Source organism: Phycodurus eques, chromosome 16 (genome assembly GCF_024500275.1).
Source record: "Phycodurus eques isolate BA_2022a chromosome 16, UOR_Pequ_1.1, whole genome shotgun sequence".
Classification (NCBI taxonomy): Eukaryota; Metazoa; Chordata; class Actinopteri; order Syngnathiformes; family Syngnathidae; genus Phycodurus; species Phycodurus eques.
In genome coordinates this window covers 8724892-8868382 of record NC_084540.1, presented here as the reverse complement: position 1 = coordinate 8868382, position 143491 = coordinate 8724892, and the positions used below count along the sequence as shown (strand labels likewise).

The 143491-nt window shown below is 41.0% G+C and overlaps 9 protein-coding genes and 1 long non-coding RNA gene across 14 annotated transcripts in view; 3 read left to right on the top strand and 7 right to left on the bottom strand.

Moving 5' to 3' along the window:
• The first annotated feature begins 34038 nt into the window (after positions 1–34038).
• foxd7 (forkhead box D7) lies at positions 34039–35342 on the top strand. Its single transcript, XM_061700796.1, has one exon. The coding sequence runs from the start codon at positions 34267–34269 to the stop codon at positions 35206–35208; it is 942 nt and encodes a 313-aa protein (XP_061556780.1). The 5' UTR covers positions 34039–34266; the 3' UTR covers positions 35209–35342.
• Positions 35343–63116: 27774 nt separating this feature from the next.
• On the bottom strand, positions 63117–65439 carry si:dkeyp-69e1.8 (uncharacterized protein LOC100001340 homolog). Its single transcript, XM_061700915.1, has 3 exons — positions 65222–65439; positions 64784–64923; positions 63117–64198 (listed from the first exon to the last, which is right to left on the bottom strand). The coding sequence occupies exons 1-3, from the start codon at positions 65271–65273 to the stop codon at positions 63344–63346; spliced, it is 1047 nt and encodes a 348-aa protein (XP_061556899.1). The 5' UTR covers positions 65274–65439; the 3' UTR covers positions 63117–63343.
• Positions 65440–66287: 848 nt separating this feature from the next.
• Positions 66288–80643, bottom strand: hmgxb4a (HMG box domain containing 4a). Of its 2 annotated transcripts, XM_061701192.1 has the most exons (14): positions 80582–80643; positions 80201–80241; positions 79873–79969; positions 79139–79275; positions 78951–79026; positions 78245–78835; positions 76578–76781; positions 76299–76477; positions 74574–74655; positions 74423–74487; positions 71221–71317; positions 70978–71132; positions 67147–67269; positions 66288–66972 (listed from the first exon to the last, which is right to left on the bottom strand). In XM_061701192.1, exons 3-14 carry the CDS (start codon positions 79907–79909, stop codon positions 66928–66930), a joined length of 1791 nt encoding a protein of 596 aa, XP_061557176.1. In that variant the 5' UTR covers positions 79910–79969; positions 80201–80241; positions 80582–80643; the 3' UTR covers positions 66288–66927. The 2 variants fall into 2 exon arrangements, with proteins under 2 accessions (XP_061557176.1, XP_061557177.1); XM_061701193.1 differs by lacking the exons at positions 74423–74487; positions 74574–74655.
• Positions 80644–80823: 180 nt separating this feature from the next.
• On the bottom strand, positions 80824–87496 carry ankrd54 (ankyrin repeat domain 54). The gene is made up of 8 exons (XM_061700288.1): positions 86796–87496; positions 86385–86432; positions 86194–86292; positions 84152–84223; positions 83559–83606; positions 83182–83306; positions 82810–82917; positions 80824–82696 (listed from the first exon to the last, which is right to left on the bottom strand). Exons 1-8 carry the CDS (start codon positions 87181–87183, stop codon positions 82622–82624), a joined length of 963 nt encoding a protein of 320 aa, XP_061556272.1. The 5' UTR covers positions 87184–87496; the 3' UTR covers positions 80824–82621.
• Positions 87497–88541: 1045 nt separating this feature from the next.
• foxred2 (FAD-dependent oxidoreductase domain containing 2) lies at positions 88542–95205 on the bottom strand. 2 transcript variants are annotated; one of them, XM_061701194.1, is made up of 10 exons: positions 94925–95205; positions 93461–93678; positions 93080–93385; positions 92744–92995; positions 92223–92531; positions 91366–91532; positions 91073–91238; positions 90095–90321; positions 89809–89979; positions 88542–89410 (listed from the first exon to the last, which is right to left on the bottom strand). In XM_061701194.1, the coding sequence occupies exons 1-10, from the start codon at positions 94934–94936 to the stop codon at positions 89181–89183; spliced, it is 2058 nt and encodes a 685-aa protein (XP_061557178.1). In that variant the 5' UTR covers positions 94937–95205; the 3' UTR covers positions 88542–89180. The 2 variants fall into 2 exon arrangements, with proteins under 2 accessions (XP_061557178.1, XP_061557180.1); XM_061701196.1 differs by having other exon boundaries at positions 95080–95205.
• Positions 95206–96311: 1106 nt separating this feature from the next.
• On the top strand, positions 96312–98801 carry hmox1a (heme oxygenase 1a). Its single transcript, XM_061701197.1, has 6 exons — positions 96312–96412; positions 96495–96544; positions 96640–96751; positions 97157–97372; positions 97456–97728; positions 97829–98801. Exons 2-6 carry the CDS (start codon positions 96495–96497, stop codon positions 97976–97978), a joined length of 801 nt encoding a protein of 266 aa, XP_061557181.1. The 5' UTR covers positions 96312–96412; the 3' UTR covers positions 97979–98801.
• A 489-nt stretch (positions 98802–99290) lies between these two features.
• Positions 99291–109171, bottom strand: mcm5 (minichromosome maintenance complex component 5). Its single transcript, XM_061700318.1, has 16 exons — positions 108885–109171; positions 107985–108111; positions 107401–107529; positions 107160–107332; positions 106923–107078; positions 104667–104836; positions 104356–104527; positions 104172–104283; positions 103717–103860; positions 103127–103192; positions 102761–102937; positions 102526–102638; positions 102312–102440; positions 101516–101658; positions 99737–99864; positions 99291–99560 (listed from the first exon to the last, which is right to left on the bottom strand). The coding sequence occupies exons 1-16, from the start codon at positions 109055–109057 to the stop codon at positions 99459–99461; spliced, it is 2214 nt and encodes a 737-aa protein (XP_061556302.1). The 5' UTR covers positions 109058–109171; the 3' UTR covers positions 99291–99458.
• LOC133414732 (uncharacterized) lies at positions 104514–106574 on the top strand. Its single transcript, XR_009770070.1, has 2 exons — positions 104514–104853; positions 105913–106574. It is a non-coding gene; the product is annotated as an uncharacterized LOC133414732 (long non-coding RNA).
• Positions 109172–124170: 14999 nt separating the features above from the next.
• Positions 124171–136829, bottom strand: engl (endoglin, like). The gene is made up of 16 exons (XM_061701189.1): positions 136799–136829; positions 135618–135727; positions 135359–135528; positions 134152–134289; positions 132726–132900; positions 131409–131580; positions 131162–131306; positions 130830–131022; positions 129456–129613; positions 129109–129264; positions 127323–127406; positions 126596–126757; positions 125892–126392; positions 125365–125512; positions 125193–125294; positions 124171–124283 (listed from the first exon to the last, which is right to left on the bottom strand). The coding sequence occupies exons 2-16, from the start codon at positions 135685–135687 to the stop codon at positions 124171–124173; spliced, it is 2487 nt and encodes an 828-aa protein (XP_061557173.1). The 5' UTR covers positions 135688–135727; positions 136799–136829.
• Positions 136830–139415: 2586 nt separating this feature from the next.
• LOC133415095 (serine/threonine-protein kinase N1-like) overlaps positions 139416–143491 on the bottom strand; it is a 46174-nt gene continuing 42098 nt past the window's right edge. For all 3 annotated transcript variants that reach the window (XM_061700922.1, XM_061700920.1, XM_061700921.1), the window contains exons 17-22: positions 143247–143309; positions 143097–143173; positions 142870–143012; positions 142662–142769; positions 141694–141774; positions 139416–141562 (exon numbers count right to left, since the gene is read on the bottom strand). In XM_061700922.1, the coding sequence (XP_061556906.1) occupies positions 141359–141562; positions 141694–141774; positions 142662–142769; positions 142870–143012; positions 143097–143173; positions 143247–143309 (676 nt within the window). In that variant the 3' untranslated portion in view covers positions 139416–141358. The remainder of the gene's footprint in view (positions 141563–141693; positions 141775–142661; positions 142770–142869; positions 143013–143096; positions 143174–143246; positions 143310–143491) is intronic.

The window sequence follows — 143491 nt, the reverse complement described above, 5'->3', positions numbered from 1 at the left end:
CTGTAAACGGTAAGCAGGATTTCGCCTCTTCAGCCTAAGCCTTGGCGCTGCAAAGTTGCATGGTTGATTTTCTTGTTCAGTTTGCTTGTTGCCAGGGAGCCAAAACCTACCTCATCTGTACACTTTGGAGCTCCAAGTAATCATACTCTATTACATATTTGTTGATATTCCTTGATAACCGGCGTCTGCCCTGGTGTTTATTTTGATGAGCTGTCAAAACGGAATGGAAAGATGTGTCACAGTCGGTGAAGGTAATTTGTTTGAACATATGGTTGCTGTTCGATCATAATTAGCTTGTGAAATTCTTTTTTTTGTTGTTTTTTTTTGCCTGATTCTCATTGGAAACGGCACCAGTGTCCTCGTCTTGCATCAATTCAATTTAATTATCCCCTAATTCCTTCCCCTCTGTCCTTCCTTCCTCTCCGTTGAGTCACATGTTTATGCATGAATTTCTTTCCCCACTGGTTTTAGGCAAATGCCTCCCCTGATAACCGAACAGATGATTACAGGTTTCAAACTGAATGAGGTTTCAACATTAGACGTGATGGGTTTTGTTTAAAAGGAAGGGTTTTTTTTGGAAAACCTACGAAGCAGATGCTTGAACCGAGCCAGAACGACAAGGAGCTGAGGTTGTTTTCCCCTCCCTTTGAATTCCAGCAGCTGTAAAGATGTTGCTGCTTCCAACCAGTTGAGTCCAAGCCCTCGTTGGCATGTGTGTGTTGTTAGGACTAAAGTATTCTGCTTGACTAGAGAATGCAGCAAAGAGCAACGTCTGGAAGACATATGGAGGGAGTAAACTAGCCAGCTCCATTGAGGCAGTGAATACTGAGAAGTAATAGGAATGAAGCGTCAAGGTCATCGGTCGTGATTCTCCCAAGACCTTGTCTCACGGACGGGTTTTGTTCCCCTGTGAACTCTTATTTTTGTCCTGCTCCATAAATATTTCACCCACTCGGTTTGCTTTTCAGACCATATATGAGGTGTGTCACTAATCTTCCAGGACCGCTGTCAACAAAACACGCATTTCAAACCCAAACTACAAGTTTTACCCTCCAATGTAATCACTCTGGAGTTTATAACTGTGACTTCAACTCTCTGCATCCACTAAATCGCCCCTCTCCCACATTTTATATGCAGTACATATCCTCTGTCAGCTCATCAAGCGATGAGCAGAGTGAGTGATGATGAAGCCAATCAATTTTTTGTTCATATATACATATATATTGTCTGCGATTGGCTGGCAACCAGTTCTTGGTGTACCCCGCCTCCTGCCCGATGACAGCTGGGATAGGCTCCAGCACGCCCGCGACCCTCGTGAGGAGAAGCGGCTCCGAAAATGGATGGATGGATATATATTGTTAAGATTATGTTTTTACTATTGTACTAGTGTTAAGTGTCTCACTTTACTGTGTTAAAATGAAAAAAAGATCACAAAGTAATTGAGGGCGGAGAGGCAATGCAATGCCACGGATGTATAAAGTGAGGTGGACCACCTCCTCACGTCAGGATTTTCTCAATTGTGTCTTTCTTTGAAAAGAAAAGAAAAAAACTCCAGATAATAGATCATTGAAGCTGATTTAAACTCGCTTACTGAGTGCCTATTCTCACTCGCTCGCGCAATTCTCCAAATAAGAAGTAAATGTGCTTGCTTCAACCCGTTGACGTTTACTGTAAAACTGACATATCAAACATATATGCATTATACATGACATCAAAATGGAATGTCATCCATATCAGTTCTGAGTTCAAAACTGCTGCTCTGGCAAACCTCTATGCAAATCTACTATCTTCTATGCTAGGGAGCACCAGTTACAGTATCTACTGGCTAAAACTACTGTAGCTCCTTCCACTGCATCCAAACTGAAACTAATTGCTCCAAAGGATGCAGATTATTTCTTAGATTGGCCACAATTGCATCACCTTCTAACTGAGCCTGACGTTTTTTTGTGATTACTTGTAGTCTTGCCAAGCCAACTAACTCATAGACTTTGCTTGTTTGCATCTTACAGAACCTTCCAGGGAAGTGGAGGCCTAAAACGAGTTTCGTTCTTACATAACCTCATATTTTTAGGGACATAGATTAAGAAGTATAGTGTTGCTGCATATTGTGGCAACTGGCTACATTTAAATGTTTCTAGTTGGGAGAAAATTCGACCTTTGCAATAGAATCCTGTAAATTACTGCCCTGGTTTGAAACATTTTTGGAGCTATGCAAGACTCCTGAGCAACCAACGGAGAGAGAGAGTGAGTGAGAACCCAAACTAGATCTGTTGCTTGTTGCTTTTCACAACTCTTCTGTGACTCAAACATAACTTTATACCCACACTCACGTCATTTATGAAGCTATACTGTAACAGTGCAGACATAATATTCATTGCTTTGTAAACAATGCATAATTAAAAATACTGTGTGATATCCATCCATTCATTTTCAATACCACTTATCCTCATTCAGCTCACAGGTGAGCTGGAGCTGGAGAGTTAACTTTGGGCGACAGTTATTCAGAGGGCACATATACAGTAGACACTCACATGCACACCTAGGGATAATTTAGTTGTCAGTAACTCTAACATGCATGTTTTTTTAATGTGGGAGGAAGCTGGAGTACCTGCTGAAAACTGACCACTACTCCTTGGTGCAGCCAAAAGTATACAGTAAAATATGACATGAAAGCCAAGGTTGTTTGTCTATATTTGTCTATATGTGCCCTGTGATTGAGATTAGCTCCGGCATACATGTGACCCAAATGAGGATAAGCGGTATAGAAAATGGATGGATGGATGATACCAATAATAGTGAGAGTGAGACAACAATAATAATATAAATTTAATTAAAACAAAATCACTGATAGTGTAGTGGTTTGCTGGCCTGACTACCGTGCAGGCAGTGTGAGTTCAGTTCCAAATCACTGATGGCATCAATGGTTGTATGTTTTCAAAACGTCAATGTTTTTGTGAGTCTCCTCCTGGGGTAGATCTCATTGTTAAGGGAGAAAATCAAAAGAACTGATTCACTCCTGAGGGCCCCAACAGCACACTGAAGAATGGCGACACACACATAGACTTAAGCACACACTTAGACACTTGCACGCAAACACGTCGTTTTCATCTACAGACAAACAATCGTTGCCACTGAGTCACTAAGTGGTTGCGCCGATGGAGCATTGAGCACAGACAATGACACAGACACTAATGTGAGCATGAATGCCTAATGACAGGAAAACCAGCGAGATGAGAAATGGCTGATGAGAGCAGTGTGAACCAGGCCAATGACAAAAAACAAAGAGCAACTTGTACTGTTGTTTGTTTTTTTCCGTGTGCAATTAAAACTGAAATATTTGATTTCTTTTATTTTAAATTTGTTTAGGCTACAGTAGGCAGGACAGCAGCCCATCAATGGAAGTAACGGTTTGATTTTATAGTTTAGTTATATTGTGTGGCTTAGTTACTTAATGATTAAAATCTAAATTTGTTTACTAGGACTGCTTTTGGGTGGAGTAGGTGTTTCACTTTGCACACCACAAAACATCACACTTCAGCATGTACTTCTCAATTGTTTTGCTGTTCACTTGCAACCTTCTTAAAACATGTCACATAATGCATTTTGAGGTTTTGCTTAACAGTTTTTTTTTTTGTAAAAATGAAACTATTATTCTTTATTATAATAAATTATTATTATGATTCTATTATTCTTGTAATTAAATGTTTTGAATGGCATAAAGCAATAATAACAATGATGAGAATGATAAAATTGCATTACGGTGCTCAATCCTCAAATGTGCGAGTGAGGTCAACGTTAGTTCGAGAGCCTGCTCGTCAACTTCGACATCGTCATGATTGCAACAGTCGTACACAGTAGCTGTAACAACGAGATCATTCTTATACAGACTGGTTGGTCCAAAAAAGTAACCAGAATTACAGCCCAGACACGTTGATCGATTGGCACGAAAACTAATCTGTAGTGGATTCAGATGTGCGGAACAGCGTAGGCTATGTGATTGTTCACTGGTTTGTGTAATGATTGGTCTGATCATGATAAATAGCTTTCTAACTGGGTGGCGAAAAACATGACATTCTAAATATCACACACAAACACACACACACACACATATATATATATATATATATATATATATATAGCAAAACAAGACTATTGTGGAAATTCAAAACTTAATGTGGAAAATAAAAAAAAATACATGAATGAATAGCAGCGGAATGGTAGAGCGTCTGCCTCACAGTTCTGAGGAGCGGGGTTCAACCCCCGGCCCCGCCTGTGTGGAGTTTGCATTTTCTCCCCGTGCCTGCGTGGGTTTTATCCGGACACTCCGGTTGCCTCCCACATCCCAAAAACATGCATGGTAGGTTGATTGACAACTCTAAATTGCCCGTAGGTGTGAATGTGAGTTCCGAATGGTTGTTTGTTTGTATGTGCCCTGCGATTGGCTGGCAACCAGTTCAAGGTGTACCCCGCCTCCTGCCTGATGATAGCTGGGATAGGCGAGCGGCTCAGAAAATGGATGGATGAATGAGGAGCACGCTGTTTCTGTGCTATTTTATAAAACTACATGAGAGACCAAATAGTTTTTATACCCTCATTCATTACTATCCTCCAGTTGCTCACATTGTTTAAATTTCCTGATGAAGCCGAAATATGAACATGAAAATGTCTTAACCACAGTTCCTGTTGTTGGAATGCCTTTCAGTTTCACCGCTGGGGCCATCATGTCTGCCTTTATTGTATTACAGAATTCCACTGTTGAGGCTGTTAAAAATACATGCTTTTCCTGCAACTGGGAAAAGCATGACACTAAATCACTTTGACACTCAGATTGGTATTAATGTAACAATATGTTTATTATTGCGGTTGCAGTTTCCTTGTAGTCCGTATACACGATTGTCAAAACATAAGAAACAGTTCTACACCACTTCAAGCTACACCCACAATGTCAAATCTGAACCTTATTACCTTTGTACAGCCAGTTTTAATACTGGCTCTCATTTTACTTAGCGTTAAGGGAGTGGCCGGGAAGTGAATGCATGCATGATCTCTAAATCCACCGCCTTTTCGACTCCCCCCCCCCCCACACACACACACTTTTTAAATTCTCTGCCACTCTTGAGGGGCCAGAAAAGCTCCACCAATTACGACCAGTGGAATTTTGCACAATGCCCACTGGAATTCTTCTGAGCCAAGATGAAAGATGAAAAGAGGAAAAAAAAGGAAGTTGTAACACTTCTTGCAAAGCATTTGCACAGGAAGTTATAATTTGCAAGTTTCGCGCTGTCTGTGAAGGGTAGCAACAGAGTGAGCTGTTTCTTGACCTGGCAAATTTGCTGCTGATCCCCAAAATAACCCTTTATAGTATCATTTAAATCGTACAAGACCTCTCTTTTTTGCACTTTTAAGGTTTTTTTCAGATTTGTTTTTCTTACTATATTATTATACTGTACACTGCATAACATGAAACATTAAGGATACGGAAACATTCTTGGTCAAATGGTTTATTTAGTCTCACACATTGTACATTTCTAAATTATGTGTAATACTGCCCTTCCCATGGGGAGTTTGCATGTTCTTTCCGTATTTGCGTTGGGTTTCCTCCAACATGCTCCAAAACACTGCATGTTAGGGTGATTCAAAACTCTTGTTCTTCCAAAATTACCCATTAGTATAAGGCCCTGTGATTGGTTGGCAACCAGTCCAGCGTGTACCGCGCCTCTGGCCCAAAGTCAGCAAGGATGGACCACAGCTCAGCAGGGAAGAAAATGGATGGATGGATTATTAGACTGTTATGAAATATTTTCAAAGTGATGTGTACAGGGTACAAAGAAGAATAAGGGCCAAACTTAAAGGGGGAAAAAAATACCACAGGAATCAAGTATGAACAAGGTGTGATTTTGAAAGGACAAAATGTCCATCCATCCATCCATTTTTTGAGCCGCATCTCCTCACTAGGGTTGCGGGCGTGCTGGAGCCTATCCCAGCTATCATCAGGCAGGAGGCGGGGAACACCCTGAACTGGTTGCCAGCCAATCACAGGGCACATACAAACAAACAACCATTCGCACTCGCATTCACGCCTACGGACAATTTAGAGTCGTCAATGAACCTACCATGCATGTTTTTGGGATGTGGGAGGAAACCCGAATGCCCAGAGAAGTTCCACAATAGTCTTGTTAGTTTTGCTATATATATATATATATATATATATATATATATATATATATGCCGCTAGGAAAAAAATATAACAAGAATAAAGTAATAGTGTGGCGAAGATCTTGTATTTCAATTTCAATATTATATTATATATTATATATATATATTTCAATATTTCAGAATGAAGTCAAAATGTTAGGAGATGGAGTTGTAATATTACAAGAAAATGCAAATGTTATGACCAACAAAAGTTTAATATTGTGAGATTAAACAGATAGTGTACCTGTGTTAAGACAAAGAAGGTTGAGTATATTTTGAATTTATACAACTCGTTTAATGGGATTGTACAAACTTGTGTCTCTTCCTCAGAAAGAATTACACGCACTGAAAACACAGTTTTTGTTGGGTGTATTCAATCATCAACCAGAGGTGTTTTTAATAAATATCTAACAATATTAACAATGAAGTGTTTCGAAAGAAACAGCAGCGGATGCTCTCAGATTGTTTCCTTTCCATTTTGTCTTGTCTTTTCGCAGAAAGGTTTAACCCCTAAATCCCTTTAAACAATGTTCACGGTCCCTATCTTTGCACAGTGTTTGTTGTTGAGCTTAGAGTCACTTGAATCACAATTGCCACTGCATTGTTTCAACAAGTGACACCAGTGACATGCCCTGTATTCTGTCTAGACAGAGAGATAGAGCTATCTAAATGACGACCTGATTTTTTTCTTTTTTTTTAACTTGAGCAGAGAGTGAGATTCCTGAGCCCATTGTTTGGAAGACAGTCCCTGTCCTTGATGTCGACTCCGGGAGCAGATAAAATTCCCCAGAAGGATGTGTGTTTTCGCATTACTGAAAGCACTCCAGGAAACACATGGACTTACTGACCACCGATGAGCCGATTTCCATTTATTAGGCAGGAAATAGGGCAGGTACATACTGTAAAGTGCTGGTCAGCCCTGCATATTTGTGATGAATTATTGTCAGAATGTATCATACCAAAACAGGACCTGCAATCATGTCTAACAATATGATGGTTTCACCCATGTAATTTGGTGTAAATGTTAATTCTGTTTTGTATTATTATTATTATTATCATCCATCCATTTTCTTTGCCGCTTCTCCTCACTAGGGTCGCGGGCGTGCTGGAGCCTATCCCAGCTGTCATCGGGCAGGAGGCGGGGTACACCCTGAACTGGTTGCCAGCCAATCACAGGGCACACACAAACAGACAACCATTCGCACTCACATTCACACCTACGGGCAATTTAGAGTCTCCAATTCATGCATGTTTTTGGGATGTGGGAGGAAACCGGAGTGCCCGGAGAAAACCCACACAGGCACGGGGAGAACATGCAAACTCCACACAGGCGGGGCCGGGGATTGAACCCGGGTCCTCAGAACTGTGAGGCTGACGCTCTAACCAGTCGGCCACCGTGGCGCCATATTATTATTATTATTATTATTATTATTATTATTATTATTATTATTATTATTATTATTATTATTATTATTATTATTATTATTATTATTATTATTATTATTATTATTATTATTATTATTATTATGGGCCTCCAATTAATGACTAGTCAAGATAGTGAAGTCAGACCTTGCAGGTTTATTTGGATACTTCTTAATAATATGAATTATTGATAATAAATTCAGTGACCTGACTTTATATATTTTCTCCCAGATTAAATGGATAAAAATTCCCATACACACACACACACACACGCGCACACACCGTATTCTCTTCCCAGAAGTGTTGAAGTAGTGAGAGCTGTAAAAGTGGGACCAATGCCATGTTGCTTTCCTGTTTTAGTTTCTGCAGTAATCGACATAGCTCCCAATACATTGGTCCATATAGTGTGTATAGTGTATGTCACTCTATAGTGGAGCAAGTCCAATTTTGAAGTTCTACCACTAGCCAGAATTGCAATCATGATGACGTCAACTCCCCCATGTGCACACAGTGTGGCCACATTGATCGTCAAATCAAGTAGCTAGCTGCTGTTTTTTTTTTTTTTTAATGATCTCCACACTTTGAAAAATTAAAAGGATTTAAAACAAGTGTGGCAACATTCTTCAGTAAAGGGGAGCGCTCGTGCACCCACTCCCCTCAGCCTCCCACACACATTCACACACAAGGAGCGTTATCACAACTTATTATCGAAAACTCATATCCTCACATTGTCCCCAAGGAAAGCCGACCTCCCAGCTGTAGCTATAAATGTGTTCAAGTTCCCCAACCCCTTCGCACAAGACACGGCGCACAGGGCAGAACTGCACTTAAATTTAGGCCATAGCATTTAGACCTGCACTTCTTCCCAAGTATCAAAAATTGGACACTGTGCCCTCCTCAGCACTTATCCCATTCCCAACCTGTTTCTTTACTTTGTTTCAACTTTTTGGGATGCAGCTGTGGCCTTCTGAGGGAGGATGGTTGTGTAGGGGTAAGGCACAGACTGCTGTGGTGTGGGTGGGGGTGTTTGGATAGGCATAAGGCCAGATTTAGGTAAAATTTTCCTCATCACCATGGGGGCAGGATCCATTTCCCTTTACGAACTGAGTGTGTGTTGTCATGATTTGTGTTTTTGTTGTTGTTGTTGTTTTGTTTTTTGCACCTTCTACATTACCTCTGCTGCCAGACAACATCCACTGCAGATTGTATCGTCACAGTAATAATGAAGATGGACATGGAGTGACATCATAAATACTCAATGTTGCTGCATAGAATGACTGACATGTAGTCTGCCCAACGACTGCATGAACAGTGACGGAAAAGCCAGCCAATGACAGTACTATAGTCCGATCATGCAAGAAATTTCACTTGAACAGAAACCCAAGCCTCAGTGCAGTAGAGGAATACAATAAGATGAGGTGCTTTTTTTAAAGTAATAACAAAACAAACAAAGAAAGTAGAAGAAAGAGAACGTCTGGCCATCCAATCTATTGGTATTTTAGTCATTTTATTTTTAGGACACAAAACAGAGCAGTGTGATTCCTGATAAGATAAGTGAAGTAAAGTGAAAGGCTATCACTTCTTCTGCGTTATGTCATAACATGGCAGGTTTAACTATATCCTCACTCTCACAGTGAAAGTGCTGATTACATTAAAAGACAAATGATCTCTGATTGAGTATTCAAAATGTCTGAGCCTGCTGGGTTTTGTTTGTATGCATAGACCATGAAACATTCTGCATTCTTTTTAACTTTATGCAGTTATACAGTATGTTTCTTTATGCAGTTATACAGCTTGTTTCTTTTTCTTTTTATTTGACTCCATTTGGTCTAATTCAGGGGTTCCTAACTGGTCTCCACCTGGATCCCACATTTTTTCATGGTCATTAAGAGTTGCAACCAACTTCCATAGAAGTCAAAGCAAGCAACTATGTTTTTTTTCCATGAAAATATACTGACTGCTATGTATAAAATGTTTGACATAACATAGACATAAAAGCTAGCCTGCTAGCAGCTGTGGCTATGTGGTTAAGATTGTCACCTACCACTGAGGGGACCCTGGCTCAAGACACTGACTGGCAGAAAGAATGTGGGCAGACAAAACAAAAAAAACAAGTGTGTTTACTCTGTCCACTTCTTTGATCGGTCAAATCCAGAGGAAAAACTTTGTGTGCATATGTTCACTACAATAAAGTTGATCCTATTCTAGTAGATGACCTCGTGTTATCCAGTTCATAGTCAAAAGAGAATGTCTGTGCCATTAATTCAAGCAACAGAAAAGTCAATTACTTTGTTAGTCCCTCAATGATCATCTTAATTATGCCTGATTTTCCACGTGTCTATTTTATTTTTATTTTTTTTAATCAACTTAAGCTGAAATGTGAATTACAGCCACCATTCCATCGCGCTTCAAAGCAATTTGCCTTACTTATCTTCTTTTCAACTGACACGTCACACATTCAAACTAGGCGGTAGAGAAGACTAAAATCATCATTCAAGCCATTTCGCCTGTTTTCGCAATCCTTTTACCTTTGTCAGATGACATAGAAGTGTTTGTATACTCGTGGCGCTCCATCTCTTGATGCCCTGGGTCATATACGTCATCATTTTGACTACAAACATCAGCGCAAACTAGTAACGTCGATCAAAAAATGATCACGATATATGATTACTACGTGTGGGATGAAATCACCAGCCATTCCAGGAACACTACCAATTAGCAAAGCTGAAATGACAGCATGCTGCCCTAGCACTATTTATTTAAAGCGAACTGGTGTTTGCAGAATGGATGTGAGCACACCAATATTACTGTTGCTGTTGTTTCCATGTTCACCCACCATTCTCATAGTCTTAATACAGACAGTGTGCCACCTGGCTCTGTGGTTTCCTTCGAGGGTGGCACATCTGATGCATTAACATTTTTCTTCTGAAAAATATGTCACACTAATCTGTTTGAGTGTCATTTTTTCAGAAACCTATGGTCTGGGCACTTCATTAAGAAAGACATATAACCCAATATGCCATGTTGATATACTGCAGTTCCTTTTTTGTTTTATGTTGTCTCTATCTGACTGCCAATCTGTTTGTCAGTCTGTCCGTCCATCCATCCATCCATCTTATTGTAGTGTCACCTATAAGTGCATCACAGACAAGTGTGTGAGTAAAAAAAAAAATCCGAAATTGAATTTCTCCTGGTATTATGGCTTCCTCGCACATTCCAAAACCGAGCATGTTGGATTAATTGAAGATTCTAAATTGTTGAAACTGTAGTTGCTGTCACGTACGTGGTTAGGGCGAGGGCGAGTAACGCAAGGCAAGAACATGGTGGACCCAATTGCAGGGAAGCAGGGAGGCAAGGCAGGAGTGCGGGAGTCTCCAAATAATAATATTTAATCTTCAAAAAGGGAAAACTGAACAAAGTCCCACAACAGATACCAAACCAAAGTAACAAAGAAACACTTGAATATCTAAAACTGAAAACAAACTATGACCTGTGAGTAAGACGAGGAATAGATAAGGAAAATGACACCTGACAATGACATACCGCAATGATAACGACAACTCACGACTATGACACGGCAAAGACATGTGACAACGACAATGAACCGACAAGAACTGAAAGAAACCAGGGAACTAAATACAAACAGATAGACGAGACAACGAGGAACACCTGGACAAGACACGAGTGGCTGGAGAGAGCTGATTGGTCGACGCAAAGTAGACGAGAACAGGTGGACACGACAACCTAATGAGCACACGACAAACATGGGACACAGGAAAACATGGAACAAAACTAAACACAACCCAAACCAAAACACAGACCGTGACAGTTGCGAAAGTGAAGGTGAAGGGTTGTTTGTCTACATGTGCCCAGTGATGACTGGGGACCAGTCCAGAGTGTACTATGCCTCTCGCCTGAAGTCAGCTGGGATAAACTCCAGCTCACAAGCCGCATAGAAAATGGATTGATTTCCTATTGGTCACCAACAGCTGTTATCAGACTTTTTGTGTGGTTCTGGTTCTCGCATACTGCAATATCACTCCTAAGTTCATTTGTTTTGAAACATAACCTTTGTGTTAGACATCTGCCTCCAGAGTTGCTTACTTTCCTCATTCAACTGAAAGTTAATTGTGCGGCTATTTGTCACAGTCTCTTATTTGTTATATTTTGTTTAATTCTTTATTTTAAAGCTCAATGATCGTCAGCATGTACTACTATTTTGTGTTAACCGAGCCAAGTGTGTGCTTGTGTTGCTGTGTTTTCAGTTTTTGGGACTACTGCGGGAGGTCAATAGAGTTCAAGACACAGAGGGAAATAGAGAGTAAAATGGTGGGAAGATGATGTCCCATGTTTTCCAGACATCACCAGCTTTTGCAGCTTGTTCCGATGTACGAGGGATGTGAGCATGTGATGTTTGTCATACTGCGGAGAAATGATCCCGCATAGAGGCCTGGGAGATTTGTCAAGTTCGGCATTATGAGAAGTTGGGCTTGGTGGTTGAGGGGGCCCGTGAATCCAGCGTCTTTTTTGTAGACACTCATGGGGTTGTTCAAAAGGGGCGCCTCCCTCTCCCGTGGTTGCGCGTAGGAGGGAGGTCACAGACCCACCCTCCCCATTGAGAGCACGAGCTGGCGGGGAAAATAACAGGGTGTGCTGGCCTGAGGGGAACACTGCGGTACCACCCTCTAATCACGCCTCACTTGCCAACAGACCAAAAAATGGATGTACTGTACTGTGCATACAATAAAACACACATACAGTACAGTTAACACATATTGTACACACTACTCCGGGGAAATATGTTTCTAATTATACATGATTGACAGAATCTTTGCACATTCTCATTCATTTTCTTTCTTTATTTTTTTTTTTCCAGGTCTGGATTCATTTCAGTCCAATCATTTTCACATCCTGCCTGTTTAATAACACCGCTGTCACATTGAGTCATCTGTGTGCGCTCAAATCGACTCCCTGGTAGACCTTCTGGTGCTGCAACCTGTTTATTTTTCTGTTTGATTAAGTTTTGTTACTTTTACAACCTCCACCAAGCACAAAGGTAGCTGATGCTTTCAACTGATTTCCACAGGGATAGGTGCATTGTCAAAAGAAAGGAACCAGCATGTAGTGCTCCACATAGATTACTTTCAGGCACAGGGTTCACTTCCTTGTCATTTGCGGTTTAATAATTGCCCTGATTGGTGCAGGATTTACTCAGCATACTGCACCCAGAGATGCTATCAGGTTACACATATGCCAGTCTCAAATCTTAACATTGAAGTCTCTAGCAAGTTCCAAGTCATTTTGTCTTACATGGGCCAGTGAAATCAAGTCAAATGTTATCTCGAATGTAGTCAAGTCTTGTGATAAATCAAGTCAAGTCACCTTATTAATGCAATCTTCCTGAAGTGTATAATCTTCATAAAGAGAGATGTCCGATGGGTTCAAATAATGATACAGTATCATTGGCCAATGTATCAAACCTCAACACTATGTATGCATAACACTTCTCAAGATAATGCTCTCCGATTCAACACCACTTCATCCTACAACTTCAAGGATTATTATGTCGTTGAATATATGAGTGCCAAGCCAAACTTGTTTTAGAGAGACTCCAACATCTGTCTGGTTGCAGAATATCACAATTCTTTCCTTTTTACAGGTTGCTGTTTATGCAAAATATGATATTTAAAGGTTTCTTGTCTGTGAGTCGAGCACAATGTGGCCGCAATGACTTCGCCAGGGCAGAAGACCTTCTCAACTGCGGCACTTAATGCTCAGTGCACCACATATTCTATTATAGTCCATTAAGTTTGAGACTTCACTGCTCTAGACTCCAGTGGCAGCATGCTTTACACCACTGCATCCAACGCTTTGTATTGCACTTGGTGATGTACGGCTTGGATGCAGTTGATTGACCATGGAAACCCATTCCACGAAGCGCTCTGCACAATCTTCTTGAGCTAATCTGAAGGCCACATGAAGTTTGGAGGTCTGTAGCTAATGACTCGGCAGAAAGTTGGCGACCTTCGCACTATGCGCCTCAGCATCAGCTGACCCCGCTCCGTCAGTTTACGTGGCCTACCACTTTTAGGCTGAGTTGCTGTCGTTCTTGAATGTTTCCACGTTCTTATAATACAGCTGACAGTCAACTGTGGAATATTTAGGAGCGAGGAAATTTCACGACTGGACTTGCTGCACAGGCGTAACACACTGGAATTCACTGAGCTCCTGAAAGCGACTCATTCTTTCACAAATGTTTATAAAAGAACAGTCTGCATGCCTAGGTGCTTGATTTTATACACCTGTGGCCATGGAAGTGATCGGAACAACTGATTATGATTATTTGGATGGGTGAGCGAATACTTTGGTAATAATGTGTATAAGCAACAATCAAGTCTGACAAGTTATCATGTCACAAGTCAAGTCCCAAGACTTTAACTTCCAAGTCGAGCTTTGTGTCTGTTAGTCAAGTTAATCAGTGACTCGAGTCAGTAAGAGTCCAAGTTGCAATGACTCAAGTCCCCATCTCCGGCTGCACCTCCTGTGGTGTATGTCATTGGATCTACGAAAGGCAGCGGACATTACTGCCACCGACAGGACTACACTGATTGACTATCATGTCAAAACCGAAAGGTAAGCAGAGCTACAGTGTTAGCAAAGATTGACATCAGCTAACCGTATTACAGGTATTAGCTGCTGATCACCAGCGCACACTCGAATGTTCGGCTAAGATGACGTGGGCGCAGTGTTGTATTTGTGTTTGGCCATATGTCCTCTGCATACACCACATTCACAGATCCACTACAATAACGAAGAAGAAAAAAGTATGCAATTACCAGGCAAGATAATCTGCTTTTTCATTTTATCGCATCCCTCCACTTTCACAAATTCTACTTATATCTTCAAAAGATAGTATAACGGGAGCATCGCAAGATTAATCTTGCTGTGTTTCTTGCTTACTTTGGCTTCTTGCACCCTTATTCCAAATGAGCACTAACCTTAACAAGGGCTGTTAAGAGTAGAATAACGTGAATATAGCATATATGGAAAGTATACCCTGGATTTTATGCAAAAAAAAAAGTTAGTTATCAAAGTAAGACTTTTTTTTAGTTTTAAAGGGGTGATCTACTTTTTACATCTTTGTCATTGGACAATGAAGACAGAATTTGTTCACACTTATCAATATTAACAGTGGTTATCCTATTTTTACATGTGTATAACATTTAAGAATGCTACAAATCATGCATTAATTTTTTTTGTACAGTCAATCAACATTAACGGCGGTAGTTTGATCTTGGAAGAGATTGGAGCCTATCCCAGCTATCATCAGGCAGGAGGCGGGGTACACCCTGAACTGGTTGCCACATACAAACAAACAACCATTCGCACTCACATGCACACCTACAGGCAATTTAGAGTTGTCAATTAACCTACCATGCATGTTTTTGGGATGTGGGAGGAAACCGGAGTGCCCGGAGAAAACCCACTCAGGCACGGGGGAACATGCAAACTCCACACAGGTAGGGCCAGGGATTGAACCCGGGTCCTCAGAAGTGTGAGGCGGACACTCTAACCAGTCGACTACCGTGCCCGGTTGCTTTTGTCGTATTATTAATCATTATTTCATCACAAACATGCACACGCACGCCTACACAAACAAAAAAACACGCAAACTTGACTGGTAGAATTTGAGCCACTTGAATGACAGACTGAGGGTGGACAGAGCAATGGACTTTTTATAGACCAGTGAGATTGAAACATCACGTACATGCCGCCGAAGTGTGGTCTGAGGAAATGGAATGGCTTGACATAGGTGATTTATAGCCGCACACACTTCAAATACATTTGGTTTTTTTGAGCTTGTAGTTTGACTTTCCTCTCACATGACTCCTCTCATTACATTCCAAGCTCAAAAGGAGGAAAAAAAGAACTTTCTAGCTTTTTTTTTTATTTATTTATTTTTTTTTTTTTTTTTTTAAAAACACTTGGTTTCCACAAAAGAAAGAATTTAGTTGAAAAGCAGTCGATCCCATGTAGCCGGTGCAGTGTGTGAGGGATTTCGGTATCCTGTGATTGTTATTTCTGCCAAGCACTAAAAGGGGCAAGAGGCTAAAACTTGAAAATGTTCATTCGGGTATTTGTGTATCTTTCCCTTAGGTCAATGAACACAGAGACAGGTGCTCAACTTTATTTGCAGCTTGGTACCATAAGACAACATCTGCAGTCATCAAACTATGTGAATACTCAGTATAAATGAATGCAATATCAGTTCAGAGGTCACGCTAAATTACAGTGAAACATAATACTGTCTTTCTATAAGCACAAAGAAAACTTACCTTGTTTCATTTGCCAAAGGTGCTAATCTAAGTTTCAAGGCTCGAACTCTGTTTCGTTCTGTGGCTAACATTTGAAGATTGACCACTAATAAAATAAAATAGATGAAAGCAAAGAACATTTACTTTTGGTGCGTCGTGAACATTATCTCATTTTCTAAATTGTTTAAAAATGACACATTTAAAAAAAAAAAAAAGACCTCAAATTTTAATAATAATTGGAGACTCTAAATTGCCCGTAGGTGTGAATGTGAGTGCGGATGGTTGTTTGTTTGTATGTGCCCTGCGATTGGCTGGGAACAAGTTCTTGGTGTACTCCGCCTCCCGCCCGATGACAGCTGGGATAGGCTCCACCACGCCCGCGACCCTCGTGAGGAGAAGCGGCTCAGAAAATGGATGGATGGCTAGATGGATGGACATATACCACTACATCTTTTCTGTATAGAATGTGAGTTAGCGTTCTTTATTACAACTTCTGGTGGTTCTACTTCTTTTCTTCTCATGTTTTTCTTCTTCTTTTACAATTGTTGTCCTTTCAGAAGAAAATCCACAAAAAATCCAAAGGGAAATGTAAATATCACATGCAGTTACTCATTTTATGCCGGCTGAAATGAGCTCTACCACTGTTATTACGACTACCACACATTATTTACGCGATATGCTGATATCATGTACGATGACGTTCGAACCCCAATTGTTTGAAATTGAGGCAACTTCCTCTGTACTTCCAGACCTTGTGTGTGTCTTCAAAATATTACTAATATAACATTTAGAGAATTATTAATATACCAGGTCATATTTCAGTTAATCTCTAACTTTTCTTTTTACGTTATAGTTTATGTGAACACATTCCACCATTTAGGATGATAAATGATTTGATGATATAAAGATGATTATACTCTTACTTTAATAATCTGAGTCTTGCAATTGTGTCTTGGCTCAACTCACACAAGATTAACATCAAAAATGTCTGCAAGAATTTCCCTCTGTACCACTGGAAAGACTCATTGGTACTCGGGGGTACAAGGGGATCATCACTTCATTCAATGTCTTCATTGTCCTGTTATCACGTGTGCTGGATAACATTCCAAATCCCTTTCCATGAAGGGATTAAAATGCCACACCAGGCAGAGATACTATACGCATTGTGCACACATAAAATGGGCTGGTGTGATAAATATCCTAACACATTAGAGGCGAATAGTTTAACACAGTAGTAACAAACTCAGACTGTATGGAAGCTTTAGAAGCATAAATGAGCCCAGCATCCAGTGACTTAAAAGACATGGGTCAATTCATATATACAGTGACTATATAAAGTCTACACACCCCAGTTCAAATGCCAGGTATTTGTGATCAAAAATACTTAGACCAAGACAAAACATTTCAAAACATTTTGCACCTTTAATCTGACCTAATCTGTACAAGTCGATGGGACAAAAATAAATATTTGCGAGAGGGAATGCAAAAATAAACAACTGAGGTAATGTGGTTGCGCAAGTGTGTACACCATCTTTTAACTTGGATGTGCTGTGTTCAGAAGACAGACATCATCAAGTGGATAAAATATGGCACAACAGTGATATTACCAAGAACTGGAAGAACTTCCAAAATTCAAAAAAATATGAGAAAAAAAATTAGTCAGAGTCTGCCAAGAGGTCGACAGCAACATTGAAGGACCTGCAGGAATTTATGGCAAGTAGTGGTTTAGTGCATTTTTTTTTAACAATTCAGTTGTTTAGGTTAAAGCTCACATTATAATGGAAAACATTTGAAATGATTTATCTTGGTTTCATTTTTTATATATAAAAAAACTGACGTCTCAACAGGGGTGTGTAGACTTTTTTTTATATACTATACACACTGTCCTTTTACTCAATGTTTTGGTTGTAGCGTTCAGTTACCGGTATTAGTGCATGGAATGTTATTGTATTTCTGTTCCACTTAAAAACAGTGCTGACCTGCTTATGCCTAATTCTTGTCCTACTAACCTGGGGTTGTGGTATGTACTGGAGGCTGGTGGTGAGTCATTGAGCTGCTCATGTAAGGCAGCAAGATGTCCTCAAATATTAATTTTATTTCAGAATGGCTGTGGTTATCATGCTTGTGTTATCTTGCAGGCAGCACAAATCATGCATGCTAGGTTAGGTTTGTTATCAAATACTGTAAATCAGCAGTCCCGAACCTTTTTTTCTGCAATGAAAAACCTGGTTTCAGGTAAAGCAATATTTTGATGGACCAGCATCGAAACACCCATCCATCCATCCATCTATCCATATTCCTCCGCTCAGGTGAGGTTGGGTGGCGGCCACCCTTTTTCGACTGAGGACCATGGCCTCAGATTTGGAGGTCCTAATTTTCAACCCAGCCGCTTCACACTCAGCTGCGACTCGTTCCAGCCAGAGTTGCAGATCACGGGTTGATGAAGCCATCAGAACCACATCATCTGCAAAAAGCAGTGACGTGATACAGATGACATCCAACTGGACCCCCTCAACATGCCGGCTGCGCCTAGAAATTCTGTCCATAAAGATAATGAACAGAATCGGTGACAAAGGGCAGCCTTGGTGGAGTTCAAGTCTTACTGGAATTGAATCTGACTTACAATGTGGACCAAACTTTGACACCAGTCATCAGGGGACCAAACAGCCCGTATCAGGGAGTCTGGTACCCAACACTCCCAGAGCATCCCCCACAGGACTCCACGAGAGATGTAGTCGAACGCCTTCTCCAAGTCCACAAAACACATGTAGACTGGTTGGGCAAACTCCCATGCACCCTTGAGGTCCCTGCTGAGGGTGTAGAGCTGGTCCACTGTTCCACGGCCAGGACGAAAACCACACTGCTCCTCCTGAAGCTGAGATTCGACTTCCTGATGGACCCTCCTCTCCAGAACCCCTGAATAGTTCTTACCAGGGAGGCTGAGGAGTGTGAGCCCCCTGTAGTTGGAAGACACCCTACGGTCCCCCCACCATGGTCTGCCAATCCAGATCATTGTCCCCAATTTCCATGCGATGTTGCAGAGGCAACATCGATGTTGCCCACGACACAAATGCAGACAAGCAGTACAGAACATGAATGCTTGGATGTGTTATAATGCAGCTCTTAATAGCTTTCCATTGGTTGATTGTCAGCCTGAAATTTCAATTACTTTATAAGTATAACACCCACATGTGCCACTCAGGAGGAAACAATTGTAATGATGCAACACCTCTGTCATCCCTGCGCTTTACAGTTGTATAATATTGCTTCTCTGGATATGTACTGTATCTAAATCCAGAAGTGCTCAGTACTGATGCTTGTACTATATCTTGCAGCACTCTGCGTTTTTACATGTTAACGAGGTTAACTCAATTTTAATTGAGGGGATCTTTAAGAAAAATAGGAATCTGTTTGTGCACCAGATGGTTTCACAGCTGGGAAAGTCACCAAAGATAAGAGTTCTTTCCTTTCATTGATGTTTTTCTTGGCTCCTCGCTGAGTTGAATCGATAACAATAACCACTGACATTGTGGCCTTGTTCGTACTTCCCATAACTGGAATTTCTTTGGTCACTTTCATGACTGAGTTCATCGTTTTCCCACATGCGCGAATAGCAAAGCATTATATCTCTAAAGCCTACTTTCAAAAGGATGCCTTGACTGACCACATTTGTTCAATGTGCAGATGACAGTTGAAAATTGCCCTGAGGTATTAATGCTGAGCCAATGTGCCAACATGTTAGAACCTGTTTTCCTTTTGGTACAGTTACTCATTGAGATTACATTGAGTGCAAATGGTATAGTATCTTCAAGCAGAGCTGTCACAAAAGACTATATAGTGTTAATGTCTGGCGGGTTTTAAAGGTCCTATCATTTCCATGACTCCGGCATTTAGAGCAGTCAACTGCTGGAGCAAACGCATGTGTTTGTGTATCCTGAGGAAGGAGAAGCTGCTATGGATCAGTTTGTTTGAATAACAGAATGGCAGCATGCAGAATGTCACACCTGGACCTTTTTATTTTTTATTTTATACATATATATTTTTTCCCTAAAATGATGCTTGGCTTTTTCAACACCTCAAAACTGTGTGATGTCATCAAAGGCATGAACTCAAAACAGCAGTCTTATGTGTTATACAAACGTTTTTGACACATGTTCTACAGCACCTTCCAAAACTTTGTGGAAGGTTTTCCCAAAATAGTGGGAGTTCCAAAGAGGAGACCAGCTCCATATTGTCTTGACCTTTCACTTAGTGTAGAAGTAATTGCAGGTTGCTTTGTAACACATTCATGCCTCTGTGGAGGACGAGTCTATAAAAGTACATACGTGTAGAGTATATGGGTGGAAAGTTAAAAAAAAATCCTACAAAATGCATAAACTACGGGTTAATGCAAACTTATTATAAGAGTATTAGCAATTGGATATTTTGCCTGGCAGTTTACAGAAAAATGCATCCAAATTAATCGGGAGAAGCTTCATCATGCGACAAGACGATGACCCAAAATACACTGCCAACACAACGAAGGACTTCATCAGGGGGTAAAAGTGGAAGGTCTTCGACCAGCCAAGTCAATCACCGGACCTTAACCCAATAGAGAATGCATTTTACCTCCTGAAGAGGAGATTGAATGGAGAAACCCCAGAAACAAACAAGAATTGAAAGAGGCTGCAGTAAAAGCATTTCAAATGAAGAATGCAACAGTCTGGAGAAGTCAGTGGGTTGCAGGCTTGATGCAGTTATTGCAAGTAAGGGTTATGCCACGAAATATTAACGGTTATTCACTTTAAGTTAATATAATAATGTCTGTTCCTGAACTTTTGTTTCATATTCATTTTTTGATTAGAAACTCAAATGTCTTCAATATACAACAAAAACAAAAGAATTGACCTTGGACCTTGCCGTTCCAATACCTTAGGAGGGGACTGTGTGTGTGTGTGTGTATGTTTATATATATATATATATATATATATATATATATATATATATATATATATATATATATATAAATGAAGATTTGTGGCTTTGGTTTTATGCATTTTACCACATTTAAGCCAAGCTTGACAACTGTTTGCTCTTGTCTGTTTGAATTACATTACATGATGCATGTAATGTGCACCTTCTTCTGTAAAAGAGACTTTGGCAGAGTATATTAGGGTTGCCATAAATTCACCACAGAGTAGAATTAAAACTGGGCCCAAATGTCATCCTGCAGTGCCCAGAGGGACAAACTGTCACAATCTAACAACGAAAAAAGAGTTCTAGACATCCATCCATCCATTTTCTACCGCTTATCCGAGGTTGGGTCGTGGGGGCTGTAGCCTGAGCAGGGACGCCCAGACTTCCCTCTCCCCAGCCACTTCATCCAGCTCTTCCCGGAGAGCCCGGACACCCTGCGGAGGAAACTCATTTCGGCCGCTTGTATCCGGGATTTTGTTCTTTTGGTCACGACCCACAGCAAGAGACCATAGGTGAGGGTAGGAACATAGATCGACCGGTAAATTGAGAGCTTCCCCTTTCGGCTTAGCTCCTTCTTTACCACAACGGACCGATACAAAGTCCGCATCACTGCAGACGCTGCACCGATCCGCCTGTCGATCTCCCGCTCCATTCTTCCCTCACTTGTGAACAAGACCCCAAGATATTTGAACTCCTCCACTTAGGGCAGGATCTCATCCCCGACCCGGAGAGGGCACGCCACCCTTTTCTGACTGAGGACCATGGTCTCAGATTTGGAGGTGCTGATTCTCATCCCAGTCGCTTCACACTCGGCTGCTAACTGCTCCAGTGAGAGTTCGAGATCACGGCTTGATGAAGCCAACAGAACCACAGCATCTGCAAAAAGCAGAGATGCAATACTGAGGCCACCAAACCGGACCCCCTCTACGCCTTGGCTGTGCCTTGAAATTCTGTCCATAAAAGTTATGAACAGAATCTGTGACAAAGGGCAGCCTTGGCGGACTCAAACTCTCACCGGGAACGAGTCCGATTTACTGCTGGATATGTGGACCAAACTCTGAATCCGGTTGTAGAGGGACCAAACAGCCCTTATCAGGGGGTTTGGTACCCCATACTCCCGAAGCACAGGACTCCCCGAGGGACATGGTCGAATGCCTTCTCCGAGTCCACAAAACACACGTAGACAGGTTGGGCAAACTCCCATGCACCCAGACTCTGCTCTGCTTCCTCATGGGAAGGCGTGTCGGTGGAATTGAGGAGGTCTTCGAAATTTTCTCCCCACCGACTCACAACGTCCCGAGTCGAGGTCAGCAGAGCCCCATCCCCAGTGCACCATCAACGGTGTTGATGGTGCACTGCTTCCCCCTTCTGAGACCTCGCATGGTGGACCAGAATTTCCTCGAAGCCCTCCGGAAGCCTTTCACCATGGCCTCACAGAACTCCTCCCATACCCGGGTTTTTGCCTCAGCGACCACCAAAGCTGCGTTCCGCTTGGCCAGCCGGTACCCATCAACTGCCTCAGGAGTCCAACAGGCCAAAAAGGCCCGATAGGACTCCTTCTTCAGCTTGACGGCATCCCTCACCGTTGGTGTCCACCTACGGGTTTGGGGATTGCCGCAGCTCTGGTCAGCCGCCTCAGCAATGGAGGCACGGAACACGGTCCACTCGGACTCGATGTCGCCCGTCTCCCCCAGAACATGAGTAAGGTTCTGTCGCAGGTGGGAGTGGAAACTCCTTCTGACAGGGGATTCTGCCAGACGTTCCCAGCAGACCCTTAAAATACGTTTGGGCCTGCCACGTCGGACAGGCATCTTTCCCCACCATCAAAGCCAACTCACCACCAGCTGGTGATCCGTTGACAGCTCCGCCCCTCTCTTCACCCGAGTGTCCAAGACATGCGGACGCAAGTCCGATGACACAACCACAAAGTTGATCATCGAACTGCAACCTAGGGTGTCCTGGTGCCAAATACACATGTGGACACCCTTATGCTTGAACATGGTGTTCGTTATGGACAATCCGTGATGAGCACAGAAGTCCAATAACAGAACACCTGATTCTGGTTCTGATCAGGGGGGGGGGGGGGGGGGGGGGCATTCCTCCCAATCACGCCCTTCCAGGTCTCACTGTCATTGCCCTCGTGAGCATTGAAGTCCCCCAGGAGAACGATGGAGTCCCCAGCAGGAGCGCTCTCCAGTACCCCCTCCAAGGACTCCAAAAAGGGTGGGTACTTTGAACTGCTGTTTGATGCATAGGCACAAACAACAGTCAGGACCCGTCCCCCCACCCAAAGGTGGAGGGAGGCTGCCCTCTCATCCACCGGGGTGAACCCCAACGTACAGGCGTCGAGTCAGGGGGCAATAAGTATACCCACACCTGCTCGGCACCTCTCACCGTGGACAACTCCAGAGTGGAAGAGAGTCCAGCCCCTCTCAAGAGGACTGGTACCAGAGCCCAAGCTGTGTGTGGAGGCGAGTCCAACTATATCTCGTCAGAACGTCTTGACCTCACACATCAGCTCGGGCTCCTTCCCTGCCAAAGAGCTGACATTCCACGTCCCTCGAGCCAGCTTCTGTAGCCGGGGATCGGATCGCCAAAGTCCCTGCCTTCAGCCACCGCCCAGCTCGCACTGCACCCGACCCCTATCGCCCCTCCCACAGGTGGTGAGCCCACGGGAAGGGGGACCCATGTTACCCTTTCAGGCTGTGCCCAGCTGGGCCACATGGGTGCAGGCCTGGCCACCAGGCACTCGTCTTCGAGCCCCACCCCAAGGCCTGGCTCCAGAGGGGGGGCCCCGGTGTCCCCCGTCCGGGCAAGGGAAAACTGAGTCCATAGTTTGTCGTCATCATAAGGAGTCTTTGAGCTGTGCTTTGTCTGGTCCCTCACCTTGGACCTGTTTGTCATTGGTGACCGACCCTGACAGGGGCATAAAGCCTAGGATCATTGGGACACACAAACCCCTCCACCACGATAAGATAACGGCTTCCAGGAGGGGAGTTCTAGACATAACTGACAAAAACCAGTGTGGTACTTTTTAAGGCACATTTATTTCCACAATCTAATTAAAGCTATCCAGTTCCCATCCACAGGTTTTATTGGTTTTAATTATCGCTGTGAATAATCTTTGAGGATGGCAGCTGCCTTATGGACAACGGGGACCACACAGAGTTGAAAAAAGGACCAGGTGGGTTTGTGATGGCATGTTTGTGTGTGGAGGAATGTCGATGTCAGCTTTGCCCTTGTCCAGAGGGAGTCACCCGTGGAATGTGTTCAACGTCACAGCTGAATGTGTTACAAATATCAGTTGGCCTGGTACCACCAATATGTGTGTGTGTGCGCGTGCATGTGCGTGTGTGTGTGTGTGAGAGATGGGGAGCCCCAACAAAAGCACGTGCAATGCTTAAGTAAGAGTTTTCTGTGGCAAATTGAGGTGCAGTCGGTTTTATTATTTTACTATATTGTTAGTGAACAGGCCAATGCCAGCCCTATGGGTGGCACAAGTCAGTGCAAACTGTAGGCCGGTCCCAAGCCCGGATAAATGCAGAGGGTTGCGTCAGGAAGGGCGTTCCGGCTTAAAACCTTGCCAAACAAATATGAGCGTTCATCCAAAGAATTCCATACCGGATCGGTCGTGGCCCGGGTTAACAACGTCCGCCACCGGCGCCGTCAACCTGCGGGGCGCCGTTGGAAATTCAGCTACTGTGGGTCGAAGTCAAAGAAGAAGAGGTGGAAAGCGGGTTCTTCGGCAGAAAGAGAAGAGGAAAACACAGAGCCTAGAACTGAATGTGGGGACTTTGAATGTTGGGACTATGACAGGAAAATCTCGGGAGTTGGTTGACATGATGATTAGGAGAAAGGTTGATATATTGTGTGTCCAGGAGACCAGGTGGAAAGGCAGTAAGGCTAGAAGTTTAGGGGCAGGGTTTAAATTATTTTACCATGGTGTAGATGGGAAGAGAAATGGAGTCGGGGTTATTTTGAAAGAAGAGTTGGCTAAGAATGTCTTGGAGGTGAAAAGAGTATCAGATCGAGTGATGAGGCTGAAATTTGAAATTGAGGGTGTTATGTGTAATTTGATTAGTGGCTATGCCCCACAGGTAGGATGTGACCTAGAGGTGAAAGAGAAATTCTGGAAGGAGCTAGATGATGTAGTTCTGAGCATCCCAGACAGAGAGAGAGTCGTAATTGGTGCAGATTGTAATGGACATGTTGGTGAAGGTAATAGGGGTGATGAAGAAGTGATGGGTAGGTACGGCATCCAGGAAAGGAACTTGGAGGGACAGATGGTGGTAGACTTTGCAACAAGGATGCAAATGGCTGTAGTGAACACTTTTTTTCAGAAGAGGCACGAACATAGGGTGACCTACAAGAGCGGAGGTAGAAGCACACAGGTGGATTACATCTTGTGCAGACGATGTAATCTGAAGGAGGTTACCAACTGTAAGGTAGTGGTAGGGGAGAGTGTGGCTAGACAGCATAGGATGGTGGTGTGTAAGATGACTCTGGTGGTGGGGAGGACAATTAGGAAGACAAAGCCAGAGAAGAGAACCATGTGGTGGAAGCTGAGACAGGACGAGTGTTGTGCAGCTTTTCGGGAAGAGGTGATACAGGCTCTCGGTGGACGGCAGGAGCTTCCAGAAGACTGGACCACTGCAGCCAAGGTGATCAGAGAAGCAGTCAGTAGAGTACTTGGTGTATCTTCTGGCAGGAAAGGAGAGAAGGAGACTTGGTGGTGGAACCTCACAGTACAGGAAATCATACAAGGAAAAAGGTTAGCTAAGAAGAAGTGGGACACTGAGAGGACCGAGGAGAGGCGAAAGGAATACATTGAGATGCGACACAGGGCAAAGGTAGAGGTGGCAAAGGCAAAACAAGAGGCATATGATGACATGTATGGCAGGTTGGACACTAAAGAAGGAGAAAAGGATCTATACAGGCTGGCCAGACAGAGGGATAGAGATGGGAAGGATGTGCAGCAGTTTAGGGTGATTAAGGATAGAGATGGAAATACGTTGACTGGTGCCAGCAGTGTGCTTGCTAGATGGAAAGAATACTTCGAGGAGTTGATGAATGAGGAAAATGATAGAGAAGGGAGAGTAGAAGAGGTAAGTGCGGTGGACCAGGAAGTGGCAATGATTAGTAAGGGGGAAGTTAGAAAGGCATTAAAGAGGATGAAAAATGGAAAGGCAGTTGGTCCTGATGACATTCCTGTGGAGGTATGGAAGCATCTAGGAGGTGTGGCTGTGAAGTTTTTGACCAGCTTGTTCAATAGAATTCTAGTGCGTGAGAAGATGCCTGAGGAATGGAGGAAAAGTGTACTGGTGCCCATTTTTAAGAACAAAGGTGATGTGCAGAGCTGTGGCAACTATAGAGGAATAAAGTTGATGAGCCACACAATGAAGTTATGGGAAAGAGTAGTGGAGGCTAGACTCAGGACAGAAGTGAGTATTTGCGAGCAACAGTATGGTTTCATGCCTAGAAAGAGTACCACAGATGCATTATTTGCCTTGAGGATGTTGATGGAAAAGTACAGAGAAGGTCAGAAGGAGCTACATTGTGTCTTTGTAGATCTAGAGAAAGCCTATGACAGAGTACCCAGAGAGGAACTGTGGCACTGCATGCGGACGTCTGGAGTGGCAGAGAAGTATGTTAGAATAATACAGGACATGTACGAGGGCACCAGGACAGCGGTGAGGTGTGCTGTAGGTGTGACAGAAGAATTTAAGGTGGACGTGGGACTGCATCAGGGATCAGCCCTGAGCCCCTTCCTTTTTGCAGTGGTGATGGATAGGCTGACAGATGAGGTTAGACTGGAATCCCCGTGGACCATGATGTTTGCAGATGACATTGTGATCTGCAGTGAAAGCAGGGAGCAGCTGGAGGAACAGTTAGAAAGATGGAGGCATGTACTGGAAAGAAGAGGAATGAAGATTAGCCGAAGTAAAACAGAATATATGTGCATGAATGAGAGGGCTAGTGGGGGAAGAATGAGGCTACAGGGAGAAGCGATAGCAAGGGTGGAGGACTTTAAATACTTGGGGTCAACCGTCCAGAGCAATGGTGAGTGTGGTCAGGAAGTGAAGAAACGGGTCAAAGCAGGTTGGAACGGGTGGAGGAAGGTGTCAGGTGTGTTATGTGACAGAAGGGTCTCTGCTAGGATGAAGGGCAAAGTTTATAAAACAGTAGTGAGGCCAGCCATGATGTATGGATTAGAGACAGTGGCACTGAAGAGACAACAGGAAGCAGAGCTGGAGGTGGCGGAAATGAAGATGTTGAGGTTCGCTCTCGGAGTGACCAGGTTGGATAAAATTAGAAATGAGCTCATCAGAGGGACAGCCAAGGTTCGATGTTTTGGAGACAAAGTTAGAGAGCGCTGACTTCAATGGTTTGGACACGTCCAGAGGAGAAATAGTGAGTATATTGGAAGAAGGATGATGAGGATGGAGCTGCCAGGCAAGAGAGCTCGAGGAAGACCAAAGAGAAGGTTGATGGATGTCGTGAGGGAAGACATGATGGCAGTTGGTATTCGAGAGGAGGATGCAGGAGATAGGCTTACATGGAAAAGGATGACGCGCTATGGCGACCCCTAACGGGACAAGGCCGAAAGGAAAAGAAGAAGAAGAAGAAGTTAGTGAACACCTTACTTTGCTTTTGCTAGATTTGAAGGAGCTTGTTGTTGTGTGTAAATAATTTAGAGTAAGTCATGTTATATTTGCAGTGAGAAGCCTAAGACAAACTTTAAACTCAACAAAGGCTGAATAAAATAAAATAAAAAATGTACCGGCATTACCAGATAACTAGCAACCCTTTACTGCTCAGTGACTGTTTTTTTGTCAATGTCTTTATGTCTCCAAAGTGTTCTGTCAATTGACTGTCTGTTGTACTAGAGCGGCTCCAACTACAAATTCCTTGTGTGTTTTTGGACATACTTGACAAATAAAGATGATTCTGATTCTGAACAATCCACATTTGCATGACTTGTATTAAAGATCAGGCATGTTTATTCACAAATTAAAGTGGGAAAATGAATTGCACTAGTAACAAAAGGGAGAACAAAAATCCTGGGTTTGCTCCTAATTGAGGTCTTCTTTGGCCTCACTACTGTACATAAGTTTTTTTGTTTGGTAGTTGTTTCATAATCCTGCTCAATAACAATCAGTTATGAAAAATTATCAAATACAGGTCATAATACTTGAAGTGAATGCACCAACATTGATGTTTTTGCACATAGCTGAGCTATGGCTTGCTTTACTCAGAAAAACAACAACATTAAAATCTTCCATCATCCATTTTTTTTATAGGGCTTGTTCTCATTAGGCTTTCGGGTGTGCTGGAGCTAATCCTATAGTTGACTTTGGATGAAAGGCAGGGCACACCCAGAACTGGTCACCATACAATTGCAGAGCACATACTGTACCATAGACAAACACTCACATTCTCACCTATGGACAATTTTGAGTCTTACTAAACCTACCGTACATGTCTTTGGAATGTGGGAGGCAGCTAGAGTACCAAAAGAAAACCCCCACAAGCACAGGGAGAACACGGACGGAAGTCCACATGGGAAGGCCAAATTTGAAACCAGGACCTCTTGATTGTGAAGCAAATGTGCTAATCACTAGCCAATCGTGCTGCAAGCCTGCATTAAAACCGTGTGCCTAGATTCTTAAGCAAAACAAACGATTCTTGCTTGACTCCCTCGTGTAAACACACACAGCGTATTTCTTTTTTGTCGTGTTGTGGCGATGGATCATGAGTGTTGAGAGAAAACCTGGCTTTGAGAGTCGCTGTCTGACCCCTAAATACACAACAGAGATCCAAGGGGTCGTGACCCCAGTGTTGTTCGGGGACCAGTTGGTTCTGTGGGTCTTCTCCACTCACAAGGGGACAGGGGTGGGGGTCAAAGCATGTGACCATAACACTTGCCTCAGATGTCAGGGAATGATTTACTGTGTTCATTGTATGTTGCACCAACAGCTTGGGCAAGTGTTACACCTTGAAAAAAATAGTATGTGTAACTATTTTTTTTGCATTGTTCAAAGCAAGCATATTCATAAAGAAATGAAATCCTACTCAAAAATTGTGAAGTTAGGCAGTTTTTCTTAATATGTTTTAGGGGTATCCAAGGTCTCTTTCCCACTGGCCTCAGAAATCTCTCACATTAAAAATTTGGAACGCCTGCTGATTTTTTCCACAATGTGTTTATTCACGAGCTTTTGACCAAACACAGCCACCACATCACAGAAACCTGCAACTTATTCAATTTCCCAAGGGATACATCAATAAACTTAACTCTTGACACTGGATTACTTTTTATGAATTGTTCCTTTGTTGCTGTTTGTATGACATGCTGTAGCACGCAGTGCCAGTCATAGGTGATGCCAGGAGGAAATTCATCATCTGGGGATGCAGTAACCAGAAAACAGGAAGTGGAATGTTTTAGTAGTGACCCCCACGTGTCATGCATGTGTGTGCGTGTGTGTGTGTGTGTGTGTGTGTGTATGTGTGTGTGTGTGTGTGTGTGTGTGTGTGCGTATTGCTATAAGAGGTCTAAAATTCAATATTTTATTATTCATTGGCTTTGTGTTTACATCGATGAAATGACATAACTAAGGTCTTCTTCAATGTATCATCATCTAACGAGCGCACTGAGTCTAATCTCCTGAAGTATGCAAAATGAAGAATTGAAGTGAGAAATATACTGGACATTTTCACTTGATCGTGGCTTTACAAATTCACAAATGTATACACAACAAATAAGGAGGTTTAGAAGCTGTTTGGTAAAATCATTTGAACGTGCGGCTCACTGCCTGAATAAAAAAAATTATATATATATATTTTTTTTTTGTGTTAGAGCTCCCTCTATTGAATATCCACAGATGATCAATGATTCACCAGCTACCCGAGATGCACATAATCTCCAAAAATAATAAAAACAGTTTCCAATCGAAAAACATATTTCTTAACAAATATAATAATTATCATTTAAATAGGCTTTCACTTTTCTACCTTCAAAGAAATCAAAGCACTTTAATACTGTTTCCTCATTCACCTACTGATGACGCAGCATCAGGAGCAACTGGGGGTGCAATATCTTGCTCAAGGACACTTGGACATGGTCATAGCGGCTCGACCCCACAAGCTTTGGGGTGAGAGACGAGTCGTCAAATGACCACTCTACCACCTAAGCCATTCCACCATTAGGGTGGTCACTGAAGTGGTGCAGAACTGCACTGCACTGATTTTGCCAGCACACGGGAACAATTTTTGTTGAGTTACATCTGACAGCTGTTTTTAACACATTTTTGGGTGCGGAATCCAAAACTGCTCTCAGTTTTTCTGTATCACTTCAAGTTTTTGAACAAAGTGAGAATAAAGTGGAACAAAGGAAATATTTACCTATGTAAATAAAACACTAAGATGGAATAGTTACAAGCTTTAAAAAAAAAAAAACAGCATAAAATGAAATAGAACTTATAACGGTACGACCATGGTTACAAGGTTAAGAGAAAGGCCAGCACAAATCCTCTTAATTGCTACTATGTCAGCTTTCTGTTTCCAGATATTGATAGTGATGATATTGGGAGCTGCACGCACCTCTCACCTTACTGTCTCAATTGTGACTGCACAAACACGTTGCCACGTAGCTGTAGATGAGTCCAATCGTAATCAGCTGGCAAGTATTACTCCAGCTAATCAGTGGAATTTTGCTTATCTGGGGGGTAAGCTGTGGAGGAAAAAGGTGCTAAAAAAAAAAACTGCAATTTTGGAATCAGCATGCCAATGTTAGTTTTAAACAGCATACAATTCTAACGCAACATAATTTGTTTTCTTCAAATTGTTCCCCAGTGTTAGCTACATAAAAAGGCCACAATTTAAAAACAAAATTAATAAAAAAAAAAAAACATATGTTACAAAGCGTACAATACACTATTGTGCACTGTAGTTTAGTACAGAATAGTGTTGTCTGTAGCGTACTGAAATATGGTGTAGGGCAGTGCAGGTACAGTGAATACATGTGATTATGGTATTGTATAGGTTAGTACAAGACCAGACTGTGAAGTATAGCTATAAAATGATATATGATAATATAGTCGAGTATAGTTCCTTAGATTTAATTATAAAATATCAGACAGGCATTGCTTATGCAGTAAGTAGTAAATTATATTACAGTACATTTGACTATATTATAGAATAATATACTCGTAGTGCAATGTAGTGGTATAGTAGTATATAGTATAGAAAGTATAGTGTAGTAAATCACATTCAATTGTGCAGAAGTGGTGTCGTGGAATGCTGCTTTGTTTCACATAGGTTGGTGGTTCGATTCCCAGTCAGTGCCCCAAAATCCAGCCACTACGTGTCCCAAGCCAGGATCAAAATTGATGGGTTGCGCCAGACAGGGCATCTGGCGTAACAACGTTTCTCAACAAACCAAGCGAGGGATTCGCTGTGGCGATTCCTGATGAACCAAAACCGAAAGTGACTTTCTATAGTACGTTATAAATTATTATGTCGTTGTTTCCCAACTTTGTTGAGCCCAGGCAAAAAAAAATTGAAAAAAAATATGGCACACCACCAAACAAAAATGTCCCAAACAGTGGATAAAACAGGTCAATTAAGCACTGTACCTTCTCCCATTTAGCGGAAAAAACATTTGTTCTGTCTCCCACTATATTTTGCTGGCATAGATAGTTGAAAAGATATATATTATTTGAAATAAATAAATAATTTTTCAGCCTAGTTAAGTCAAAATGGATCATTTCCCCCGGCACACCTGATGAGCTCACAGTAGGATTAATTGGTTTTAGTAAAGGAGGCAATACAGTATATTCTAGCAAATGAGGCAACAGTAAATTTGCACAACTTAAAGGTGTTCGAGAGTTTTAAATGCATTTATATGTTTCCAGAGCCATTAAGTAAATATTCACTTTCTCCAGTCGTGTTTCATGAATGGCTGATGTTCTCATTGATGCAAGACAGCAAGTATCGTCATCATCATCCTCATCCTCATCCTCAACATTTTCATCATCAGCATGATCATCAATAGTATTGATGATCAATTCGGTGAAACTACAACAGTTTGCTCTTCTACTTAGTAATAATAAAACCTGACTACACTTGAATTGATACTTTCATAATTGTAGGTCATTTTAGGTTTCTTATTTAGATTTACAAGTTCTTACGTAAGGTTACCTGAAGTTTGGTGGCCTTCACAAGAGACGACTCCCATTTCCGCCACAAGGTGTCACTACATTAGCTCCCCAATATGCGCAGGAGTCAACAGGTTGACAAAAAGTCACGCAGGACTATCTGTTCTATTACTGCCCAATTAGATTAGAAGTAAAGATCATTATTATAATATTTGTATCGCTGTGAAAATGAGTTAATAATTGGAAATAGAAAAAAAAAAAACATTACACAGAGTATTACTTCTACGGACTTTTCTATGTTTTTATGGACACAAATTTTTCATACTTAGTGGTATTTGCATATCATCCAGTCTATTATTCAGTATTATCCAGTGAGCTGCAGAGCTTCAAATGTCTGCTGAGAGTGGGACGGTGTGTGAAAACAATCTCACGCAGCTCTTTGAAGCCAATTCAACGTCTGAGGATGATAAACGCGCTCTTTTATTTATCGACCAAATCATGTGGACGGTCTCATGTTTTCACTAAGTAAGAAAGCATTTCAGCTGAAGTGGCCCATAAAGCATCCATCTTGTTATTGCTTCATGGTCCCCACGGTGGAGGCTCGTTTTGCTCCAGTGCGATCTCCGTGGCCAAATAATGTTGCGCCAATACACGTTTGACGGCAAAAAAAAAAAAAAAAAAACGCGACAGATGTTGAAAGTATGATTTAAAAATAGTAATTTCATGAGACAGAAATTGAAAATGATCAGAAACAAAAGAGGACTAGTAAATTGCCTTCCCCATTTTTGTGTCACATTATGAGGGATGCGCACCAATTTTTTTTACGTTTTATTTTTTTTTGGGCGGGGGGCTGCTTTGTACTTATTGAAAGCACTAAAAAGTACTCACGAAGGCCTGTTTCCAATCTGCAGACATGCGTGATGAATTTTGGAAATCATCTACAGCTTTACTGGTCTCGAAGAGCCCACCCAGCCCGGACCCGGTCCCTTTTCTGCCCCGAGGTATCAATACGATTAGAGGCAGGAAACGTGAGAATCCCTAACAAAGGCTTCCGTCATTAAAGCCAAACAACCAGAGGCCTCCTAACAATACCTAAAAAAAAAAAAAAAAAAAAAGTCTCCCCCTCTCTCCGGTGCTCGTTTATGTCGGAGCTGGTGAAAATCTTCCACTTTTCGCTCAACTCCATCACTCCAGTAGCCCGCTGTTAAACCCGATAAGATAATGCACACTTTGGCCCCAAAACCTCAAATCTCACTTTCCCCACAGTGGAGGTAAAATATCATTTCTTCTTCACTCCAAACATGGATTCTTAAATAGTATATATATATATATATATATATATATATATATATATATATATATATATATATATATATTTTTTTTTTTTTTTTCTTTTAATAAAACGCTTCTAGCTTTTGAAATTCAACTAAATAAATTACAATTAAACTTATAAAATAGTCATTTCCGTGTAATTTTTAACGTCTGAAAATGGCCAATTGTGGTGCGTCCTGCACATAACTTTGAGGGCGTTTACAGCTTTAAACTGCAGATAGTTCACGCAATGCATAATTGTAATATAACAATTTGTATTTTTTTGTATTTCAATCTAAATTAGGTTTGCATTTAAGTACGCCAGTGTAGGAGCCGAGTTGTCCCAAGTCGGTTTATGGCAAGCATCATTTACAGAGGGGAAAAAAGAATTTGGTGCACGAAAACAAAATGTGTTTTTGATGCCACAATGGGATAAAAAAAAAAAAAATCCATCTTTTTTTTCCTTGCGTTGGTCTTTTTTTTTCTTTCTGAATGGAATGACGCAAACATCCACTTGGCAGCGACGGCCAAATGATGAGAGTGCTTGTTTTTAACTGGTCTAGGCATCCTTGTTTTACCTTTCCGTCGTTTTCATTGGTCAGGAGCCTCTTCCTCGGGCCGAAGCGTGACATCATCACCAACCGAACTACACGACGGACAGCCAGCGGATTACAGATGATGCCGGACACCTTCGGAGGGCGCACGCACTTTTACGCACTTGTATTCCCCCATTTTAAAAGCGAAACTTTAGTAATAATTGGGGGTTCGGGAGTTTATGGATCTTCTGAAGATCAAGGAGATGCTGCTGGTTGTGCTCTCCTTTGTGCGCTCTCCCTTTTTGTGAATGGAGATGGGTCGTGCGTAAAAAGCGGACGTCCCTTTTGTTGCCATCTGTTTGCAGGTGGACATCTACTATGACATTGGGCTCGGAGATTATGGAGGATCTTGTTATCGACGTGGTGGGAGAAGGGCTGAGAGAGAACGGAGGGGAGCAGCTGGAGCCGGAGCGCACCGTGGATGCGCTGACACCTCACGGGGAGGAGCGGGACTCGGACTCGTGCAGCCCTCCGCAAGAGAAAGGTCCCGCGTCGGTGAAGCCTCCCTATTCGTACATCGCCCTCATCACCATGGCCATCTTGCAGAGTCCGAAAAAGCGCCTCACTCTCAGCGAGATCTGCGATTTTATCAGCCACCGCTTCGTCTACTACCGCGAGAAGTTCCCCGCTTGGCAGAACTCAATCAGGCACAACCTGTCTCTCAACGATTGCTTTATAAAGATGCCCAGAGAGCCTGGGAACCCCGGGAAGGGCAACTACTGGACCCTCGATCCCAACTCCTCTGACATGTTTGAGAACGGCAGTTTTTTGCGCAGGAGGAAGCGCTTCAAGCGGCAACATTTCCGATACAAGGAGCACCATCACGCGGAGCCCGGTGCACTGCACGCATTCCCGCATGGACACTTCGGGTTGGGGGCACCCGCACTCCAGCTACCCACTCTGGATATTTACCCCTATATGCATCAACATCAGCATCATCATCAGCATCATCATCACGCACCCATCCCACCTGTCAGCAGCATCCTGCCGGCTCTTTCCAGCTTCTTCTCCCGGAGCGCCATCACAGCCAAAGCCTTCCTCCAGTCGCAGCCGGCCATCGAAGCCTTCTCGGCGGCTCACTGCGCCGCCTACTCCGCCCCTATGGCTCCCGGAACAGCTTTCACGTCCCCGGCGCTTTTCCACCCGGCGGTGTCCTCACCTCACCTGCAGGTCACCTTGCAGCAGGAGTATCACAAGTTACACACTCGGCGTGGAACTTGTGAGCTGGCAGCTAAACACGGCGGTGATGACAATGAATAAACTATGTTGGGTGCATGCGCAGGACTTTGAATTTTCTCAGGTAACAAAGACAATTTTGGCAATCCGTAAAAATGTTGTTTTATTTTTTTATACTTGAACATCTATACCCTTTCTTCTTCTTCTTTTTTTTTTATTGGGACAAATCGGATGTTTAACTGACAGGTTTTCCTGGAGATAAATAAAAATGAATATCTAAACAGTGAATTCATTTGTATTTTTTTTTTTTGTTACGGATGTTAAATTACATTTTGTACGTATTATTTTGAGTAAACGGATTGGTAACTATGACAAATTGACAAAAGGGACAAAATTAATTAATCAGGCCTCGGGATTGCAATATTTTTTTCTCACAAAGGTTAAAATCTTGAAATAGAGTAATCGACGCATGCACGTTCTAAATTGTGATCTGATATTAACATTTAGACCATTAAATAGGGATGCTCCTTTGCTAAAATTGTATTAAAATGAAGCTGTGGATACGGTATAAGCTCTATGAGTTCTACATATCGCGCACACACTAACACATTCAAAAAAGGAGATGCTTCTAAACCTATTCATTGATGAAATTCAAGACTTACAGCAGAGCACAAAAAAGTATCAAACAGAAGAAAAATAGGTTAGGTTTGTGTTCTTTTGTCACAGTTAAAAAAAATGATTTAAAAAAACTTTTTTTTCAAAATGTTGCAAATGAAAAGACCATTTCAAAATTTTGAATTGTGAAATGGAATTATTGGAAAGGTATTAATTTCTGTAAATGATATTTATAAGGGCATAATTGTTGCCTTGATCTGTCATTTTATGTTATGTCATGCACCCATTACCAGGGCCAATCAAAGTATATTAAAAAAAAAAAAAAGAAACTTAATAAACATTAAAGTGACATAAAACAATCTCAATTGCCTAATGATATAGCAATATCACATTAACTGCATAACTGGTCCACAATTTAATATACAATGCTATATTAAATAAAACATATAGTCATTTGTTGACATGAACATCATTTAGCCAAGGACACATGCTCAAAATTATGTTCTATATAAATGAATGCAATATTTCCTCTCATGTGTACATGCAGGTACTGTATACATTCTGATGAGGTCATTTATTATTTCAGTTAATTTTAAGTCCATGCATAGAGCAGAGTTACGTTAAACATGACAGTAAAATGTTTATTTTACTGTCAAGCTTTTGCAACACAGCAGTATTTATTTAATGCTGGAGCGAGTCTGTTTTGACAGATAACTTCTTGGACAGGGCTAATGGGTCACACTATACACCCAATAATAGTAATTGAGTAGAATTTGGGAAACAAATAAAAAGTAAACAAGATTGGTACCTGATGGGGATTTATGAACATACTGCATACTTTCTTTTATTCACATTTCCTTGTCCTTGCCATTTTTAAAAAAAAAAATTTTTTCCGTAAGGGGTTGAAAAGTGAGAAAGATTCAAAGGACCCATGACTCACAGGGGCCACAAAAAATTATATTTCCAATTTTCGATTTTGAAGTGGAGGTTTGTTTCACATATCTCTGGCAGTGTCCCAATTTTTCAACACTGTTTTTAATTGATTTAATCCAATCTGTTTTTAATGTTAGTGGGATTTCCCCCCCCCCCCCCCCTTTTCTTTGTGTCATATCCAAATACCTTATATATCAATGCTTAACTGTCTAGGAAGAACTGTGGTTAATATGCATCCATTATAAAATTAACATCAACCACTTCTGCAACCAAAATTTTGCTGATTGGAAATTTGAGGTCTAATAAATTCAGTGCCTAATATTGTTTCAGTGTCTCAATTAGAATGGGTGTATTTCAAGCCATAGATCAGATTTGTCAGAACCAAATGTTTTATGTCAAATTGGTGACTAATGAATAGTGGGAGCAAATGTCAGTCTGAATCGCAGTCAATATAGTCAATATAAACGTCATCATCAGGCGTCGGGACAGATCACTGATATGAAACATCAATGAATCAAAGATGGAATAGTTGTTGTTTTTCCCATAAATGATGAGCTTGTTGTTCTGATGGAGAAAAAGAGAAACGAGCAGACAAAACATTGTTGCAATGACTGATTGGCAGCGGGGAAAGGGGAGTGGGAGTCATGTTGTTTGGAGGGAGAGAAGCCGGTGCACCTGATAAAATAAGCACGATACACACACAGTGTGTGTGTGTGTGTATGTGTGTGTGTGTGTGTGTGTGTGTGTGTGTTTGAGTCATTTTTTTCATCCTGAAGGAGGTAAAACCCATTTGCCTTGAGACTTTCTAACTTCTTGTCTTCTTTTGCAGGTCACCGCGTCTTACGCTGTATTTAACTTTAGCTTGTTTTCATCAGAGAGCTGTAACATTAGTTACACTCGCTCGTTCCACTCCAAGAGCTGCATGAACAATAATGCTATCGCGGGAGATAATATTGCTCAGTTTGGACTGAAACAGGAAACAAGTTAATGAATTTAACAACATACACTAATGTAGTTTGAGGTGGTGCAGAACTTCAGAGAGAAGCGTTTTTTTCAAAAGAAGGCTTACAATGTTGACAACCATGCAATTCTAGTTGTAGTTAGCAGTGGTGTACTGCACTGCTGGTTCTATTATACTCAGTTAGCTAAATGTAACATAATTAGAAACATCTCTGAGTATGCTTGGAGTTGGCCCCAGTTTTAATTGGGTGGCCCATTGTCAGAGTAAAATGCTGTAATGTAAGCTATGTATAGTATAGACTACAATGGAGGAGAATAGAAAAATAATAATCATTATTTGTCTTTTAGCAGCGCCCCTTTAAGTAGTATATTATGAAGATTTACAAGCACACAAAACTATATTATATAGTATACATACAATGCAGTTAGAATTTAAAAAGTAAATAATTATATACAGTATGTCTTTAACTCAAGGCCCGCGGGCCACCTCTGGTCCTCCACGTCATTTTTTGTGACCCACGAAAGCTTACCACAAATTTTAAAAAACAAGCCATAAAAATGAAAACCAAATGCATGCGTACGTAAAATAATGGGGAGATTATTAGGGTTCTTGCATGGAACATATTATCAAAGGTTTCCCTTTGATAATATGTTACATGTTACACTTCTTTTGCCTCGTGCTTGAGCCACATACCTAATCCATAAACAAACACAGTGGTGCTCAGCTTCTGGCTAGCAGACGTCATGGCATGCCATGGCTATGCTTAAGAAAAAAAATACAAATGCAACTTTAAACATTTTCTTCTGGGTTCTTCAGATGATGTCACAGCATAAATCAAATGCCATTATAAATGTTTTTATAGCATAATAATTCAGCTTGTTCAAATGGTTACCATTTCACTTGTCTGCAAAACATTCATTCAAAAGAAATTATTTGTTAACTTCCCCCAAAATAAATATCCAAGCTAGTGCTGTTTCATTTTAAATGACATTTACATGGTTTTATTTTGACCAGCACCCTGAGGAAAACCATCACCGTGATGTGGCTGGTGATGAAAACAAGATGGACACCCTTGCTATTAGCGGTACAACTTGTAAGTACAATGAGAATGCGATGGTATCAATCGGTGTTGCATGAAATCATTCTTTTTTTTTTAGAAAATACTGATCATCAAGCAGGCGCACAGTCTTGTGTTTCTTATTCCTATTTTTTATTTTTTTTATGTTCCAGAGGAGGACACTTTGATGCCATACATTGATGTTTTGCAATTATTTGTATTACGCTGCCTGAATATAGTGTTATAAATGTGATTCCTTGATGATTCCTCATTCATTTGGTTCCCCTGCAACATGCCCACTTCCACGTGGACGGCCACATTTGTGACTTATCCTGTGCTCCTCCCTCTGACGTGGAGGTCGTTCATGAGGGGAAAGTGAGTCGATGCGCTCCCATTCACAACGAATGGCGCGGCCGTACCAGGCTGCCACCTTCTGCCAACCCAAACAAACAGAATAAACTCATTGGTGGAGCGCTCGCTCACCGCTATGCATCCACATTTTTGAGCCACAAGGGAAAGTGATGCATTATGGGATATACCCTGCAGGACCAGTCAGCACAAGAAAAACACTGTGTTGGTATTGTTTCTGAAGGGTTGAAATGTGTAATTTGGAATAAATTATCCTCACATATTTATCCTGTGAGAAGCCTGCTGCTGCTGCCGGTGCATTTACATTTGGTTTAGAGTTTCATGAAGTTAATTTGCAGAATCAGAAGGATGAATGCAAAGAAGTGTTGTGGTTTTGCAGTTATCATCAATAAATCCCTCACATTTCCACCGAGGCAGATGCAAGCTGAACTTCCACAAGACTCACAATTGCCAGAAAGAAAAATCACTTGAACCACTCTGAGGAGTTATTCAATTATAACTGCATTCATTGCTGCACCCCCCTCTGCTTTCCCTCTTTCACCAGTCTATGCGTTAACCTGCCAAGTCCATTAAAACACATTAAAACACACGATTCCGCTTTTGCACCCCTCTGCAGTCTAGTGCCTGGGAATTGATTCTGCTCGGGGTGGTGAAGCGGAGTGGGGTGTGTTTTTGGAAAAGGGGACCCCCCTCAAGCGTCAGTGCCAACACATGACAGTGACATATAACAGGAAAGCCACCCAGAAGGAGAATGATCTCACACCTCAGCCACGCGCTCAGAGGGAATGGGAGCAACTAGAGAGAGGGGAGATCTGAAGCATGGGGTTAGAGGGGACAATAAAACCTAATAAAGGAGGCAAGTGTGGCGAAAAGGACAAGTAAAGAGTTAAACAAAAAAGCAAGTCAATGGTCTGCTGAAAGGAAGAGACGCACTTCATTGGAAAATAATAATTTGTCCATGACATCTTGAAATACTTGCTATGCAGTATAATTCAATAATTTCCAAATAAACCTCTTAGACATTATATTCCTACCCTCAAACTGCGGTTTTGTGTGTGCGAGCCAATCCCCAAAGGAAATGCAGCGCTCCAGTAAACACAATTGCGTTCAAGGTTATACTGCGGATAGATCTTCTTCTTTACAAATGCTCAAATCTCCTGTGGAAAACTCAATCAGTGCTACAGCGACTGTTGACTGCCGGTGTAGCAACCTAAGACTTTAAATGGACTGTATACTTATTTTAAACGATGTGCTGATAATATTTTTCTTCTAAAAGTATATTTTTAATTATATCTAGACCATAATAGTAAACAGGCACGTTCAAGCTTATCTTGGATTCTTTGAAATGCACTATATAAGTCTTCGCTACTATTATTATCTGGCCGATACAAATAATTCCAAAACCTATTTGAACAATGACAGAGGATTGTTCAAGTTTTCATTTAGCAGGTTAAACAAAAATATGGCCTTCACAATTTTTCTATCAGACTCCCTCTGTCACTTGGGCTCTAAAGCGTTTGAATAATTAACTCAGATTATTTTGTTTAGAACAAATTAAGCGGAAAAACGTCTGGAGTAGATATCAGGTATTGAGTTGACAGTGTTCACAGTGCAGATGAAAAATGACAATAAACATACCGTGAAATCAACTCAAGACTCGAAGGCGAAGAACTATTCTTCAAAGGCCAAGCCAGTCGCCTGATCTCAACCAAATAGAGCATGCTTTTCACTTACTGCAGACCAACCAGACGGTACAAAGAAACACAAACAAGCGGAAAGTGAAGGTGGCTGCGGTGAAGGCCTGACAAAGCATTTCCACAGACCAGCATTCGAGTTTGATGTCCACAGGCGCTGCACTTCAGGGAGGTGTGTCTGTTTGATTATCAAAAAAAAAAAAAAAAAAATAGCCCAAAGCATTTTACTGTAATACTTATTGACACAATAAAAACTAACTAGGCTTTCCATAACAATAATAATTTACTGTGGGCCAACTTAGTCAAAAGGAAATAGTGGACGTATTTATGGATTCATATGTATTCATATAATATCTAAAGTAAACTGCTTATGTTGTAAAATCAAAATGAGTAAACTTTGTGAGTGCAATATGGTTCAGAGACAAGTGCTTCCTCATGCTGGCAGTGGAGCTGGTGTACAGAAGTTTCAGGTCTGAAAACCGCCAACAAGAAACATTTGCCTCATGACCTTCACCTGATCAAAGGCGGTGAGAGTGTGATGTCACCCAAACTGCAGCCCCTAAACCACTTATTTTACCAAATGAGAGCCATTGGCCCCACAAACAAAAAGCTAAACTCGGTCATTTAATCAAATGTGGAGCAGGAAGCACAATCAACATGTGTCAGAAAGGGGTCAGAGTATAACGACGCTGGCTGTTGTTACACTTGTACAGTGTGATGGCTGCTGGTCTACGGCCTAATGGGAGTCACAAACCCCAACCGGCTTCAGCCTGCACCTTCTGAAGGATCTCCAAGGAAGACAAAGTGGTCTACCTTCTGCATTAGTCACGGTCATAGAGATCTGGGGACATTAGAATACTACCTCGTTAACTGCAGCCCTTCCCTTTCTCTGTCCATTCTCTCATGTCTGCACATTATCTCGCCGCTGTCTCCCCCCCAATAAAGTCATGCAGCTTTAAAATGGATTTTAAAAGTGGTGTAGCAGAAGGAGTGCCAGAATGGGAAAAACATGGCTGAATGGAAGTACTGTAGATTAGGTGGGCTTGCCAAACCTCACGCTTTGTAAGAAACAAGAAAAAGAGCCTTTTAACATTAATGTTCACATTTAAGGACCAACCACACAGTGGAGGCCAATCGAAAATGCCACCCTGTTTGAAAGAGAGAACGAAATTCCAGATTGTCACCTCATGTCGGTTGTGGATGTGATGCTTTGAGTTGCGAGGGCCGGTGCGATGCCGGCTGCAGGAACCCAGGGAACTGTAAAGTTAACAGGCGCGCAAGCACCCTGTAACAGCAATATAAATCCACTAATTCAAGCCTTTGTGTTTGATAATGGTTGTGCCGTTGTATGTAGATGTGATATGATAGGATTGATTGAAGGCTCTTTTGTAGCACCGCCCTGCCACCCAAACAGTCGTGCGCTTCATCCTATTTTGCCTCTGTTGGTGGTCCCCGGTGGAAGCTATATTTTCCCCTCACTTCTCTCTCCCTCACTCCTTTTTTATAGCTAACACAAAATTGTTCCTAATTCTCTGTTGCTAGAGGGGGGTAATTTGTGGCTTTTGGCCGAGCGACGCAAGCCTCAAATTTGAAAAAGCTGCTGTGTTGAAGGCGCGCTGTGCAACCCAGCCGGAATAGCACTGGGGAAAGGAGTGAGAGAGGCAGTGGGCACAAATTCAATTAGCGAAATGTACCATAAGTTATACAAAAAGCCTGATCAGCATCAGAACGAAATGGATTTACAGCTCTCATTGCTTTTGTATTGCATGTCAATGCAAGTTTAACTTAATCAGATCAGTAAATAATCAGTAAATACTAGCCAAAATAATACATAGTTATCTGTGTTTGGATTGTATTATTGCCTCAGAAGCTTAAGTTAGTGAGTTAATGAGAGAAAGTACTTAAGATCAACTGTCTCAAGCAAATAATATGTAAATAATATAAGTACAGTACTTGTGAAAGTAAACTGTGGATTTGTCTCATAGTATCTCTCTGACCAGACTGCCTTCAACCAGCAGGGACAGCCATGACTTGTTTACATTTCGGACACTATATCGTCTCTATCTATAGCACTTTGTAGTTTTTGTAGTTGCATTTTTTATTTTTTTTCTACAGTTATACCACATTTCCTCAAGGGACGCCTCAGTTAAAAACCAAACCAAAAAAAAAAAAAACAATCACCAGATGAGTTAAATAAGCACCTTCACTTTTGGCTTCTGTTTGAGACAGCATTGTTATTCATTCAATGTATATAAGTAAATAGTGTCAAATATCTGTGACCTTAGTTCATACCTAAGCATCTTGTTGATTCTGTAATTGTCCCTCTGGAACGAGGTTCCTCTTACATTAGCAATTGTGAAACAATTCATGCAAGACAAGACCTCCACAGACTTAAGAACCCATAATAAAAGCTATAAAAAAAAAAAAAGACTGGTAAAAGATAATGTTAAGTTTTGATTTACAGAGGTCATTTACCATTATGTTTATTATTTATTGCAGTTGGAGTTTACAGTGATGTAGAATTGCACTATATTATACTGAGAGCTTTTTCTAATATTTTGGTTAAGTCATTGCAGCACAGTGGCCTTATTGTAAGCACGTCTGCCTCAAATCTACACTCTGACCTTACTCAGTGGAGTTTGCATGTTCTCCTCGTGCTTGTGTGGGTTTTCTCCCACATTCGCAAAACATGCACGTTCGGTTAATTTTCCATTGGTGTGAATGTGAGTATGAATGGTGGCTTGTCTGTACTTGCCCTGTGATCGACAGGCGACCAGTCCTCCCTCCTGCTCAGTCAGCTGGGATAGTTAGGACATCTGTCACCATATTGAGGACAAATATTTAAATCTGTTCTGTTAAGTTAAGAGTACAAGAGTACAGAAATGTTACAATAATAATAATCAAGTCAACTCTCACTTTATTTATGTTGTGCTTTGATAACAGCCGTAGCTGTAACAAAGCACTGTGCACAAAACATAAAATAACAATAATACAATCACACCATAGCTCCCTTCGCACTGGCACTTCACATACAGGAGGGAAAGAGTTTGATCCCTTGTTACTCACTCACATCTACAAGTAAGTCAATAAAACCTTTTAAATTTGACCTAAAATGAAATCAGGCTAGGAAACAAATAATCCATAATGCAAAATAAAAAATAGATTTGGAAATTCTGCTGACTTCAAGTCGCAAGACATTTGTATCCGTAAGCGATGGCGACTTGATTAGGAATAGCGAGGAGGTCCGCGACCCAACTTGTCATCTCGGTGGTTTTGCACATGAAACATCCCAACATCTCATATCCCGTATTTATAAGAGGGTCGAGCACTTTGTTAGTGGCAGAGGCAAACACATTACTGAGGATAATTTGGACTTCGTTCGTAACATCGTGCTCAAAACTTGTGAGAGTACATCCGGAAAAGCATGGAAATGCAGACTTGAAATCAGAATTGTCATATAGTAGGTGCAAAGGTGGTCCTGGACCACAGAATCGCCCATATCAGAAACTGCCCCTGGTGTTGTTGTTTGAAGCTGTTTGTAGAGGAGAGAGGAGCAAGATTGAAGTCGCCATTGACCAGTATGAGGACGCCGAGATTATAGATGTCACGATCACACCGTGCATGACGTCACTCATGTTTGCAGTTTGCAGTTTGAAGGTAAACAAGCAACTGTAGTTTTCTAACAGCCGGTCATTCGTCTGTTGGTGAGTAACACACAGAAAGAATGCTTCAGTCATCCAGTTCCATTTAGTTGTCCTTGTCACTTCACTTTATTTTTTAGCACCGACTCTCATCCCACTCCACAACTCCTCCGGGACGCACTAGGCTCCACGTTGCGAGAGCAGCAACTCACAGCCGTATCGTCGCAGACAGTCCAATAGCATCGACATTGGCCGCCCACAAAAATGGGGCTGTTGCAAACAAGCTCCCTCCTCCAATGAATGGTACGGCTTAAAATGCTGAAAACAACCCACAATGCTTTTTTACATGATGCACAATGAACCAAAAAAAGTGTGCACAGGTCTTTGATGTTCTCACTCACACTTTGATGATTCATAAGATTGATGATGCACTATTTAAAATGAATGGGCGAGTGCTTTACGCATGAAACTTCATGTGCAGTGCCAAAATATTAGAAACACAGAATGGTGCACTTCTACACCACTGCAAACTATAATCTTAATAATAAAAACATTTGTTAAATGAATACCTCTCTGACAGTTTTCAATTTAAACTGAACATTATTATTTTTTTAGAAGGAAGCATTATTGGTGCAATATGGGATCTTTTGCAAGTGCAGGTATCGCTAATGTGACAACCAGTGAGTGTGTAAGAAACAATTGACACTATAGTGTTCTGCAGTTCTATTTCCCATGTGTTCTTTGTGTCGTGCCACTACACATAATGGAATCACTGAGGTTGACATTAAACGTCCCGTACTTTGGATCTAGTCATAGAGTGACTTGAGTAACTATCAAATTGGTTTTGTCATACGAGCATCCAGAAAAGCCCCATCTGACAGCTACTTCTGTTTGACCCAGTTTTGTATCTGCTTTGACTATATTTGGCTAAGGCCGCCCCCCCCGCCCCCCCTTTCCTCTGATTGGTTGCCTCCGTGTCGAAGACCCACTCGTGAGCGCTTCCCTACTGACGTAGATAGATAAAATAGAGAAATTCAAATGACCTGATTTTAGGCTTCTCGGCAGAAAAACGTCTGGAACTCAGGAATGTGTGGACGACTTTAATTAATAGTTCACGTGTACTGAGGCACCATTGAGACAAGATTACTTCCCAAATGCGACAACATGTTTTGGCAAAATTCATTCTAGAATGTTGGTTGACCTTAGATTTTGGCATTTTGAAACCATTTTCCCACAGAAAATTATTTAATTCCAATTTTAATCGAATGTATTTGTTTCATGCCCAACCTGTTGTTACGTTAATGTTTTTTTTTAACTTCATAGACTGCGTTTTAAGTAAGATTTGTTTTAATGTTCCTAACTATCATAAAGTTACAGTTAAAAAGAAGTATACCATTGTACCGTAAAACTTTAAAAACAATATATTTCTTACTGTACCTTTGTACATATAGCATATGTAGCATATAGGAAAGTGTAATGGGAGGCTTCCATCAATCCATCCAGTTTCCTTATTGATTATATTTGGTATGGTCAAGGGCGAGATGGAGCCCATCCAAGCTGACTTTGGGCGAGAAACAGGGTAAAGAGAAAAACAATCTATCACACTCACACTGACAGACAATTTAAAGTCTTCAATTAACCGAGCATGCATGATTCTCGGAATGTGGGAAGCATAGGAAGAAACTAGAGTACCCGGAGAAAATCCACACAAGCATGGAGAGAAGATGGAAACTCGGCACATGAAGGCCGTAGCCAAGATTCAAACCCAGAAAGTCAGAACGTTGTGGGAGACGTGCTAACTGCAGGACAACCGAGCTGTTTGCATGTTGACTTGCATGTTGACTATCATATTTATTTTTTTAGTTATGTCAGTTTGTTTGTTTTTAATCTGTACTACTCGTCTTTAATTTAGATGCAGACTCTTTGTACCCTTATGAGGGGCATTAAAAAAAATACAAAAAGCCAAAGAATACCAAAACACAGAATTATTGTCCATCTGTCAATTGGAAAGGTCATCTTGCAGTCATGTAATTTTTGTTTCAGATATTCTGTTGACTAGATGCAACAAAATGAACAAACAAAATATGTTGGAGAGCATCTGGAACATGTTCTCCACTGGGGCTCCGCGCTCTTGAAAAACGGGAGGGGGTAGCATGTTGAGTGATTGCTGTCAACATGAGGACCTTAAGAGGTGCTCATTCATTTTGATTAACAGAGCCTTACTCAATCTCATACCACAGTGGTTCTCTTTCTCCTCAAGGGAGGAGAAAGGGAATCAGTCGAAATGGAAGTTTTTTGTCCCACGTTTTTTCACTTCCACCACAGTACATCATTACCTGAGTGTTTAAACACTTAACAGCAGTTTTTTAAAGTGAAAGAACATCCATGAGCAATGAGCAGATCAACATGAACTGGCACCACTCGAGGGAGCTGTAAAGGCCCCTGTAAACCAAATGAAGTCAGTAAATAAACATGCTTGTTGTCAGATCTCTGGAACAGCTTCAGAGGCTTTCAGCCCTCCATGTTTGAAAGGATGGCCGATAAGGATGGTGTGCAGCAGCAATGAGCAGCAAATTGGCTCCTACAAGTTGCTGAGTGCCTAATTTGACTAATGAAAGTGGCTTTGCTGCATGATTTATTCAAAAACATGACTGCATGAAACCACAAAGTTTTGACAAAGACATCATGGCCGGCCGGCCCAGATGGCGAGATTAGCATTATATTACAAATTTGAGGTGCGGTTTATTATTTTATGCAAATTCCCCAAGCGTCGCCTCTGATAACCACGCGACTCCCCCGGAGCCTACCAGTCAATCACAGCACAAATGACAGCAAATAACAGCAAAAGACCAAAGCTGTCAGCACACTGAGCATGCCTGTTTCATTTCACAACTTTACTGGATTAAAATGCTTTGCTGAAAAAGCCCTTCCTTGACCCATTGGCTGTAAAGCAACACTACAGGAGAATGGAAAACATGAGTAGTAGCAGCAGGGTTGGTACTACTCCAAGCTAAAGCAATCGATCAGTGAAAGTCCAGAGAGGAGAAAGGGGTTCTGGTGGTGCCGGTGAGTGGGGGGAGCGCGGGCATAGTTGAGAGGAAGCTGCAGGTGTGGGGAAGAAAAAACATAATCACATTTCAAGTCAAACAAACGCATCTCCGCGGATGGAGATGGATAGCGGGTCAGCATTCCAGTCCACGCTGGAGATCCCTACTGCATCGCCCCGAGTCCTCTGCGTCCGCTTGCTGCTGTTGTCGGGCCAAACATCTGGATGGAGAGAGGAAGCCGTGGAGAGGAGTGTGGAGGGTGAAATGAGAGGTGAATTGAGATTTGAGGGAAGAAGTGAAAGTCACTGTTAAGCGAATGCTGTGTTTATCTTCACGACTCCTGCAGAGGGAGGGGTGCACATCAGTGGGCTTGTGTGTGTGTGGGGAGGGGGGGAGGGGGGGTGGAGTTCAGCCTCTCCATCCTCATCTTCATCTGTTTTACCTCTTTTTAGGGTTTCTCTAACATGTTCCAGGCGGGTGAAGGTCAGAGGCTGCAGTAAATGGAGCAACATTCTGTCTTATGTTGCAGCCAACATTTAAAGCTTCTCTATCACCGTCCTTGTTCAGAGCTTCAGCCTACTAAAAACCTTGAATTTTTATTATTTTTCCTCTTGTCTACTTTGAGTTTTCCAACAGGGAGCCATAAACTGCTGCTCTGAGGGCACTCTGAGGTGAAGAGCTCTGAAGAAAGGCTGTGGCAGCAGCTTTGGTGGCGTTCCCATCAGAGGAGCGAGGGTAATAGAGATACATTCACATACACATTGCACCTTGGGAGTATTTGATCCCTGTGAACACCGCACGGCCTGGGGAGGACACGCTCAGTAAATTTCTCTCCCGTGCGCAACAGCAGCCTGAGCTTGTAAAAAGGTGAAATAAAAAACACACATATGACAGGTGCCAAAGTCAGGAATGTGGAAAAAAAAGTGCAAGGTGAAATATTATCTTGGTGCTATTCATGTCTCCTGTTTTTGTTGTTGTTGTTGTTGTTATAGTTTGGGGGGGGGGGGGGGGTAGGGGGAGGGGATATGTGCAGTACAGATATCATACAAATCTGAAAATGGATTATGATTATTATACACGTAAATAGATATTTTCGGTACTGTTACTAATTTCATGTACATTTCTATTGTGTAACTTGTATCAGCAAAATAAAAAGTAAAAAAAAAAAAACAACATTTTCACTGTTACTCTTGTGCAGTGTGGGCCAAAAGTTTCCATAAGTATTTTTTTAATCGTGTTTTATTATGTTTTAGAAGGAAAAGATTTCTTTTGGTAAGTGTGTATCGAAACTATTGCCCAGTTTTTGAAACGACAATATGTAATAATTTTACATTAGCTGCATCCAAATCATCTTAATGCTGCAATTATTAATCTAAGGTCAATTTATATTCGTATAGCTTTATATGGAAACAATGGCAATTTGGTAGATTTTATACATTAGGGAAAACCCCCTAACCTAACACACTTTGGGATGGAGAGGGACTGCAAGAACAATGCACAATGGTGGTTTATAGACAGTATAAAAAAATAATACTACCACTGATTTGTGATGATTAAAACTTTTTTCTTATACTAAAACAATCACAGTGTTTATATCCGGTTGCTGACAACTGGTGTTTTAGCATTTGTCCTTCAACTGAATGAATACAAGTTTACCACTGTTAAATTGTGTTGAACAACCAACTACTGTGCGTCTCATGTCATTCTTTTCCCCCATTTTTAAATGTTTAAATATTGACTTTATTCTGTTTTTATTATTTAGCTAATTGTTTCTTGAAAATGTTTTACTTCTTCTGTTATCTTAATATAGTTCTCAGTTTTAACATCATGCAATATGGTGATTGAATAAGTCTTTTTTGATTAATATAAATATAGCGTTGTTGAAAGGATTTTAATTACCTTATGTTCAGTAAAGCTGTTACATTCCACCATTTCTTGCATGCATGCATGTGTGGGTGGACAGTGGTTGTGCGAGAGTGTTTTTACTGCTTAGGGCATCGTGGAGGATTTATTTGAACAGATGTGAACTCCCAGTGCCAGGATGACCTCAGGTCTGACTTGGCTACATTGCAGCTGATCTCTCCACCCTGGAAAAATAACACACGCTTTAAAAGACTGACCTGTGGAAGAAGAGAATCACAAACAACAGAAAAAACACAGCTACTCTGCCCGTAATTGAATCTCATTGAAACCTTATCAGTGCTAGCCTTGCTGCATTAGGTCTCCGTACAGTAACCAGACTTACCATAAAACCAGAAGTAGCATTCCTTTCAAATATAGTATATGAAAGTAGATTTAGGAGGGGTTTATACCAAATGGACTTCAACAGAACTGAGTGGAGCATTTAGAGAGTGCAGGGGATGCCAGTAAGAGCCGTAAAGACAAAAATGTATGTGTCACGACGATATAAACGGGAGGTCAAAACCTGAGCGAAGAGTGGAGGGTCGACAAGGATGAAGAGACAGCAATGTTTGGAGAGAAGACAAGGGAGAGCTGCACTAATTTATACCCTGATAATTGGAAACAGCAGAGTCCTGCACCTGAACCGCATTCTCGGCCCCCGTGGCCAGCACCGCAGCTCGGACAACGTGGGAGGGTGATGAAGGCCAAGAGGGGGGTTAGAGAATTTGGAAGGGATGGAGGTCAGTGTCAATGGCAGCCTTGTGGTTTCTGGGACAGAATTGTGCGCATTGTTGAAGTACAATTAGCATGTAGAAACTTTCTAAGGGTCATATTGTGTTGTGACGGTACCACACATACACACACTATTAGGCTGGAGCTGGGGTTGGACCACCCATGCCTCAGAGCAAAAAGAGGGTGGGGGTCTTAATACTTAATGTGTCATGGTCACGATCAACATACAAGGGCTGACTTCAGCTGTCTTAGCTTTCTTGTTAAATCAACATGACAGTCTCCTCAGAAAAATAACATGTTGAGTCATAGCATCCGTTAATTATTCGTTGAGCTGTGTGAATATGTGCAATCATTTTTTTCAAATCCCGGGTGCTTGTGAGCCTGTGATATTTCAGTGAGTGATGGTGGATTCACATGTTGGCTGTGAGTGAGGTCTGGCATTATGCTTCAAAATGAAGTCATCATGGAATAAAGAGCACAAAAATGAGCGACGCTGCTTGATGGGTTTCTTATCTGCATGATCAGTTTGCACAGCAAAGTTACAAGTCTTAAGGGCCTTGGGCCGATTTGGGCTCTAGTTCTAATAGACAACTATGCATGCATTAGACAAAGCAAGACAGCACTACACCACCACATGTATCACAGAAAGTAGTGGAAGCTCTAAAGTTGAATATAATCTGTTCCATGATAGTGCAAATTCCAATTTGTTGTAGTTACAAAACATGTTTCCCATCCATCCATCCATCCATCCATTTCTCATTAGGTTGAGAGGCATGAACTTCATCATGAACATCATGAACTTGTCACCAGCGAATCGCAGACATTTTTTCCATTGAGATCAAATATTTAAATCTGCTGTGTTAAGTTAACGGATGTGCCGCAAGAGTACAGAAAAGTTAAAATAATAATAATGAATCAACTCAACTCTCACTTTATTTATGCAGCGCTTTGATGACAGCCGCAGCTGTAACAAAGCACTGTACACAAAACATAAAATAACAATAATAATGCAATCATAAATAACCAAACAAAATCTTATTTTCCAATCAAAACACACCATAGCTCCCTTCGCACTGGCACTTCGCATACAGGAGATAAAAAGTTTGATCCCTTGTTACTCGCTCACATCCACAAGTAAGACAATAAAACATTTTAAATTTGCCCTAAATTGAAATCAGGCTAGGAAACAAATAATCCACAATGCAAAATAAAAACTAGATTTTGAAATTCTGGTGACTTTAAGTGGCAAGCCATTTGTATCCGTAAGTGATGGCCACTTGATTAGGGATAGCGAGGAGGTCCGCAGCCCAGCTTGTCATCTCGGTGGTTTTGCACATGAAACATCCCAACATCTCGTATCCCGTATATATAAGAGAGTCGAGCACTTTGTTCGTGGAAGAGGCAAACACATTACTGAGGATAATTTGGACTTTGTTCGTAACATCGTGCTCAAAACTTGTGAGAGTACATCTGGAAAAACATGGAAATGTAGACTTGAAAGCAGAATTGTCATATAGTAGGTGCAGAGGTGGCCCTGGACCGCCCAATGATTGCACACCCCTGGCCGATCGTCAATATGTGTGTGTGTGCCCCCCCCCCCCCACACACACACACACAATATCGCCCACATCAGAAACTGCCCCTGGTTGCACATGTTGTGTGAAGCTGTTAGTAGAGGAGAGAGGAGCTAGATCGAAGTCTCCATTGACCAGTATGAGGACGTCGAGGTTATAGATGTCACGATCACACCGTGCATGACGTCACTCATGTTTGCAGTAAGCTAAGTTTGAAGGTAAACAAGCAACTGTAGTTTTCTAACAGCCGGTCATTCGTGTATTGGTGAGTAACACACAGAAAGAATGCGTCAGTTATCCAGTTCCATTTAGTCTTTGTCACTTCACTTTACTGTTTAGCACCGACTCTCATTCCTCTCCACAACTCCACCGGGACGCTTTAGGCTCCCCGTTGGGGGAGCAGCAACTCACAGCCGTACCGTCGCAGACAGTCCAATGGCATCGACCCACAAAAACGGGGCTGTTGCAAACAAGTTGCCTGTGAGGGTGCAAAACGATAAGCGCAGATACGATCCTCCTCCAATGAATGTTAGGGCTAAAAATGCTGAAAACAACCCATAATGCTTTTTTACATGATGCACAATGAACAAAAAAGTGTGGACAGGTCTTTGATGTTTTCACTCACACTTTGATGATTCATAAGAGGGGCCAACGTGGAAGTGAGGAGAGGAATGATTCTCAAAGAAAAAAAAAAAAAAGTCCAGAGTTCATCTATATTGTTGTTGTCTACGTATTACAGAGATGTGCGTCTGGCTGTACTGCACTGCAATAAATCAGATGTTTTGGTTCTATTGTCATCATAAGACCTTTCCTTATTTACGTCACCGATGCCACCTGGAGTTTTCTATCCAAGAGTGGAATCAGACATATGGACAGCAGATTGGTGTCTGAATCTGATCGTTTATTCTGAAAAGAGAGTAGGACAGGATTCAGATGTGGTAGGAACTGTTTTGTTTCCTTTTAATGGCACGGTGGTTGTCTCAGCTGCTTGAGGATGTTGAACATACTTCTTTCCACTTCATCGCTCTTAGTGACTGCCATCTCAATAGTTTGCATTCATGAAGGAGTGTGTGTGCAAATCATTTCCGAATCGCAGAGCCAAACACGCAAGTCCCATATGCTCTTCTACTGTAGTGGTTGCATAAGACATTTGTCCCATTATCTTCCCCTTTTTTCCAGCTCATATCTATTCCAGAGGATCAGGCTCCAAGCGCACATGAAAGCCACCACAATGCGCCTTCTTCTCTCACGATTTGTCTGTCACAACCCCCCACCCCCACCACCACCGGTCCTCACGCCCGGGCACAAACCATGCACAAACTGAAACACATTTGTGTACGAACATGTCACGGGAGGGATCGGCGGACAAGTGCTTTGATCACTACTGATGCGACATCCCCAACAGTGCCCAGAAACATCTGCAATTTTTCTTCTTGCCATTGATGACTTTGAGCGCAGCGGTAATTCAATTTATTTGACAGATAGAATACATGAGCTTCCCAAAAAAACAAAAACAAAAACAAACAAACAAACAAGCAAACAAAAAATGATGCAATAGCACCAAAACAAAAAACATTTGATCATTTCCACACTGATTCAACAGCTCTCTTTTGGCGTATCTGCACATCTTCATCTTATTTCCCCTGTCATGTTAACTTGGTGTTTCCTTCTCTCCTCCGTCTTGCAAGGATGAAGAGTTTCAAAGGAACCACAAAACAAATCAGAGGCCCATCCATGGTCACGGAGACCTTTCTTTCATTTCACATGAAGATTGAAGGGTATGTATACCCCTCGGGCCACAGGGGATCTCAGGGGCACCCAAGGGCCTTGTGTTTCCTTAGCTGGACCCAAAAGTCGAGCCCACCACAAGCGTCTCTTCCCTGCAATCGGCTCGTCCGTTGCATGCGGTCATTGGAAAAGCCTTGCCGGCAAACCTTGTTAGCTCAAGGTCGAGTGTGAGTGGAGTGTGTGTTTTGGGTTTGAGGAGATATGACAATAATGGGCCCTTAACCAGGAGTGATTATGTGTTTGGCGGAGAGCAGGCGCTCGTGTTGCTGCGATGAAAGTTGGACGCTTCCCAGTGTTGTTTTGCGGTGCTTCAGCTTTGGCACTATAGCGTAGTAATAGCAAACTGTAAAGTGTCTCCAAATAGGCTCCTATTTAAAGATTGTTTTGTGTGGTGGCACGGGTCAGTTCTCTGGCTTTTGTTGCATAGGACAAGTGGGTTTGTGGCTCTGCGAAAACAATTCCAGGTTTCTATCCTATCTACACGAAACATGTCTCCAATCTTCCTACTTGTTTGTCTCCAGCTCTGGTCTTTCTAGGTCTCCATTAAGCACCCTCAAATTTCATATGACATGACGATACCCTGCATAAGCTACATGACAGCGCACGGAGCTGAGTGACAGTTGATGTGTATGGCGCGGGTGAACGCAGACACACATTCATGTGGTGAGCGCAGGGTTAAGACTTGGTCCAATATAGCAGGAGAGGAGAAACATAGGCGAGGGTCAAATCTGTCTTGAATTAGATGAGTGTTACAACAGGAATAATACAATCACATCACCCCCAAAGCCCTGTAATACTACTGAAAGGTAGTATATCTACGTGTGCTGAGCTCAGCTCGTGACAAGCCTGTGACCTAACCACACACTGGTATACTTTACAGAAAAGAGGGGTCTCACAGCTTCAAAAGCCCCCCCCCCCCCCCCCCCCCCCCCCCTCCCTACACAACAATCCTTGCGCCCACTTACGGCCAACAGCACATGTCACTTTGTGTGGACCACATGATTCATCAATTGCTCTCAGCTCAGAGGCTATCTGACACAACAGCGCCACAAGTATACTAAGTTGTCTTGTCTCACCACACACCAACAGCAACAGCAACAACAACAACATCAGACTCAAACTCAAAGCCTATTTCAAGACTACTAAAGCCGACAAGCTGTACACTTTGGTTCAGAAATGTGTTACTGTACTTAAGTAGATTTTTTCAGCTATCTGTACTTTACTTGAGTACCTCAATTTTTGGATGACTTTTTAGTTTTACGTCATACATTTAAAAACAGTAATTTATATTCCTTACTCTGTAAAAAAAAAAAAAAAGACTTGTTACATTTTTCAACTTTAACCGATGATAACATCATTTAAAAAAAACCCACAAATAAATAACTCGAGAGATGTAAAGTCAACCATGTGTGAGATCTTGATTGATTGAGATGAAGCAAGATATTCGCCATCCTTGGCCTTGTTTAAGAGAATAGTTTGTTGTCAGCAGCAAGAATGAGTCATGGCAAATATGGTGGGGCTTGTGCCAGCCTCAAAACTTTCAGCTCGTGCTGTTCAAAAATTCTCTGAATAATCTGGAAAAAATTAAAAGAAAATACTCAGGTGTTTTTCACGCTGTTGTCATTAACTCATTTAGCTTTTTTTTCTTTGTCAGTTCACAGCAAAAAAATTGTTTTGATAGCATAAAAGTCAAGCCAACACTATCCATCCATCCATTTTCTGAGCCGCTTCTCCTCACTAGGGTCGCGGGCGTGCTGGAGCCTATCCCAGCTGTCATCGGGCAGGAGGCGGGGTACACCCTGAACTGGTTGCCAGCCAATCACAGGGCACACACAAACAGACAACCATTCGCACTCACATTCACACCTACGGGCAATTTAGAGTCTCCAATTAATGCATGTTTTTGGGATGTGGGAGGAAACCGGAGTGCCCGGAGAAAACCCACGCAGGCACGGGGAGAACATGCAAACTCCACACAGGCTCCACACACAGAGCGTCAGCCTCACAGTTGTGAGGACCCGGATTCAATCCCCGGCCCCGCCTGTGTGGAGTTTGCATGTTCTCCCCGTGCCTGCGTGGGTTTTCTCCGGGCACTCCGGTTTCCTCCGAAATCCCAAAAACATGCATTAATTGGAGACTCTAAATTGCCCGTAGGTGTGAATGTGAGCGCGACTGGTTGTTTGTTTCTATGTGCCCTGCGATTGGCTGGCAACCAGTTCAGGGTGTACCCCGCCTCCTGCCCGATGACAGCTGGGATAGGCTCCAGCACGCCCGCGACACTAGTGAGGAGAAGTGGCTCAGAAAATGGATGGATGGAAATATTCACTCATTTTGAATTTGATGCCTGCAACACGTTCCAAAAAACATTACATCACCTTTACTTTAGACAATACTCAATATGTCTTGGGAACTGAGGGCAGTAATTATTGAACAGAAAATTAAACGAGGGAATATTTGTAAAAAACAAAACAAAAAAAACAATAGTTTATTTAGCTTGTCTTTGTAATACATTCAATTGAATATGCTGTAGGTTGAAAAGGATTTCTATTTACAATTTACACAATGTTCCAACTTCTTTGGATTTGGGGTTCGTATATTATTGACGGTAAAATTTCATTTTTACTTTTGTACCTAAATACATTTCAGTCTGTACTGTTTTACTTTTACTAATTATCGGTGTTGAATCAGTACTTCTTCTTGTACCCGAGCCCTTTTCTACAGCGGTATCTGTACTTCTGGTTTAGAGTAAGAACGGAGTTAATATTTTTCCCACCTCTGGTTTTTGCACACTTTTATTAGGTTCCAGCTGTGAAGTGGTGCTGAATTTATGGGGTGGAACTGGACAAAATGCACTCCATTGATTAGTCAGCAGAGAATTGCTGAAGGGCAGCACGGTGTCACGAGTCATTATATCTCAGGTCTACATGAGATACAGTAAAGTCGGTAACACCTGCATACAACACAAATACAATATTTTTAATACCTCAAGGGCATATATATTTTATTATTCAGGATAGAAATATATAAATAAAAAATATGGAAATTATTTGTTTCTACTCTATTGATTTATATGTTTACATTTGACCTCTGGTTTGGTCCCAAGCTATACATAACAAATGGTGTTCACATATTGCATTGTATTATTTACAATCAAATTATAATAGTGTGAGGGTTACCTTAAGTTGACTTAAAAATAGTTAATTAAACTCCTTCACTGGTATGATAAAATATATGTCATTCTATGTAACTATTTTTAATACACCAATATGATTTGCAAGTTCCTTTCAAAGGATCCCAGGAGACTTTACAGCAAAGATTTTATTTGATTTTTTTTTATGAAAATTGTTGTTCTGGCCCCTTATTCTAATGTAAAATCTTGAGCAAAAGTTACAATTGTAGCTTTAAAGTGATAGATAAACTTCAGACAGTTATGGCATCTTGTATAAAAATTTATTTCTTATATGAATCGTCTGCGTTGTTTGACCAATAAATACTATAAATAGCTAGAAATTCATGTTGGTCCAGCAAACCTGAAAAACGGTGTGTCATTCCATACAGGAATCCATAACAGGATGAATAATACTTTATTGGGAGTTTTTTACGACTTTCAATAAAAATTCAGTTTAGATGGACACGTGCACACAAATGTTCCCCCACACACACACATACACACACACACATACACAAACAATTGCAGCCACACACACACTCGCTGGGAAAGAACATAAAAAGAGCACTAATGGGAAAAAGATGAGAGGGCTCCCAGTGAGCACACCCAGAGAGAGGAGGACAGAAAGCCGGCTGTTGGACACACTTACAGCTCTGGGATCAGATAAAAATGTTCAAATGTTCAATTGCTAAGATTAGCATCACGCTTTTGAGCCAGGCGGCTTGAGTTCTTCGAAAATACTGTCGCTGATAAATTAACTGCTATTTTCACCTTGTTGCTGATGATCTGCAGCAGGTTTTGTTTTTAAATTAAGTGAACAAATAACTTGTGCATTCAATTAATAAATATATTTATTGGGCCGAATAATTTTGACATCCATAGTTAAAATAATGTTTTGGGGCAAATAATTTAGAATTATTATATATAATTATTATAATTTATTTATTTTTATTAGATATGTGCACTTTATCTGACATTGGGTAAACAAGCAGAATTTCAAATAAATCTAATGCATCAAAAGAAATCTAAAAAAAACAAAAAACAATAATGCTCTGAAACACTTTTCTACAGGGTGCCATTAGTCGATTATCAATGATTTGTACATTCAATTGATTTATTAACACACTATTAAGACTTATTAAAGAAGTCTTAAGAAGTCAGAGTGACATATTGCTTGCAACATCGCAAGCTCGTATTTAGTTCTATACTGCAATGCCCATTTGTTAGAAATAAATTGCATTTAAATATCAGTTATATTTATTACACTTACATAAAAGTCCCCTTTCCAAATATTAATAACATTGTTATAACCAATATACAAATCCCTTATAAATTAAATCACCCTTTTTGTGACATGGTACCTAATGCTGATTTATGATTGACTTTTTCAACACTGTCAGACATTAATGTAACAGTATATTTATGACTGTGGTTGTGCTGCTGTGTTGTAGGAATGCACTGCATTATGCTGAGAGGTATTTATAATACATTATTTTCTGTACTTTACTGTGCTGTGCTGGAGAAACACTACCACTACTACTATTACTACAAACTACAACCATATAGTAATAAATATATAGTTAAATCAACAACTCTGTGCATGTTACGGCAAACTTTTGAAAGAGCTCTTTGTAATGACTCTTCTTAGAAGTTGCAGGTTTATCTAACGTTTTTGCGGCCTCATTATTATTATTATTATTACACTTTATCCTTCCAGGGCTAAAATGAAGTTATGGGATTGTTAAGCAAATGTATTTACTCTATGAGTAGACTATTTGGAATGTTTTCTTTGGACTACAGTATTGTCTGTTTTAAGCAACCTAGTCTGTAGCGTTTAATCATAGCATGTTATTTCGGTGTAAATCAGCAGTAGGGAGAACGGCTTACTGCTGGGAAGGAAAAAGTGTGTCATCTTGTTTATTTTCCTTTGGTTTGCTGTCTTTGCGAGCCCATAGGGTGAGATGATAACAGAAAAATATCACGGCGTCCACCATCCCTCACATGAAGGACTGCCCCCAAATCCGACAAGGGACCACAAGGACCTTAGAACAACATTTATCCACCAAAAGAGAGGAGCAAAACTTTCAGCCAGTGTGTTAATGATGGCTCACTGGTGATTCCCTCTCATGTTTGTTCAGATTTTGGTTTTGCTCAGACACACAGCCACAAATCAACTGCATGTCCTTTTTTTTCCCCTCTGTCTTTTTCCCCCTTCTTCTATGAAGTCTCATCTTCCAGCGTCACACTGACCACCATGTCTGCTCCCCACAGGTGGCTGAAGTATTCAAGTCTGTACTCAAGTAAAAAAAAAAAAATAAATTCCTCGTGTAAACATAAAGACTGGTAAAAGAAGTATTGATTAATTTACATAACGGTAAACAAGTACAAACTCTGAACTTAAGTACAAAATTTATATATATATATATATATATATTTATATATATAGACTTGGTACAACAAGGGGGGGAAAAAACCTCATCACACAAAATAGTTCTCCGCTTTGATAAACTCATGTAGTGATTGTACTGAGAAGAAGAGAAAACACTGGACACAGTGTCAAAACAATTATCAAATGATAACAAGTGAATTACCAGATAACTAGCAACCCTTCATTGCTCAGTGACTGTTTTTCTCAATGTCTTTATGTCTCGAAAGTGTTCTCTGTCAATTGACTGTCTGTTGTCGTACTAGAGCGGCTCCAACTCCCGGGAACAAATTCCTTGTGTGTTTTTTGGACATACTTGGCAAAATAAAGATGATTCTGATTCTGATTCTTAAGCTCTCAACCAATCAGTTTAAAGAAGTGACAATTAATCGGTTTCAAGAGGTAACAAGCCTATTTTGATTTTTTTTTTTTAAATGTAAGTAGAAGAAAGTAAAGATATCTGTTTTCAAATGTTGGGAGTTAAAGGCAAGAGTCATCACAAAAATAACATTAAAGGAAGCATTTGTAATTGTACTTCATTACTTCCCACCACAGCTGCTCCCTGACTTTTCTTGATATGTGCAACACTCGATTAGACATGCTTGTATGTTCCATCTTAAAGCAACAATAAGTTCTTCCATTTTCGTCATAATGCTTCCCCCGTCTTATGCCTGCTGTGTGTCCACTAAGACTGCGCATATTTGGACAGGTGTTCTATTATATACATTTGCTTCAAGAGCTTTAGTGTGCTATTTCATCGCTGTTTCATAAAGAGAAAGAGGCAGGATATCCTGACTGTTGATACGATATTCTGCATGTGTAATCCCTAACAATAAAAAAGTGTTTAGCACCAATTTTCCTTTATTTTTTAACTTTCCCCCCCCCGAGATTCAGACAACTGCGGCGGTCACATCTGGAAGACAGATGTAAAGTCCCAAAGCTTTGACTCTCTCGCTCCTTCTAACTCACTCTCTCTTCCTCATATCAGTTTTTTTCCCTCCTTCATCCCTCTCTTTGGGAAACATGAGAGCAGGGCTAATTCTCCCTCACTCTCCCTCGCTCCCTCCCACAAGGCCGGACCACCCACATTCGGAAACGCCTCGCCATTCCCGAGGAAGAGCTTCCAACTGAATGAGAATGAGAGATGTAAGGATGGGCCACGGCTGATGGTTTTAGCAGAGTATCAATTACATCATTGTAGAAGTCATAACCTGCTATTGTGTCAGGAGGAATGTCTGGCAAAGATGGTTCCCATTGCATCAGTAGTCGTCTGTGGAAATTATGTAGCATAAATCCCTACACCACAGCCATCTTTAGAGTCTCTTCATCCTCCAGTGTTTTCCAACTACCAGTAAACATGCATCTCAGAATATCAGATATCAACACATAGCCTTTGACTTGACATTGTTGGAGTGATCAAATTATTCTAAAAGTCCACCATCTTGACTCTCTAAAAACAAACATTATTGATTGTAATAGACAGAAATGCTGCCGTTGCATAGATAATCAGTTTCCAATCAGAGAGTTATTAAAATGTGTGATTCTTACTGCTGTGGTCAGCCCAAGCCTCCATGGGGCCCTGTAAGCAAAGTTTGAATTTGGGGCCCTCTATTTCTGCCAATCACAGGCGTTTCTCACCTGTTTTCTGGGGCACCCCTAAGGAAATGAATCCCAGCACCCCTAAAATTTGTGAGATCAAATATCTTTTCCCAACTGTATGTCATTTTTATACAATCATACACTAGTTCATTGAAACATCATATACTGTATTTACAACAGTACGTTTTTTTCAAAGTGATACCAGTGCGAGTATACACGCTTGAGTACTCACAGATACCGAGTACTGATACCACTAGTACTTGAGATACATCCTTGTGAGGATAAGCGGTACGGAAGACGACATCGACCCTTTCTTTCTTTCTTTCCGACGCACATGATGCTTCGCCGATGTGGCAAACTGCACCAGTGTGGCGCCAACTACTGGCAAGGAGGACTTACTTGATTTGTTTTTGTTTTTGTTTGCCTTAAGTGTTGGTGACTGGTATCGGTAGCCTTCACGAGTACCCGATACCTTGAAATAAGACTGGTATCGTCCTGATACCGATATCTAGTATCGGTACTCGCTCATCCCTAGTATTTGGTATTTTTACGACGAGGGGCCGGTTAAAAAAAAAAAGCACACTGTTCATATTTATGTAGAGGTACAGCTGTATCAAAAATAAGTTAATAGGGTTACATTGTTTGTTTTATAAATCCAATACATTCCTCTTTTGCTGTGGCTGAACATTTAAAGAAACCTTATCAGAGTCCATGGTTTAGTAGTAACAGACTTTCTCAAAAAGTGCTATGCTTCTCTTTCATATATACGTGCATGAAATTCCATTAAAATATACAAAACAGTGAAATTTATCTTCCCCGCGGGAGCTCAGCACTCCTAAACCCCCGATCCTAAAATCGTCCCTGCTGCCAATAATATTATTGATCATTTTTTTTTATTACTCCTTGAGGGATTATGATGAGTACTGTCTAATGAAATAAAAGCCAAATTATTATTAGACAAGATCGCACTGGTTGTTAATTTACACAACATTCAAAATGTTAAAGCAGTATTTAATATCACCTAAGCCTTTAAAAAACTGCCACAGTAAGAACAACAATAACAATCAGAGAACAAATAAATCACATAGAAGAGAGGCACCTAAAACAAGGTGACAAAATAAAAATGTAATACAATGTTAACTAATTAGGTCTTAACATAATGGTATATATGTAAAAAGGTTTGGTTTTTTTAAAATCACAATAAACTACCCTCATCCAAACAGTTGACTTGCTCTTGGGAACCGGTTGTGAGGTCCTAAGCAGGTGCTTAGTTTGCTTTTGCCATGGGCCACTCTGACTGTGGTTGAAGTTTATTCTTGTCCATATGTGTGAACGTGAGTGTGAATGGCTGCCACCCAGTCCAGTGTGTACTCCACCTCCAATTTGTCTGTGACCCAAATAAGGACAAGCCAAATGGATAGCTGGATACTTTACGGTAGCGTACAACTGAACTGCGCCATACGTTTTTCTCATATTTTCATCAACTTGTTAAGCTATGAGTGAATCCAAATATTAGGAATAGCTCTATAACTACAAACATAAAATATTAGCCATGTTGTTTGTTACATATACTCCCTCGTGGTGTCAATCAAAATTCAGTTTTGAAAGTCCGTTTCGAATATACTGTACTAGAACTCTTGTTTTGTTGTTTCTGTATTTGACTGTGTGCGTCTACCCAATATTGTGGCCGGTGAGCATTATGGCTCCATTTTAAAGGTTTGTGTCGCCACCACGTGGAGGTTTTCTACCAAAATGCATTTAAAATGTTACTAATACTTTCTCATGTTTTAGGAATTCGGAAAAATGTTCAGTGGTTCGCGGCACGGTGGCCGACTGGTTAGAGCGTCAGCCTCACAGTTCTGAGGACCCGGGTTCAATCCCCGCGGGGCCCCGTCTGTGTGGAGTTTGCAGGTTTTCTCCGGGCACTCCGGTTTCCTCCCACATCCCAAAAACATGCATTAATTGGAGACTCTAAATTGCCCGTAGGCATGACTGTGAGTGCGAATGGTTGTTTGTTTCTATGTGCCCTGCGATTGGCTGGCAACCAGTTCAGGGTGTACCCCGCCTCCTGCCCGATGACCAGCACGCCCGCGACCCTAGTGAGGAGAAGCAGCTCAGAAAATGGATGGATGGATGGTTCAGAAAAACATGAGAAATACAGATGTGTGTGTGTGAGTGAGAGAGAGAGAATCATATCTGATATTCATTTTCCAATTGCCAAGTTGTTGTAAAGTGATTTCCTTTCTTTTGGTGAACGTGTACCGGTATGTGTCCATTTTGTTCTGCAAAGAAATATTTTTCATTTTTTTTTGCTTCAGTTGCAATTTAGAATTTTGATTTTGGACTTGATGTACAATGGATCCGCAATTAATAAAGCATTTACTAAGACTTTATGAAGTTACAGAAAAGTAAAATGACTTGGACAACATTGGTTGACAAACTTGAAGGAAATGAAACTTGAACAAGGCAAGTAATCCAATCGTAATTGCTTTTATTAACGGCTTTTATCACGGTTAAAAACAGCAATGACATCATACAGTGTTGTCATTAGAAGCTGGTTTCCATGCTGCAACGGGTCGTGTCAGCTGCTGAGCTTAGTAATACATTTGTGTATGCTGAAACAGTGAAAGGACTTTAAGGTACAATGTAAGGCCTAATACATTATTTTGGCATCATATACTCCATAAATATAATATATTTATAATCCTATATATTATTTGCTTTTGTGTGTTTTTCTCCTGGTCACTTCGGTAGCCACAGAGCCCACAGTGGCACCCAGCACGCCTCCAATGGGCCCACCAACAAAGAGCCCGACCAGAGCGCCGAGCAACGCCTCCCTTCTCACCATAGCGGGCAGCCACTTCAACCATCCCAGCAACTTCTCCCAGAAGGCTCCGAGAGAAGAGGCAGCAGGAGAGGAAGGTGAGATCATGGAAGAGGGTAAAAATTCATGTAGGTCCAAATCTAAGTCTCCTATGCTCCTTTCTGCCTCTTCCAGGACTTCCTCCATGTCTTGATCAGTCACCTCTGAGTCCGCAATTGATGAAGGCCCCCCATGTGCTTCCTCCCTCCTCTGTCTCACTATTTCAACCTGCCTCTTCCTCACTTGTTGACTAACCTCCTGGTACAGAGGGCAGCTGAAGTGCTGAGCCTCGCTCTCTTTCACTGCCTGTTCAACTTTCTCCAGCATCTCCTCAACAGCTTTGCTCTCCTCCTGTTCTCCGCTGTGGGTCTCCAAGGCGTAATATCGACCGCCGCATCTTTCCAGCAGCATACGGAGGTCCTTGCGCCACGTCAGGAGGTAATCCTCCAACCTCTCGTCCTCATCCAGCTCGTCCATGTTGGTGAAGAGGATGATGGTGTTTCTGGTGACGGCAGAGGGACCTAACAGCTTCTCTAGGACATCAAGTGCTTTGGTCTCTCCATCGGCTGGCTGGTTCACAGGGACACACAACAAAAAAGCATGCGGCCCCGGGCTGGATAAAGTGATCAAGGAGGAGATGTGTCTTCTTCTTGCGTCTGCATCGCAGTCTGAACTGAACCAGTCTGGACTGGAGACAACCAGCACCTACACAAACAAGACCAAGGTCAGAGCTGGTTATGTACGCTTTTGCTTGAAAAGTATTGTGGAGACAATGATTCTGGTTGACACTGTCTGAGAGGTGTTAATGTGGCAATGTGTTGACTGTTGCGGTTGTAGTATGATGTGGTGTACAACTGCGCTGCATCCACAGGTTGCTAAATTGTGCAGGAATAGTCAGCCTCGATGAGGGAATGTTGGGAGAAAACTGCATCATTGCAGAATATGAGTATGCATGTGATTGGTTGATTCTGAACACAGCCACATCCCAGTTGTAAGACGAAGTGCACTTTTTTTTTTTTTTTTAAATACTTTATTTGAAATGGACATCACAAAAAGATTGGACACACCTAATGCACTGCTTTAAGTGTTTCAGCACAAGTGCTAACTCTCAACACTTGGGTTCTAGAATTTTTATAAGAGTACACAGATGTAGATACAATACTGACATGTTAATTAGATCTATTTGATATCAGTGCAATATAGAAAGATTGGAAGCCACTTTAAAGGAGAAGCCGCAGTGTCCAAAAGAAGTCTTGAACATTGCGTGTGTCGTGTCTCGGTCTTTCTTACCGGTCTGCCTGCAGTTTCCCCTCTGCGTTTACTACACTCTTGGTTGTCTTCCCCCTGATGGTCGTCAGGGAGGCCCAAGATGCTGCAGACCGTTGACCGCCCTCCTGTCCCGGTGCGGCCCAGCACCACCAGCCTCAACTCTGCGCAGGAGGGAGAAGCAAAGCGTTGGGCGTTGCTCACGCGTTATTAAAAGAAACAATCTGATGTAACGACCCGCAATCGAAAGAATAAAATCAAATACTGACAACTTGCGTGATATTAGCGGATATTACAGACATGTCAAAATGATATCCGAGTACCAGCGTCCCTTCACTTCGATAGTTGAAAAGGCATCATTACGCAAACTTTTCTAACGTCAAGCTAAGTCATAGCTTCTTTGTTTTTTGTCGTCGATGCAGCGGTTCAAATGTGACATATAAGTCGCTCGCTGTGACCGACCTGTTTGTGCATCAGAAGCGGACATGTCGAGCCGTTCACTGTTCACGTTCATTTAGCGAGGAATTAGTTGGGGACGTCGCTTCCTGATTCCTGCAGGATGACTCGCCCTCTGAATGGTCTTCTACCACATTTCGCCAGGGGGGCGCAACGCCGACCATTAAGGCTACTACTACTTTTTCTGACGACTTCTTAATTTTGCTTCCTAAATTTGAACACGGATATCTGTACTTTCTACTACTTTGTAAGAACAGGCTTGTTACCCCCCCCCCCCCCCAAACCTCTGTGAATTATGTGTCTCCGAGAGCATTAACAATGATGCAACATATTGGGAAAAGCAAAACATTCTCCTTTCATGGCCTTCAAAACAATTGTTTGGTGTCAGCTCCAAGAATGATTTGTAATGAATGCATTGTCTTGTCTCAGCTTGAAAACCACCAGTTTTGACATTCAAAACATCCATCCATCCATTTTATGAGCAGCTTCTCCTCACTAGGGAGCCTATCCCAGCTATCATTGGGCAGGAGGCGGGGTAGACCCTGAACTGGTTGCCAGCCAATCACAGGGCACATACAAACAAACAACCATTCGCATTCACATGTTGCCAGCCAATCACAGGGCACATACAAACAAACAACCATTCGCATTCACATGCACACCTACGGGCAATTTAGAGTTATCAATTAACCTACCACGCATGTTTTTGGGATGTGGGAGGAAACCGGAGTGCTCGGAGAAAACCCACGCAGGCACAGGGAGAACATGGAAACTCCACACAGGCGGGGCCAGGGATTGCATCCCGCTCCTCAGAACTGTGAGGCAGACGCTCTAACCAGTCGTTCACCGTGCCGCCACATTCAAAACATCTCCATCTAAACTGAAAACACAGGTAAGGTGTATTTTCAGTTATTTGTTAGTTATTTCACAATGTTCGCAAAGATATGGAGCATGTCTTGATAGAATGTCCAGTGATTTTTTAAAAAACATTTGTTCTACTGCACACATTGAGTTCTAACTTTTCAAAATGTTTGTGGTTAACAGCAAGAATAAATGACAATTAAAAAAAAAAGAAAGCAGCATGGTTTATTGGCTAATTACCTCTTGAATTAGCAATTGTAAATATAAAAACTGTTTTAAAAGCCCACAATTAAGACAATGTTGCTTCTAAGGGTGGCAATCAGCATTTTCAAATGTACAAAACAGCTGGGAGTGAAAACCTTTTTACATTGTTAAATGGGGGAAATGGTAAAATGAGAACTATATTACCTTATGTTAACACATTCACTGCCATTGACGGCTTTAGAAGTCAAATATCCATTTTAACTGGGAAGGCTGGCAGTGATTAATGACTAAAAGGTTGCAGATGTTCTTAACAAACCATTTAAAAAAAACACGTGCAAAAGCATTACCGTACACATTTAGTAGCATAAAAAAAGAATATTTCATACAAACCCACACTGTACAGCCACAATGAAACTAATTGGTAAGACTATTAACAATAAAATGTTTCTTTTAAAAGTCTAACAATGACAACATACATAATCTTTTTTTTTTTTTAAATACAATTTTAAAAACATGTTGGGACTAGAAGACTATAAATATTTTCTGTTGCAAAGTGTCAAAGGCTACTAAATAAAGTCCAAAATGCTTCTGTTCAGGGCCTTGACCTTTCACAGCAAAATTCCTCCAGCTTGCTTGGGGTCCGTCACTCACAGCCCAGGCATGATGTAGGCAATGTTGTCCAACGTGTTTGACTAACAAGCAAAACGATACCCTTGTTAGAAAACTGTGACTGTATAACACCCAAAGGACAAAAAATAAATAAAATGATGAAAACATTATAATAATAAAAAAAACTAGGCCAGCAGGTTGTAACTTTGTGTTGGCATGTTACAAAATATAAAATCTTTATTAATGTAATACTATACCAGCACATTTCGGGGACATCCATTTAACTGCGGTATTTGAGCAGTGAGACAAGTCAGAGGCCCCAGTGCGCACAAGATGGAATCAAGAAGCACAGAGAGGCTCCCAGACACCGCCACCATGCCCTAAAAAGCACAAACAAAATAAAGTTATTTAAAGTATTAAAATAAATACAATTTCGGGATGGTAATGAAATATGCTCTTTGCAAATACAGTACATTCAATCCTTTTCACATCTGCAAACATGATGTACCAGCAACCTAGGGCTGGGCCATTCATCAAAATTAAATTAAATTCATTTGGGAGAGACCCTTGAGAAGCAGCATTTCATTTTCGAAGGGTCCCAACATAAATACAGAAAATACAACAGTATACAAGAAACATATGGCTTTATCATTACCACATGCCCCACAACGGGATTTCGATTTTGACTTCTCATGATAAAAGTTTTTAGAATAGAAGAAAAACTATTAATATGCTGAATGGTGCGGTGTGTGTATGAAAGTTCCTGCATTTTGAAAGCACTCTGAATGCACCCGTTACTTGCAGTAAGCGTGTGACACGTTGTCCTGCCCTCCCTGAGCAAGCTTTAAGATATTTATTGACATCCCAGTTGAAGTTTTACAGTAAACTAACTTAAAAAAATAAATAAATAAAATAAAAAAATTAAAAAAAAAGAATTGCCGGTACACAAATTGCATATTTAAAAACAAGACATGCAGTACTTCATTTTAGAAACACTGCATGGTTAATGCTAGCACTCAATGAAAAACCCTATTGATCGGCTAGCAAAAATGAGCATTAGGGAGGGATTTACCTTCAAATAACGAATATTCACACACAAATTTTATAAAGTCACATACAGAAAGGTAATACAACAATCCTCAAGGACATATATTGTTCCTTTTTTTAATAGAATTTTCATCCATCCATCCATTCAATTTCCATACCACTTATCCTCACTAGGATCACGGCCGTGCTGGAGCCTATCCCAGCTGACTCTGGGCGAGACAAGGGGCACACCTTGAACTGCTCGCCAGCCAATCGCAGGGCACATACATACCAACAACCATTCACACCTACAGGGAATTTAGAGTCTTTAATTAACCTACTGTGCATGTTTTTGGAATGTAGGAGGAAACCAGAGCACCCGGAGAAAACCCATGCGGGCACAGGTGAGAATGTGCAAACTATACATAGGCTAGGCTGGATTTGAACCCACGGTCCTCAGAACCGTTGTCCTGTTCGGCTGTTTGGTCAAGCAGAATGGAAAATTATGCCGGAACAGTTATACTGTTTCACAGTGGAGTTTTTAAGCTTCCGCTGTGGTTTCTTAGTATTATAATTGAGGTTTATTGAGAATCAGACTTGATCACTCGAACAGAATAAAGTTTCTAGAAGGGAGAGAGAAACAAAGACAAAGCACTAATTGTAAACAGGATGAGAGAAGTAAATCATTACATTATGTACAAGAATGAAACATTAAATATGAGTGTTGCATAGGGCTGTAGTGCTACACCCTGTGAGGGAAGGACAGGACAAGATAGAACAGGACAAGGACAGGAAAAGAAGCATGCAGGACAAAGGTCGTGTACAAAGGCTGTACAAGTGAAGTGTGGTGGTATTAATTATGTAAGTTACAAAAGTCTACAGGACGAGAGTATAAATCAGGGGATACACAAGCGATTTGCATATTCATAAGTTATGTGTCGCAGTAAGTGCCCCCACACCCACATTAATCAGTGATAAGGTCCGATACTTTTCCTGGAGAGTGGGGTCTTTACCTGGCTTTAGTATTAACTCAATTGAAGCTGTGTTCATGTGGCTACGTATTCTACCTTTATCGTTTATCTCATTGACTGTTCTGAAAAATAGAGGCGCTAGTATTGACCATAAATGTTTAATGAATTCAACAGGGATTCCGTCTGAGCCAGGCGCCCGTCCCGGTTGCATATTTTTTAATGCGTTAAGTAATTCTGTGATGGTTAAAGGAACATCAAGTCTGTCTTTAATTTGTGTATATAATTAGGGATGTTTCGATCCTGAATAAGAGTTTCAATTTCTTTTTGATCTGGGTTGTTTGAAGATGCGTATAACCTGCTATAAAAATTTTAAACAATTTCATTTATTTATAGCGGTGACTGTGTACAGTTGCCGTTTGAATCTTGAATGCCTGGAAGTAATTACTTTTCTTTATTGCGCTGAACTTGGTTCGCAAGGAATTTTCCTGATTTATCGTACTCAAAGTTAGTGTATCTTAACTGTTGTTGTAGAAAATCTGTTCTTTTTGATAAGATAACGTCTAATTGCTGTTTTGCTTTTTGAAGTTGGTTTCTAAGCGCATCTATCGGATTAATTGCCTATTCTTCTGTGAGGTGTTTAATTTTTTCCTCAATTCCATTTTCCAATTTTTGTTCTTGTTTTTTCTTATACGAAGAATATGATTTGATTCGACCTCTCAAAACAGCTTTCCCGGTTTCCCACAACAGACATGGGGATATGGTTGGGGAGTCATTGAATTTCAGAAACTCATCCCATTCCTTCCTCACGAAAGAATCTAAATATGGGTCCTTCAATAGGGACGTGTTGAAGTGCCATGTTGGTGGGGGTCCCAAATTTAATTCAACTTTTAGATTGAGAGAAATTGGTGCGTGATTGCTGATGATGATGATTGATGTATTTTGGGAGTAATTCTTTGAGCTGCCGAATTGTTTGCAAGAAAGAAATCTATTCTTGAGAAAGAGCGGTGAACTGATGAGAAAAATGTGTATTCTCTTTTTGTACGGTTTTTCAGCCTCCATATGTCAGCAAGACCAAAGTAGTCCATATACTGCTATAATATATTGGGGCATTGTGGCTGATTGCTATTTTTGAGATTTGAGCGATCTATTAGGGGATTTAGCATAAGGTTAAAATCACCTCCCATAATAATTGTAGAATTGGCTGACAAGCTAATTAACAAGTGTGAAAAGAGCAATATTCTTTCTAAACTGTGAAAAACGAGTTATATGAATAGTTTGCCACTTTTTTCTTCAACTTTTTATCTTAATGTGAATCTCCCAGCGTGCACCACACTGCCCCTAAGAGGCCAAGGCACGCATAGCAGGTATTTATTGTTTAGCATTTTATATTTCTATTATTTTAATATATTATTTTACTTGTTACTAATTTATTTTCTGGTTTGTCTTTTCAGTTATATACTACATTTTTAAATCAGTGCATATTATTTTTTCCACAATCGTCCAGCCCTACAGCAATCTGAGACATAATAAAGGTTTTAGGGTTGAATGATTTGTGAGTCACTGAAAACGTGTATCAAATATCATCATCATTATGACTAGTTTTCTACAGTGAGAAAATAGCAGTTAAGAAAAAGATCAAACGAGAGCGCACACAGACTAGGCCAGAGGTCCTCAATAGTTGGTAAACGGATAATGTTGTGCTTTGAAACAAGAAAACAGCAAAGCAGACATGGTTAAAGATGTTCAGTTGTTTAGATTGTTTATTGATTAGTCATACCACATGCAGCAATTAAAAACGTTCATTTATTTTTGTATTTAGTTTTGGTTTGGTTACCACAGATTTTCAACAGCATTGTTTTAAATGCAAACATGTATTTAATGTTTAATTAGTCCTTCCAGTCCACTGTGAAAATAAAGAATTATCTTTTTCATTTTATTCCGACACATACTTGGTGACGACTTAATTGCATTACAAATGCATGCTAATTATTATGATGACCTTGACTTGAGATTTTAATGAACACCTCTTTACCCGTCAACCGAGAGCACTGAACTACCAATGTGTATATGCCTACTGGCGTAGGAACCCACCTCTGTTTCCTGGAGCCGGTGGCCAATCAGGGACAGGGACTCACCGAGCAGCTGCAGGTGAGCGGCTGCATCGATAGGATCAACATCGGGGACTCGTGCAGGAGAAAGGGAGACAGTGGCTGGTGCTCTGTTGGGTGACACCATACCTGCTTTGGCTAAGAAACAAGATATGGTCATGAGAACGACAACTTCTTTCATCAAGAGTCAAGTTCCAGGCAAGAGTTAGTGATACATGTGCAGTACCTTTGCCTTTGCTTTCATTAGAGCACTTGTGTTTGACTGTGGTAGCCTCAGCCTTGTTCTGTTTGTGCTGCAGATACTGAGCTTTCTGCCTCCAAAACTGCAGCGGTAACACAAGAAACAGTTATGACACAAACAGAGACAACATAAGGCTGCATCTTTTCCACATTACAGTTTTGGTCAATGTTATTGGCACCCATGATCTTTGACAAATAGCACCTGGACAAAACACACAAAAGTCAGGCAAACATTCCCAAGGTGGATGAGGCCAATTCTTTTGGGGCAATGCACAACGTTTTGTATATAGCAACGAAATGACTCCCATTGGGGGTTGTGGGGGATACTGTAATGACAGTATGAGGATCTATCAGTATTATTACGATATCACTAAAAGAAATGGAAAGCAAAACATTACAGATACACCTAAAGCATTGAAACAAGTTATATTTTGAATACAAACATATTAAATCAGAAGCCCCTACTTTTAAACGTAAGAAAACAATCACCCCAAAACATTTTCATGAAGGAAAGATCCACAACAAACAGAGACATAAATGTCTTCTCTTTTTGGTCACATGAATGTAAACGGGAAGGTTTGCTATATAGACTTGCGAGTGAAAAGTGAGTAAAGCACCACAAATACTGTATATGCTACATGGTGCAATACTAGCCTTTGATGATGACTGTAATAATTAACTGGACAATCTAGTAGGATACAGTGAATTCCTGTTACATTCCAGACCCTCCCATGAATGGTAAAAGTCTGCTAGAGAGCTTAGATTTAAAATAATTTACCTCCCACATGCTTTAAAAACATTTAAACATTTAAAATGTAGTTCAAACTGCAAGCATAAAATGTACAGAAATACAGTGCGCATTGAAGTGTCTTTTGTGTAGTAAGTATCTGTAAGTGCCTTTAAGAAGCAGGGCTTGGTGGGGTGATATGTGATGTCCGGGCATGAGCTGTGTCTGATAGCAGCTCCTGCGTGACAGTGAAAGTGTTTGTGTGCGCGAACGTTAAATCGTGATCTAGCGGAACACTGCATATAAATAGCAGAGTACACGACTGGAACACATTATCCACATTCACGCAGTGAAAAGAAAATGCTAGCATGCTAAACCGAAGATGTTTCCATCAACAGTCTTGATTTTTCTGGCCGTAGTTTGTCACGATCTTGGCTTGTCTCGGTCTTAGTCTTGACTCGGTCTGGACTCCCAAATTTCTTGGTCTCTGTGAGTTCTGGTCTCGGGCAAAGTCTTGGTCTCTGATAGTGTTGTCTTGAGCACAACACTCATAGGTAGGTAAACCATGGTTAAATACAAGAAAAAAGTTTCTGAAGAAAACAGTGTTTAATGCTATGTAAACTACATTAAAAACAAACATCTCTCACGCGTCACAGAGGACAGTTTGTGATCGTGTGTGAAGATGGTAGTGATGTTTTACAGCCCGGATGTGATGACACTGTGCATAGGTTCAGGAACAAAAGTCCCATTAACCAGGTAAAATAAATATTTTGACTATTATTTTGCAAATATATCAGAATCAGCTTTATTGGCCAAGTATGTTGCCTGACACAAAAGGAATTTGTCTCCAGTAGTTGGAGCCGCTCCAGTATGACAACAAACACCCAGTATGACAAAATATACATTTAGGACATAAAAAACACAATTATGGAGAGCCATCAAGTAATGAAAGTGTACCACTAGTGTGGTGATGCTAATATAATGCCATTGTGCAAATGATGCAGTCATCATGCAATTTAGAGCAATTTAAAGTGACTAATAGTGCAATAATCTGTTTTTGATGTTGGGTGGAAAGTCCCTCATTGATTTTCCATTCAGTTGTAAAGTGGTCAAGTGGATAGCTAACGGTCAAGGAAGCCGTGGTGTTTGTTGGAGGCAGAATTATTTGAGTGAGAGGCAAAATGTTTCTTCCATCAGTGAGAGGAGAGAGTGAGAGGCAAAATGCTCTTCCATCAGATGGCAAAATGTCACTCCTCCTCCCACATTCCCAAAACAATGCTCCATTTGGTTGACTGAAGAGTGTAAATCAGTGGTGTCAAACTCAAATTCACAGTGGGCAAAATTAAAAATCGGGACGTCGCGGGCCAAACTCAATATTTAATGAAAAATCACTGCGATGTGCATGTTTCCCTTCTCTACAGATATGTAGCGTTAAAGTTTATCATATGACAACAACCTTACATTTTGCTTAAACACTGAATCTGGAATAAACAAACTTTGATATTATAAACACAGAAAGACATCAGTGGTATTTGTTGTTTTGTATTTAAGTAAATAACATGAATTCTTCTGTCTCCCCATCTTCTATTTATCTATCTCCAACTACCTCTCATTTTTATGTAAATCTTATTGCAAAGGTCAACAACAAAACAACCCAAAAAAATAAGAATGTCCATCAATAAAAATCCAAACTTCAAACTATTAACAGTCGTTAATCATCATCGGAATTGATGAAGGGCATTAAAAAAATAACAATAATTCAATTATGTTATATTATTTGTTACAGCCACGTTGCTCTGCACAAGACAAACAGGTCTGTCTTTTATTTTAGTGAACAGAAAATCTCCCTCCCACGTGTCTTGGAAGTTAACATTTTTCCATCTTTCGTTTGGCTATTTTTGGGAAGGAGAAGTGTAAATTTGCTCGAGGAGACTGGTAGCATAGTTGCTAACGGCTGCAACAGAAAGGGAAGGGGCGGTTGCCGGTCTAGACTGATGGGCCAACACACTAGCAAAGCATTCTGGGATTTGTAATATTAGAGGCGCATGTGCTATATACTGGCGGGCCAGCTCTAATACACATTTGATATGGTCTTGTAGGCCAAATATAATTACATCGTGGGCCAAACTTGGACCCCAGGGCAGAGTTAAGACATATGGTGTAAATTGTGTTACAATTATTCAGTGTGAATGGTTTGCTTTGTTTGTGCCCTGCGATTGACTGGCAACTAGTCCAGCTGTACCTCACATGTCCCCCAAAGTCACCTGGGATAGGTTCTAGTGACCCTAATGAGGACAAGCGCCATAGAAAGCCTTTTTATTATATTCTGATTATATACATTTGGCACATCAGATTGTGTACATTATATTTAAATTTAAAAAAACAAGGGTGCCAATAATGGTGGCCAGTACAAATAAAATAAAATAAAATAAAATAAAATAAAATAAAAAGGACAACTCGCCAGTTTGTCTTTTTCCGGCATCCTCTTCCATACCTCTCCCAACTTTTTGCTTAGTTCACCGAAAACTGCAGGGTAGAAATACACACATTCTTGCCTTATACATATGAGTGTTATTACAAGAAAGTGATACTGTCTTCAACAAATGGTATACCTAGTCCTGGCTGCTCAGCAGTTATGTTAACTCTATACTCCTTGCAAAACACCTGATATGCAGATGCACTCTTCTTCTTGGGCTGAATGAAGACAAGAACCAAGCATGTGACAGTCAAGGCAGCAATATACGTAACGTGTATGCAGAACAAAATGTGGATCATCATTTGCTGTGCAATCTCATGAGCTCTAATATATTAGATTACATAACCTTTATTTGGTAGAATGAACAACATTTCAGCAGCAATAGTGGTTACAGGAAATTTAAAAAAATAAAAAAGGCTCAAGGGGGACACAAAATGTACCCGCTGTATGTGGTCAAGCTCATTAACATAATGTACTTGACTGAACCTGTACACGGTGCAGAGGAAGTAAGAGATTAACACAGTGCTTCTCAAATCACCCAGTCCGGACTTGGCGCTCTTCGCCACGACTTTGTAAACAGCAGCAGATTTGCTTCCTGGAAGTTTCTCTCATGCTAAGTTAATAAAATACTAACACATGAGCTGTATCAAAAATCCTTGCTGTACAGGACTACATTACAGGACGAACGTCAACGAGGTCATCGTTTGCACCGCACACTATATCGTATACTTTTAAGCTATATTTGGCTTTTACAATAGTATACAGGCAAGTCCTAACTTAGAGTTGCTTGCCTTTAGTGTAATACTACTGTGTGCCGCCACATGCCGAGAAGCACTGAGGTCTTCTAGAAGAGATGCAGTCTAATTAAGAGCAACAAGAATAGGACGCCTCTTTAGTGTAATACAGTACCACATCTTGCCATTTTATTATTTATTGTTACCAAAGAGCAAAGACAATACAGTTGAACTCACTTATAATTACATGTATTGCTCTGTGACAGAAACTGCTTTCCTGGACACCAGAGTGCAAGTAAACATTACATCAAAAGGAGAAATAGACTCATTAAAGAAAGGGTTCCAGAAACTAAAAATTAACTCGAGTCAAACAAGACATTTGATTCTCTACAAGGGAAGATGGGGAAAACCTATCCATGTTAAGAAGCCCTATATTTGCACTATGAGATTTTTTCCATGCCTTTTATATCTACTATATGCCAGTGAGCATTGTTGTATGCCCGGTATGTGTTGCTGCGCCGTGTGTGTTAAAGTGGCAGTTGTTTAAACATTTGTAATTACTGTAACAGTGATGCTAATTTCAGTTAGTCTGTCTATGGCGTTTCACATGTGTTAGACAAAATTGCATGGTTTTGTTAAACATTCCAGTCTTCTAAATATTTTCGACAATGTTTTTCTCATCATTTATACAGTACACTTTAAGTGTAGGGAATGAAAAAAAAACAGCTTGAAATAAGCAAACAATCTATGAAGGCGAAGAGTCTTCGTTTCCTCAAAATTATGTCATACAAAAGCGACCATGAGAACAGGCGCGAAGGAATAATTTAGAAAGTGTGTAATGTATTAAGTTTAAATGTACTTAACAGGTATGGGAGGGGTAAAACTATTTAAAACGTTATATGGCATCTCTATATCACAGATTTTCACCTATTGTGGGAGGGTCTGGAATGTATTCTCCACGATAAACAGGAGTTCACCTTATTTGAAATTGTCAGAGGTATTCGTATGGCATTATTCTTAAAGAAGTTTTATTATTTTTCCATAAAGTTCTTGACTGTCATTAGCTTGTGCAAGTGTGCCTAATGTTGCAAGCCAACTCAAACGTCATCATGCAATGGGAGGCTTACCTTATCTTTATCCTTGTCATGCTTCTCCCGATCTTTTTCCTCTTTCTTCTTCTTCTTCTCCATCGCCCCATCACTGCCTTGATGGTGGTGTGTAGGGATGGGTGTGCCCATCGCATACATCGGCCCAACAGTACTGTGAGAGACGGTGGGATGGGAGTTGCCATGGCTCTTTGAAGAATCTGAAGAATAACAATGAAGGATTAAAATGCTGTTTTCGGACATGCATAGTACACACGGGAACACACACAAACACATATGTATATATAAAAGCTATAACACCTCCAAACCCTTTGTTGTGCTTCTTGTCCTTCACACTCTTATCCTTGTCTCTGTCTTTCTCTTTGTCCTTTTTCTTCTTGCTTTTCTTGCTCTTTTTCTTCTTTTTTGACTGGTGCGTATATGAGTCATCTATAACTAGTTCGCCCGCCTCCAGCTCTCCTCCCGACGACGAGCTGCCTTCGCCCATGCCGCCTCCATAATGACCTTGGCAGAGAGCACAACATTGAACGTTCAGTTACAAGTAAAGTATGTTAATTTGGAACTACAAGGTTGCATCATTGTGAATGCAAACCTTTGTATTGTGGAACTACTAAAGTCAAAAACACCCCGTGGGCCATTTTTTTCTGTTTTCAAAGCATTTTTCCACTGAAGAACATTTAAACAATCCAGGTAAAAACATTATTAACCATAAAGGCTAGGGCTTAAGTAACTTTTTTTTATTTTATTTTTTTTAAACCTGTCCTGTTCAGCTGCATGGGCTTGCAGAATGGTGGATCTGTATGCCTTTAGTGCTGGAACAGTTTTGCTGGCCAACAGGGGAGTTTGAAATAAGTAACATTTGTGTTAACTGTCTACAGAGAAATAAACCACCATAATACAACCAAATTAAGTAAATGTTTGATGGCCCCAGAGAGGATAGTGCCAAAGTCCAGTCAACTCGGATCACACTGGTTAATGTGCTCGGTCCATTAAAAATAAATAACTATCTTAATGTTGGTGAAAATAATTAAATACACTATTCACAAAAGGTTAGGGATATTCAGATTTAGAAAAGGAACTTAAAATGCAATTTAACCCTTAACCCGTCCCCTAGTCACAGTTTGAGAGTCTGAGTCAAGTCACTCGTGTGTCTTAATGAAAAGTATAATGATGAGTCCATGCAGCATTGTGTGTGGTGGGAGAGTGTGTGACTCTGCTTAACTACAGACAACACTAGTGCCTCGTCAAATAATATTTTTTTTTGTTTGTCAAAAAATAATTCACACGTTGTTAGACTTCCATTTGAAGGTAAGTCATTTAAATCCATTATATTTACTTACCTGTTGGCTTTTGAACTATTGCATACAAACCGAGGATATCTGCGGTTTTTTTTTCTCTTTACGTTGCTATGATCCATCCATCTATCCATCCATTTTCTGACCCGCTTATCCTCACAAGGGTCGTGGGAGTGCTGGAGCCTATCTCAGCTGTCATCAGGCAGGAGGCGGGGTACACCCTGAACTGGTTGCCAGCCAATCGCAGGGCACATACAAACAAACAACCAGTCCCACTCACATTCACACCTATGGACAATTTAGAGTCTTCAATCAACCTACCATGCATATTTTTGGAATGTGGGAGGAAACCGGAGTGCACGGAGAAAACTCACGCAGGCACAGGGAGAACATGCAAACTCCACACAGCCGGGGCCGGGGTTTGAAGCCCGGTCCTCAGAACTGTGAGGCAGACGCTCTAACCAGTCGTCCACCGTGCCGCCAGTTGCTATGATGCATATCCAAATTGTAACACAATTCTAGTACTTGGACAGGATTTACACTGCACGGTTTGAACAACACAATTCCGTTCCTTATTTATTTTTGGCACAATTTGGTAGGTGATCACACAGCCATGTTATAATGATGGCCACCTAAGTAAAAATGGATGCCATATAATTAATGTGCTCTTACCTTCCACTTCCACCTCTTTGCCCACTACCGGCAGAGGATCTCGACTGTGTTGTAGCTTCTTCTTGGGGGACTTTGACACCTGTAACCGCTCTCTATCCTTCTCTTTCTTGCCACTTACTTTGGATGAGTGGTGTGTTACTGGGTTACACTCAGTTTCCTCTTTCTCTGGTGACATAATCAGTTTCATTTTTAGCCCATCAGCCTCCCGTAATGTTAAAGGCTCCTCTTTGAGGGATCCACCGTGGAATAGCGATGACTTTGAGGAAGATGAGGAGTGCTTCTTGGAGGAAGCTGACGATGATGATGAAGACATGGGGCGGGAATGAGAAAGAGAGTGGCTCCCTTTGTTTCCACTGCTGCTGCCCTCCCGCTTACGGTCTTTTGAGGAGTGTGAGGACAACGAGGGATAAGAGGGTTTTCTGTGTAAATTGGGACTGGGGTCAGATCCTGTGGCCAGGGGAGAGGTGATAGCTTGCAGAAGACCCATTGCTGTATCTGCTGGGTGGGACGATGAAGGGGAAGAGAGAGTCGGAGAGCGGTCGGCAGATTTGTGCTTCTTCTTATGGATGGGGTGGCCTGAGCCTTCATGTTCTAATAAGTCACACAGAGGCACAGTATGAATATGCCGTATTGCCTCAAATGGCAACCCCTACTTTTACAGACGCAGTGTCTCATTGTGTTGTTAGATCCATCAACTTCAACTAACCTCTGTAATAGTAGTCATCACTATATTTCTTCTTCTTTTTGTGTGAGTCACCTCCAAGCATGAATAGCTCTGAATCCTAATGTGTAATGACACATGTAAAAAAACACAAAAGTTAAAATCTGTACCAACCCAAAAAAGATATAATGCCCTCTGTAATATTTTGCAAAGATCTGGTTACAAAAATTCACCTTTGGGCGTTTCTTGGAAGACTTGCGGACCTGAGCTGCTATCTCTTCCTCCTCTCGCAGAAGATCTTTGTATGACCTCCTCTTCTCCCTCTGGCTACGACCAGCGACAAGACCCCTCTCTCCATCTATCCCAACATCTAAAACATTTTCAATTTTTATAAACATTCAACACAAGACCAGTAAGTTTTTAAAACTACAGCTTTGGACATAAACAATCACTTAACAGTAATTAATCAAGATCTAAAACAGTGATTCCCAACCAGAGTGCCGTGGTATGTTAGTGTGCCATGAGAGATAATCATGGGTGTAGCGGGGAGTTATCCAATTTCACCTAATTTATCTGAAAATTATGTTTATTAATTACAAATATGTGGTTGTTACTTGTTAATGTATCTATGACAATGGCATAGTGAGAGGGCAGAACACTTAAAATGCTCTTCCATCAGATGGCAAAAAGTACAAGTGTGTATCCACCTGCCACTCAAATAACTCCTGCGAGAATATCAGCTATGTCTTAAACTAAACAGATTGACATTTCACAGAGTGTGTAAATATGTTGAGTAAATTGAGACACGATAATTACTTCAGAATTCGCACTCGGTTTTAAATGAGATTTTTGTTTTGTGGCGACTGGAGTCGTAAAAGTTTTGTAATATAAAATTGGTGATTTGGCTCAATAATGGTTGGGAAACTGGTCAGTAATGCATTTTATAGTCATGTAAAAATATCATTACCCATTTCGCCTTTGTTCTTGATCTCTTCAAAAGCCATTGCTATTCAATATATAATTCATCTACGATGTGGCAGGCAGGATAAAGGCAGGATGTGGACCTGTGTAAATATTGATAAGCAAGTTGGGTGTTCAATGTTTCAATAAACATAGCCCAGTACTAACAATGCATGCATGTAATTTATTAGCCATTAACAACTTCTTTGGCTCACCTACAACATTGCACAGATATTACATTACAGACACCAAATTCAGTTACATTATCAGCTCGTGAAGATAATTGTCACACAGAGCAGTCCACCAAACACAAGCGTGCTTGCTAAAAGACTCACGTTGGGGTTGATTTTAAGGATACCATGTCCTCGTCGGTCACCTATAGGAGTACAGACAGTGACAACTTAATTTCCCGCCTACTTTTCGTAACGTTACACAAACACACCCCTTCTCTCATTTATTGACCACCCGGCTTCCCGTTCCTTGGCATTTCCACCACTGCGACGCTCCATGCCGTGAGTGGGCTCGTCTTTCCGGCGTAATAGTCTCACGACAGCCCGGTGCTTTCGAGATAGCGAGGCCGCAGTGTCCATTTACAAAGCATTATAATCACGCAAACGTGCATCCAGCTACTCTCATATCTTCACCTTCAATATTGCTCTCGTCTTCATTTCAGAAACTAGCAGGTCAAGGAAAGTATGTTTTACAAAATGAATTACCTCAATTGGGTCTCCAAATTACGCGGGCCCGGTCGCCATCTTTATCCCGACGAACAACAATACGTCTGCGCTGGAGGCGGGGCTTGTGGTCTGCAACGAATCCACGGCGAGGCGAAGCCACAAAAAAAAATTCACATTGCATGCATACTCTGCGAATGTACTCTACTTCATTTTACATGAACGGGTACTATACTGTTAAATTAAAATAAGAGAGCCACTTATAATCACTTAAACGATTCCATTTATTTGATCAAACATACATTTTGACAGTACTTTTACACTTCAATTAAACATTAACATGCAGTGCAAATGGGAACTATCCTGCTGATTAAGAAACCCAAAGCACCAAAGTAAAACATGGTTGCTCATTTAGTTTAAGTAATTAATACTTAACATAGGCGAGTAATAGTTTAAAAAAAAAAACAGGGAAAGGCAGGCACAGGTTGACGCATCATCTAACTGCATTTTTTCCCCCTTTTTTTTGTGCCCTGATGTCCAGTTTTATGTTCTGTGATGCCTTCTAAGGTCCAATAGCAATAATTTATGAATGATTATTGGCTGAAAGGGAATAAATAAAATGGACTTGGAATTACATGGAACTAAGGATTGCAGATTTACCTTTCAGAAACCTTGAATGAGTATTACGTTTTGGCACAATAGAGGTAGCTTTGTTCGACACAGCCTTTAATGTGTCAATTTTCTTAAGGTTTTTTTCTGAAAACAAGACATTATTGGAAGTCCACACTAAAGATGCAAAGTAACAATAAATCAGGAGGAATATTTTGGTCTAGTGTGTAGAAGAACATTTAAATGAAATGACAATGAACAGGTTTGCAATTAACAATTATTTATATTCAGCACATGGACCACTTTGAGATTGTTCAAACATTAGGGTTGGGCATCGCAAATCGAGATTTATTTTAGTCTTCAAACCGATGACGACAAAAAAAAAAAAAAAAGCTCAACATTGGGTTAAAACTTCACCGTAACAACTTTACGCCACAATGAATTGGGACAAAATTCACATAAACGTTGTCTCACAGTATCACAAACACTAACCTTGTGCCTAATCGGTGGGTCAGGAAAGGAATCAGGAATTCGGTTCCATCCATAAAAAATAAATAATTAAATACATTTAAAAATAAAAAAATCCCCTGGCCCGTGTGAAGTCAGTTTTTGTGCCAAAATGCTGAGTTCCGGTGGATACCCTTCAAAACGAAAGGCTACAAACTTAAAACAAGAAGTCAAGTTAAAACTTGCACATATAAACCATTTGTCTTGAAACAGAATACAGTGGCAGCTACATAGCATTGTTAAAATAAATATTTTAACAATGATATATTTAACTTTTAGCTGAAACATTAATTAATGAATATCAAGTCAATTGGGTTAGTTCGACACACATTGCCTTTCAGTTCATAGGTTTGATATTGATACTGGTTATAAAGAACCTCGAGTCAAATATTAATTTTAAGTCTATGCAGCGGGCTGCTAAGAATATGGAAGTTCATAATTTGGACACCCTTTATTTAAACCATGCAAACGTTTTTGACCCAGCCTCCTAAAAGAATCGGAATTGAGAGTGGTTTGGAAATGGAATCGAACTAAGGAACCGGAATTGGAACCGGAATCACTCAAATTCAAACGATGCCCAACCCTATCAAACATACAGGAAAATATTTTGATAGCATGATGAGGTTGTACACATTCATTTCTGAAGTTTTCCATTTCATACATGATTTTCATAGGTCTTCATATTCTTTAACCTACAACCTTCTCCCTTATTTTCACAGACTTGAGTCATTTGGGGGAAAAAATTACTTTAATTGTACACTACAAAAACTGTCCCTACTTTGATGAAATAATTTGTTGAAAGAAGACAAATTTCTAGAATTAGAGGAACTCTGACTGACATTCATTACAGTGGTACTGTATCTGAAATTCTAGTCCAGATTACGAACAGAGGTATAAATCAGTGTTCAGGCTGGAGGAGCTGAGGCTTGCTTTATCAAGGGAGCAGGACTCAAGTTTCTTAATCTTCTACCTATCTCCCAAATTCTGTTTCTGAAGGCTGAGTGAAGTAAAGCTGGCCAGTAAATCAGTCACCTCATCCACCTAAAGAAAGACCAGGTAATTTTGTTGTTGTATTGAAAAAGATTTGATTGATTCATAATTGTAATAAATCATCAATGCAATGATTTGCAATTTTATTATTGTATACATCTTACTTGCTCTTTGGTTCGTGTGTGTTGCAGCTGGGAGGAAATGTGCTCCAGTCTCTCTTTAGCTTCACTTTGGCCCATTAGGTTTAGATACTCCCTCAGCATTTGAATAATCTGATTGGGAAAAGAACACATTAATAAATTATCATCATCATCCTCATCATCAGAACATGCATAAAAATGTGGAAACTTGCAGACATCTCAGATTTTTATCTGATACCCAAGAGGCAATAAGATAATGAAGCACAAAGGAGCTCCTTATCTAAAAATTTCACAGCTTGCATATTTTGTGTTTGGGGGGGGGACGTTCACATCTTTTAAGGTTTGCCCTCTTTAACAGAAAGAAACCTTGAATACAACAAAGATTGTGTTCTCTACCTGTGTGACTTCTCCTCTCAGGGTTTCTAAGCTACGAGAATCACCTTCCTGCAGAATGTTAAGTTTGGAACGTGCAAGGTGTAGAGGGGTCCGGCCAGCCCGGTCAAGGGCGTCCACACGGGATCCTTTGCAAATAAACAGGATGGCTCAGTTGTCAGTTACATCATGAATATTCAGTATCCCAACAATCATAACATCTGAAGGTAGTCTACATTTAAGTTACTGTCATGACAAAACGGCAACAGAATTATGTTATTATTGAAATAATTCAAAATAAACATTACATCATCCTATACTCGTGAGCGGATCCAGAGGTTTTAATGTCTTCAATGCAATAGGTGGGCAATATTAATACACACAGAGTACTAGTGTCTCACCTCCTCTTAGCAATGTGGTGATTACAGGCACGTGGTTTGTACAGGCCGCTGTAGACAAACAGGTTAAAATGATCATGTAGAAACAGAAAATTGCATGCTTAAAAGCTGATGACAGCATTATTTTATTTCTAAAAACTACATAATCGTGTATTTTACTATCTAGCCATTCTGCTTAAGTTCGCAGGTGAGCTGGATCCAATCCCAGCTGACGTTGGGTGATAAACGGGGTACACACTAGACATGCCACCAGTCAATCACGTAGAGACAAATAACCACTCACATTCACACCTATGGACAATTCAGACTAAACTTAAATGAACCTAATACGCATATTTTTGGAATGTTCGAGGAAAAAGAAGGGTTTGTGAAGAAAACCCATGTAAGCAAGGGGGAACATGCAAATCCTCATACAAAGTCCAGAGCAGAGATTCGAATCCCAAACCTCAGAACTGTGAAGCAGACGTTCCAACCACTCGTTCAACTGCCCATGTTTTATTATATATTTATTAATATAACATGTGACACTGGCACAGCAGTAGAGTCACAGGAAACCCATGCACTGCAGGATGAAAAGGTCCCTTATTCTCTCTTACCCAGATGGAGTGGTGTATTACCCAGACTGTCACGTTGGTTGGGGTCAGCGCCGTAGCTCAGCAGTAATTGCACTGCAGACATAAATAGGGATATTTCTTGATTATTTAGTAGTTAGATCCTGTTAATCAAAATCCATTCATCCATCCATTTCCTGAGCCGCTTCTCCTCACAAGGGTCGCGGGCGTGCTGGAGCCTATCCCAGCTATCATCGGGCAGGAGGCGGGGTACACCCTGAACTGGTTGCCAGCCAATCGCAGGGCACATAGAAACAAACAACCATTTGCGCTCACATTCACACCTACGGGTAATTTAGAGTTGTCAATTAACCTACCATGCATGCTTTTGGGATGTGGGAGGAAACCGGAGTGCCCGGAGAAAACCCACGCAGGCACGGGTAGAACATGCAAAATCCACACAGGCGGGGCCGGGGATTGAACCCTGGTCCTCAGAACTGTGAGGCAGACGCTATAACCAGTCGTCCGCCGTTAATCAAAATAATGTAAAAAATAAATAAATAAAAACATTTTGTGGCTCTGAGATAAAACCGTTTGGTCAGAGAGCTGTTACATAAAAACAGATATTTAAATCTAACTGATGCAGTAACTTCTAATATTAGAATTATGTTACAAGACAAATATCATTAATAGGATTAAGGTCAGGGTTTTTATAAAAACTTATGTTGGACCCCATTACTTAATTTTCAGTAAATTAAATTTTACTAATATATTAATCCATTAGGGGCGGCACGGTGGACGACTGGTTAGAGCGTCAGCCTCACAGTTCTGAGGACCCGGGTTCAATCCCTGGCCCCGCCTGTGTGGAGTTTGCATGTTCTCCCCGTGCCTGCGTGGGTTTTCTCTGGGCACTCCGGTTTCCTCCCACATCCCAAAAACATGCATTAATTGGAGACTCTAAATTGCCCATAGGCATGACTGTGACTGTGAGTGCGAATGGTTGTTTGTTTGTATGTGCCCTGCGATTGGCTGGCAACCAGTTCAGGGTGTACCCCGCCTCCTGCCCGATGACAGCTGGGATAGGCTCCAGCACGCCCGCGACCCTAGTGAGGAGAAGCGCCTCAGAAGATGGGTGGATGGATGGATTAATTCATTAATACATTTTCCAGTTTCAAGTTACTTCGGTGACTAGTGTGGCCCCACCTCCTTTCTTTAACAGAATTTGTCCCAACAATTTAGCCCTGTGTGTGCATGTTTCATACTGACGGGGGGGGGGAATTCACTTGCACAAAGACAACTTGAGAGATGAAAGTGATCTCAGTGTAGCCCTGTGAGAGAAAAAAGGCTGAATTTGCTTGTGAGTGTAATGATATGAATCCCTGGTATGTATAGAATGATGATGTTCACTCTCTGACTTTGTAAGTCTCAAAACCCAATTTTTACATTCATACAGTGATAGTTTATGTAGTATATGTTTATGCATGTATGTATGTATGTATTTACAAATGACAGTGTTTTATCATTATTTATTTATTGAGGATAATGTGACAGACTTGGCTAATGTGTACCTGACCAGCCCCTGGACACAATCTTATGATCAGCAACTGCTTCAGTAACATTATCCATCCATCCATCCATCCATCCATTTTCTGAGCCGCTTATCCTCACTAGGGTCGAGGGCGTGCTGGAGCCTATCCCAGCTATCATCAGGCAGGAGGCGGGGTACACCCTGAATTGGTTGCCAGCAAATCGCAGGGCACATACAAACAACCATTCGCACTCACATTCACACCTACGGGGAATTTAGAGTCTCCAATTCATGCATGTTTTGGGGATGTGGGAGGAAACCGGAGTACGTGGAAACCCACGCAGGCACGGGGAAAACATGCAAACTCCACACAGGCGGGGCCGGGGATTGAACCCCGGACGTCAAAACTGTGAGGCAGACGCTCTAACCAGTCGTCCACCGTGCCGCCTCAGTAACATTATGTGACCAAATATTTACATTACATTGATTCATTGTAATCAAACTGAAAACGAAAAGCTTTCAGCAGACTCTCATAATATAATACCAGTCTTCAACTTACCGATGCTTTCATTGCCATTGCAGGAAGAAAAATGTAAGGCCGTCCTTCCCTTGTCATCTGCTGCACATGGGTCTATGTCATCCTGCAGGAGCTTACGAACTGGAATAACACACTTATATTGATCAAAACAGCTTGTTCTTTATTTCCTCATGTTTTTTTTTTTTTTTACTGCATCACCATTATATTTGTACCTGTGTCAATGTCATTACTGTTTGCGGCGTCCCTCAGTCTTTTTACAGCTGTGATGAGAAGATAGTCAAAGTAAATACTCTGCTTTTTGAGAGAGGCAAAGGCATCATATTGCAAAGAGTTAAAGAACAAATCATCAATTTAACAGTCTGAAGTGATGCACTTTTGAGAAATAAACTAGAAACTTTCCACATGCATACTCACAGCCTGGGGCAATTTAGGGACCACTTCCTGAACAGCCATGAAGTACGTTACATCTTTACATATTTAGTAATACGTCTGTGATGAATACATAGTATTTGCCATTTCATGTGTTAACCGTGGCAAATGTTATCTTCTCGTTTAAAGGTAGCCTGTGATCCGAATAATTACAGAGAAAGTCAACGTAATTGTTCATAAAAACACTGTCTCACCATACACATCTTTACCAATGGGGTTCCATGAGGCTCTTTGAAAACGCCTGGCCCTGCTCCCGGTCATCTTTCCCAGTTTGTTGGTCACACCACCAGGTCCAATCTCTGCTCGTCCCGGTTCCCATAATAAGTGCAAGTACCGAAGTTCTTTGTCGTCTCTCTGTCCGACTCGCCCCAACAACACTTTGCTTTCTCCAATCCCATTTAATCCAAATCCGACATTGGTGGCCCCGTCGTCCATTCGCTCCACACAGCCCGGATGCGCCCCTTCCTCCGCCTCCCTTGTTTCATGTTCGGGACCTGGTTCGACTATGTATTCCCCCTCGGAGCTTGAAGGGTCATTATCTGGTGAAACGACTAAGCTCCACTCGTCCATACTTATTTTCATGACATGTGGGAGCTGTGTTTACAATACACTTGTTAGCACATTGTTGTCTGAGCAAAAGGAAATAATGTCGCCATTGATATATGTTTCTATATATATATATATATATATATATATATACACATACATATATATAGAAAAAATATATATATATATAATATAGTGGATGTGATATCTACCCCGAGGAAGAGTACCTCATTACGGCGCGTCGACACATCCAACTAACTCCTCATTAATATGTTTCCGTCTCTGTAAAAGTATTTCAATAATAGGAGATCTTCCCGTCACAACGTCAAAATGTCTCCTGTTTCGCGTTTTCCGTTTCTAACTAAAGTAGTAAAAGACACACCCATTGAGTAGTCGCAACCACACGAGTAAAACTTTAACAAATCCCGTTCCACGTTGTTCACCTGATCCTATCCAATGAGAACAAGCAATCAGGCAGCCAATCACAAAAAGACTGACGACTGCATGCATGCATCTGCGCATGCGTATTACGTACATTCAACTACGGGTAATGTGTGAAGGACGTGAACAGTTTTAGTTATCCTTCTTTTCTATCCTCTTATTTTCACCTTAATGTGAACTGCTGTACATTCTACGTTTAAGTTCCAACCCCCCCGCCCCCTCACACACACTTACTATACTTTTAAATACACTATCTAGACACATATTGCTTCTTTTAATAGTATTAGTAAATACCTGTGCGGCAGACGCTCTAACACCCTGGTTAGAGCGTCTGCCTCACAGTTCTGAGGACCGGGGTTCAATCCCCGGCCCCGCCTGTGTGGAGTTTGCATGTTCTCCCCGTGCCTGTGTGGGTTTTTTCCGGGCACTCCGATTTCCTCCCACGTCCCAAAAACATGCATGGTAGGTTAATTGACAACTCTAAATTGCCTGTAGGTTTGAATGTGAGTGTGAATGGTTGCTTGTTTGTATGTGCCCTACGATTGGCTGGCAACCAGTTCAGGGTGTACCCTGCCTCCTGCCCGATGATATCTGGGATATCCAGCACGCCCACGACCCTAGTGAGGAGAAGCGGCTCAGACAATGGATGGATGAATGGAGTAAATACCTGTGTGGGTGGGTGTGTGTGTGTGTGTACATATTTTGTGAAGAACACGTGAGTTTGCAAAGCAATGGTAGGTAAAATGATAATTCTGTGAAGCAAGTTAGGTATTCCCCCTAACTGCTTTTAGTGACTCTTGTATTGCATTACCGCACTGTGTGACAAATGATCAAACTAAGATAAAACAGGGACAATCATTCTTGGCAGTTGCAGTTAAAAATTATTAACATCTTACTGAATTTTGGAATGTGAGACTCAACCCATGACAATAAAAAGAAATACCATTGTTTATTGTTAATATAGTATGTCTGTGTCATGTGAAGTAATTGTAAATGACCAACACAAGACACCACACATTTTAGGATCTCTCACAGTAAAGAGTCTCCTACCGCAAACCAGAAATCCAGCATATTACCCAGTTGAACCCAAGAGACTGACTGGGGGAAAAAAATAAAAAAAGAAACAATTGGAAGAAGCAAGGCTATCTGTTTGCTTCTCTGGTAACGAGCTACATTACAGTGGTGATTCCTTGCCAACTCATATAATTTCTGGACGCAGCGAGTTGGTCCTGCATTTAGGAAGTCCAGCAACAGCATGACTTTTAGTTCCCTTCCTGATTGGGTATCGCTCCATTCCACAATCATAGATTCTGGAGCACAGATGACACCAGTGTTATACACAACAGGATTTCCAATTGGAACTATTTAACAGTTATGATTGTCGGCTCCGACAGATTTCCGAACATATCGGAGAGGGAAAAAAACACTATGGGGCTTTTGCTAGCCTTGGCCGAAAGGGGGAAATCTATCTTTATGTATGCATACCAGACATAAAGCTTATGTAAGGAGTGAGAAACCTAAAATTCAAACTGGTAAAGAAAAGGAACAATCCAGGTTGTTTGGATTCATAGGTGCCTGAGGTAGCAAAACAGTCATAAGTCAAGTCTGAGACCTGAAGACATGGAGGCTCCAGCTCGTGCCAGGTAGTTCGTAAATGCAGAATTAGCCGCTGATGTTTCTGCATGCTGTTCACCAGGCGAAGGCCCAGTGGAATGAAAATCCATCAGTTTACTTTTCTGGGTGATGCCTTGCTGCTTCAAGTATCCTTGGCGACAAAACAGGGGAGCCATGCGGTGGGTGAGAGATAAGCGGAAACATGATTCTACAAGATGGAAGAAAACGCAACAGTCAGTGACCCAACCTTGGCTGTTGGTATATTCTATTGTTTCTTCTTAAAGCGGGTGACACACATAAAAATAATAATTAAAAACAAAAAACCTGACCATAGTTTTTAAATGTGAGAGACCTCACACAAGATAAGAAACAAAATGGCAAGTGCCGATTACTGCTCTTACAGTGTGTGGTGTACTCGAGATGGGCAAGATAGCACTCCACACACATACCAACATTCACCATTCACCAACATTCATAAGTCTTCCTCCCCCACACCGAATGTCTGTGATAATACTAAGACTGAACTGTGAGGCACACAGATGGGATTCAAATTATAGGTTATATGTGTGTACCCCACTTTAGATCCAACAGGTTGGACTGCTCTACCTGCATAGAAGGCTCTGAGGTCAGTGTTGACGCAGTGTTCCAGGAAACGTCGCAAAGGCTGGATGTGAGATATGGGGCCATCCCACTCAGTGAGGAAGTCTTCAACCATGTGATGAATTGCCTTAGGCCTTGGTAAAGGCCACCGATGTGGACGGTTCTTCATTTCTTCCTCTAAAGTACAATACAGGTATATCAGTCAGCTTCCTCCATACAAAATTTGTTACCTCTTAAATGGCAGTGCCAAAAAAGTGCCATAAACCTGACGGAGCCACCAAGTTTTACTCACCAGTGGGAAGTGTGTCATAGTAGTATAAAACCGGGTGTAGAAAGCTAGATTTCCAAGCATTTGTCCAGTCTGTTACTGCCCTGCCTCCTCCTAAATAGTCAATCTTCTTTTTTCCATACTGCATCACTAGAATCACCAGTCCATGCTCAGACACCTCATGACCCGAAAGAGAAGAGAACTGAGGCAAGGCCTGGAGTGGGAATTCTTCCACATACTGGCAGTAAGAGCTTGGAGTCAAATAAAGGAGACAGGAAAACAAAACAAGGTATTAAAGGTGCCATATTTTACCAAACCAACATTTTCTAGTATTTGGGATGGCTCTATGGAGCCTCAGTAAACATAATATCAATTAAAATTGTCCACGCATTCCTGAGTTGCAGGCATTTTTCTGAGAGGCCTAGAATCAGGTCATTCGAATTTCTCGAGTATATCTATGTAACTAGTGAAGTTCTCCGCCTACTTCCCCGCTTCCGAGCCAGCGCTGGCAACATAAATGTGTGCTCTCACAAGTGGGTCTTCGACACGGAGGTAACCAATCAGAGGAAAGGGGGCGGTCTTAGCCAAATATGGACAAAGTGGATACAAAACTGGGTCAAACAGAAGTAGCTGTCAGAGGGGCCTTTTCTTGGGCAAAACCAAGGTGTTTTTTTTTTTTTAAATGAAATTGACACTTTTAAAGAAAGTCCATGTTAGAGAGTCAATCTATGGAAGTTTAAACGGCCCAAATGTGGGATCTTTAACAAATACAATAGATATATTATATCTAAACCATAAAACATATCCAGATTATTGAACCGGTATCAAATTGACATGGTTTTTTGTTTGTTTGTCTTTTTTATGCAATTTCAGTCAGACTAAGGTGTGTACAGTACATTTCAGTTTGCTTGAGTTAAAATGCCTGTAATGTAAAAAGGCCATGTTGCCGAAACTGAAATGACCAGTGGGCAGATGTTATGAAATCCATAAAACATAATTTACCCTCTCAGCAATATCACATCTCCCAGTATCTCAAACATCTGGTAGGGCCCAGAGGCCTCGCCCACCCGCTTCAAAATTGCAGACAGTAGCTGCGTTGTCAACAGTCTTGTAGATGGCCACGGTGTTCTATGGTAACGTTGCTCAAGCAAATGATGCACAGCTCGCACTGAGATGCAAACAGAATTACAGAAAAAGCATGTTTCAAATGCACGTTGCAAAGTGTACTTCAGTATTGTGTATCACCATCATTGTATCATCAACCAAATTAGTGAAGAATAAGCGATAATGTTCACCTGTGTAGCGAAATCCATGAATGAAACCGCCAGCTGATGTGCGGTAGTCTCTGGAGTGAGCAGCAGTGCCCAGTACAAACAAACCAGGCGTGTCATGACCTTCATACCAGGCCGTCACCCGTGGCAACCTTCCTTTTGCATTTTTACTGTTGAGTGGACAGGCAGAGCTGGGGAGATATTTGTATTTTAGCATAAACATTATCTAAAACAACAGCAGTGACTATTCCTATACTGACACATAAGAAGGAATTTCTGAAGAACAATGTACTGATGCCGAAATTGACACACAATAAAAAACAATTATCAGTTTACTATAAACATAATTTATCACCAACAGACACACATTTGCACACGAACAAAAAATGTAATTGGTTAAAATTGAGTTTGGAGATACTCTTTTGCCAATGACCAAAGCCAGCGTGCTGTAATAACTACACAACAATGTCAAATCTTTTCCGTACCTAAAAACAATAACTGCACATTACTTGTACCTGGGCGGCACGGTGGATGACTAGTTAGAGCGTCAGCCTCACAGTTCTGAGGACCGAGGTTCAATCCCCGGCCCCGCCTGTGTGGAGTTTGCATGTTCTCCCCGTGCCTGCGTGGGTTTTCTCCGGGCACTTTGGTTTCCTCCCACATCCCAAAAACATGCATGAATTGGAGACTCTAAATTGCCCGTAGGTGTGAATGTGAGTGTGAATGGTTGTTTGTTTGTATGTGCCCTGCGATTGGCTGGCAACCATTTCAGGGTGTACCCCGCCTCCTGCCCGATGATAGCTGGGATAGGCTCCAGCACGCCCGCGACCCTAGTGAGGAGAAGCGGCTCAGAAAATGGATGGATGGATGGATACTTGTACCTGTCAAATATGCTGAAGTTGAATCGAAAGCCAAGGCATCGGATCACACGATCGTAGGGTTTCCGCAGGGAGAAATTGTCAATGTGATACCCAAGCAGTTCTTCAGCTGTCACATCAGATTTGTTCTTCTCAGACTGGTTTTGTATGTACTTATTTATCGTCACATATAACTGTCCCTTCTTCGCTTTGCCTGATTTCCTCCTGCCATCATCCTTTTGTTGAACAATCACTATTCGCTCCAGGCTGGCTTCTACCAACCCATCAAGAGACTTCAGCTGGTATGTGTCTATGAGTTCATTATTCACAGCCCTGAAAAGACAAACAAAAGGTCAGGTCATGTTACAGTATGAAAAGCTCCAGTGCAAAACCGTTACAGAACAACATGTAGAATGGTAATCCTCAAATAACAAGAGGAAGCTGGTAGGAAGATTTTAAATGAATCAAATGTTCATTATTCTATTGATTGGATATCTTTTGGCTCAAAACGACACAAGAAGGCAGAATTTGGTCTGTGGTCCTACCTGAGATCTCCAACATAATGTGTTTGCCAGGCCAGTCGGACCGGGCTGCGACTGACCATGTGAACCCGACTCGCGTGTCCTAAGATGCTCTGGGCTGTTTCAAAAGCAGAGTTTCCTTTGCCCAGAATTAGTACAGCCTGGTTCTTGTAGTCCTCTGAGTTTGTGGAGATAGATTCATAGCCTTCGACCAGGTCAGAACCAACAAATTCTACCTCCTGAGGAACCCACAAACCGGTGGCCACCAGAAGAACCCTGTGAGGCAAAAACCACAATGTGAGTTTATGATTCTTTGGTATGTGAAGTTTTACTCTCAAAGTCAGAGAATGGCAAAATCACCTGCATGTGTACTCCTTTCCATGTTGATCAGTTAGGATGTAACTTCTTCTGGTGGATGACACCACTGCCCTGATCCTTCCAATATCCACGCCATACTGGACCCTCAGCCCGAGCTCCCTCTCGAACATAGACAGGTAGAGTGGGAAGGCATCAGCCGGCGGGTAAAACTCACTGCTTACTTGCCGGAATAAGAGCTCTGGTTTATCGCTCAACAACGAGTTCCAATCATGGCGGAGATTAAACTCTCGGTTTTGCCGTCCAGTGTGGATCTTATTGATGCTGATGAGCTTCCTGTGCCGGGGATATCTTGACATGAAGAAAATAAAGGGTGAAACTGATATGTTTCAACACAACAGCGGAGACAAAACTCTCTCCACCTACTTTTGAAAGAAACTGCCGGGCCCAGAGTTTCTCTCCAGGATGATGTAATCTCTTTTGGCTTTGGAAAGGAAGTAACCCATCTGCAGTCCGGCAGGCCCAGCTCCAAGGATGCAATAGTCACGATGGCAAGTCCCATTGTGCCGGTGATCATCTCCAATGCATTTGGTCACACTGGTTAGGATGAAGAGGATCAAACATGGAAGGCTGGAATCCATAACCTGTTGAACCAGAGATGTAAAAGTGTGAATGACACTGCTAAGAGAAACAGTCATTGAATGACTTCAATGTCCATCCACTGCAGTCTGGTTTGGTGCTACCACAAAAAGAAGACCAAATCAAATTGTAGCTGATGGTAAGGACTGCAAAAAAAGTGATCATGACCCCTGACCCCCTACCTACCCCAACCAATCTTGAGGACTTGCACACTGCAAGAATCAAGAACTATGAAGTAAAAATTGTCTTGGACTCCTCCCACCCTGGATACCACGTTTTCCAGCTTTTCTATTAGATAGGTGCTACCAATTACTGACTGCATACTGTAAATTACTGTCACAATGACACTTTTTTTAATTGACGACTCAAAATTGCCCGTAGGTGTGAATGTGAGTGCGAATGGTCGTTTGTTTGTATGTGCCCTGCGATTGGCTGGCAACCAGTTCAGGGTGTACCCCGCCTCCTGCCCGATGATAGCTGGGATAGGCTCCAGCACGCCCGCGACCCTTGTGAGGAGAAGCGATAGACTGTTTTTCTTTCTTTTCAAGTGTTACTTTCTTTTAATTAGTTATGAATATGAAGCATTAATATATTGTTGTATACAGTATATGATATACATTTATAATCTTTTTAAACAGCCTTAAAACAAAGCAACAATTCAAAACAATTTCTGAATTTTTGGGTGGCCAGTGGCCCTAGTATCCCACTGGAATACATCTGCTCCTGTATTTAGCAGAAGCAAAAACCCATCTCCACATTCATAACCATAACTAGAGCAATCTGTACGGAGCTGACTTTTGGCGACATAGAGCAGAAAGTGGAGCAAACAATTACGATTCACACTATTTACTGCTGTAATTGAATTATCTGTATTCATTGGCGTGTTATGCACATTTGATACTACTTTGGTGATGTGTGATTAGTGGAAAATGATGGGAAGTGAGAGAAGAGAACTTCTCTTCTCCTACCCAGCCAACGAATGTAGAGAGTAAATCATACAATGCAAGAAAATGACATGGGCTATGTCAAATGTGAATTTCAGTAGGTGCCCCGGGCTGCTTAAAAATGGACGACCCGGCCACAAATCGTGCCCAGGCCATTGTTTAGACACCCCTGTGACACCAACTACCAGGTGTAAATTCCTTGAGCTGTTTTTAACGCAACCTAACATAAAGATAATTCTGGCACTGGCACACCATCAGATGATACATTCAACAATAATAAAGCAATGCAGAATCGACCAAAACGTACAAGAATCCTCATGAGACTCGGGACAAGAATCCCCGGCTCTCCTTGAACTCTCCAGCCGCTGTTATGTCACTCTCTTGTGGATTCGGCGACTGCCATCGTCCGTTGAACCAGATGAACCGTGTGGTCAATTGAAAAGGACAGCGAACCTGCATTACCTTCTAGAACAGCCGATCCCTTGAACACGACATCTGCGGTGCGGAGAGAATCAAATCTATGGAGATTTCTACATTTTTATGTATTTTGTTTTCAACCGCTTGATGAATGTGGGAGAATGTGTTCCCTCCCGAGAATCGTCAAGCACCGCCCATTTTCTCCTCCGGTGGACTTCTGCCCGCCTATCTAGGCGTGGTTATAAAATGAAATACTGTACTGTAGAATAGAATAGTATGGAGGACCAAGAATGCCAAAATCAGATAGATAGATAGATAGATACAGACAAACAGAGTGTGATGGAGTATTTAATCAGTTCATTATTGATTTATTTATTTTGTTAAATATTTATTTATGTCAATATTTATGTACTTATTTCAATTTTTTCATGATTTCACTATTTAACTATCTGAATAGTATGCTGTGGAAGCACTCTGCGGACCATTTTGCTGTAAGATGCAACTAAAAAAATTTAAAAGCATATTAAAACATCTGTACGTTATTTAGGGTAAATAAGAGGCACTTTAAATGCTGGCATGTGTGTGCTGACTGCCATTTAGCAACAGGAGTTGGAATGCGATTCTGAACACAGCCACATCCCCATTTATAAGAGGGTGTGCACACTTGTGCAACTTCATTATCTCAGTAGTTTATTTTTACTTCACCTCTCTAAGAATTGTATTTGTTTAAATTGATTTGTATCGGTTAAAGTTCACTAACGGTCGAATTTTTTGTGAAGCGATTTATCTTGGTCTCATTTTTTTTAAATCACAAAACCTCGTCATTTGAAATGGGGTGTGTAGACTTTGTATATGCAGTGTAGCTTCCCTTCGCCCCCTTTGTATTATTGACTGTGTTAACAAAAATACATCTAGACGTGAAATCTATACAACTGGCGATGTGTGCCATTTGTTTTTGTTTTTTTATATGCTCAGTGAGTAAAGTGCCTTGGGATATATTTTGCTGTGAATTGTTGCTTTATAAATAAAATTTACTTATTCTATGATCACATTCACATACAGGTTTCTGCACAGGCTTCTTCATCCAAAATTCAAAATCAAAACGGATAATTTCTACCATGTCACGTTTTGCCATTCCCCCCCCCCCCCCCCCCCCCCCACCTCACTAACATATCTGCAAAGTCATGTTATGTTGCAAGCAAGCAGAGTCATGTCATTCAGCAGTAACACTTCCCATTTTCTCAGCACCTTCAGCACATTATGCCTGTGTATAAATACCACACAGTGGATCACTGAGGCCACAGTGGGTCACAGGAAGCAACAATTGTCAGAGGCTGTATTCATTCAAACACTCTTATGTTGCAAAGACATTGATAAGGTAAGATATATTTATATGTAGAATCTCAGTTGTTGCATATGCTTTCAAATGTACTGCATTAAACATAAACCTGCCTCTGTAGATGGAGACCAAGAAGAGCGCAAGGAAATATGACACGGGGGAAGTGTGCAAGTATGATGCTCAGTCTCAGATTACAAAATTGCTATGAGTGAATGAATGCATTTAAAAAAGTTCTCATGGTTGTGTACTGTATTTTGTGCTATCAGTGATTTATCAGAGCAGATTAAAGCAGCCACAAAAGACAACCACGAGAGAGCTGAAAATACAGAGCTGATGCTGAGTTACCAAAGGGGAGAGATCACCCTGCCACAGTACAAGGTCAGTTCCACACCAATTCCTCCCAGATTATATAAATTCTGTGTCGGAAGACGGATGAGGCATCATTTAGGTTGAGACAGCTATGATCGAACACAGTAGTTAAATGTGTCCTAACCTTGGTTGAGCCAAAGCATGTATTTTACACAAGAAAACAATCTCACAGCACTCTACCAAACAAAAATGTCACAAAAAAAGGATACACAGATTATGTGGTCTCCCTTCTGCCATTTAGTGGAAGAGAATTCAATTGTTCTACCAATCATTATACATCGTTTGCATACATAGATGAACAAATTATGTACATATTTGTAATTAATAAATGATTTCCGGACCAATTAAGCCAAACTGGCACACTAATGCAGGAATCACTGAATGTGAAATAAAACTACTTTATGTATCTGTCAGCTCCTGCTGTGTTCCCTCCATGAGATCTACAAGGTGCTAGAAGAGGAACTAGATAAGAATTCTTCCCATCCAGCGGTCGCACCGATATACTTCCCCCAGGAACTTGCTCGCCTGGAATGCCTGGAGAATGACCTGGAGCATTTTTTTGGCCCTGATTGGAAGGGGAAGATGATTGTTCCTGCGGCCACACACAGATACACTCAGAGGCTACGACAGGTGAATCCAAAATGAGCTGTCAGTCAGTCCCATACTGTGTTTTCTGTGAGTTAAATTCACTAATGCCAAGTTCTCTTTTGCAGATTGGTAAAGAGAAACCGGTCCTCTTGGTGTCCCATGCCTACACTCGATATCTTGGGGATCTGTCAGGAGGACAAGTGCTGGGGAAAATTACCCAGAAATCCCTCAAACTGACAGGCAAAGAGGGCCTTTCGTTCTTCTTCTTCCCTGGTGTGAGCAGTCCTAATCGCTTCAAGCAGCTGTACAGGAGCCGCATGAACGGCATTGAGCTGACCGAGGAGGAGAGGGCGGCTGTGCTGAATGAGGCGGTTGCAGCCTTTGAGTTCAACACCCAGGTGACCATTTCATACTAAGCGGGTTGTTGTGGGATCAGTAGAGGAACTAGTTGATGCAGCTTATTGAGGAAATATGCTGACATCTTTTCTTTTCCACCAGGTTTTCGATGACTTGCAGAGGCTTTTGTATGTCGCAACAGAACAATCTAAGAACAACTCGGCCAGTTTTCCATTTCCTCCACTCATGCATTTCACCGTGGGGCTGTGTGTCACACTGGCTACTATTGGAATGGGAATGTATATCTTGTAGTATCAGCCAACACCACATGGACCTATACCACTTTACTAATCGCTTTCAGCTAATGCAGCAAATCTTATTGAAATCAAAACCAGCCATGGCTTTTAAAATGTCAGCATTTGTATTTGACTGAACCTACTGTATACACTTTTGTTACATTTACTACTTCCAAGTGATATTATTGACTTCAGATTTTAGAGTATGTATTCCTAGAAACCAAACAGAAAACAGGAAATAAACTTGCTATGGGTGAAAGAGGAAAATTTGTTTGCAAGCATTTAATTTAGTTATAATTATTTTAATTTAATCTGCTGGGATAGGCGCCAGCACTCCCTTGTGAGGATAAGCGGCTCAGAAAATGGATGGATGGATGTTTATAATGCACGCACTACATAGGCAAGGACAGGTGGGGCAGTGACTGCAGCCCCGAGCTACGTTTCGGCGTCTTGCTTAAAGGACACAACATTAGTCAGAATGCACATGAGCATCTTTACAACTAGTAGCAATTCATTTTGCCCGCAGTGCAATTCAAACCATGAGCCCTCGGTTCCCAAGCCAGCCCAAGAATGTCTGAACGAAATCTGATCAGTAACACTTGGAAATCTCACTATTGTCTGAATATTATTTAGTAAGCTGATTGCATTCATATTTCTGATTTCATTAAAATACAGCATATAGAAAGTATACGGTTCCCATTATTTACCCCTTCTGATGCGTTAGTGTCAATCTTCAACAATAGCAAGGTTGCCAACGTTGTTAAACTCTGATTGGTACATTTCAAGTTAATTCACTGTATAATAGTGTTTTGTTTAAATAAACAAATAAATAAAATGTTTGAGGGGTTAATACTGCTTCTTCCTGGGTGTGAATAACTAATGTGCAAATATGTAAAATATGATAGCTAACAGCTACACACAAATGACAAAATGAAAACCTTTACCCAATTATTTCTCAAGTGTAGATGTAGATAGAGTGCACACATCAGGTGCTTTTGTGTGCAGTTTCATTGCTGATATAATTTTAGTGATACTGTATGTTAATGTACCCTTTTTAGTTGTTTTTTCTTTTACAGTGGGGTATTTAAATGTACCCGTTTAAGTTATTTTTTCATTTTACAATGGGGTATGTTGTGTAAACAATCTGGTTTTACAGACACCTTGCATTCTAGAATGAAACAAATATTGCATGACTAGGCAAATTGCAATCCCAAAAACAGTTAACCAGTTATTGAAGTCTTAAGGGGAAGAAAGGCCAACAAGCATTTGCAATTACAACATTTTATTTATGATTTCCAATTTTTCTTTTTTTACAGGGCATGCAGATATGTGCGCTACAAAAAAAAAAAAATCCTTGTAAGAGCAACAGCTGGATCCTTACCTTAAAGGTTTAGATCCATTTACCAGCACAGATGATCACAAGGGCAGATATGACGATTTTAACTTGCGAAGACAACTACTTCCATCAATATGTATGTGACAGAGAACAAAATCATCTACTTGACTCTGTAGAGTACTTTCCTCTGCATGCGGTGCTGAAGCTCACCCCTCCTCAACATCAGGTGTAGGACTTTGTAGATGGCGTGGTCAGGATATTTCTAGCAGATCACATTGGAAAAAAAACAAAAAAAAAAACAAAAAATTTTAAAAGCTCCTCACAAACAAAAAACTCAAGTGATGGTTGAAAGTGGCAAAATAGCCGCTCTCCAGCATGTGCTAACCTTATTTTGTTGGTGTGTTCAAGTGTCACTGCACTTTCCACCTTTCAACTGACCTGTTTGGCGAAGTCTTGGATGATACTGTGCTCGGACACCTGGGAGCCAATTGCAAAGCGTCTTTTTAACTGCTTCTCAATGCGGGAAATCATTTCCTGGTCCTCTTGAGTAGTGAAACCTTCCACTCCTGTGTATCAGAATGGAGCCGCATATATTAAAAAAGTAAACCCAAGGGATCATATCATCCACTGACGTATTATATTTAAACGTGCTAGGCTAAACGCAACTGGTCGCACGTGCGTACAACAGATTGGGGCTGTCAGCGGTTCAGCGCCTTGCTAAAGGGCAGATTGATAGACCTCGGGAAGAAAACTGGCACATTCCCTGTATTGGCCGGACCACTACAGGTTGTTAATTTTACTTTATGCTTTTTTTAACATATGAAAGTAGGGCTCAGGACTGCGACCCTCTTTTCAGTGTGTGTGTAAGTAAATATTTTCTGTGGTCGCACTTTTGCGAGTGCATGTTTTAATGCTCCCTTTACACAGTCTCACTATATAAAGACATGGCGGTTGAAAGTCGCTGTCTTTTTCACTGCTTTAGTCAATCTCCTCCACCTGCACGCTCTCTTTCTGAAGATAGAGCGCTATTTCATAATTATGAAAGGTGAACATTCGACGAGAGCGAGCCTTGAGTGGCGGAGCGGTTGTGACCTGCAGAAAGTCGGTGGTCACGGAGGGTCCCTTCCATCGTCGAGCGACGAGGGGCCACTGACAAGGGTGCAGTTAGTACTGGTACCCAACTCAGATTCATAATGACATCGACCAGTCCCGTCCACTTTTTAATCACCCCTTCTTCCTGAAGCTGGATGTCCAACTTGGCAAGAGAGACGAATATTACAAGCCCGACATGGAACCCATGCTATCTGCTTCTCGTGCAAAAAAACTATCGGTATAGTTATATATTTTGTTGTACGTTTGTAAGGCTGAGAAGGGCTGGGAGCACACAACTCTGGCCTTACATGTTGCGAGTTATATAAATTCCGCCTCTTAGTGGAAATTACACACACCGCGTCACACTCCCCACACTGAAAAACTAGGTGTCTGCTCAACTTAAAATTAAATATCAATTTACACTGATAGTTGTATATTTCTCTCTACTTACCTAGATAAGTCTTGTGGCACGAACGTAACACTAGCAGAATTGAAATAGCTTCAAAATATCTGTGGAAATAGTTACATCTTTTCTTTTTAAACTTTGAACAAACACCGAATTCTGTGGCTATGGTCCTAAAATCAGGTAACACGCAGTGCCTGTTGTATTGTTCAGAAAAAAAATAAACAAAAAAATTAGAGCGTTTTTCATATATAAAACGTTTTTATGCTGTATGCACCATTGGGAAATCCTAACAATACTACTGTTATTTAGAATGTAACCGTCATATACAGTTTCCATAATGATTTTTATTTATGTAAATGTCATTGTTTAAACTTCAGTTCATACACAAATGTTAACATATTTTGCCGTTGGCATGAAGTTTTGGCTTGTGATTAGCATTTCCATCATGCACGACGAGAATTGATCAGGTACGCAATTTATTTTATTTTTTTCCAATAATTCATTATTGTTTTGGCCATGATTTCAAATTTCTCCAATTCCACCCAAACAATACCCCCACCCCCTCACACACATACACACACAAACATCATGTGCGCTGGTCACACCAGTGCGACCAGTATAAACATTACTGTAGAGCCCTGGTAAGCCATTTTCGGTGCGTCAAGGCAAACAGCATGATGTACTTAAGATGTAACAGCACAACTGCAACTAAAAAACACCTGAAAGGCTGCCGGAGAGCGCAGCATCCAGTGTGGAAACTTGGAAGAGTCGCAGCGCTTCATCCACTTCTTCCTCTCCAGCCACAGCCTGCAGCTTCATTTTGGCCAAGGACTCTGCAATACGCACCACAGCCTCCAGTTGCCTGGAATAGAGCAGAGCCAAAACTGATAAAGAAGCAGCCCAAAATGGAACGGAGCAACAGAAACATCAGTGGGTTTTCATTTGTATGGTACCTTTAATGGACATCCAACATTGGGAATACGTGGGACACTAAGAATAACTTACAAGATCAACAAAAGGATGTTAAAAATTGAAATGTGTCTCTGCGACATGCTTATACGCACTTTCTTCGAACACTCCTTGGTGTCAATCTGATACATGGATGGAGTTCACGTTTTTCTTAAATGCTCCATTCTACCAGTGCATAAGAGACTCAAATGTCTTCGAAGATAAATGATGTATCTGCATTTTAGGAACCTTTATCACATTTTTCCTTAAGAAAAGGGGGTGGAAAAAATGCATATAAACACTGCATACTGTGAAAACAAAACAACTTTCACTTAAGAAAGATCTCGGAATAAGACTTCTCTGGTAGTGTGTTCAACAGCTTTGGGAGGTAATTGGAGAAAAAAAAAAAAAAATTCTCGACCTTGTTGCGGTCTCTGGAAACTTCCGAAAAAACAGCAGCAGATGGTTAGTGTTCTTACACTCATGAAGCTAACGAGAATTATGAACGAACCTTGGTCCTTAACCACTAGGGGTTGACCAAAGAGGAGGAGGAGGAATAATTAATACCTGACGGTGATTGGGATGGATGCTCTTTTGTCTGTTTCTCTCTCATGCTCTCTTGCGCCGCTCCTCATCAGCACATATCTGTTTTTCAGCTTCTCAGCAGCAGCAGGAGAGAGACGAGGGCCACATTTACTGCAAGGAAAAATTGTATTGGTGAGCATTTCAGTAGAGAACACTCATCTGGCTTGAGGGAAGAATGTAAAATCTTAGGACTTACGCTCTGGCAAAGGCAATGTACTTCTTAAAGGTGGCCAGTGGAATCTCACCCTCAACGCCCTCCGTCTGTGTCTGGGCACTCAGATGAACGTTCATAACGTGACGAGCCAATGTCTGCAAGGCGTAGAGTGGGCATTTTGCATTTTTATACTCAGAAACCTTAAGGATGTGTGTGTTGAAAAAGAAAAAGATTTGCCAAAACATGACAGTAAAAGAAGTCACGCGAGTCCTGTTACCATGTCCCTCTGATGATCATGAGAGTCTTTAATGATGAAGATCATGTCGAATCGGGACAAGATGGTGGGCATGAAGTCAATGTTGTCCTCCCCCTTGGTGTCATCCCAGCGGCCAAAAACAGAATTGGCAGCAGCCAGCACGGAGCAGCGAGAGTTCAGAGTGGTGGTGATGCCAGCCTGGGAACAGTCGATGATTTGGTCTAAGTTGTGAGGGGAGGTCACTCCATCGCAGTGGGGCACACATGCATCATCAGTAGAGTGACGCAGCAGAAGCATGCTGGATCTATAACCCAGAGCTGGATGGATCAAAACCATCCTCCGCTAAGTACTTTACCTACCCAAATGATATCTAACCAATCACTCTACCTTGGCGATGGAGATGGTCTGTTGCTCCATGGCCTCGTGGATGGCAACTCTGTCATCTTCTCGCATCTTCAAAAATAGACAACACGGTTTGTTTTAAAATTGGAAATTAAGACACTGCTATTGAAACTTACAGCTGTTACCCCATATTCTTTGCAGGACCTTTTGCCTAAAGTCATGCAGGATTCTGGCCATCTAAGGTATCTAATAGTAGACATACTATATCAGGGGTGTCAAACTCAAATTCACAGTGGGGCAAAATAAAAAATTGGGACAACGACGCAGGCCAAACTCAATATTTAATGGAAAATCACTGCGATGTGCAGGTTTCCCTTCGCTGCAGAAATGTAGCGTTAAAGTTTATTATATGACAACAAACTTACAGTTTGCTTAAACACTGAATCTGGAATAAACAGATCAGCTTGCCGGTCTAGACTGATGGGCCAACACACGTGCAAAGCATTCTGGCATTTGTAATATTAGTGGCGCATGTACTATATACTGGAGGGCCAGGACATGTTAGATGTTAATGTCCATCAAGATCTGACACTAACCCACAGACATGCATTGTAAAATATAAACCCCAATCTTACCTTGTCAAACTCGTCAATGCAGACAACACCGCCATCAGCCAAAACCATAGCTCCACCCTCCATGACGAACCCACGGGTAGTCGGGTCCCTCAAAACAGAGGCAGTCAGACCAGCAGCACTGCTACCCTTTCCTGAGGTGTAAACCTGAAGTTGCACAAGACAAGCGCTGGCAATCAATTGATTCACTTTGTGAATAATCAATAAGTCATGGAAATATGGGCTTGTAATTACGTAGTACAAATATGAGTACAGTTATCCCTTGCCTATTTGCACCAATGGCAAATTCTCATATTCACGTTTTTTGTAACCTATCCTATTCACTGAAAAACTCACCCCTTCAATGCCACAAGATGGCGACAAAGCCCACAATAAAATAAGCCATTTATTTTTAAGGTTAATGACATGACCACCCTAGTCACAGAAGGGCTACAGTCTAATAAGAAAATAACATTTACCCCAATGGGCGAGCATCTTTCCACAAACTTGAGCAACTGAGACTTGGCTGTACCAGGATCTCCAAGCATGAGCAGGTTTATGTCTCCCCTGCGAGTGAGTCCATCAGGCAGCCTAGAAAAAGGATGTGCACATGTATAAAGCAATCATTTTGCCATTTGACGACAACAACAACACCAGCCTCACCTCTTCCTTGAACCTCCAAACAACAGACAGGTGATGGCCTTTTTGAGATCATCGCTGCCGTAGATTGAGGGCGCAATGGAGCGAGCCAGAGAGGTGTAAACGTCAGGAGAAGCAGCCAGCGACCTCAGCTCCTCCTCTTCCTGTGGAGACACGGTCCCAGTAGCACCCCGACCTGGAGGGGACACAACACTTTACCACCTTGTTGTGGTCTGAACAAATAAATCAATTGGGTACACAGGTATCAATTGGGTAATTGGGTACACAGGTATCAATTGGGTAATTGGGTACAGAGGTTCATTTCTTTCTTTTACCTGCCCCTTCTGTGTCAACTTGTATCCCAACTACTCTCAGGTAGGATGCCCGGATCCCCACACCAGCACTCTTCTCTCTGCCTTTGGACTTCACAGCAGCAGTCTTCTTGATGGAGTAGATACCCATGATGGTTACTCGGTTGCCTGGGACCACACGGTCACACAGGTACCTGACAAAGGAAGTACTGTGAGTTAACAGCCGCACACAAAGATTATTGTGATTTTTTTTCCCCATTAGTATATTCAACTAAAATATTATGTCACAAACTTTCAACATTTATCATTCCGTGTACTTTCACCTATTCCCTGATCCTCAATCATGCAATGTGTCTGTGTAGGCATACACGTGGAAATTATGCATTTAGTCAGAGGTAAGGTACGGTTTAGTCCGTAACATTTTGGATAAATTAGTAGTAAAATCAGTAGTTTTAATGCTACGTACTTTTTACCTTTGAGCATTTAAGTTATGCTACTTTTAGAACATTAAATTGAACTACATTCCACCCGCTACATGTATTTTTACCTACAGATATTGTTGCTTGCGCAATCTACTTTGGTTCACCAGAGAGACTTGTCATGACTGGTTCCCCAAGCCAACATAACTACGAGTCACGCTTGACTTTATTTGACTAATCAAACGGGGTCAGGCAGTCATGTGACTTCTTAGTTTCTACGACGCCAAACAAAATGAAAAAATTCCAAAGTGATTCATTTAAGTGTAGCTGTCACGGTCTGTGTTTTGGTTTGGGTTGTGTTTAGTTTTGTTCCATGTTTTCCTGTGTTCCATGTTTGTCGTGTGCACATTTGGTTGTTGTGTCCACCTGTTCTCGTCAACCTTCTGCCTTGTGTTGACCAATCAGCTCCCTCCAGCCACTCGTATCTTGTCCAGGTGTTCCTCGTTGTCTCGTCAATCTGTTTGTATTTAGTTGCCTGGTTTCGTTCACTTCTTGTCAGTTCATTGTCTTTGCAGTATGTCATTGTCTCTATCTGTGCCACGCCCTAGTCACCAGTCATGTTTTGTTTCCAGTTTTAGGTTTATTCAAGTGTTTCTTTGTTACTTTGGTTATCTGTTGTGTGACTTTGTTTAGTTTACTTTTTCCATGTTTGCCTTTTTTGGGGAAATTAAATATAATTTTTTGGGGACTCCTGCCTTGCCTCCCTGCACTTGGGTCCTCCAGGTTTTGCCTTGCCTTCAAAAACCCTAACTGTGACAGTAACATGGCAGTAATCTATTTTTACCTCTCAGGTGGGCTTCAACTCACCGGCGACCCAAGTAAGGACAAGCGTTATATAAACTGAATGGATGGACCACAAAAAAAAAAGAACAGCTCTGTCATCTGTGTCTGCTTAAAAATGCCCACAGTTCACCCTACTCCACTCGGAACTTCAGCAACATACAAGAGGCTGCCCTGGTCTACGTTTGCAAAATGTAGTGTTCGGTGGCATAAAAGCAGCAGGTCAACAACTGCACATGAATGCAAATTGCACTTTTGGGCATTCAAAAGGAGAAGGGAGACAAAGCATTCCCCAATGGATGCACAGCCTGAAGATAAAGATGTACATTGGCAGCAAGCACTCAAACTTTTTTCGAGCAATGGAACGGATGTCGGTATTGCTGATGATAAATGTGGGTCAATTCACCAGTCAAAGTTCAATATCATCAAATTATATATAATTATTCATATCTGCATAGTGAGCCTATTGTGCTCTCTCATATGTGAACAAAAAAAGTTAATTTTAATCTTTTATTGTGGCTAAACTTGCCTTCGTTTATTCATTGTATTTAAAAAATATTGTTTCAAAGTGAGTTTGTTGGGCACGGTTTTATTTTGCATACTCCCATTTTCTATTTTTGTTTATAGGACATGCACTATTTAAAAAAATAAATCAGAAGTTACCAGATTCTCAGTACTTGAGTAGTTCTGTTTGTCACTGAATAATTATTTGGAGGACTACTTTTTACTTGAGTAATATTATTCTAAGGTAACAGTACTCTAACCACCTCCGATTATAGTATTCATGTATGCATGTACATATGTTGGTATGTACTGTATGTTGGTATTTCGGACTGCACTTCTTGGTGGATAATTCATCATAAAGAGATTAGCTTTAACTTCTTCCTATTCATTTTTGGACCAGTAATGCACATTGTTTAAGTATGGGATATCGACAAAGATTTTTCATTTCGTTGTTCTATCAGTTCAAACGTCGACTCAAAGAGCCAAAAAGAGTTGATTGCCAGATAAAAATTCTGACCTGTCACAGTAGAGCTGAAGGTGTCGAGGCATTTCTCCATGGGGTACAGCATCTGGAGATTCCTGCAGTCTGAGCGTCTGAAAGTCAACACAAACGCAGCGGTCCGGCAGGATGAAGTAAGGATCCATGGGGCACTTAACTCTTGCAGTGCTATCACTATGGAAAGAGAAATTGGTTTATAAAACCTGCTGAGTGTGCTCATTATTTGAGAATCGTTATTTTCCGAGTCATGCTTACTTGTTGCACTTGCGAGGAAGAGCGTAGCCCTGCAGGCCCGGTGGCAGAGAGATGTTGCTGATGACGTGACGACAGCTGCGACACTTCAGACACACCTTGGTAGCCTTGGCCTTCACTGGGGTGGCTGAGATGATGATGCCGTGCACTTTCACCAGACGAGACACCTGTTCTGACTGCAGAGGACAGTATTGACAAATTCAAATTATCGGTAAGCCACGTGAGAGATTTAGTTGTACTTTACCTTAAGGCTGCGGATAGAAGCATGATGTGCGTCGCTCTTCAGCATAACTTGAATGTCCTGCACAGTCTCTTCTTCGGCTGGACGTGGACGTGTCACCTCATCAGCTACCTCCTTAGCAGCCTCCTCCAACTGTTAATTACAGTCATATAGTTTAATAGGTGGCGGCACAGTGGTCGACTGGTTAGAGCGTCAGCCTCACAGTTCTGAGGACCCGGGTTCAATCCCCGGCCCCGCCTGTGTGGAGTTTGCATGTTCTCCCCGTGACTACGTGGGTTTTCTCCCGGCACTCCGGTTTCCTCCCACATCCCAAAAACATGCATTAATTGGAGACTCTAAATTGCTCGTAAGTGTGAATGTGAGTGTGAATGGTTGTTTGTTTCTATGTGCCCTGCGATTGGCTGGCAACCAGTTCAGGTTGTACCCCGCCTCCTACCCGATGACAGCTGGGATAGGCTCCAGCACGCCCGCGACCCGAGTGAGGAGAAGCGGCTCAGAAAATGGATGAATGGTTTAATAGGTAAGTTAACAGGATGAACAATGTCCCCTTATATTCACATGGCTGAAGTTCAAATTAAGCGTCTTACCAGTGGCAGGTTGTCAGAAGGCAGCTTGTACAGACAATCTGATAGATCCTCATCAAAGCTGGCGAGGTCCTCCATCTCTACCTCAATGCAGTACTCTCCAAGGGTGTAGTGTCTCTTCAACTCATCTCTAAGATACAGAAATGACAACTGAATGAACAGTGTGATGCTGAAAAAAATCATGCGCTAACAGGGGGCTTAGTGTGGGGCTCATTCGTGTAAAACATTGAAATGTAAATTACAGTCCATGATGGTGTGGAATTAGGCATCCAGGAATGCGTAAACGTGGTTCACACATTTTCAATGAGAAGCTTTTGTTTAAATTTGTAGTGGGACGTAACGAAGTACAAATATTGTAACTACATTGAATTTTCAGGTGTCTGTAATTAATTTATTTCTTTTACTGACGAGTTTTCACTTTTATTCCCTAGATTTTTTTTAAACAAATCTGTACTTTCTACTCCTTACTTTGTCTAACTCGGCTCCTTACGTTTTTCAACCTCTGCGGATGACTACACAACGTAAAAGATTCACTTTTGTTCCAAGATACAGTATCTCCCCATGCATGACCCTATTTAGGATTATTCCCTGTTGTGCAGTTACCAAAACAGATGTGTATAAAATTGCCACTATAAAATTACTTTTACACTCAAGTACAGTACAGAGATTCGGTAAAGATGAATCAGTACTGCACTTTTACGTGAATCTTTCTTACTCAAGTATGTATCCTCCTACTGATGTACAGAGTGTGAGTAGTTTTGCCAAGTCTGCCGATTTGTCATGAGTCTCATTTCCTTTGAAAATTATTCGTCACGTGGAACAACTATCCGAGCTTGTTTTATTACTCTTTTAGCGTTTATTGAATTACAAGGGACTTAATTTTGCGTTGAAAAGCCCATCTACCTGTATTTATATGTGAAGCCAGTTCGGTCGGTTCCCACTCTAAACTGTCGGAGAAATTCACGGAACCGTTTCTTGATCTGAATCCGCTTTTGTCCCCCTTCATCTGGGCCATGTCCTTCTCCCCCTCCGAAGCTGTCACTGTAGTAAATTCCAGGATCGTCAAAGCCAGACATGTTGCAGGTTGGTTTCCTATTGAGAAGAAAAAATCGGCACCGCCGTCAACTTGTGCTAACAATGGTGCTGATCACTCTTTTCGCGGCAAAACAGACAGGAAGAAGTTGAGTTTTGCCGCGAGTCTGTCGCGCGGACTCGGTCGTTCTTGCCTCTCATTGGCTGACAAGAAAATTGGCTTGATTTTATTGGTCAGATCGCAGATGCAGGAAGTGACATCTATGTGGAGGTGGTCCTCATTCAGCGTTTAGTGGCGCGAAAAAGACGAGAGACCAAGGAGTGACGTAAATGACGTGCGCCATGCGGCTTTCAACCCCATTGTGAAAAAAAATCCCGCTATAAACCTATTGTGAAATTTGGGATCAAATGGCTTTAATAATAAAATACAAATTATATAAATGCAAGCACTGTTCATAATGATGATTTTAATAAAACAATAAAAATGCTATAAATTCAGGCAGTGTTCCGAATGTTTAAGGATAGTAGGTGTTGTAAACCGATGTGATCAATAGTAAACTGTACACAGTATGTTTTGCGTTTGCGTTATCCTGTTTGTTCTAACTGGAAGTAGCATTTGTCTTCCAAACCCCACCAGTTTCAGCTGAACCTGTTAGTCCAATTTTTAGAGTGACAGCGCCTCGTAGTGGTCAAGTTGTAAAATAACAGTGTCTTGGCTGAAACTACTTTGAGTGGTTGGAGAATTACATAACAGAATAATACGGACACAAAAAATATTCACTCTCTATTTAGGTAGCTGTACATACACTTGTGTAAAAGCCTGGTAAAAGTAATGATTGAACTTCTGTAGTTGTGGAGAAAAATGCACTTTAAAATGTATTTAAGTACAAAAATAAAACTTTTTTTTATGCTGGCAAAAGACAATGCAGTATCAAACAATTTTCTTAAATAAGGCCACAGATGGGAATATCTTTCTTCTCTGAATTCCTGGTACATGTTCCTCCATTTTGCTGCGGTCCCACGCAGTTGTGTCTGTCTTATGAGACCCAAGATCTCATTCACAGTTGACAACCTCTCTCTATTTATGTCTTTTTGTTGCTCTTGTGACGCCTTTTGTGGAGACTGAGGGGGGAAAAAACAAGCATTTTGATAAAATGACAAAAAGAAAGTACAGACAGCTGTACAGCTGCTGTAAAATTATATATATTGTAATATATATAATACACTTTACATTTGTCCACACAGTACATATGTATACAGTATGTACATTACAGTATATACTTTATAATTATTGTAATATACACCACTGGTAGAGCTCATCTTATTTTAAATTATTATTTGATGGAAACCACCACAATGGTTAAAATCTGTATTTTTCTCCCTATGTGGGATTTTTTGGGGGGTTAAAAAAAGCCAGATGATGTCATCTGCTTCTGCAGCAGCAAGAGAAAATGCATCAGCAATATATTTGTTTCCTGTTTAGTGGGAGGCACATACAGTAGGTGTGTGTGACTGTGATATCGAGAGGTGGTACACTCTGTAGTTCCCATGGCTGTATAAATGTTGTTTACACATCCTGTTTTACCATCGCAGCTCCTTCAACTTTAATAAATTATATCATACTGAAATATATTATCTAAAATATCAAAAGTGTTCCATTCTGTCAAAATGCATTTCAATAAACCATAATCATTAGGCAAAGTGAAAGAAAACTGAGGAGGAACTTATTGTGTTGGTGTCAGAGAGATAAAAAAAAGTTGTTGGCTGTGGGAAAGTGGCATCACACTTTGACACCAGTCCCATGAATGTAAACCACAGTCACCACCAGAAGTTTCATGATTTTTTTTTTTTCTATTTGAATGATTATAGCTTAGAGGTAACAAAAACAAACAAACAGAAAAAAATGACCATCTCAAGAAACTATCATATAACCCAAGAAACATCCATCCATCCATCCATTTTTAACATCGCTTATCCTGGTTAGGGTCACAGGGCGCTGAAGCCTATCCCAGTTGACTTCGGGCAAAAGGCAGACTACACCCTGAACTGATCGCCAGTCAGTCGCAGGGCACATATAGACACGGACAACCAGTCGCACTCACATTCACATTCACACCGTCACTGAGTGGGAACTGAAACCACGCTGCCCGCACCAAAGTCAGGCGAGTATACCACGACACCATCAGTGATCCAAGAAACAATCAAAATAATAATGATTTTAATACAGAACTTAGGCAGGAACCCTACCATGAAAAGTAATTTCTATGTGTTTAAAGAATTAGTATAATTTATTGTATGAGTTTCAATTTTGAATTGAACTACTGTAATAAATGAACTTTAATGTTCTGGTTTGTTCAGATGCACTTACTTGACTTAAACATGCGCGCCTACGCCAGCTCGTCGTTCTGCCCCCCTGGACAGAAAACTAGAAGGAACAGGAAGCCAGAAATTCAAATTTGAATCTGAATCATAATTCTGTATTAGATATGAAGTACATTTAAAAAATAAATAAACAGTGTAATCTGTTGGATCTGGAGTTTAAGAAAAGCTTTTGCTGACATCTTTTTCCCTTTTTTTTGATAAAGAAATATATGCTATGATGTTATTTTTCATCTCTTCTGAGGCTGCAATTACTTATTTAAAAAGTTGCAGTCACTTCTCCCAATTTGCTGTAGGAAAAATAACAGCAGAATAGAATGTACAATGGATGTACAATTGTGGGAGATGCCATGAGCAATTGAATTGAACAAAATGAGCAAAAAACAAAACACCGGGAGCCACAAAATCGTTTTTACATCTAAAGTGAGGAAAACGCTGCATATATATATATATACATACATACAGATATACAGATAGTTTTTTATCTGTATGTATATCTATAAAAAAATTGGTGTGCTGCAGTTATTAAATCAAGGAACTGCTACAGAGAACGCAACATTTTATTCCTACATGTAACAAAAGCATTTTGAACTCTTCGTTGAAACTTACTTTCAAATAATATGGTCAATCTCTTTTTAAGTCTTTATTGTATTTTTGTATTAAGAAAGGCCAAACTTTAATTATCCACCTGCAGGCAACCAAAACTGCCATCTTTTTCGGGTCCATCATTTTATCGTGTCTGAAGCGTGCAGTAAGCTGTCAACTTGAATTTAAAAGGACTATTTCACTTAACAGTGTGAAATACACAGTATACAGAATGTAAAACAACAGCCAATTAGAATATTTATATTTCCTTTTTTTTCAGGGCGATAGACGCCTTCATTTTCAAGTTGTCATCTGTGAGGCGTGAGCCACGTTTGGTTTTAATACTGTTTAGTGCATGTAGCACATAGGATTAAATGTACTGTTTTCTTCAGAAACTTTCTTTTCTTGGCTTTATTAGTGGTTTACCTACCGGGGGTCTAATAGGTCAATAAATCCTGCAGCCAGGTGTCACACATCGGCGCTTATGACCCATGAGCGACCAAAGATTTTTTAAAAAATTGTTTATTCTAATGTCACTAGAGCACCATAATCTTTACATTTAGAATTGCATTTGAAAAATGAAAAAAACTAATTCAACTACTTAAATTTAAATTAAAAAATATTTAAATTAAATACTACAGTTTGTGTTTTTATGCCCCAAAATGCCATAGTTGAAACACTAAAATGTGGCAGTTTTTAAAAATGTTTTTATTTGGATATAAATAGGCCCTCAGAGCGTTTTAAAAGTGTAAAAAATGAGTGTCTTTTTGAAGTGCAGTTGACAAACTTTCAGATATTTGCAAACGGAATAATCCCTGACTCGTGGACTAGATCCATTACAGGTCGACGGTTGTGTGTCGCCCATGCTATACGTATTTTATATCGCTGCCTCCACCGCTACTCACGTGAATGTTTAACAACCCTAAAAATTGCCATTTTACAATCCATTAAATTTAGAATTTGTATTAGATAGAAATGAAACATACATCCATCCATCCATACATTTTCTTCCGTTTATCCGAGATTGGGTCACAGGGGCAGCAGTTTAAGCAGGAAAGCCCAAACTTCCCTCTCCCCAGCCACTTCGTCCAGCTCTTCCAGGGGGGTCCCGTGGTGTTCTCAGGTCAGCTGGGAGACATAGTCTCTCCAGCATTTCCTGGGTCCTGGGTTTGTGGGTCGTGTATGGAACACCTCACCAGGGAGGCGGCCCGTGGGAGGGGGGGGGGGGGCATCCAAACCAGATGCCCGAGCCACCTCATCTGGCTCCTCTCAATGCGGAGGAGCAGCAGCTCTACTCTGAGCCCCTCCCGGATGACCGAGCTTCTCACCCTATCGCTAAGGGAGAGCCCGGACACCTTGGGAAGGAAACTAATTTCGGCCGCTTGGATCCGTGGTCTTATTCTTTGGGTCACAACCCACAGCTTGTGACCATAGGTGCGGTTAGGAACATACGCAGATCGACCAGTAAATTGAGAGCTTTACCTTTTGCCTTCTACACCACGACAGACCGATACAGAGTCCGCGTCACTGCAGATGCTAGCACTGATCCGCCTGTCGATCTCTCGTTCCATTCTTCCCTCACTCGTGAACAAGACCCCAAGATACTTGAACTACTCCACTTGGGGCAGGATCTCATCCCCCGACCTGGAGAGGGCATGCCAACCCTTTTCCGATTGAGGACCATGGTCTCAGATTTGGAAGTGCTGATTCTCATCCCAGTCGCTTCACACTCTGCTGCGAACCGCTCTGAGTTGGAGATCACGGCTTGATGAAGCCTACAGGACCACATCATATGCAAAAAGCAGAGATGCAATACTGAGGCCACCAAACCGGACCCCCTCTACGCCTCGGCTGCGCCTGGAAATTCTCTCCATGAAGGTAATGTACAGAATCAGTGACAAAGGGCAGCCTTGGGGGAGTCCAACCCTCACTGGAAACGTGTTCGACTTACTGCCGGCAATGCGGCCCAAACTCCGACACTGGTCATACAGGGACCAAACAGCCCGAATCAGGGGGTCCTGTAGCCCATCCTCCTTGTCATGGTCTGTGTTTAAGTTTAGATTATATTTAGTTTTGTTTTCCTGTGTCCCATGTTGTTCATGTCTTGTGTGCTTGTTTGGTTATTGTGCCAACCCGTTCTTGTCAGCCCGCTACTTTGTGTCAACCAATCAGCTTCCTCTAGCCACTCGTGTCTTGTCCAGGTGTTCCTCGTTGTCTCGTCAGTTTGCCTGTATTTAGTTTGCTGGTTTGTTTCAGTACTTGTTGGTTCATTGTCAATCTCATTTGTAGTCCGTTGCTGTGAGTCACATTTCTCTTGTCATGTTATGTTTTATGTTGTGAGTTTACCAGTAGTGTTTCTTTGTTACTTGCAACCTTGTTTTTTTTTTGGACTTTGTTAGTTTAGTGTTAACATTTGGCCGCCGCCCGGCTCACACAGCACCCGACCTCCTTGGCCCCTCCCACATGTGGGGCACCCATGGGAAGACAAATGAAGCACTTACAACAAAAATGTCTTTTATTTTAATTATACAATTCTATGATTATGTTTACATTTTTCTGTACATTTTTGTTGCACACCTCACAGAAAAACAGAGCACACACTTTACACATGCATCATATCTTTTTTTAAATTATTTAAAAAAATTCACCTAAGTTAATACAGATAAACCTTGATTCAGGAAGACAGTAAGTAAACATCTTTAACAAAGCAATATAATTCTAGGCATGTTCCTTTTTCTCCATCCTCTCCAAGTTTCTGTTTCTTAGAAAGACAGCTTGCCGCAACCACGAGGAGAACACAAGACATTGAACCCCCCCCCCCAGTGAGACATGAACCCACCAAACCCACCAGCCCGTCTTACTTCCCTGCACTCCTCTCGTCTGCTCCCCCAAACAGCCCCTCGGAGAGACTCACGAGCCCCCCACCGTACCAACCACAGGGTTGCGAAATGCTTCTCTCCATGCACATCAAGGCAGGCGCATACTTTTGTAGGCTGCTCACAGAAGATGTGGACAAAAATATGTAATGGCTGCTTTGGTTTCTTTTAATTCACTCAGTGATTTGATTTCAATCTTGGGACAGAAACTTGTCAAGATTTAATTAATTCATATTTACAGTATATATTGAAGCAATTGCCTTTTTTATGATGAAACTTTGAATGGTAGTCTGGCAGTCAAGTATATTTGATACTTGAAGTCAGCAACCCAATGGGGGGAAAAAATGTGATGTTGCATTTCCTCCCAGTTCTGCCTACCAACTGGCATTTTGTATTCATCATGAACACCATGTATCGTCTGCATGCAGGCAGAGTTTGTGTATCTTGTATAAAATACAAAGCCTAACAGTAACAAAAACAAGTCCATATCCACTTTTACTGTACTTTTATAGAATGCCTTTTCAGTTACAGGTATGTTATTTTTTAATATGTTTTACAAGCTTAAATCAAGTCAGTATTATTGGGTCACAGCTGTGTGCTTCTATGTTGCAAATCTAAATAAGATTTTTTTATTTTGCAATCTGCTATTACGAAGTGAAGGATTTCGATGAAGCCAGGTTATTGGACTTCTGTCCCATCTGTTTTGACTGATAATTGCAAGACAGATACTCATTTACATTTTTGTTTGTCATGATTAAAGATTTGTTTTCCCTTAAATTAACATTGAGTTAATGTTTCCATGTTAAGTTAACAATTTCCTCAGATTGATGCTAAATAATAATGCCAGGCTATGATTCAGTGAAAGAAAACCCCTTCCTCACTTTTGTGTGGGTTTATGATCATAATACTCAATCTGATGATGAGATGTTCAACCCACAGTAAATGTAGATGTATATTCACACCTAAAGTAACTCAACTATAGTTGTATATCTAGATCTATATTTCTTAACACACAACTGATTAAATCCCATATTTTGTACTTACAGTTCAAATCAAAATATGGCATCATTTACAAAGTAAAGAGGACACTGTTTTGAGGTGCGCAACCACTTTGGGGTTTTGTTTTATAGCAGGGATGCTTCTCACAATGCTCTCGAACTTTTCAAAAACACATTCAAACTTTGGTGTGTCATCAACAGACGTGTGTTGGGTGGAGAAAAGAGGACGCAACTGACAATGCTAGAATTGCACTCGACGTTCATCTGTGCATTTGAGAGGTAAGGACAGCAGTACTTCAAGACAGAATTTAGACAGTACTTTTTGTACTATAACCTAACATTTGAAAGTTGTGTCTTTAAATATTCATAAATGTCAGATTGTGGTATCATGCTTAAATTTATAGATAATCAACATTATGTGATGGTGTTTTGTGGTGGAGGCCGTATTGAGAAAATTATCTGATATCAAAGGTTTGCGGAATTATATGGTGACAAACGATGTCATGTCTGAGAAATGCTCTCACAATTCATATAGTTACATCCAACAAAAAAAGCAAAATCAGTAAAAGTTTGGTTTCAAATTGGTAAAAATTTGGTTAAACTCACATTGTCAGAAAGGTATTCATTTGTTTATTATTGTAGTTGTAGTTTGCAAGGGGATAGAACTATTAGTGACACAGTCAGAGGTGATTTGAATGTTGGCTTTTTAAAGATACCTTCCAGAAAAAAGCGATTAAAACATCTCTAAAGATTCGGAGCAGTTTTACACCACTGCTAACTACAACAATACAAGAACAAACATATGGACCCATACAGTATATCTTCAAATTTTTGGGACAGCTCTTGGAAATGTTGTGATGTAACCCAAATTTGAAAAATACATTTGTTCATTGATTATCAAAATGTGCTTTGCTGTTTTGCTAGCTGTCCAAATAGGGTGTCTTAAGTGAACTATGAAAGTAGTTAATTAAAGTAGTTCAGCAGCAGTTTTTCAGCTACAATGCGATAACAGCACACAGGGGGGGCTCTCCACCAAGCGCATGTTTGGCAGGTGGCGGGCTTGGTTGGAAACCTCAAGCTTTGGCATTTCAAACGAACATGCACTCGCAGGTGTGCAATGGTTGTGAGCAGTTTTGTCTGACTCCTCCAGGTCCTGTCATGCCGCGGTCGTTTCTTGTGAGGAGTAAAAAGACTCACCCCCCTGGTTCATCCAAAGACTTCTTCAGACAGCAGGATATATCTCATACTGATAAAGGTCAGCCTGTGGACCAAGTTGGAAAGGACTCCGAAGATAATGTGCGGGCTGTTTTCCCTGAGGAGCTTCTGTCTGAAGTCCATTCCCCATGGGAGGGAACATCTTTGCAGAATCAATGCTATCTTGCAAGAGACCCCCCTTCATCTGGTAACTTTCCTAATTAATTATTTTGATGATAGCAGATAGAATTTTCTGAATTTTTGCAAAGAGAACAAAGCACCTCAAAATATAAATAGGAGTCAAAGAAAAACTGTCATTGTCATTTCTTCTTCTTCCAGTAAAATCCCCTGCGAATAATACTAATGCAGTGCTGGACTCTACGTGGTCAGCAAACAGAAAACAGACATCTGACAGAGAACAACAACTAGAGAAACTGGTCTTCATGTTACTCCACTGCAAGTCACATACAGACCTCAGCTCTCCATTCAGCCAGTGTCCTCTCTGTGAAAAGGTATAATGGCTTCCATGTATGAATTCACCTTGTGTGAATACGAAACCAGAGAAGCAATTGTTACACAAATCAATCACAGCTAAATGGTGAATGAAAAACGAATGTAGGAAGGAAGTGGTTTTGATTTTCATTAATTAAAGAGTAACTTCGGCACGGTGGACGACTAGTTAGCACATCTGACTCACAGTTCTGGGGACCGAGGTTCAAATCCCAGCCCCCGCCTGTGTGGACTTTGCATGTTCTCCCCGTGTCTGCGTGGGTTTCATCCCAAAAACATGCATGGTAGGTTAATTGAAGACTCCAAATTGCGTGCGAATGGTTGTTTGTTTCTATGTGCCATGCGATTGGCTGGCGACCGGTTCAGGGTGTACCCCGCCTCCCGCCCAAAGATAGCTGGGATAGGCTCCAGCACGCCTGCGACCCTAGTGAGGATAAGCGGTAAAGAAAATGGATGGATGGATAAAGTTACTGAGTACTTACTTATTTAGTATTAATGGGGTTGTTGTTTACAGTGGTGTTGAACTGCATTGCAACATACTCAGACCTCAGCTCTGTTTCTAATATTTTGGTGACCATACTTACATGAGAGGAGCACATAAATGATTAACACTTTGAAAGTGTCATCGAAAACCGAGCATTATCGTTTTAGAGGGTTAATTTTTTACTCAGCTTTTGTGTTGAATCTCATTCGATTGAATGTCTGGCAGTGAGAGTATCTCTGTACAGAAAAATCTACTCTGGGGGTCACAAACATGGTACCTGCACCAGGTAGCCCTCAAGGACCACATGAGTAGCCTGCTCACCAGTGATGGGACATTGTGATTTCCTAGAAATGTTGTACATCATTTGAAAATGTGAACACTTGTAGGGATTCATAGAAATACAATGTTGCATATTGATATTTATCCATTTCCTACTTTTTAAAATGATTATTGATCATTATTGTGAGAAATTATTAGCCTTATCAGTGTCTTTGCATAAATGCATTTCCCTTATTAATAATAATATATAATTAAAGGTAATTTGAGCAAATTTCGTATTTGAGTGTATCAAACTGGTAGCCCTCACACGTAATCATTACCAAAAAAGTAGATCTTAGCTTCAAAAAGGTTGGTGACGCCTCAATAATCTGTCTTTTTCCCTCAGTCTCTTTCACAACTCGATCTGCAGTCTCATGTCAGTAGCGCCTCTCCTGTCCCTTTGATGAGGTCTCCAGCCACAGAAATGCCTTCAATGACTTTCGCATCAATTGGGAGTTATGGCAGAGCAAAGGTAAAGGTAGAGCATGTTTGACGAACTGTCATGTTTTACATCTTCTCTTCCCAATACAGGGGCGAAACTTTGGCTGCAAAGTGTGTGGAAAAATGTTCAAGCGCTCATCTACACTGTCCACACATCTGCTCATCCACTCAGACACCAGGCCTTACCCGTGCCAATACTGTGGTAAAAGGTTCCACCAGAAGTCAGACATGAAGAAGCACACCTTCATACACACAGGTGAGTTGCAGTAATTCTGGATGCTCGTGTACTAGTGTCTGATATGTGGTTGAGTGCACTTTGGCCTCTTCATCCGCACCCAGGTGAGAAACCACACGTGTGCAAGGTGTGCGGTCGAGGATTCAGTCAAAGCTCCAACCTCATCACTCACAGACGGAAACACGACAGCCAGCCGTTCAGCTGCCCCAGCTGTCGCCACAGTTTCCAATGCAGTGTCGACCTACAGCGCCACCAAGAGACTCTGTGTGGCTATGGAAGCATATATGCTCAGAATTGACGCAATATAATATGTGCCGCATGACGATGTGCATGCTCAAAAGGGATAGCAATTAAAAAGTAGATTGATTATAGTAGCTTTGTGTAGTACAAATGATGCATTTTTCTTTTGGTTTTGTGTTTTGTTTTTCATTAAAAGGTTTATGTCCACTGGCATGAGATGAATAATTTACCGCATTGCTGCATCAATGATTTGAAAAGAAAATGATGAAATATTCTGCAAACTAATCACTAAACTATTGGCTTCTTTTTTCCCCAGAATATGTCATTATGTAATTTTCGACGAAGTACTTATTGTTGGACAAGAGAGAAATTGAAAAAAAGCACATTATATTAATATAGTCAACAAAATAAATTTTTTTTGAATGGCTACATGTACTTTGTAACATTTAATTCACTATTACTAAGCAACAGAAAGTTTATCGAAAAGCCTGGGAACATAATGTCAAACTAGAATCTAGCAATTCAGTATATCTTTATTTTTAAAGTAGTATTAAGGATATATGCCTGTATAATGGTATTTATTTTTGTCGATCCTAGGCTATGGCTCATTGTGAAGTGTAATTTACATACAAGCCACAGTGTTATAAAACAAAGAAATGACCATAAACATATATACGTTATAAAATGAGGAAAAATAAATAAATAAATAAAGCCAATAGGTCTCCGGGATGGTCCAATATTTCTAAGGAAGATGATCTGGGGTTGCAATGGCAATGACAGAGCCACTGTTCAGCCATTGTAATGAAGCTGTTCATTGCTTGAGGAACTAGTGGCTTTTTTAAAGACATTTTTAAAGTCTCTGGGTTCAACCATCCATGAAAATGATCATGTTTTCTTATATACTGTAAATGATTAAATACAGTGGAACCTCGATTTAACGGATTAATAGGAGGGGAGAGTCACCCGTGAGAGCCGATTGTCCGTTATATTGAAGCACTTTGAAGCCATATGCACCCATAATACTGTACAGTACTCAATTATTTTGTGCTTTTTTTCGTGGACTAAAACGCCCAGTACAATACAAAGTGAAATAAAGATTTAAAAAAAAAAGCTTAAAAATATTTTAAAAAACACGCTTGTGTGCTTGACGGTGACATTGTTGGCGTACTCATAGGCGAGTTGAGGAGGCTCACTTTCATGGGCCGCGAGGAATTATTGTGCTTCCTTTTTCCAGATCCTTTACCATAGACGAACGGCTTGACAGGAAAGCTGTTACTGTACCAAAAATAGCATTTTACAGACTCCAGAGACATGTGTGTCGTATTCCTCTTAAACACCACTGCCATGCTGCTCTCACTTTGCACAGAGCTTTATGCAACAGTAGATACTCCTGCCATCATAGCCACCACGTCAATGTATTACATTGAAATGTTGCCAAATTCAACATGGATGCCACATAGGCATGGGCATGTCTGTTGGCTGGATCTAGTCATATTTTATATCTGTGACCCGGAAATACGTATGTCCCACTCTCTGCCTACAGTGGCCAATTCTGGTATTGACAGACTTGGTCAATGTCAGTTTAAGTGACTAACTATTTTTGGACTCCAGACGGTCCGTTACTTCCGATATCCGTTAAATTGAGGTTCCACTGTAATGTTCCTTCTATCGTGCTTTTTAATATCAGCCGTTCAGGCAATGTTTACACAGCATTTTTTAAATACATGTATCTTATGTTGATGTTGAATACTTTTGATTCTATATAGAACCTCAATTCCAATGAAGTTGGGACGTTGAGTTAAACATAAATAAAAACAGAATACAATTATTTCCAAATCATGTTCAACCTATATTTAATTCAATACACTACAAAGACAAGATATTTAATGTTCAAACTGATAAAATTTATTGTTTTTAGCAAATAATCATTAACTTCGAATTTTATGGCTGCAACACATTCCAAAACTGCTGGGACAGGGTCATGTTTACCACTGTGTTACATCACCTTTTCTTTTAACAACATTCAATAAACGTTTGGGAACTGAGGACACTAATTGTTGAAGCTTTGTAGGTGGAATTCTTTCCCATTCTTGCTTGATATACAGCTTCAGCTGTTCAACAGTCTCCGTTGTCGTATTTTGTGCTTCATAATGCGCCACACATTTTCAATGGGAGACAGGTCTGGACTGCAGGCAGGCCAGTCTAGTACCCGCACTCTTTTACTACGAAGCCACGTTGTTGTAACACGTGCAGAATGTGGTTTGGCATTGTCTTGCTGAAATAAGCAGGGCCGTACATGAAAAAGACTTTGCTTGGATGGCAGCATATGTTTCTCCAAAACCTGTATGTACCTTTCAGCATTAATGGTGCCTTCACAGATGTGTAAATTACCCATGCTATTGGCACTGACACAGCCCCATACCATCACAGATGCTGGCTTTTGAACTTTGGGTCCATAACAGTCCAGATGGTTCTTTTCCTCTTTGGCCCGGATGACACGACGTCCAGAATTTCCAAAAACAATTGGAAATGTGGACTCGTCGGGCCAAAGAACACTTTTCCACTTTGCGTCAGTCCATCTTAGATGAGCACGGGCCCACAGAAGCCGACAGCGTTTCTGGGTGTTGTTGATAAATGGCTTTTGCTTTGCATAGTAAAGTTTCAAGTTGCACTTACGGATGTAGTGCCGAACTGTATTTACTGACATTGGTTTTCTGAAGTGTTCCTGAGCCCATGTGATGATATCCTTTACACATTGATGTCAGTGTTTGATGCAGTGCCGCCTGAGGGATCGAAGGTCACGGGCATTCAATGTTGGTTTTCGGCCTTGCCGCTTACATACAGTGATTTCTCCAGATTCTTTGAACCTTTTCATGATATTGTGGACCGTAGATGATGAAATCCCTGAATTCCTTGCAAGTGTACGTTGAGGAACATTGTCCTTAAACTGGTCGACTATTTTCTCACGCACTTGTTCACAAAGAGGGGAACCTCGCCCCATCTTTGCTTGTGAATGACAGAGCAATTCAGGGAAGCTCCTTTTATACCCAATCATGGCACCCACCTGTTCCCAATTAGCCTGTTCACCTGAGGGGTGTTCCAAACAGGTGTTTGATGAGCATTCCTCAACTTTCTCAGTCTTTTTTGCCACTGGTCCCAGCTTTTTTGGAACGTGTTGCAGCCATAAAATTCTAAGTTAATGATTATTTGCTAAAAAAAAAAAATCACGTTTATCAGTTTCAACATTAAATATTTTGTCTTTGTAGAGTATTCAATTAAATATAGGTTGAACATGATTTGCAAAATATTGTATTCTGTTTTTATTTATGTTTAATACAACATCCCAACTTCATTGGAATTGGGGTTCTACTATTGAATACACTCAGACATTATGGTGAAACACGATGCTCTTTTAATGCATTGTATGTTACTTATACCGCATTAACATGAGACAGTCTGCAACCAGAAATATTCTCTAAACTATAGCTCATTGATATTCCCTGTTATAACACAGATATTGACAAATGGTGGTGTAGGCCATTTTGAATTTGGCCTTCAGTTCATTTTCTGAGGATGTAAATACATAATCCTGCATGTTTACACCTCTTTTCCTGTTTTAAATAACCAGCAGCAGTGAACACCTAGGGCTCTACATTCGTAGACTGTGGAACATGCACCAGAGCGCTAATGGTGCGCATGTGTGCCGCGTTTAAAGGGTATGCGATAACCCGATTCGATTAGAGAAGCCTGCTGTGGTAATGCCCACACCAGCGCAGACGTCCCATTTTAAATGCACTGGGAGTACACCTCTTCAGTTTGTCGAAATCCTGAGAAAGAGATTAAACAGAACAAACTGTCTCGTTTGAACGATTTGCAGGTGCTCACCAGTCATGACACATTTTCTGTAACGGCTGATGCCAAAGTTTTGAGATAACAATCTGTGAGGTACTCTGTCCCATTTACCAGTGGTGGGTGGTGCATTTGGTACCATGGCCTTCAGCGTGGATTGATCCAACTTCATCCACCTCTTAATACCACCACCACTATCATGTCATATTCATAGAAACCATCAATGCTATATAAACATGCAATTTAACAGCACACAACTGAATTGAGCCATGTAATTACCTTATAACACAAAATATATATCATACTCACTATAGATGTTGATTATTAAATGTATTGTTTGCAGATCATGACAGACATGTTTTGCTAGACAAACTTGGCTTGACAAACTTGGCTGGAAAAATGCTGGTGTCAAATGAATTGGAAATCTGATTAGTTAAAGAAACATTCCTATTGCTAATATAGTTTTAGTTACATCGGCCAGCACTACTAATTCTGAAGGCTCTGGACAGATTAGATTGATATGGCAACACATAGAGGCTGTAATCTGATTGGACAAAAAAATCTAACATTGACATACAATACTGGAAGCAGTGCATCCAAGCAGGCTACAAATAGAGGATAATAAATTGGGACTAAATTAATCAAATTTTATGGAACAAATATAATGTAAATGTAGGTCAGTGCCTCTGATAGTGTTCAGGCGCTGACCGCTCCCCATTGCCATTGACATAGGGGCACCCACGCACCAGTAGTATAAAGACCAGAACAGACCTGAATCACCTCTGGTCTTTAAGTGAAATGACTGTTTGAATGGACCTACAGTACCGTATATGAGCATGATAGCATCCAAAAGAAATAACATTTAACACAAGAATCCTCATCATCAAGTTTACGGGGCGTGGTGGTGGAGTGCTTGTCTCTCAACCCATAGGTTATGGGTTAGATCTCCGGTTTCCTCATGACCGTGTCAAAGCGTCACTGAGCAAGATCCTGAAACCACAGCTGCCCCTGCTGCAGCGCTGAATAAATGAAGCCAGTTATCTCACCTTTATACTGAGCTGGTCAACTCATCTGAGAGAGAAGGTGGACCCCACGGGCGGTGACCTCCAGGTGTCTGGTCTGTTAAGGAACCCTCTCCTTCAAATGGTATCTCACGTGACACTTACAAAACATACACACATACATCTATAATGAATACATGCACTTAATGGATAGCTATGAAACGTGGCTATGATACGAATCTATATATTTTCAGTAGAGAACACTCTGAAAGATGTATAAATTCATCAGTATATTCATTATTGTCTTTGTAGAACTGTAGCACATTAGCTGTTTCTAATATTTTGCTCTTCTCTTTATATATATATATTTTTAAATATATATGAACTTAATTGGGGAGTTTGGAATTTAAAAAAAATAATAATAATTTGTCATTATTGGTAAAACTGTCAGTATGACATTACAGTAGTCTAGTACATGAGGAAAATGATCTGTGAGAAAAAAAAAATCTGCCCTCCTTGGCCATATCACGTATAGATTTTTAAGAAACCATCATGCACAAGGAAAAACATCCTACCAGAGATGACGGATGAGGTGTCAATCATTCTCGTGCACTCACAGGCACACTCACATCGGGCACATCCCCTCAGGCATCCCGTTGTTAAACTGTTTTATCTTGAGCTAAGTGAAGTGAGGCTATTTTCAAATATCGCTATCAGTTTTAAAACTGCAAACTCCCCCTTTGATGTTGGATGCCACTAGAGTGTGCAGGTGTAATGTTGTGTTTATAATGTCAAAGTATTGTACATTGAATACAGACTTCTCCAAAATACTGACCACAAAGAGAACAAAGGCACTGAGACAGACCTCTTAATCAATTATTTAGTCATTCTGCATTATTCTTTGCTTCCAACTTTTCTGGGAAGTTTGGGGAAGGCCCATTTCATTTAGTAAACAACACTTTAAAACTGTAGAGGGATTCTGCGAACAGCATGAAAAAGAACATCTCCTGCCTGCTACTTTACCCATTACACATTTCACAACACATTTTGGTTATATTGTTCTTATTACCTGTATAAGTGAAGATGCACCACAGCATCCCCATCAAACTGACACCCATTACAAAGGTTGCAAAGGCGATTCCTATCATTGGTCCTGTCTGCAATGAACCACCTCCAGATACTATGGGTTAGATTTCAAATAAATAATTGTAACCCAGAAATATGACCAAATATTCACTAACCTCTTGCCTGTGGTGGGGCAGGAATGGCCAGAGGGGAGACACTGAGTCGTTTGCTTCGCTGGCCTGTGGTGGACTTCAATGCTTTATGTGCCAATGAGTTAAGAGGCTGGGTGACCACCATGGGCCGGGAGAGGTTTCTAATCTCACACTGCAGATTGGGAGCAAAAAAGAAAGCCTTGTTCATAAAATATCTGTAAAAGCTTTAGACAAGCAATAAAATCATATTACAGGCAAATCTATATATATATATTATTTATTGTAAAAGTTTATTTTCTTTAATTGATGTTTCACTAAATTCATTCGAAATCAGTTTTGTTTCCCTTTTACTAGGCATAACTGATATGATATTTTTTCAAGAATTCTACCCAGCAACAAATGACCATAAACGTGTGACATGAGAAAAACAATCAAGATAATTATTTTGCCGTGTGGTATGTTGCTGCGTTTGCTATATATTTCAGTTGTAACGTTTTATAATGAATCACATGAAGTATTATTTTGTATGATACATGTAGTTGGTTCTTTACCTTCTGTCCAAGTGTCCTGGAAACAAGTGGAGGAATATCTTTAGCATCTGGACATTCTTTCTTTACTCTTTTCTTTGTGGGTTCCCTTGTTGTCTTGTCAGAGACACAGAGGTGAAGGCTGCAGTGGAGAAACTGCATGGAGACATTGTAAACTGGCCGGAGGATGAAACTAAATCTTAATGGCCGTATAACCGTTTCCTTCCTCAAGGGTCCTTCTCTCCCTTTTTTGCCGGGTTTGGATTGATGGGAGACACTTTCGTCTTCGTCACTGATCTCCTTGTATCCTTTTTTATCTTCAAGTCTGTCTTCCATCTCCTCCTCCTGCTCATCAGCATCTTCTGTCTCCTCCTTAACTTTCGCATGCACAAAGGTAAGTGAGGGGTCTGCAGGACAGTTGTTGCTTATAACAGTCCAGAAGGTAGAGCTTTTGGGGTCCGACAGAGGCGAAACGACACACGACTTCACCTCAGCAACGTCTATGAAGGGCCCCTTGGCGGAAATCTGCAATAGAATTATTTTTTTTTTTTGATGAAGCAATGATATAGACACATTCATCAAAGTTAAAAAAAAGTTTAAAAGAGCCATCGCAGGTGAGATAAAAAAATTAACAAAACAATGAGGTTATTCTACATTAAAAGCACCACACAATATTCCATGAAAACCTCCGCATTTTCAAAAGGGAAACACGAAATGAATATAACCACCTCGACATAAACACGCTGGTCTGCAGCAATGACACATGGTCCAATGCGTCGCTGCTTGTAGCTCTCAGTGACGAAAAGCTTCAAAAGAAGCAAAGGCCCAGATTTGAGTTTGGGTGTAGAGATGTGGAGTGGTCCCCGATCAGGCAAGGGAGCCCAGGGTACCTGAGAAGTATTGACATCACCAGCAGGACCTAGTTGAGGTGTGCTGGCGACTTCATCCAAACAGCTAAACTAGGAGGAGAAACACCATACACATTATCACTGCTGAAGATATCCCCAATATTTTTCCCATCTTAAATCCTGTTAAATTAATTAATTACAATCAAATGATGGTTGCCATTATTAAATAGGAATTTGGAATTCTTGTACTGTACAATGCCATTGCATGTACAGTATAAATCATTACCAGATTTGGGAAAAAATCAACATGAGAAAGAATGATTTTTTTTTTTTAAGTCAGTATTGTTTTCTATGTTTTCTCTTGTACGTAGTGATAAACTGTCTTAAACCTACAACTTGACATAAAAATTATACACTGTGGTGGAAAATATATCACAATTGACCAACAAATTGGATATTATGGCATTGAATTCCTGTTGTATTTTAGTGATAAATATGTTACAATTTGATTTCAATTTACTGTACTACAGGTATTGATCTAGTGTGTGGACTTCACTGCCCCATATGAACATACATAGACAGACATATGAACAAGCAGTTGTCTCACATGTATGGCAAGTGAACTTCTGGATGTCCAATCAGTCTCATTATGTGACAACATGGTATGAGGCTGGTCTTTCCATAACAGCACCTAACCAGTGATGAAAGAAGAAAGCAATACGCTGCATGACATGATGAATGATGGATGGCACATCACCACATATTGCAGTCACATACAGACTCTATCAACAAATACAGTGGAGATAAAAAGTCTACACACCCCTGTTGTTATATTAAGTTTTAAGAATATAGACCATTTCAAAACTTGTTCCCATTAATTGAGTTCCACAGGTTATAGGTTACATAATGGTGCAAAATAAATTTGAATAGGGTTGTGGAGACCTTCTATATTCACTATCACTTCTACCTCCTGCCCATGTTCATTTTCCATTCTTTCTTTTCTCTTGCACAACATCCACTTTTAAGGTGTTGTTCTGGTCAACACAGCCGAAGTCAAGAGTTTCACTGGGGCAACTTCCAACAGTGTTTTTTTTTTTTTTGTAATCACATAATGGTAAATGTACTGAATGAGATTGGTTTGCCCTCTTCTATAAAATCCATTAGCCATTCTGTTGTGGAAATGTTCTATTATATATATTTTTGGATAATTTGTGTTTGACAAAATAGGCCCCAGAACCAAATCCATCTGCGCACAGGCTCCTTTTGTTCAAGGGTAGGCAACACTGTACTGATTAAATGTATGGATCATAAAACATATTGTGTGTGGCCTTGGCAGTCATCAAAGCTGCCCCTAAATACTGTATACAGTGGTGCCTGAGATACGAGTTTAATTTGTTCCTCGACCATGCTCATAATTCAAAACACTTGCATCTGAAATCATCTTTCCCCACAGAAATGAATGGAAATGCCATTAATCCATTCCAGCCTCCCCCTAAAAAACTAACAACAATGTTTGTAATGTTTTTAATTAAAAACAAACAAACAAACAAACTCTATACTATTGCACTTGGTAAAAGCATACAGTAATGATATGCCTGTGAATAGTGTTATGTGGTCTGTCTATATATGCTTCAGCACCTTTTGTGTTCAGATCTCAGATATCATATTTTCTGAGCCGATTATCCTCACAAGGCTCGTGGGTGTGCTGGAGCCTATCCCAGCTATCTTCGGGCAGGAGGCGGGGTACACCCTGAACTGGTTGCCAGCCAATCGCAGGACACATACAAACAAACAACCATCCGCACTCACATTCCCACCGGGCAATTTAGAGTCTTCAATTAACCTATCATGGATGTTTTTGGGTAGTGGGAGGAAACCGGAGTGCCCGGAGAAAACCCACGCAGGCACGAGGAGAACATGCAAACTCCACACAGGCGGGGCCGGGGATTGAACCAAGGTCCTCAGAACTGTGAGGCAGATGCTCTAACCTGTCGTCCACCGTGCCGCCCACCACATACAGTAGATGCTAATTGTCAGCCTGTGTGCCTATGGAGTTTCCCATTGTATGTTAGCATTCAGGTAGCAGAAGCTATGAGGTTGCTTTGCTTTGAATACACCACAGGTTTCTCTTTGTTTTACATTTAGTTTGACAGTAACCATCGGCTAAGAGTGGCAATATACAGATTGAAGCTTCTTTTTTACCTATATCTACTAATTATATATCTGGCAATTGCCGCTTGTGATAAGTCAAAGCAAAAACTTGATTGAAGGACCGGACCTGGATAACTTCCAAGTCACTCATATCTTTAGGCACCACTGCATTCAGCATTGGGTGCAATTAGACAACAAAGTACAATATCCATGAGCTAATATTTCTGTTCTGTGTACCTCACCATGTTTTTGTACTGCACCCGTTTAGTATGTGGCAGGAGCTTCCCCTCAGTCCCGCAGGAAATGACTGGGAACACCAACAGGAAATGACTCCCATTGGACTGAGCTTGGCATGTTGGGTCCCGCAAAGTTACAGCAGAAACTGGCACAGACAAAGTCTGAAAGAAATAGATGTGACATGTTCTGTAGGCTTTCTCTACTCAGTAGTTAGGTCCAGACAGAAGCCAATGACTAAATCTGTACAGTATATCAATGATGTTGCAAAGAGATTATTTTATTTTTGTCAGATGAAGAAAGAAGCAGGTTGCTGCCCATACATGCATGAACTACCGATAGACTGTTTAAAGACCTGCAGTGTGCGTTGGTCCACTGCCACACTCAGGCGTCCGTCTTCACACTGCACTGTGAAACTGTCTCGGTCTCCTTCTGCTCTACCGCCGCCATTGAGCCATTCTCTCAGGGGACGCTCCTCAGCCCACTTAGGCCTCTTGGCAATGGGCTTCATTGCTCCAACTACATCTAAAATATAAATAAATATGGCTGACACATGGCAACATACACCAGATAAAAACAATGGCTTTTTTCTGTCATCATTTACATGTTTAAGCTTGTAAAACTAAGTAACTTCTTCATTTAATCAATAACAATGTCAAAAGACATGTCTTTCTCACTCAGAAGGCAGAAGGGCCAAAGTACTGACCTGTAACAAGCACCTTCACATTTACTGCACGTACTGAGGTCAGTGGTAGATCAGTCTGTAAGTACTTGGTTGTAGAGTGGAGGGTTGAAGATTCAAATCTTGCACCAGCCCAAATGTTTAGAATTTAGTAATAGTTAATTAGAGAGATTCTAATCCACACTGAGTGCTTTCAATCTGACACCTACCCTTTGCGTATACGCTCTTGCAAACCATTTGTGCATTATGGAAATTCGATCAGTGAGTGTGCAATTCATTTATCCATCCGGTTCCTTTAATGTCTGTTCTCATTAGGGGTGCCGGTGAGCTGGAGCCTATCCCAGCTGACTTTGGGGCGAGAGGCGAGGTACACGGTGGACTAGTTACCAGTCAATCGCAGGGCACATAAACAACCATTCACACCTACAGTATGGACAATTTAGAATCATCAATTAACCTAACATGCTTTTGAAATGTGTTTGAAAGCTAGAGTTCCCGGAGAAAACTCACACAAGCACGCTCCACACACACTGGTTACTGCGGCTTCCTCCCATATTCCAAAAACAAGCATATTAGATTCATTGAAGACTCTCAATTGTCTATGTATTGTGAATGTGAGTTTGAATGGTACTTCGTCTACTGGTGTACTGTATGTGCCTTGCGATTTACTGGCAACCAGTCCAGGCAAACCCTAGTGAAGACACACAATATAGAAAATGGATGGATATCAGAGAAAATTTTGACTAACTGTGTTCCAAAATAATGAGCTCATCAGGGTAAAATAGGATGGAGCGATAGTCACTTGTGATTACCTCCATAGTGCCTACAAGCCTGTGGGGATGTGCTACAATCTGGACTTGATTCAATAATTTCTGACCCAAAATAGTATTTGGACAATTTGCAGAGTTAATAATGCCAGGATTTAATGAACTGACATTACGAAAGAGTGATTCATAAACACTTGATTATGGTTTGCAATCTTTGTGTGACAAACCCAAACTTCACATAACATAAATGGAAACAGGAGACACACACAAGGGTCCTGACCTTCCCTGGTCCCAGCCAGCTGGATCACAAAGCGATTGGCCCGGTCAGCCTCCGTGTACGATGTCACATTGTTGTAGCCATTGTCATTGGCCCACACAAGCAGGTCCGGTATGGTGGACAGGTCGGGGATGATTGTAGTAGTCAGAGTCAGTTCGGGCTCAGGAGGGTAGGGAGGGGAAACACTATTAGAGGACTGCACAAAAAACACAGAGACATGGACAAAATTATGAAATGTTGCAAACGCATAAATAGTGCGCCATAGGATGTCATACAAAAAGTAGATCCAGCATTTTAATTTTCTGCTGGTATAAAAACAAAGCGTGCACCCTTACATGAATAAAAATGTAACCCTGGACGCCGTGAGCAACAATGGCCCAATTGACTGGCACCGAACTGCTGAGAATCAGCACCACCTTTTGTCTCAAAGAAGTGTCCGAAGGGGGCACAAGCGACACAATCACCTCCACCTGCAGTGAGCTGGAGCAGACATCTTTCATTTTGTTTGGTGCGATCATACCACCTCCTGTTTTTTGAAACATAAGAAGAACTTGATCTTTGCAGCCAATGTTTAAGACTCACCCACAGAGTCCTGAGCCTGCTGAATAGAGTTTGATCACGTAGACCTCTAGGTTGTTTCCAGTTGCTGCTGAATGGTCGCAGCCTTGTATTTCTTGTGGTTGCAGGTCCGAGGTCATGTAGTTGTTGGAGATAAACATTGACTTAAGATGGCACACAGGAGGCTGAGTCAGATCTGCAATGGGGAGATAAAAATAGAGATGTTTGAATATTAATTTAATACTGTTTATGGGACATTCCAGAATTGGAGGTCATGTTCTGCCCCCCGTGAAATTTCAATCCAAGTGTATCTGCAGTAAAGTGATTCCAAAATCCATCCGTCCATTGTCTGCACTGCTTTCCCTCACAAGGGTCGCGGGCGTGCTGGAGCCTATCCCAGCTATCTTCAGGCGAGAGGCGGGGTATACCCTGAACTGGTCCCCAGCCAATCGCAGTGATTCCTAAGTATTATTTTAAATACCAAATAGCTCTTGAATGCTCCCTAAATTTGCTATTTTCTTCAATCTCGTTCGTCCTTTTTGATGACCGACTGACATATCAAATATAATAATGATAAAATAAGTTTTATATCAGCTTTTTTTGTATGATTTTGTTGATTTCGTCCTTGTTTACCACTGTCCTATTTTAAGTTGTAGTGATTATGTTGTGTCTTTCAACAAACATACCACCCTGTTAAAATCTTTTTAGTCATCTAGAGGAAGAAAAAGAAGAAAATGTGAGCTACATAACTCAGCAGAAATGAAATCATCAATCTAATTGCTCCGGTCATGGAATCAAGGTAAGTCCTTTTCTATATTTCATATTTTTTTAGCCATAATAGAGTGAGTCACGCAAACAAACATAACTGTGTTACTCGTACTATCAGAAAAAGACATAATAGCAATTTGCTATTAATTACATCACTAAGTTTGATGTAATTAATAACACTATCATTGATTTTCAGCTCTTTTACTTCCAACCCTGTTATTGTAATAATTATAGTAATAGTCAAATTAAATTAGCACTCAAATAAAATGTAACTATTGAATTGTAAATGATTTTTTCAGAAATATTTTTGAAATATGTTTTTCAAGTGGCTGAGTATCTGTAACAGGGGTGCGCCAAACACAACACATGACAAATAAAATACTAGTGGTTGATGGTGGTGAATCCAATTATATGATTGTTGATTACCTGCTTTTCTTGAAAACATAGCATAAAATTTACAAAATAAATCATTTGTTATTAAAAAAAATGTTGGTGCTTAAATTGTCCTCCAATTCTGGATTGACCCTAATTTGGTGCGAGATCAAAGTCATGGTTGATTCTGCAGTGGCTCACCCTCTCCCAGTCGGACATACACTCGGTTTCCATGTGTAACGTGTGTCAGAGAGGACAGGTTGCCATGGTGTTTCAGAGCCCAGTGGTACAGCGCGCGCGGACGGAAAGGGACCCAATGTAGCGGCCGGACACGCAAGCGTAGAGTCTGGGACTGAACACTGGAGTTTGAGGACACCTTAAAGATTGTTTAAAATGAGATAAGCACAAGAAGAGGAGTCATAGACACTGTTATGTGGATGTAATGAATTTGGTTATCATGGCTTCCTTCCACAAAAAGACTGTATGCAATAAAAACATCCACAGAGTATTTGTTTGGAACCAAAACAGTTTTGGGTCTTACAGTTTTTCTCAATTGCTGAGACACATTTTATGAAACCCTCAATAACTTCCTCTAAACTGGAAACACAAAACCTCAGAGTCTTCCAGCAAAACCACACTATTGCCTCAAAACAGACCCTGAGTCAATCACAATGAAACACACAAATGAACAGTCATTACGCACAACATAAATTAAAGGAAAACACAATGATGAGATCATAAAGCTGTAGAAATACAATATTTCTCAATTGCTAAAACACAAAAATCTATTGTATATAGACTACTGCTCATGTGGAGAAAAAAATAAAATAATATAAGACATTGATCAATAAAGATTATTTCTACAGTTTTATGTTTTCCTTTTTCTGTGTTATGACTGTTCAGTGGGGTTCTTCCTTATGATTGGCTTAGGTTCTGTCTTGAGACAATACAGTAGTTTGGTTTGGCAGGAAGAGTCTGTGGTTTTGTGAATGTAGTTAAAAAAAGCTTTTTGTGTTTCCAGATTAGAGAAAACGATGGAAGGTTTCGAGAAATGTCTTGGCAATTGCGAAAAACTGTCTTTATTGTTCACATTAGAAAGTCATTTTGCAAAACAAAACACAAATCATGTTTAGAACTTGAACACGAAACAAAATATTATGCCTACAAGTATAATGGAAAATGGACACATTGAAACACCTTTTTTGTGTACAGAAGTGTAGAGAGTCACACTGTAAAAATGCACGTAATGATAAGACATCATCTCCTCGACGACATCTTACTCTTACTCTGCCTCTCTCTCTCGCTGATTGTCTCTATCCATAGTGAAAATTCAACAATCGGTGCTCACTGAACTGGCTTATATTGGTTTCTTCACAACATTAGCCACAAATTGTGATCAGACACCTGTGCTTTCAATTGAGTTTCACTTTTGCTATACAGTATGTGCTTCCCTTTATGCAACAAGAGTACGTCAGAGTTGTGTTTAACTATGCGAAAAGTGCTTACGGTTGTATAAAAAGGGTGACCAATTCACTAAGTGGGTTCAGGACACTGAGCATTTGGTTCTTCATACAATAAGGTTTTATGTTTTAGCAATTGAGAAATACTGTAAGTAGGTTGCACTGACCTTCACTAGCACAGGGAGGTCAGGGGGCAGTCTCTCAGCTTCCAGCCTCCAGCTGATTGGTTGCTTGGAGCTGAGTAGTAAGTGAACTTTTCTCAAACCCGACTGGCTCAGAGACAAGGGCTTCAACAGTACTGTGACCTGTGGGAAGGAAAGGGCCACAGCTAGATTTATTGTTTTAGCAACGCTGTGAAAACCATATTTAACTAGGACTTAACAGAGCACAGACCTGTACCAATTAAGGTCGAACTTAACACATTCCGTGCCATGGATGTTTAAATTCATCAACTGAATCTAAACTTTTACTACAACCGATGTGTGGAAAAGAGTCTGGTCCAGCTTGTCTGTGAAATTCAGGTTTGTAACCCACTGTAATGGCTCACAGATCATTGCATTGCATCACTTTGGATTTGAGATCAGCACAGGTTTATAGTTGAAGACAAAGACTGGGGGAGTAAATCTCGGTTTGCCACGTCAAGTATAAGGGAGAGGAAGTGCCAACACGTTGGAAATTCGACAAGTTTACCTCAAACTTCAACAGAGTATGTATATCTATGTATAAACAGAGTATATGTTGCGGTAGTTAGTAGAACGTGAGTCATGTTTGTAAGATTTTTTTTTGCCGTTCACTGGTTGAATAACACCTTGTAAAAAGTTACATTGGAGCCAAGCGGTTAGTCAGTGTCACTCACAGCAAGTTTCTTAGTTGTATATCCTGAAAAAAAATATTTGGATCAAAATCCCTTTTCAGTCTTGTTTTTTGTTGTTTTATAGTTGGAGGTGTCACAAAAAGATACCTTATTAGCATCAAAGTCATTGTTCTGTCTGACATGTTTCTTTTCGCAAAAAAGCTTGTTTTCTCCCCCTTTTGGTCGGGGTGGGGTTTTTAGTGAAACCAACCAAGTGTTCCATTGCTAATTATTAAAGAACTGAAAAACCTAGAGACATTTTCTTTCTGGTTTTGGCTAGTTTGGTGCTTATATTGTCAAAGAACACAATATTTTGTGGGACTTGAAAAATCAGCCAAAATGCTCAAAAACAACAAGCAATATGTACAAATTTCCTTTGAACATGGGTCACACTTTCCTCTACTTGTTAGTTTGGAGGCTGGTTCATAAAGGATGAAAAACACTTGGACTCCACCATTATGATTGTGGGTCCCTTTGATGCTATGGTAACCCAGTGCCAGGGTATTAAAGATGAGTACTACCATGTTGTCAGGGCCACTGGTTACTCTCCCCACTGCGATGACATGAGTCTCCTTGTCCCCACTCTCTCTGGCAGCACAGCCTGGGCCAGCCTCAAACTTCTCCAGCAGAGCCTCAACTGGGTGGAGCGCCCCCACTTGAGCCACGGAACATTGTCTCTCTTTACTGGAAGCTGTGGTGCGACCGCATTTTCATTAGCGGAGGCATTTCAATATCGTGTCCGTTCTTTAGAATAAAAATGAGCTCCGACTGTCATCGTACCTGCCCGTCTCCTCCAGAGGAGCAGTACGCAAAAAACAGTCCATCCAATTCCTGGCAATGAAGGCATCATGAAATGGTATGTCAGTATGGTGCAGTGCAGTTCTCCACCACTGCGAACAACCAAAACAATGTCTAGTTAAAATAATACCGCACAGTCTCTTAAAAGTGAAAAATATCTTTGGAAAGACAGAATCTTTAATGGAGTACGGATTATATTGTGCAGTGAATGTACAGTAGGTGTACGTAATGATAGCTACCTCAAAATTGATGCCTGATTTCATAATTTCTAATGAATGATAGAGAAGAGAAGAGAACAGAACAGAAGAGGATATTTTGTTCTCCAGGCTGGGATGGTTTGTTAATGCTCTCTCAAAATACAAATACGAGATAAATTTGACTAGAAATGTAAATCTTTACAAACTGTACTAAGCTATTATTTTAAAATCAAGAAACAGTCAATAAATATTTTGGCATGGTGGACAAATGGTTAGAACGTCTGCCTCACAGTTTTGAGGACCGGGGTTCAATCCCCAGCCCCGCCTGTTCGGAGTTTGCATGTTCACACCGCGCCTGCGTGGTTTTTCTCCGGGCACTCCGGTTTCCTCCCACATCCCAAAAACATGCATGGTAGGTTCATTGAAGATTCTTAAATCGTCCGTAGGTGTGAATGTGAGTGCGAATGGTTGTTTGTTTGTATGTGCCCTGCGATTGCCTGGCAACCAGTTCAGGGTGTACCCCGCCTGCTGCCTGAAGATAGCTAGGATAGGCTCCAGCACTCCCGCGACCCTTGTGAGGATAAGCGGCTAAGAAAATCGATGGATGGATGAATCAAAACTGTGTTATTTTGGTAGAGGTAACATGTTTAACAGAGCTCTTGTACTGGCGCTCATTAGTTTGCATTTGTAACTAAGATTGCGCAATGTTTTAGTTCCTTAAAAGACTGCCCTCGATAATGTATGTACATACAGTATGTATAACGTTCAACATCGAGGTTAGGAGGATAAACACATACTTATTCAGAATTATCTACCAAACATACAGTTACTTACAATTTATTTGCTTTTAAAATACATTTCCAGCTAGATTAAAAAAGGATATAGCTGCATGTTTGCTTTGCATTTCAAGTTCATTTTAAAATTTTAAAACACCCTTGCCAGTAATACCCCAAAAGCTGAACTCACCTGGGAAGGAGCTGCTCCAGCTGCTGCTTCTGTCGTCTTTGCAAAGACTGTCTCCACAGCTTGATACATCCCCACCCACCCCACTCACTTCCTAAACACACAACCACGCACTCACACACACCCTCCAAATCCTGCACCAGCGAGAACACTCACCTGCGGGCTGCTTCAATGCATCTTTGCAGCTGAGGTGCAACTTGTTGGAAATATCTGTGAGTGGAATTTGATGGGACACTGTGGGATCTACAGTTGAGGAAGAGGGCGGGGAAGTGGGGGTTGCTCCAAAGACAACTGATAAGGGGCAATGGTGTGAGTGTAAATGTCTCCCAACAGAAGTGATAACAGGAAGGACAGTGAAGGAAAGAAGGTGGACTTGCTTGTTGCTTGACTGGCAGCACATATATTTTGAACGCTTAAGACAACAAATAAAGTTGGCGGTTATCCATCAATTACTCAATCTATTCTTTGGTTTACTGTTAGGTCCAGAGCAATTTGGACATTGACAGTGAGTTTTTATGATTTGGCCTTGATACACCACCACAGTTGATTTGAAATAAAACAATCACCATGAAACATTTTTTGTTACCAAACCTCCATTTAAAATAAATTGAACAATAGTTTAATGAACTATTTCCCTTGACTTCTGATTCCAAAACTAGATTTCCATTTTCTGTGTAAATGTAAGATGATGCTGAGGCAATTATCCATTTATAAGGCTTTCACAGACATAATGGCCCTCTGAGGGAAACCGTTACTAAAATGTGGCCAGCTACAAAAAAAAACTTTTGCCACACAAAGATTATCGTGATCACCGCAAATCCGCTCTATTGTATTAAGAGCAGACATTTGACTCAGCCATTTAACAATATTAAATGTAAAAAAATAAAAAATATTACATTTCATAGTACCTCACAGTAAGGCAACTGGCCTGACAAAGTATCCCCCTGAATAAATTGTTCAAGGGCTCCAGATTTCAGGTAATCATTGACTACAAATGTTGGTGGCTACATTTACAATTATTAAATTGTCAAAATACTTTTTAGACCTTGGAAAGGTCTTCCTAAAGTGGCTGCAATCCCTGAAGAGTAAATGAGAGACCTGTATTTTTGTGAAACTTAAAACTAGAACTCTTCAATCACATCTCGATTGCTGGATTTCAAATCTGTTGTGTTTGTGGGTGTATGAAGGAACAATAATAACAACTCTGCACTTCTGGACCAACTCATACCTAACAGGGCTGTTGGTTAAGGGCACAGAGGACAATACACATACTGTAGATATATGTGTGTTCACACATTTCAGATGAAATAAATAAATACATACATTTTATGTGCTTGGTTCAAGCAGCAATATGAAATAATTTGCCTTAACAGTTTCAAAATTATATTAGCACTGCATTGGCATGTGTGCCATTCCCACGACAGCCATGGATAACCTACTGTACTTTCCATCTAAGTAATATTGGTGGACCTCTTGTGTTGCCTCGTTGTATTGTTGCGCAAATGTCATTACACGTATATGTTGTCGGAACTTTGCTGCACGCAAAAACAATCAATGTTTTCTTAAATATGTACCCAGGGGACGTATTGTCCTCTAAACGGCAAGGTGAGACCTGCTAGATAAGCAATTGGTCAAAAGAATACAATTGCCCTCTTTGAACTAGATATATCAAAGACAAGATAGTTGAAACAATAACTCTCTTACATTGCACTATGCTGTATGGTGAAAATGTCTAAGTAAGGTACTATTAAAAAAATACATCGCAGAAGTAACCCATATTTGAATGCCGATCTGGATAAAGATAGAGACTGAGGAATTCATTTTCACCTTTTGCTGATACAGTCCAGTTGCATTGGGGTAAAGTGTGGCAGTGATCCAGAAGATGAAGCTGCAGTGACTAAAAAGTTGCTGTGTGTCAGCTGGCACAAATGTGCTTTACCGCCACCTACAGGAATACATTACAATGGAGTCAACAGACTGGTCACAGAACCATAGTGAAACCATCCATCCATCCATTTTCTGTCCCGCTTTATCCTCACAAGGGTCACGGGCGTGCTGGAGACTATCTCAGCTATCTTCGGGCGAGAGGCGGGGTACACCCTGAACTGGTTGCCAACCAATCGCAGGACACATACAAACAAACAACCAGCCCCACTCACATTCACACCTACGGACAATTTAGAGTCTTCAATCAACCTACCATGCATGCTTTTGGGATGTGGGAGGAAACCGGAGTGCCTGGAGAAAACCCATGCAGGCAAGCGGAGAACATGCAAACTCCACACAGGTGGGGCCGGGATTTGAACCCCGGTCCTCAAAAACTGTGAGGCAGATGTGCTAACCAGTCGATCGCCGTGCCGCCCATAGTGAAACTAAGTGTGAAAATAGAAAAACCAAGTGGATCCTGCACACACACACACGCAAATGCATGCACACACACACACACGCGCACACAGTACAGTACCTACACTTACAGTTGAAACCAGATGTTTACATATACTATATCTAAAAAGGCACATTCTTCTTTTCTCACTGACATGAAATCAGACTGAATTTTTTCCTGTTTTAGGTCAATTAGGATGACAACAATTGTTTCTATTTGCTAAACAACAGCATAATGAGAGGATTTATTTATTTATTACAATTTTTCATTCGTTTCTTGAAAGTCAGAAGTTAACATACAGTACATTTCATTCATAGTTGGTACCATTGCCTTTAAACTGCATCACTGGAGCTTTGAGCTTTGGATATCCTTCCCCACGCTTCTTACATTAGTTGGCAGGAATTTTGGCCCATTCCTCCCAACAGAACTGGTGTAACTAAGTCAGATTTGTAGGCCACCTTTCTCACGCATACCTTCTCAGATCTGCCTATACATTTCAATAGGATTGAAATGCGATGGGCACTTTAAAACATTGACTTTGCTATCCGTTAAGCCACTTTGTAACCAGTTCGGCAGGATGCTTCATGTCATTGTCCATTTGGAAGACCCCTTTACACCCAAAATTTAACTTCCTGACTGATGCCTTGAGATGTTGCTTCAGTATTTCCCAAATAATGACGCCATCTATTTTGTGAAGTGCACCAGTTCCTCCTGAAGCAAAACAAGCCCACAACGTAATGCTGCTATTCCCGTATTTCGAAGTTGGGATGGTGTTCTCCGGCTTACGAGCTGCCGTCTGCCTTTCCGCCAAATGGAACGATACGCATTATGCCCAAACAATTCAATTTTAGTTTCATCAGACCACAGGACATATCTCCAAAATTAAGGTCTTTGTCCCGGTGTCAATTTGCACACTGTAATCTGCCTTTTTGATCAATTTTGGGGGGGAATAATGGCTACTTCCTGGCAGAGTGTCCTCTCAGCCCATGTCGGTACAGGAATCATTTCACTGTGGATGTCGTCACATTCTTACCAGCTTCAGCCAGCATATTCACAAAGTGTTTAGGTTTTATTCTTGGGTGGATGATATGCACATTTCATACCAAAGCATGTTCCTCGTCTGGTTTAACTGTACATCACTCAACCTCACAAACTGTTTGGTAAGATGCTGAAAAAAACTGGATTTTCTGTCACCACCAAAGAGAAGAACAGACCATGATTTGAACTTCATGTTTGGTTCACGTTTACTAAAACACATTTAACCAGCAAATTATACAAGAGGAAACAGTGCGAAAAATAAAATCACCAAATTATCTTTTATCATTGAATATGATTTCATTTGTTGGCTGAAGAGTCGATTTACACCCATTGAATTATTTTTTCCCAAAGACTTAGTTTGACATTCTTTGTTTGCCAAACACAAATGCATTTCTATGTAAAAGAGTGGATTAAAGTAATGCAAACTAAAACAATGTTGACAACACCTCTTTCACAGCAGGATAGGAGCGAGAGAGGATTTCATACCATTACAAACGTGTCATCTTTTATTAAAGAGCATCACGCGTTGTCTCTCTGACACAATCAACAGAAAGCAACAGAGTTTGAAGGACAACAAGCAGATTTTTGTTTTTTTTCTTTGCCGTCCCCAAGTGTTCATTTTGAAGTTGCACATGATTGAGGCTGACACCGTACATTCATAACGACAGAGCCTGGGTCACGGCGACACATAGCAGCAGCACACAGCAGAGACAAAAAGACAAGACGGGAGACAAAAACCTGCCGTGATGATAATCAGCTTCCGATTGTTACTTTTTGGCTCATTGAGCATTTCGCTGACAATGATGCCGATTTGTCATTGACTCCACACAGTGCAGTAAACAGGAGGACCAGTCAACTCAGTTGCTACATAATCTGGATTATCTTCAGTTATCATCTCATCTTCCTCTAAAAGCCCCTCCAGATTGTCTAAAAGGTCAGCAGGTCAGTGACACTGCAGCTGTGTGAGACACGCGATCACATTCTGGCTGACACCCCCCGCCCCCGCCGTCTTTCACACTCACGCACACACTGGGCCAAGCCAGTTGTTCATCCCATTGAGTTCCTGCAGTCAGATATCCCATCCTCATCTCTCTCCTCTTAGAGTCTGAGGCTGGCAGGGGTCATCCACTAATCCGTAGACCCTAGCAGAGGTCAGATACATAGTCAAAATCCTTAAAATAGGCCTGTTCCTTGCGGGAGAGAGTGCGTCGCTCGCGGGGCGGCGTGAGGGTCGCCGCCTCGGCTGTAAACTCCACATCGAAGTTGCTGACGTCTTCTTTTCCTGTGATGGTCGGGACAAAAGGAGGAGAGACTGTCCGATGAAGGAGAGCCTCCCAGTCCATATCCTAAAGCACAAATGAGTTTTGGTTTAGTCAGAGATTCTCATTCCACTCTAGCATCCACAACGACCATTCTTATTTTCTTTTTTTTTTTCTTTCTTTTATTTTCAAGAGTGACAGAACGAGTTAAAACTCACTCTGAAGAAAGGCTGTTTTTTGACATCCTCAGCATCTTTTTCTCCAGAGCCCAGCCGCCTCTCAGGATTCCTTCTCAGCATCTTACAACAGAGCATACAGCATAGAAAAAGTTAAACCACATCAAATGAAGGTTTATAAATGTATCTGTAACCTTGCATTTTTATATCCTGTCTACTACTCCCACTTTTTGCCATTTTTTAAAATTCTATTGATTGTTCTATCATTAGGATTTATAATGTATTACTTACTTTATATCTTGAAATTTGAAAAGGCAACGATAAATGCAATACATACGACTACTCCTCATAATACAGATAAATACTACTACTATTAATGCCCTCACTACTTCTAATATTAATGTTATAGGCTGGATGGTAATGCACATGGTTAGCCAATTTTTGTTCTCTTTGTGCGTCTGTAGGTTTTGATTGATTGATTGCTTTTTATTTAACATATGAACATGAAACAGAAGATATTATAACAGAAAGTAAAAGGAAACATCAGGGTTCAGGAAAAGGAAATTTTAAAAGAAAAGAAAGAACATCTGTTTTCAGCACAGCTTACATTCAAAGGAAGAAGGAAGTAAAAAACAAAAACAAAAAAAAACCCATCTAGTCGTAGCCCATTCTCAATATTTTGACTTCTGTCATGTTAATACAATAATAAGTTGCTTCATATAATGTATACCAAAGGAACAAAAACAAGAAAAAAGCCCCTCTGTTTCCAGCCAAATTTTAAAAACATATACGTTTGGTTTATTGAAGACTAAATGATCAGCAACTACAATATCATATTGTTAAAAGAATAATTCTGACAATATCACTCACGACTGATCATTATTATCTTCTTAATGACTGAATTTGTGAGACAGCTGTTGTACAGGACCTGCCTGATATGAAAACAATAATGTAGTAACTTCAATACTTCCAACATGAGTTAGTGAGAAGCTGCCAAGTACAAATCTCACCCGTCTCATAATTCCAATGGCCTCGGTTGAGAGGAAGCGCGGGTAGCGAACTTCATCATTCACTATGCTGTCAAAAACCTCCTCTTCATCATCACCTGGAAACGGAGACTGAAAAAAAGAATGGATGTGTTTATTCTCCTAAAGTTGTGCTTAGAAAGATTGGCACACCTGGGCTGAGCGGTGCTGAGCGTTTTTAGCCACCTCTCACCTCTCCAACCAACATTTCATAGACGAGCACCCCCAGGCCCCACCAGTCGACTGCTCTTGTGTATGAGGTGTCTGTCAGTACTTCTGGGGCCAAAAACTCAGGGGTCCCGCAAAATGTACTGGTCCTGTCCCCATAACCCATGCCTTAGTAAAAGGAAAGAAGAATGGTCACGGTTAAAAGCATACTTACATTATGCATTGTAAGGGATGGAAGCTAAAAGGATTCACCTTCTTTACATAGACCAAAGTCGGCTATTTTTACAAAACCATCTACATCGAGCAGCAGGTTGTCCAGCTTCAGATCTCTGAGAAGGAAACCAAAGTGAATTCATAGACAAATACACATGTAGCTGTCTTTTTTTGAAGCTCAAGACTCACCGATAAACAATCTTATGGTCATGAAGGAACTGCAGACCCAAGACCACACAGGCGGAGTAGAACCTGTCAGACATGGTGGACAAGGCCACAGACTTCAACAAAAACATAGCTTCATAGTAACATTCATTATGTGCACACAGCACGAAAGTGTAACATCTAACATCATGCTATCATTCTCTTACTGTCCTCTGTAATTCTTCTCTGCTTTTTCTTTTCTTTCTGTCTCTCTGTCCCCTCTCAAACCT

What these genes read in the sequence shown, in the direction of transcription:
- foxd7 (XM_061700796.1), top strand. Translation starts at nt 34,267, where the DNA reads ATGACATTGGGCTCGGAGATTATGGAGGATCTTGTTATCGACGTGGTG.
- si:dkeyp-69e1.8 (XM_061700915.1), bottom strand. Translation starts at nt 65,273, where the DNA reads ATGAACGTGAACAGTGAACGGCTCGACATGTCCGCTTCTGATGCACAA. An exon ending in CGCTTCTGATGCACAAACAG is followed by an intron (nt 64,924 to 65,221) that starts GTCGGTCACAGC and finishes CCTCCTGCGCAG; the next exon opens with AGTTGAGGCTGGTGGTGCTG. An exon ending in GGGAAACTGCAGGCAGACCG is followed by an intron (nt 64,199 to 64,783) that starts GTAAGAAAGACC and finishes TTGTTTGTGTAG; the next exon opens with GTGCTGGTTGTCTCCAGTCC.
- hmgxb4a (XM_061701192.1), bottom strand. Translation starts at nt 79,909, where the DNA reads ATGGCTTTTGAAGAGATCAAGAACAAAGGCGAAATGG. An exon ending in GCACAACAAAGGGTTTGGAG is followed by an intron (nt 76,478 to 76,577) that starts GTGTTATAGCTT and finishes GTTATTCTTCAG; the next exon opens with ATTCTTCAAAGAGCCATGGC. An exon ending in GATGTCCCCGAAATGTGCTG is followed by an intron (nt 66,973 to 67,146) that starts GTATAGTATTAC and finishes TTTGCTTGTTAG; the next exon opens with TCAAACACGTTGGACAACAT.
- ankrd54 (XM_061700288.1), bottom strand. Translation starts at nt 87,183, where the DNA reads ATGAAAATAAGTATGGACGAGTGGAGCTTAGTCGTTTCACCAGATAAT. An exon ending in CAATGGCAATGAAAGCATCG is followed by an intron (nt 84,224 to 86,193) that starts GTAAGTTGAAGA and finishes TTATGTCTGCAG; the next exon opens with TGCAATTACTGCTGAGCTAC. An exon ending in TAATACACCACTCCATCTGG is followed by an intron (nt 83,607 to 84,151) that starts GTAAGAGAGAAT and finishes GTTTGTCTACAG; the next exon opens with CGGCCTGTACAAACCACGTG.
- foxred2 (XM_061701194.1), bottom strand. An exon ending in CCCGGCAGTTTCTTTCAAAA is followed by an intron (nt 93,386 to 93,460) that starts GTAGGTGGAGAG and finishes CTTCATGTCAAG; the next exon opens with ATATCCCCGGCACAGGAAGC. An exon ending in CCTCAGAGCCTTCTATGCAG is followed by an intron (nt 89,411 to 89,808) that starts GTAGAGCAGTCC and finishes TCCATCTTGTAG; the next exon opens with AATCATGTTTCCGCTTATCT.
- hmox1a (XM_061701197.1), top strand. Translation starts at nt 96,495, where the DNA reads ATGGAGACCAAGAAGAGCGCAAGGAAATATGACACGGGGGAAGTGTGC. An exon ending in TCACCCTGCCACAGTACAAG is followed by an intron (nt 96,752 to 97,156) that starts GTCAGTTCCACA and finishes TGTATCTGTCAG; the next exon opens with CTCCTGCTGTGTTCCCTCCA. An exon ending in ACACTCAGAGGCTACGACAG is followed by an intron (nt 97,373 to 97,455) that starts GTGAATCCAAAA and finishes TCTCTTTTGCAG; the next exon opens with ATTGGTAAAGAGAAACCGGT.
- mcm5 (XM_061700318.1), bottom strand. Translation starts at nt 109,057, where the DNA reads ATGTCTGGCTTTGACGATCCTGGAATTTACTACAGTGACAGCTTCGGA. An exon ending in GGCTTCACATATAAATACAG is followed by an intron (nt 108,112 to 108,884) that starts GTAGATGGGCTT and finishes TCTGTATCTTAG; the next exon opens with AGATGAGTTGAAGAGACACT. An exon ending in GCTCTCCGGCAGCCTTTCAG is followed by an intron (nt 99,865 to 101,515) that starts GTGTTTTTTAGT and finishes TCTGATACACAG; the next exon opens with GAGTGGAAGGTTTCACTACT.
- engl (XM_061701189.1), bottom strand. Translation starts at nt 135,687, where the DNA reads ATGATGCCTTCATTGCCAGGAATTGGATGGACTGTTTTTTGCGTACTG. An exon ending in GGGTGCAGTACAAAAACATG is followed by an intron (nt 127,407 to 129,108) that starts GTGAGGTACACA and finishes ATCACTGGTTAG; the next exon opens with GTGCTGTTATGGAAAGACCA. An exon ending in GTGCATCTTCACTTATACAG is followed by an intron (nt 124,284 to 125,192) that starts GTAATAAGAACA and finishes ATGTTTTGTAAG; the next exon opens with TGTCACGTGAGATACCATTT.